At 41.0% G+C, this 144179-nt stretch overlaps 4 protein-coding genes and 1 long non-coding RNA gene across 8 annotated transcripts in view; 1 reads left to right on the top strand and 4 right to left on the bottom strand.

Moving 5' to 3' along the window:
* The window catches only part of tpm4a (tropomyosin 4a), a 27040-nt gene extending 18716 nt beyond the window's left edge, over nt 1-8324 (bottom strand). Inside the window, exons 1-2 of one of the 4 annotated variants that reach the window (XM_034208209.1) lie at nt 8076-8324; nt 5115-5240 (exon numbers count right to left, since the gene is read on the bottom strand). In XM_034208209.1, coding sequence (XP_034064100.1) covers nt 5115-5240; nt 8076-8189 — 240 coding nt within the window. In that variant the 5' untranslated portion in view covers nt 8190-8324. Of the gene's footprint in view, nt 503-5114; nt 5241-8075 lie in introns of those variants that run through there. The other 3 variants (XM_034208207.1, XM_034208211.1, XM_034208208.1) reach the window with 3 other exon arrangements.
* A 10947-nt stretch (nt 8325-19271) lies between these two features.
* On the bottom strand, nt 19272-25010 carry LOC117541134. Its single transcript, XR_004568273.1, has 3 exons — nt 24871-25010; nt 24687-24785; nt 19272-20567 (listed from the first exon to the last, which is right to left on the bottom strand). It is a non-coding gene; the product is annotated as an uncharacterized LOC117541134 (long non-coding RNA).
* Nucleotides 25011-34569: 9559 nt separating this feature from the next.
* On the top strand, nt 34570-92868 carry si:ch1073-396h14.1 (disintegrin and metalloproteinase domain-containing protein 10). The gene is made up of 16 exons (XM_034208256.1): nt 34570-34691; nt 39870-40074; nt 41600-41747; nt 42498-42616; nt 43241-43396; nt 53381-53466; nt 54301-54423; nt 60023-60115; nt 61293-61461; nt 73495-73658; nt 80556-80727; nt 80947-81091; nt 82391-82574; nt 86762-86861; nt 89818-90038; nt 92210-92868. Exons 2-16 carry the CDS (start codon nt 40011-40013, stop codon nt 92315-92317), a joined length of 2052 nt encoding a protein of 683 aa, XP_034064147.1. The 5' UTR covers nt 34570-34691; nt 39870-40010; the 3' UTR covers nt 92318-92868.
* Nucleotides 92869-96319: 3451 nt separating this feature from the next.
* On the bottom strand, nt 96320-107849 carry LOC117541127 (lipoprotein lipase). The gene is made up of 10 exons (XM_034208250.1): nt 107600-107849; nt 106603-106799; nt 105168-105347; nt 104413-104524; nt 102072-102305; nt 100536-100778; nt 99299-99419; nt 98276-98494; nt 97083-97190; nt 96320-96999 (listed from the first exon to the last, which is right to left on the bottom strand). The coding sequence occupies exons 1-10, from the start codon at nt 107697-107699 to the stop codon at nt 96978-96980; spliced, it is 1536 nt and encodes a 511-aa protein (XP_034064141.1). The 5' UTR covers nt 107700-107849; the 3' UTR covers nt 96320-96977.
* Nucleotides 107850-117230: 9381 nt separating this feature from the next.
* On the bottom strand, nt 117231-130380 carry lpl (lipoprotein lipase). The gene is made up of 10 exons (XM_034208223.1): nt 130155-130380; nt 129002-129207; nt 128158-128337; nt 126868-126979; nt 125070-125312; nt 124094-124336; nt 121445-121565; nt 120471-120653; nt 119928-120035; nt 117231-118518 (listed from the first exon to the last, which is right to left on the bottom strand). The coding sequence occupies exons 1-10, from the start codon at nt 130252-130254 to the stop codon at nt 118467-118469; spliced, it is 1548 nt and encodes a 515-aa protein (XP_034064114.1). The 5' UTR covers nt 130255-130380; the 3' UTR covers nt 117231-118466.
* Between the last annotated feature and the right edge of the window lie 13799 nt (nt 130381-144179).

Genomic DNA, 144179 nt, shown 5'->3' with positions numbered 1-144179 from the left:
TCCTCTGCATCGTCGGCCTGCTGCTGCAAACTCTGAATCTTCCTCTTCACGGCATCCAGAGAGTTCAAACCTGCCATTATTGCCTGTTTGGTTACTTAATTTAACACTACGCGTAAAGGGAAAAAACGCAGTTAAGACTTTCTGGGTTGTGCAATATAAAAAAAGTCGCTACAGTGACCTGCTTATTTGGTCTAGTTAGAGTCAAACACTAAGAACTCTGAAACAAAAACACAAAAATGTTGGTCCAAAGTCTTTGGAATGTAAAGGAGTCGTTCAAGTGCAAAGAAAAAAGTTATATAACCAGGAAGTAAACGCTGCCCAGGTGTTGGTCCAAAGTGTCTCTTCTGCTCTGTAGGAATGATACGTTCACCAGCAGTTTAAAAAGTAGTCCTCAGGAATGTTGCAGTTTTTTGGTCCGGACACACTTTTTTTTTTGAGGAGGAGGAGGAGGAATTAGAAAAGCTGCGTGGTGAGGAGAGCGGAGAGCGCCAGACTGAGAGCCGGAGGAGGAGAGCACTGATCGGCATGATGAGGTCAGAGAGGGCGGGGCGAGGGTGTGCGTGTGTGTGTGTGTGTGTAAAAACGCATGACTGATGTGATCACTGCTTGAAAGAAAAAATTGAAAACCAGGATGTATTACTTTCAGTTAAAAAGGTGCCTGTAGTTTAGATGTCACACAGACTGATTGATTTGACAGTGAAATTCAACTTAGACTGAAGTTTAAAGTTTCCATCGTGCTTGAAAACATATAAACGTGATGTGTCTTTGAGTGTTCGAACAACTAACAACATTTAATTTGACTGTATTACTCATAATGATGACGTTATGAAGCAGATAGCATACTACCCAAGACATTAACAAACTTCCTTTACCCTCACCCTAAAAACATATTTAATAGGGCCCTATTATTGTTTTGGGGGTTTTCCCTTTCCTGTGGTGTGTTATAGGTTTTGGTGCATGTAAATGGTCTTCAAATGCTAAAATCCCTCACTCACCCCAACCTGCCTCCATCGGACACCTTTGTTTAGTTCAGTAACATAGTGACAACACCATGCATCACTCACGCTTCTATTGGCTAGCGCTCCAACACATTGTAAATGATAGGCTAAGGGGCGGGACTTCTCTAAGCGTCTGACTAATCACAACAGAGCCGTCCAGCTAACCAATCAGAGCAGACTGGGCTCTGGTTTCAGACAGAGGGTGAAAAGAGGTGCTGCAGCACAGGCATTATGAGAAAAATAAAGAGCTTTTTGAACATTAAAGCATGGAGACATGTCCCAGTAGAGGAAGAGAATACAAATATGCAACTTAAAATGAGCATAATAGGCCCCTTTAATACTAACAGTGGTTTATTGTGCCTATATCATCTCACTGAGCACTATTCTGGGATTCTTGCAATAGAAATGAATGTTAACCCGACTTGCGGGGTTTAGCCACGTTGCTCACTATATAGATACATTATTTGAAATGATGTTCTTTGTGTGGGTGTAAATCTGATTCATGTTTCTCTGCTGACCCTGCCCGTGTTTACCCTCTCTTTTCACATTCATTGTTAGCAGGACATTCTGGCTGGACGAGTAAGTAGGCCGAATTCTTTTTCTTCTCAGCTCGCTCCAGTTCAGGTTCAAATGCAATCCTGCTGTTCACTGTGAAGAAGGAAACAAATCTCTCACAACCAATCTCATCTGTTGATTGAGCCTCTCTGTATGATTTGCCCCTTGCACCGGAAAAGCTGGAAGCATTGATTTCATTAGACACAGGAGGAGTGTGGGGCTTTCTGTTTGCCTTAGCTGCATTCCTCACATACCACAGCCCCCTGCCTGCTCTCCACTTTCCCCGCCCGCCCCCACAGCACCGCTTTCCCCCTAAAAACTGTAACTGTTGCTGCTGCTATCAATACCTGTAATAAAACGACATGGTGTCCCCCTCTTTGACTCCCACCCTTCAGCTTTCTATGCTAATATGTTGACCTAACACTCTTCAAAACAGACTCTTTGTCTGGTTACTTGAACTGACACTGAGCTAATTATGAGCACTGGTGTAGGGACTATTTTTTCACTAATCACAACCTCTTTCTTGCCGGTGTCTTTGGCTCACTGTTCTGCTTTCCCAGCCCCCCTCCAGGTCTGAAATCTGGCTGAGCTTTCTGTGTGAATTGAGATGTGTAATGGCTTGACTGCTGCCTCTAATAAGTGACATGTGGAGGGGGGATTCATGGAGGTGGAGTAGAACAGCCTTAAAAATGTGTGTAAGACTTTACTGACAATCTGTTATACTGTAGTGGTGGAATGGAGTACATTTACTCAAGTATTGAGTTTCAGTTTGAGGTACTTTACCTGAATATTTCCATTATAGTTCAGTTCAACTCCACTACATTTCAACAGCCAATATTGTATGTTTTACTCTACTTCATTATCTACTTTACAGATTCACACTATTAGCTTATACAAAATATATATAAATCATATTAGATATTAGATATAATTATAGTTTAAGATATCCAGCAGCATTCCAATTTGGACCCCTTAGTTTTCTTCAGAAACGTCACTATGTAATACTCATTTCTTCTATAGGCTAGCGCTCCTACACATTGTGTGTCATAGGCTAGGGCTGGACATCTCTAAGTGGTTGACCAATCACAACAGAGCCGGCCAGCTAACCAATCAGAGCAGACTGGACATGTCACAGTAGAGACACTACATACTAATATGAACCTGGAAATTAGCATATGTCCTTTAATATATATTTGAATAGGCCATTATGCTCAACGAGTAGTTTTACTTTTGGTACTGAATTATATTTTGATACCAATACTGTTGTACTTTTACTTGCAAGACTTTTACTTTTCACAATTTGTTAGAAGGAAATATCTGAGTTCTTCTTCCACCTCTGGTTATACTAAATATACATTTTTAACAAAACCTCAGAGTAAAAGCTTCACCCAGTAAAACCACAACTCCTTTTTCCAGAGGCCCGCTTGACCCCCTTTACATGTGAGGCTCCTCCGAACCCCTCAGTGTTTATTTGATCACTGCGTGAGTATAAGCCAGCGTGTCTCAGCCTCCCTCTGTGTGTCAGACACTTCCTTTCTCTTTGTGTGTAGTAGAACGCTGCATTTCCCTGGGATATCCTCCACAAGACTCAAACAATACCACATCTTGGTGGCAGCTGGGAGATTTTCCTGGTGATGCTTTGCTCCGCACGGTTTGCTCGGTAATATGGAATGACTGGATTCTTATATTGTCATTAAAGGGGCATTTTACTGCTAAACTGGTATGGTCAGATGCTTATCTTGGACATAAGTGACTCCAGGATGAGGAATGTGTTTATATTTGAGTTCCCCCTCTCTCTCTCTCTCTCTCTCTCTCTCTCTCTCTCTCTCTCTCTCTCTCTCTCTCTCTCTCTCTCTCTCTCTCTCTCTCTCTCTCTCTCTCTCTCACACAACCACCCACCACACACACACACACACACACACACACACACACAACACACACACACAACACCACACACACACACACACACACGCACGTCTGTGCATGCAGTAATATGCACCGCTGAGAGATATACTGTACATCGTGTGGTTTGCGGTGGTTGCCAACTATCTGTAATATGATCTTTTTTTCCAGATTGCAGCTTATTTGCCACGGGAAATTCACATAAACAATGTTACGCTTTCATTCACTGAAATGTTTTATTTGTGTATAGAGAGTAAGTTTGGGTCTGATGTAAGAACACCAATAAGTGTTTAATTAAAGGAGCGCTACACTGATTTGCAGGTGTCTGGGAGTACTACAGGCCTTTTGTTACTCAAGATGGAGCTGATAAATGGCCTTAAGTGTTACTTGAGGCCATGTTGGTTGTGGCAGAAAAGTAGACATTTGAAAACAAAAAAAATCTGGGGGTGTGGAATTAAAAAGAAGCCAGTTAACCAAACCTCTGAAGCACACTCCTGTTCTGCTTCTGGCTAGTAGCTAGTTTATTAGCCACTACTAGCACAACACACCCAAATCTCTGACATTATTGTTGACATTGTTGAATTGCATTGTGGATAATATAGGTGCAAGGTATTGACCAGAAAAGAGATTTTGTGGAAAGTAAAACTACGATATTTCCTTTTGAAAAGTAGACGTTTGAAGTAGCATCAAATAAAACTCAGGTGAAGTGCACATATCTGAAAATTGGATTTGAGTAAATGCACTTTAAATTGAACAGACATCAAGTGTTGATGTGGTGATAATCATATGGAAAATAACACTCCATAATGTCCATATGTCTGCCATGCTGTTGTTGTTACTGTGAAGTTTTAAAGTACACAAACTGTTGGAATTATATCGTGTGTGTGTGTGTGTGTTTGCGCGTGTGTGTGCGTGTGTGTGTTTGTTTGCGTGTGTGTGTGTGTTTGGTTGAGGGGGTTACAGTTTATCCTTGTGCTCATCTTTCAGGAGTGGCTGCACAGGAATGTAACCGTCTCTGAAGTGCTTCTCTGTGGATCAAAGTGAACCCACAGCTGGGTCTGAGGACCGTCCAGCTGTGGAGTAATGGTCTCTGGTCTTTAGCAGCACCATGGTAATGTGAGTGTGTGTCAACAAGAAAAGCAGGTAACACAACTACAGCATAAGCCTCTTGTCAATACTCAAATGTGTGATTAAGATTAAATTAGACAGGGTGTTGCATCATCATGACTGTATAGGACTGGCAGTTGTTCATAAAGTGAAACTGATCATGTGTAATGCCAATACCTGCTACAAAATAATATTTAAAAAAAACTATTTATGTAATTTTCGATTATTTCCTGATGTCTTCAAAGTTAGATAACTGTTTCTGTTTGTTATTGAGTTCAGTTGAGCTACAGAAATACTATAATTTAATCTCATACTGAATAGTTTACTCAGACCAGGATTGTTTCACCAAGATCCCAATCTGCTTCTAAGCAGATACAAACCTTTGAATCAACATTAGTTGTGTCTGTTCCTTCATCAAGCACAGCACAGAGGCTGTTGGCTGTCACCACTATCAGGGGCTTAAAAGAGATTCAACTGGGCTATCTTAAACTGTACAGAGATGAAAGACCCCCCTGTGAAATGCGTGCAGTAAGTTAGGGACCCTTCACTCACGTCTGCAGCCGTCTTCTCGGACAGTTCCAGTTTCTCCTGAGCGTCTTTCAGGCCCGAGGAGAATTTGTCCAGTTCGTCCTCTGTCATCTTCATCTTCTTCTGCAGGTCCATCAGCTCCTCCTCCAGCTGCATGGGAGAGACCATTAGTCCAGTTTAGTGCACTGTTTCTAGTTGGTATGTTATCCAAATTATATTAGATTTGTCTTGTTTTTAACATCAGCACTTTCCCCCTAGTTGGCACGAGCATGTCCTGCGAAGTATTTTATTCTGCTTGAGTCTGTTCTCTTTAATTTTGAATAGAAAAATCTCACTCTAACGAATGTTATGTATAAAGTCTATTGTATCATATCGTATTGTATCATATAATGGTCCAAGACACTCCGAATTATTCATGTCTTAATGTGTGCATATCTATAAATGTGTCTTTTGATTGTGTATATATACTGTAGGTATATACATATTTGCATACATATTTGTATATATATTTGTTTTTGTATTCGGGATTGTGGGAAGCGGTATTTCGATCTCTGAAACTGAAAGATTGACAATAAAGTTGACTTTTGACTTTGAAAACCAGATTCCATGAACAATAGAGTGCTGTAACTCAAATGTGGGATGTCACTTAGTACAAAGTCTGGAACTCCTCCATAGACAGTGAATTGGGAAGGTTGTTATGAATGACACTCGGAGCACCCAAAGGATTATTTCGTGACATTTTCAGTTTCAGAACTGATACACTCCCCAGAAGTCAGTTTCCAATTCATTTTGAGACTTCTGTGGTTTCTGGCTTTGACCTCATGTTAAAATAATATTGACTGTACTTTCTTAGGCCATGGAAATACCATATTGGAATTCAGAATTTAGGAGGTGATCCCCTTTAAAAGAACGCTCCAAACCCTGGATCAGTTTTAAGCTTTAAACCTTTTAGCAACCCTAACAACCTTGTTAAGATGGTCATATTGATACAACAAATATGCTTTTACTTGCACTAAGGTGGTAGAATGGTGTAAGGGGTGTAGCTTGTGCCACGGAAGAACCCAATAAATGGCCTCAAACATGGGCAATTTCATTAACGTTGTGAGATAGTGCATTAGCCTTGGCAGATTTCTCTGCGTACTGAATGCACTGTCTAGTTTTTAATGTGTTTGTACTGCGTTTTATTACATTACATTACATTACATTACATTGCATTTAGCTGACGCTTTTATCCAAAGCGACTTACAATAAGTGCGTTCGTCCAACAAAATACAACTTGAAGAAAACAGAATCATAAAAGTACATCAGGTTTCATAGAGCAAAAACATTTCAAGTGCTACTCAACTGGCTTTAGGTAAGCCAGCCCTTTATTAGTATATAAGTGCTTTGTTAATAGTTCTAACGCTCGAAGTGGAGTCGAAAGAGATGAGTTTTCAGTTTGCGCCGGAAGATGTGCAATCTATCTGCCGTCCTGATGTCAATGGGGAGCTCATTCCACCATTTTGGAGCCAGGACAGCAAACCCATTCATGAGTCAGCCTGATGGGACGTCGTAAAAGCCAAGGTGTTTGAATTCAGAGCAGTGATAAAGCAGCACTGATGATTTGGGAGTCTAATTGTGTTGTTTGAGGAACATTTAAATGGTTATGCCTAATATCTGCCCTTTCTCTCTCTCTCTCTCTCTCTCTCTCTCTCACACACTCACACACACACACACACACACACACACACACACACACACACACACACACACACACACACACACACACCACACACACACACCGGGCTAAGTGTTCCCTTTTGAGAAGTACTTCTGATAATCCAACTGAATTCCACTCTGTCGTGTCTCCTGGTGTCTAAAAATACAGCCGTTATCAGTGAGAACACACAGATGCCTGGGTGTGTGTGTGTGTGTGTGTGTGTCATTTGTGTGTCCACATGTATCCATGAGCATGCTTATTATCATTGTGAGTTGTCTCCTGTGTTGGATGAATGCACCTGTCAAAGAGGCTTTAAGACGCTCCATTAACTCTCTTCAAATGGGTCCTTAAGGGAGGGATGTTACTACTTTTTCCTCCCCTGAAGACCAAAATCCTGGGTGGTCTCATCACCTGAAGGGGCCGAAACCACCATGATGAACTCTCTCTGAGCCCCACTGTAAACAGCATTAATACTGACCCATCGTCACGTTCAGGTACCTTACATTATTCGTTGTTTGTGTTCACTGTCAGATGAAAACATTCCAATTTGAACAGAAAGCAACTATGGTGTTAAAAAGTTTGTGTTTACATTTGGGATGCTGGGTTTGAAGTGGTTATCTAATAGAAAATAAAAAGGTTTCCAGAGCTTGTCCTGAGAGCATCGCCTGACCTTTTAAGGAGGTGTTGTCGCCTCACATACTGTGACTAGGAGTTGTTGAATTTACCGTGAAGTCTCTAAGCGGTGGCCAAAAAAACCTCAAATATTTCTTTCAGCTGTGATAGGGCCAAGTGAAACAGTACATTAGCTGTGAGGAATAAATTGGAAATGTGTTTACAGACAGTTTCCTTAAAGGTATGTCTGGTATGATGATTATCTTGAATAAAGACAATCAGCCTAATAGGAAACATTTAAGTATGCTTAGTATGGACCATTTATTACAAATATGTTTTCCAACTCATCAACAAAATTATGAACACTTCCTCCAATTATTCTTATTTCTTTTCAATCATCACTTTCTTGCAACATTTTCTTGCACTATTTTATTGTTTTTTGAATTGTTTTTATCTTGTATATATTTATGTTGCATTATTGGAGGAGCCTGGGTCTTAAGAGTTGCATTGCCATACACTACATATGAAAAAAAAGCCTTTGAATCTTAAGTGTGACTTTATTCCTTTTTTACTGGTCAAAAACTGCATTTCTAAATCTTTGTAATACTTTGACGTTGTTTTAGACGTCACTACCGACACATCCATGTCTATCTGCTCTCCTCCTTCATTCCCACCTGTTTGCATTTGTCCTCCGCCGCCTTCTTGTCCGTCTCCGCCTGCTCCGCCCGGTCGATGGCGTTCTCCTTGTCCAGTTTCAGCATCTGCATCTTCTTCTTGATGGCCTCCATGGTGCCTGCTCGGTTGGATTTCCTCCTCTTTCTGAGATGTGAAAGTGCAGCTTCGAAAAGAGCTCTCCTGTTGTGCTGAGATGCAGGAGAGTCACTTCAGAGCCGGAGGGAGTCCAACAAAGCTGCAGAGAAAGAGAGAGACAGAAAGGGGGAGAAAGGAGGAAGGAGACAGAAAGAGCCGTGGACAGAGATGGAGAGTTGAGCCCTATATGGATAGTTATTTAAACTGAACCTGCCTCCAATCTCTGATCACCCTCTCCTCCTCCCATGTTCTCACCCCTCGTTCCCTCCCTATTTTCATCCTTTCTCTCCATCCTCTACATCCATTGCTCCTTCACTCGCCACTCTGCCTTCACTCCAGCCAGACTCTCGGACTATCTCTCATTCTCCACCCTATCAAGAGTCCAAGGTCTCTCCACTCGCTCTCCAAACGTGGCTGATATCCTTATTTGGGTTGTTGTGTTTTCAGAGAGCTGCAGAGAGAGAGAGAGAAGTGCAGGTCCTGTTTCCACATTTAACCTTTACACACTCTTGAAGGCCTTTAAGAGTGTGTATGTTAGAGACGAGAGAGTGAAATGCAACGTACGGGGAGGGAGGGAGATATAGAGAAAGAGTTCCCATGCTGTCAATACGTCATAATATTTGGGCATTAAAGCCGAAGGAGATTCCCTAAAGTCAGCTGTTTTTTTCAAATAGGCTTAAACTAACTAAACAGACCGTTATGTGGTCTGAAAGAAAAACATTTAACTAAGTAAGGACAATATATAAACACAGACACCTATGAATTAAATTAGTTTAGCAATATTTTGTCAAGGATTAGTTTGTTAAACGTAAATGTATACTCAAGGTAATGAGGTAGTACATTACTTCACATCCTGACATATCTTACCTGTTTATATGACTGAGTGATGTAATTCAGCGAGCTTCTGTATTGTTAATATTATCATCAGGTGTAACCGTCTGAAATTTGAGCCTTGAATTCTTTGCACCTGATATTTGAGTTTGATGAGTGAGGGATTAAAGCAGGCTGAGAATCAGAGTTTATGTGAACAATGGAGACCAGTGTCAACCATTGCTTACAGTCACAAAGAGATAGAGGGATTTGTCAAAAGATGGATGGCTCTTGAAGTAGGAGATCACTGGATATGAATGTATGTACAGTGGGGCAAACAAGTATTTAGTCAGCCACCAATTGTGCAAGTTCTCCCACTTAAAAAGATGAGAGAGGCCTGTAATTTTCATCCTAGGTACACTTCAACCATGAGAGACAGAATGGGGGGAAAGAATCCAGGAAATCACATTGTAGGATTTTTAATGAATTAATTGGTAAATTCCTCGGTAAAATAAGTATTTGGTCACCTACAAACAAACAAGATGTCTGGCTCTCACAGACCTGTAACTTCTTCTTTAAGAGCCTCCTCTGTCCTCCACTTGTTAACTGTATTAATGGCACCTGTTTGAACTCGTTATCAGTATAAAAGACACCTGTCCACAACCTCAAACAGTCACACTCCAAACTCCACTATGGCCAAGACCAAAGAGCTGTCAAAGGACACCAGAAACAAAATGGTAGACCTGCACCAGGCTGGGAAGACTGAATCTGCAATAGGTAAGCAGCTTGGTGTGAAGAAATCAACTGTGGGAGCAATTATTAGAAAATGGAAGACATACAAGACCACTGATAATCTCCCTCGATCTGGAGCTCCACGCAAGATCTCACCCTGTAGGGTCAAAATGATCACAAGAACGGTGAGCAACAATCCCAGAACCACACGGGGGGACCGAGTCAATGACCTGCAGAGAGCTGGGACCAAAGTAACAAAGGCTACCATCAGTAACACACTACGCCGCCAGGGACTCAAATCCTGCAGTGCCAGACGTGTCCCCCTGCTTAAGCCAGTACATGTCCAGGCCCGTCTGAAGTTTTGCTAGAGAGCATTTAGATGATCCAGAAGAGGATTGGGAGAATCTCATATGGTCAGATGAAACCAAAATAGAACTTTTTGGTAAAAACTCAACTAGACGTGTTTGGAGGAGAAAGAATGCTGAGTTGCATCCAAAGAACACCTACTGTGAAACATGGGGGTGGGAACATCATGCTTTGGGGCTGTTTCTCTGCAAAGGGACCAGGACGACTGATCCGTGTAAAGGAAAGAATGAATGGGGCCATGTATCGTGAGATTTTGAGTGACAACCTCCTTCCATCAGCAAGGGCATTGAAGATGAAACGTGGCTGGGTCTTTCAGCATGACAATGATCCCAAACACACCGCCCGGGCAACGAAGGAGTGGCTTCGTAAGAAGCATTTCAAGGTCCTGGAGTGGCCTAGCCAGTCTCCAGATCTCAACCCCATAGAAAATCTTTGGAGGGAGTTGAAAGTCTGTGTTGCCCAGCGACAGCCCCAAAACATCACTGCTCTAGAGGAGATCTGCATGGAGGAATGGGCCAAAAATACCAGCAACAGTGTGTGAAAACCTTGTGAAGACTTACAGAAAACGTTTGACCTCTGTCATTGCCAACAAAGGGTATACAACAAAGTATTGAGATGAACTTTTGTTATTGATCAAATACTTATTTTCCACCATAATTTGCAAATAAATTCTTTAAAAATCAGACAATGGGATTTTCTGGATTTTTTTTTTTCTCATTCTGTCTCTCATGGTTGAAGTGTACCTAGGATGAAAATTACAGGCCTCTCTCATCTTTTTAAGTGGGAGAACTTGCACAATTGGTGGCTGACTAAATACTTTTTTGCCACACTGTATGCACTCAAGGACACACATTTTTCCCCAGGACATGGTTGCACCTGCTTACTCTAGCATTTAACATACTTTGTGAGAACTATAACTACTATAACTGCAATCTTAGAGATTTAAGAAGTCAGGTTTCATTATTAAAACTTGCAAAATGCCTTAAACTGTAAAGAATGTAGTAATTTGTAAATCTGTTGCTTGTGTACATCTGTAGCTCCATATAGCATCACAAGCTAGCTTACAAATAAACACATTTTGGTTAGGAATAAACAATATTGTATACAAAACTTACAAAAAACATTGTAAATGACTATTTTATTCATTCATAATCATGCAAACATGGCGAAACATTTATACTTCCAGTTTAATAAATGTATTTAGAATGAGAGGTGCTAACCTAACCAACACTTCTAATCATTAGGCAAATGGAGGTATAGGCTTGTAAATACAAATCCTCCTGTTACATAATTGTTTACTCAGACATTTCGAACCGTATTCCCAAATTAGTTATTTTACTTTTCAATAAGCATGTCACATTTTAACAAGCTAACATTAGCTTTGTAAGTTGGTTCAGCTACAAGTGACACAACTGCTTCAGGCTAACATTTAGCTAGTAGCAACCAATCTCAATGTAAAAACAACTTCATGTGATCCTCATAAATATCTACTCAGTTAACACTTACGTGGTAATACTTAGAGATCGAACTTGCAAACGTATAGATCATGATTGTATAGAACGTATAGATTTATATATACAGTCTAAGGTATAGATGCAGCTGTATCCCGGACATACTGTGTAGCCTATCTTTTAGCCACTGCATGTGCATTGGTTATCAGTATCTTGGCAGCTACAGTCTAACCAAGTTAAGCATAATAAAGGAAATGTCTTCGACAGCATGGTACCCAAACAGTTTGTGTGAGGAACTTAGAGAAATGGGACAGTACACAGAAGCTTTATAGCATAGTACTGCTTATGAATGCAACAGTTAGTGAGCTGATTTGGTCGCATTACTCCTGACAAGTGGCTTTTTATTTGTTGCTCTGATCATTCTTGAACACCAGTTATCCTTTATTTTCTTTCTTCTTTTAATTTTTGCTTTGTGAAGATGTATTCAGGTCAAAATCAGCTGCTTCTTCTACCTGTTTTATAATATTTGCACCATTTGAACCATTGGACCTTTAAAATGACTTCAACAAATCCATATTTTTTTCATTTATAATACAGATGTTTTTGAAGTACTACAGACTAATCTGCTACAGACTCACAGACACATGGCATTATTTACAAAGGCTACTTATGACTAGTGGAATTTTGACCTTTTGATAACTCAAAAGCTCGATCCATCATAAAACATCATGTTTGGTTTCCAAGCATCTGCTCTCGTTGCCTTTTAAAGCATTCAGAAACAAAGCCAGGATGAAGCAAATGGTCAATATCCTAGAGAAGTTACCTCAATATGTTTTTATTGGGAGTAAATGTGTTGTACAGCGCGAATAAAACCCCTGGTGCTAATACAGCTGTGTCCATGCAAAGGAGTTGCAAAACTGATCCAAAACCAAACCATTCCTCCTTCTGTGGAGCAAGAGAGAGCGCCAAGAAGGAAATAAACACATAATCATCCATTTAGACTCACTTTGCTGGTCAGGTAACTATTGTGTGGTGACTGGCAGTAATTCATGGTGACTGAATCTGGAAACAACAATGTTAAATGAAATGAGAAGCAAGGAATGTTGTATTGTTGTTGCAAAGTTGTGCAAAGTAAGAAAGGATCACTCAAAGCTAATTTTTACTGTTGTGTGATCCAGCTTCATGCAATGCAGCCTACTGTCAACATCAGATAATACAGTGTGAATAAATTAAACGACAATGTGGATCGTTTTTTGTGATAGGTTTCAGGACATGAAGTAAATTACATTCATGGATTTTTATGATAAGCACAACTGAAGCAACTTCAAGTCAGATCTGTTGTAATTTTCAAGGCAATCTGTATAATGCAAATTCAATTGAAAACAAAGCGGCCATTGGTTAATGGTTGTGTTCATATTTTTTCTTTGGTGGCAATGAATCGCTGTACAAAACGTAACTGCAATACCTACCATGGTTGTTGAGAGATTTCAGGATGGAGGTGGACCAAAGTATCGGACTGATCAACATTTCCATAGAGCCATGCTAAAGGTGTGGCTAAAAACACAAACGAAAAGAATGTCTGGGTGTAACAATAGATAACTTCTTGATATAAAAAAGGCGATGGTATCACAACATAAGCACGAGTAAAGGGCCTTGAATTTGCATGTTTTCCAGCGTGGATGTAAGATAGAGGTTCTCCTATAAAGTTATATTACTGGGATCCTGTTTCAATAGTGTTTTACAATAAATCTGGTAAATCTGTTGCCACTGGAAGCATCTCCTGAGCCCAGCACTAGCAGCAGTCTGTTGCTCTGATTGGCTGCAGCTGTACGTCTCCTGCAGACTCCAACAATGTTCCTACTGCCTCGTAACTCAATATCATCTCCCGACCTTCCAAATATGCTTTCCCTTACTGCTGCTTGGCCACAGAAATGCTGCGGAGGAGCCCAGACTAAACATGAAGATATTTTACAAATGCAAGTAGAGCACCAAATCACAGTGTGTGCCTCTGATTTATGATTTTTTTTTTTTTCCTTGTAGGATGTGAGGGTCTAAGGATAGAGGGTCTAAGGATAGAGGGTGTCGTTTTTCTCATACTGATATTCTGAACAATCTGTGCTGTTGTATTTGCTGTAAAGTGTCTCTACTGTAGGCTATTTTTATTATATGTACAGCACTTTGGCTCGACCAAAAATCGTTTATAAAAGTGCTATATAAATAAAACTTGATTTGATTTGAATTGATGATGGAGAACAGGGCATTTGGGAGAGGATGTTTGTGGTCAAATAGTCTTTCTAAAATGCTTATATGTTTTTCACTTTCAACATGAAACTTGTTAACATCTGTTGTAAAATTACCAAATAAAGTCAAAATGTTACCGTGTTACTGACTTGTGTGGTATATCTTAAAGGTCCCATGTCATGGCCATTTCTACTGATCATAATTCCATTGCTGAGGTAAACTAAAATAGATTTATACTGTGCAATTTTCCAAACTCACATTGGTTTCTCATACAGCATCTCTGTAAAGTGTTTTCACCGGTATTCACTCTGTCCTAAATGGCTTGTTGGAGATCCTGCCCCCCCCCCCCCCCCTCCCTGTGAGCCCAGTGTGCTCTGATTGGTCGGGAAGTTGCGAGGCTCGTTGTCTGGGTCGGCGATACAGCGAGAACAAGCTAAACTCATCCTGAGCACACACAAACACTCACAGCCGAAGTAAAAACAATAAGTGTGGCTTGATATTGAGTAAGAAAAAGGTTTATAACGCTGTGAGAATGGTACTGCGGATCCCAACTTAGCAGCCCGAAAACGTTTACCCATTTAAACAGCCGTGGTAGATACCTTGTTTGTTTTAAACATCATAAATACACAAACAACAATGAATACTTACAGGATGGGTACCCGAATCTCCCGCTGGTCCAAACAAAGTAGTGTGCAACTCGATTTTGACAGGAAAGCAACTGGAGACTTCTAGAATTGTGTGAGTAACATTCTGTTTTTAGACTTCTCTGTTTCAGTGTGTGTACTCTGTATCAATGCTCTGTAGTTGATCTGACTGAAATTGTGATTTTAAATCTCAAAACCGCTACAGTATCTGTCAGGCAGAAACTTGGGACAAGTCATTTGACTGAAACCTTAAAACTGAACTAACTGACTGCTAGGGTTAACTTTGATTTAAACATTTGTAGAATACTAAGAGCTTTATTGAGTAGGTGTAACTGTATTAAGGGTTAAACTCATAACTTTATAACTTAAGGTTTAATGTAATTGTAAAACCATTGGGCCACTTAAAATACAATAACAAGTCAGGAGGAAGCCAGTCTAGATTTCCTTTTGAGGGCCACCAGCTGCAGAGAGTTAACTAATTAAAGGGACGTGGCCCCACAGCTGTGAGAACTCAGCAATCAATACTTTGATTGAGCTAAAGTATCGCTGGTGTTTTATTTTATTTGGTTGTTTAGCCCCTCATGCTATAATCATGTGTATTTTCTCCATTCCTGTTTATGTGTCTTCTCGCAATTATCACTGGCCCCGTGTATCTCGTAATCGATATAACCGGCCTGCTCTCGTCTATCCCACATGCTCCACTGAGATCCAACTTCTAGTTTCAGGCGGCCTGTGGAACTGCCAGTCAGCTGTTCCTAAGGCTGACTTCATCTCTGGCTACGCTTCCCTGCAGTCTCTGGATTTCCTTGCTCTCACTGAGACGTGGATTACTCCATCCAACACATCCACCAGCTCTCTCCACTGCATATTCCTTCTCCCATACACCCAGACCCACTGGCAGAGGAGGTGGCACTGGTCTCCTGCTCTCTCCCAAATGGAGCTTTTCCCTCTTCAAGCTACCTAACTTCACTCCTTCCACCTTTGAATTCCATGCCGTCACAGTAACCCATCCTATACAATTAACCATTGTTGTTCTCTACCGTCCACCAGGCGCCTTGGGGGACTTCTTGGAGGAATTAGATCATCTCCTCTCACACATCCCTGAAACTGGTCCTCCCGCTGTACTTCTCGGAGACTTCAACCTCCAGACGGGGAAGATAGACGAACTAACATCTCTGTTAACCGCCTTTGCTTTCTCACTTTCTCCGTCCCCACCAACTCATAAAGCTGGTAATGTTCTTGATCTCATATTCTCAAGGAACTGTACTACTTCTAACCTCTCTGTAAACCCGCTCCACACATCTGATCACTTCTTCATTTAATTCTCTCTACCCCTTTCCAAACATAACAAACTAATCTCTTCTCATCCTGCACCTGTCCGCCGTAACCTTCGTTCCCTCTCCCCCTCTACCTTTGCCTCATCGGTCCTCTCACATCTCGGCAGGCTCGTCAGTCCCCTCCTGCTCCCTGGCTAAATGATGCACTGCGTGCTAATAGAACCGTCCTTCGGGCAGCAGAGCGGAAATGGTGGAAATCCAAACACCGTGACGACCTCCTAACCTATCAGGCTCTCCTCTCCTCTTTCTCTGCTTCGATCTCTCAGGCAAAAAGCACTTTCTTTCAAGATAAGATCCAATCTTCCTATTCCAATCCCAAAAAACTATTTTCCATCTTCTCCACCCTCTTGGACCCTCCCAAAGCCCCTCCCCCCTCCTCACTTCTGTCAAGCGACTTTGTTAACCACTTTGAAAAAAAGGTTGATGATATTCGCTCTTCTTTTTCTGACTCACCTTTACTCACCGCTGGGTCACCAGACCCTCCTTCCACCAACACACTAACCTCCTTTTCCCCTCTCTCTCCAAGTGAGGTTCTTACCCTCATTACCTCTGCCCGCCCTACCACCTGTCCTCTGGACCCCATCCCTTCAAACCTCCTTCAGACTATCGCTCCTGATATTCTACCGTTTCTCACCCCATTTCATCAACACTTCTCTAACTTCTGGTCACTTTCCAAACAGTCTCAAGGAGGCAAGAGTAAACCCTCTCCTAAAGAAACCCACTCTCAACCCGTCAGATGTTATAAACTACAGGCCTGTCTCTCTCCTCCCGTTCCTGTCTAAAACACTTGAACGCGCTGTCTTTAGACAACTCTCCTGCTATCTCCATCAGAACAACCTTCTGGATCCGCACCAGTCTGGTTTCAAGGCAGGTCACTCCACAGAAACTGCCCTCCTTGCTGTCACTGAGGAACTGCACACTGCTAAAGCAGCCTCCCTCTCCTCTGTCATCATCCTTTTGGACCTGTCTGCTGCATTCGACACGGTGAATCATCAGATCCTCCTTCGCACTCTCCAAGAACTTGGAGTTTCAGGCTCTGCACTTTCCCTCCTCACCTCATACCTCAAAGACCGCACCTACAGGGTTACTTGGAGAGGGTCCGAGTCCGACCCTTGTCAATTAACTACAGGGGTCCCTCAGGGCTCTGTTCTTGGTCCCCTCCTCTTCTCCTTGTACACAAACTCGCTCGGATCAGTCATTAGCACGCATGGTTTTTCATACCACTGCTACGCTGACGACACCCAATTAATTCTGTCCTTTCCCCGCTCAGAGACCCAGGTCGTCGCACGCATCTCTGCTTGTCTAGCTGACATCTCTCAGTGGATGTCTGATCATCACCTCAAGCTCAACCTTGACAAGACTGAAATGCTTTTCCTTCCGGGAAAAGATTGTCCCACTCTTGACCTAACAATCAACATTGGCACCTCTGTTGTTTCCCCGACTCAGACTGCAAGGAATCTGGGTGTGATCCTAGATAACAACCTGTCCTTCACTGCAAACATTGCTACTACAACCCGTTGCTGCAGATACACGCTTTACAACATCAGGAGGATGCGTCCCCAGCTGACCCAGAAAGCAACGCAGGTTCTGGTCCAGGCTCTCGTCATCTCACGCCTAGACTACTGCAACTCCCTCCTGGCTGGTCTACCTGCATGTGCCATCCGACCTCTGCAGCTCATCCAGAATGCAGCTGCTCGCCTGGTCTTCAACCTTCCTAAATTCTCCCACACCACGCCGCTCCTCCGCTCCCTCCACTGGCTTCCGATAACTGCTAGAATCCACTTCAAGACACTGGTACCTGCGTACCATGCTGCGAATGGTTCTGGCCCTTCCTACATCCAGGACATGGTTAAACCGTACACCCCAGCGCGTGCACTACGCTCTGCATCAACCAAACGGCTCGCTGCACACTCGCTGCGAAGGGGACCCAAGTTCCCATCAGCAAAAACACGTGGGTTTGCTATCCTGGCTCCAAGATGGTGGAATGAGCTCCCCATTGACATCAGGACAGCAGATAGCTTACACACCTTCGGGCGCAGACTGAAAACTCATCTCTTTCGACTCCACTTCGAGCGTTAGAACTATTAACAAAGCACTTATATACTAATAAAGGGCTGGGTTATCTAAAGCCAGTTGAGTAGCACTTGAAATGTTTTTGCTCTATGAAGCCTGATGTACTTATATGATTCTGTTTTCTTCAAGTTTGTATTTTGTTGGTCGAACGCACTTATTGTAAGTCGCTTTGGATAAAAGCGTCAGCTAAATGCAATGTAATGTAATGTAATGTAACAGCATCGTTCTTTAGTGCCCTACGCTGTACATATCCGGCATGAATCGCTGAAAGGTTTGTGAAGCTTTGTTTCGTGAAATGCTGGCAGAGGGTGCGGCCTCTGGCTATTCACACGTCACTGTACCCAGGAAGTAAACAATGGAAAAAGAGAAATTTCCAAGGAGGCGTTCTGGGGCAGCATCGACAGGTCTTCTCTGTGTTCGAGTTTTACTCGCTGCAGGGTGTACTTTGAGGGTTTGTGACTCTGCAGACCGTTTACATGCAGAAAAACCTTCATAACACACAAGAGGACGGTAATAACCGGAAAAGCATGACATGGGCCCTTTTGAAGTGCCCCCATAAATAGAATCAAATTATGTGGGAAACAGTGCCATATTTAACTTCTTACACACAGGCATCCGCATCTCAGCTGACCAAAAAGATAACGTCTGCAGATTTCTGATTAGGGAAAACACCTGTAGGTGGAGGAGGAAAGAGAAACACACACACCAGGGCATGAAACAGAGGTCAAGGAATAGTCGTTAGGAAAGGACACAGGACCTGATTCTTTTACTATTTGACCCTGACCGATGAGTCAGCAGCGGAGTGGGAAGACTCTCTCATGTGACGGCTAAACAGAAATGCATCATGGTTAAAGCATTGAGAGCTTTGCACCCTGCAGTAGATCGCGAGGCCCTCTTTGTATACGGCATGTGCTAACTTCTATGGCCTCGGGCTGGAAATATACATCATCAGCCACCTAGACAGGGCCCCACCTGGACTCCGGTGACACACACACACACACACACTGAAACATGTCTCCTCTGTAACACTCTGTCTAAACATGTTTCCTGTATGACGATGAGCTTCTGTGCTGCCCTCAATGATGTCATCACACACACACGCACACACACACACACACACACACACACACACACACACACACACACCTTCACCAGGCATTTCACAGATGTTTTTATCATAGCTAACCAATCAGACGTGAGGTTGCATGTCAGGACACTTTGCTGACAAACATGCAGCTGCAGCGTGATGTCAGACATGTTGGACTTCTTATCAATATCTTATTGCCACAGCCTGGTTTAAATGCTGCAACAAATATAGAAGACCAAATGAGTTTAACAGTGACAAATATGCATAATGATTTACAAAGAAACAATAAGTAACAAAACAAACAACAATAATCAGCAGCAGCATTTGAAAGCATTTTTATTCTGTACTTAGGACACATTTGAGGTATTTGATTTTATGCTACTGTATACTTCTAATCCATTACATCTCAGAGGGAAGTATTTCATGTTTTACTGGTTTATATTTGTTTTGCAGCTTTAGTTACCTTACAAATGCAGATGTTCGTATACAAAAAGCTTATCAAATATGATTGTTTTGTCATTAATAAATTACTGAACAGTTAATACGGGACAAATATTTGAAATCATTTGAATCACCACTGATAATCAGAAATCTCAGCATGTTGGGATGTGCACATGTTTTGTTAGCTGCACAATTTCACACAGCCATACCTTTTTACATCAGTTACTATTTACTAAATATAATAAACTAAAGGTTTGTTTCATTACTTCTTAATAAATGTGCATATTTATTACTTTAAACTGTGTCTGGCATTCCTTTCTTTGTCACAGTCTTTGCAGAAAACTGTCGACTCTGTACGTGAATTGATCAAAATGATCCCCACTGATGAAGGTGTTGTTGTTTCAAATACATTTTAGTCAAAAGGTTAAGTCTATAATCATGCATTTATAAAGCTTGTTAACATATTTTATTTGAAGTTCACTCCTAGACTCGGGTTGTTTAATTAGCAGGTAAACTATCTCACATAATCCAATTTGTTTTTGGCCCAGACCGTTTGTGAGTAATTCTCTTCTGCCTTAATGTGTTGTTACAGCTGGAAATATCTTTATTATTTAGAAACATCTTAAACCCAGAATGTCTCTGTCTGTATCGAACAATAACTGCTGTGTTTTGTAAGGAATAGTCATTGCTTTGAAAAAAGGTTAAGTCTATCAGTTTAAATTATTCCCAGCACCATTTGAAAATACTTACACAGCTCAATACGTTAATACCCAGTGAACAATAAATCAGTGTGCTGAAAGAGAATTGGTATGCACCTGGAGACAGAAACCTGCAGGTCAGGTTTGGATGGAGAGAATTAAGGAACGGAGCATAAACAGGAACCTGATTGCTCTCATGTGAAGTGGTGAGATCACGCAGGGTGACGTAGTCCTCTGCACGACACATCCTACTCTCTCTCACAAATACACCCGACAACGTCGATAGATAAAGTCTGGAAGCTGTGGACAGGTTTGCGTGTGATGGGCGTGTCTCGTCTTGTAACGTAAACCCAGTAGTGTAGATTAATGAAAGTGTTTTGACCCTATGACCCAATATCTGGGATTATGCAACAGCTTCCTCTTTGAGAGACAAGCGAGAACATTCCAGTCTCATTCCCTGATGACACACCGAATCCCTGACGAGGAGGAACAGACACAGACAGAAAAGAGAGACACATGATGTGATTAGTATTTTGGAATTAGTGGCTCAAAATGTACATTAACAGCTAAATACTTTGCAAAAAAATGACTTATTGAATGTATTTTTTAAGTACTTACCAGTATAATCAATGAAAAACTATTAAAGAATCCAAATGATAAGGATTCAGAATAAGAATACTTTATTTAGCATGAGAGACATTTTGTTTTATTGACAGTTGCTCTATTGGAATACAAAATAAATAAAGTAAAATAAATGGTGTATAAACATGTGAAGTCTAAGTAAAAATGTGCAATAAAAATATATAATACAACAATTTAATTGAAAATGTTCATAAAAGAACAAGAAGTTAAAGTAAAAATGTGCAAAACATATGAAAATAACACTCAGAGATATGTAACATGTGTATATTACAATTTATATAGTTGTGTATCAGTGTTGATACAGATATACATGCTGAAAATACCACATTATTGCTCGAAATGTACAGTGTACCTAATAATAAGTGAGTTTTACTGAATATCTGAAGACACACTGACAGAAACACAATGATATGACAGTAACACCAATCAAAATAAGGCTGGGTTTATGGTGATAGTGAAAAGGAAACGGATAGAAAAAGTCAGACAGGGTACAGTTAGTTATGACTTCATGCTGACACACCAGCAGCTGTATTATTGGCCGACGGTTCACCAGCGCTGATAAGACCTCAGCGCTAACCTTATAAGGGCATCATCCCTCTTACTCATTTACTATCTGCCCGACTGAAAGGCTAACTGTTCGGGACGGGCTTCAACCTCAGATGATCTGCATTCCCATAAAGTTGCTTTCATTATCAACGCTTCCACACTTCTTGCCTGTTTGTCAAGCCTCTCAGTTCCTCCCGTCTCCTCCCACATTGTAATTCCTCACACTCGTCTTCTTCTTCTGTCTTTACTCTCCGTCCCTCTCTCATTATTTTGTTACTGTGTGACCGTGCGTTCACCTCCTGTTAGGTAAGGAGGTCAGTCAGCATGCATTGCACACAGACACACACACATGAACACACACCCCCAGAGAAGTGGTACAATCCAGCTACAGCCAGATGTGTGTGTGTGTGTGTGTGTGTGTGTGTGTGTGTGTGTGTGTGTGTGTGTGTGTGTGTGTGTGTGTGTGTGTGTGTGTGTGGCCTAGCATTACTATACTTGTGGGGACCTAAATCTGTTTACACAGTCACGTGTGGGGACTCGCCTCCCTTATGGGGACAAATTGGAGGTCCCCATAAGGGGAATCATTCATTTTAGGGTGAAGACTTGGTTAGGTTTAGGATTAGGGTAAGGGTAAGGGTTAGGGTTAGGGTTAGATTTAGGCATGTGTTGGTTATGGTTAAGGTTAGGATAAGTCTCCAGGAAATGCATGTAAGTCAATATAATGTCCCCTGAAGTGATGTATACATGGTATGTGTGTGTGTGTGTGTGTGTGTGTGTGTGTGTGTGTGTGTGTGTGTGTGTGTGTGTGTGTGTGTGTGTGTGTGTGTGTGTGTGTGTGTGTGTGTGTGTGTGTGTGTGTGTGTGTGTGTGTGTGTGTGTGTGTGTGTGTGTGTGTGTGTGTGTGTGTGTGTGTGTGTGTGTGTGTGTGTGTGTAAGTGGGAGTGACTGAAGTCTTCGGGGTGAGAGAGGATGAGGGTGGGCCCGGCCTCCAGCTCCAGAGTCATAGAGAGGAAAACCCTCCCACAGGAAACCAGTGCTCCGCTCCACATGGCCTTTTAAGGTAAAAAACTCCCCAAAACTCTCCTCACTGGGGAGTAGGGCTAAGATATAGCCACATTTAAAGCTACAGAGGAAGAGAGAGTGCTGGGAAAAGCAGGGTGGAAGTCTGTGAGTGAGGAAAGACTTCATGAAATGTTAAACCAAATTCAAATACTTTAAATCAAGAAGGAAAAGTCTCCCTGTTTTTGTAAATGAATCATGTATTCAAAGTGTAGCCAAAGTGTTGTTAGCTTCAACTCACATTTTCATACCATTTCACTATCAGGGTATTTATGACTAAAGGCACACATTCTTCTGGTCATGACGGTATCTTTATGAGATGATAAATATTCACAGAGTCTCTGAGTCATTAAGTGGAGAGGAGTGTGGGAAACAGACCAAATGCATTTCTTCCACATGGGAAAATCAACTGTTATTTAAAGTGTAAACAAGAGATGCATCTACACTAAGGGAAATGTTTGTGTATTATCAAGAGAGTTACACAAGTTCCTATAGGTCATTGTCTCCTTTAGTAGATTAGATTGTTCCATTTAAAGTGAGCTTAAGGAAGAAGTTGTTAATATATGTAAAAGCTTGACAACACTGAATTGTTGGGGACGTCTAAACAAGTTACTCAAATCCGAAATGTGTTTAAGTTGAACTGTCTTTGTCTCCTTTGTCATGTGTCTGTGTTTGTCGTATCGTATAATTTTTTGCCCAATGTTTAGACTGATGAAACATGTGTGGTTTTGGGGGTATTTGGTTAGTGTGAAGGTTTTTTTTAGCATGTGAATGTCTCTGTATAATACATACATTTCTCTCGTCTCAGGGTTAAGGAAGTCAGGACCAAAAAGGCAGAATTAAAGAGGGTAGACCGGTATAAAAGTACAAACAAAAGTGAGCGTTGTTAAATTAAAGCTGGGACAAAAAACTGGAGGAGCAGGCAAGGAAAGGACGGTATAGCAAAATAAAACGAGGAACAAACCGAGAAGACATGAGCTGCATCTCACTTCGGTTAAATTGATTCCTTGCGTCCCTCACTTGCGTCGTTTCCCTGCGACTAGTCCCTCCCACCAGGGAAGCATGGAGAGACGCAAGGAAACCACGAGAAGCAGGGATATTAGTTTTAAGAGCAATGGGACGGAGCGTCACGTGAAGCGACGTCCGTTTGTGATGACCCCGCACAGCTGATCGTCTGACAGCAGCCAGATCAGTGCATGCGCTGCATCGTCCAATCAGTGAGCGATACACAGTAAGGGGGCGGGGCGAGTGTCTGAGGATTTCACCGGAGGATGGTCTGGTAGTTCCTCGATTATCGCTCCTCCGTTATCGATCCTCCGGCACAAATAAGGCCACTGGGACGCTACTCAAGATGGCGCAGACAAATCAAAAATGAAAAATAAGAGAAGTGAGACGCACCCTTGGAGAACTCAGGAGAAAATCTAAGAGAGAGCCAGAGAATCAGGAACTGCACATCATTGACTATAAATTGACAGTGAACACAAGGGAAGAGAGGGATATGACAAAACTAATCACAAAGACAACACACAGCTGGAGAAGGCAGGACAAACTCAAGGACAGCAGGTGAACACCATGAGACAATCACTGCCCTATTACTTGTAAAGGGACCTTGGGTCTCTTGAAAGGCGCTATATAAATCCAAGCTATTATTATTATTATTACTGAGGCGGGAAAAACAAAGATAGGAAGTAAAACAAGACACAAGGAAGGCATTTCAAAAATAAAACAGGAAACCAAAACTAAGATCATGACATTAGTAAGATATATTCTAAATACTTGCTGTTTAGTGTCTGGGCCGTTTTAAAGCTTCAGATCGCTTATTATGGAGTCACATGACATATGTCTGTGAGATCTGTGCTCTTCCAAAAACAACCACCGTAGGTACTATTTATACGCCGAAAACGGAAATAATCTCCTTACCATCCATCAAACTACTGGACGTAGATTCTGAAAGTAAAATATACACTTCTCGCTAGAAATGTAATGAAAAAAACGTTATAAAGTAACTATCCTACAATTTCGGATTTTCACTGAAAAAAAGTTGGGTGTTTTTTAGTTTTCACTACGGGAATGTTCACGATCACGTGACATTGGCAGACTGTCCGCTTCCATGAAAAACGACTCGGTTGGTCGTATTAGATCGGAAGAATCAACCTATTTAGTCGTATGGAGGACTTGTTATGTCTTGTGATTGTTCTTGTATTCTTAGCTCTTTGTGAATAAAATGACTTGAATGAAATGAGCTTTGTGGGACATGACTGTATTCTGCTGTTGGAGACATGTCACACAAGACATGTAATCATGTACAAACATTTAGGTGTTACACAAGGATAGTTTTATATCATTACCTGCGATCTGTAACACTCCTGATGACTTGTTGAGGAAGTCCAGAGAGAAGTTTGAGCAGCTCAAACTCCAGGGATAGTAAAATCGGTCTGAAGTCCAGACTGAAATATCGAAACAACAATTTGATGGATTTCCATGAAATGTAATACCGACATTCATGGTTCCCAGAGGATGAAGCGTACTGACTTGAGTGATTCTCCGAGTTCTCTGCAGACATTCACGGCCCCCTCAGGATGAGATGACGTGAGGCACTGCGTTGGCCTAACCTGTGCTTGTAGACATTCCTGGAGGATTATTTTGTAACGTGAAAGTTGTGTGCCGCTTCGCTCAAGATTCCTGCAAGAAATGAGAAAATAATTGTGATAATTTTACAGAGTTGTGAAATCTTGATTGGTTTGAACCCCTTTGCAGCGTTTTGGCATCTGTGAAGCCTTCAATTTCATGGATCTGTTACTCAAAGTGGACGTCCTGGATCGAATTTCATGTCTCACCGGTGCCTGAAGCAACATCCCCCACATCCAGGCCTTGTGTTTAAATAAAACTGGAAAACATGTATAGTTATATTTACTGATGCTGTTCACAAACTGACTGTTATTGGGTTTTTGGCGGGCAGGTTTACACCAAAAAGCATATATATACTACAATATCATATACTTGCAGTCTGTGGATTCTCGTGTGTGTGTGTGTGTTACCCTCACAGACTTTATATTGTGTGATTCCTGCCCCAACGAGGCCCTGACAACATGTTAACTCGACCCTCGTTTCCCTTTATTGCCTCTATCACTACCAAACAATGTGTGTGTGTGTGTGTGTGTGTGTGTGTGTGTGTGTGTGTGTGTGTGTGTGTGTGTGTGTGTGTGTGTGTGTGTGTGTGTGTGTGTGTGTGTGTGTGTGTGTGTGTGTGTGTGTGTGTGCGTTGGTGCTGCCTCATCTTGCCCTCGGTTATCTGGCCTATCATTTGCCTCTCTGGCATTGTTCACAGAGTATGTGTAAATAAAGTTCCCTGTGGTTGAATGGCTGTAATGAGAGCCTGTCCAGCTCCAGTTATTCAGAGTGTTTATCACCTCATCACACTCATTCATGAGAAAGAGGGGCTGACAGGGAGAGAGGAAGGAGAGGAGGGCAAACATACAGTAGACCTTTCCTAGTGGCGCCGGAGAGAGAGGACTGAAAGCAAGAAATGAAAAAAGAAAAAAATGTCTGGGATCTCGTGTGTTGAATTAGAAGAGAGGGCTATTGAAATCATAATGAATCAAATGTGTTCAGATCTTGTTGTTTATTGTAGTATTTATTGCATGATGTCACACTCAGATATGTATGTATTGCCTTTTAAGCCCTGCACATGGGATGTATTGGGATAACTATATGAGATGTTCTTATTTCTGTTTAATTACCTGAAACTAAGAGTTGTGTTTTGGTTACATCAGAATTAGCCCTTTAAATCTAAATAGGGAGTTGGTCCTCTTCCATGGAGTCCACCATGTTGCACCATCATGGTCTACAGTAGCCAAGAGCAAACCAAACGTTTGTTCTAGAGCAGGGGTGTAAAACTCAAGGCTCGGGGGCCAAATCCGGCCCACGACTTCATTTCATGTGGCCCCGCAAGAGCTTGCAAAGAATATAACATGTTTGTTATACGGTTACATGCCGATTTACAGAAACACATTGCCCATAAACTACATGTCCCACAATGCATCTCAAATTAGACTTTTTTCTCGAAATTTGACTTTTTTTTTTTGTTTTTCCAAAATTTGGCTTTTCTTTTCAAATCATTTTGTGACATTCTCACTGAAGAGACTTGCAATTGTTTGCCCTAGACTTCTGCTTTCAGACGTAGTTAATTATGAAGTTATTACCCTATCCGATTATAATCCAATGCAGAGGCAATAATGTCATATAATACATTATTTTATATATATTAAATATTTTATATATTTATTCTTATGTAGTCTTATATATAAAACTGGCCCTTTGAGTGCAACCATGATGCTAATGCGGCCCGAGTTGAAATTTAGTTTGACAACCCCTAGAGCCTTTTTTGTATTAAATGTCCTAAAGGTCATCGTATGTTCGGAGTGGAAAAGGGAGGGGTTTTCAGTTTCAGTCATCTGCAACCTCACTGCTGCCTCTTCATCCTAAACACTGGTCCTTTATTTCCAAATGGATCAATTATTAATAGAGGTTAAGTGACACTACAGCCAAACTAACAGCTAAAATATCTAACCTCAAAGAATAGTCAATCTGATTTGTATCCAACTGATAGTCAGATAGAAAACACAGGTCTTTGTACATGTTACTGCTAAACAACCCGCACACTTGAAGTTATATGATGTTATGAAGTTGATTTGGTAAATGAGTTACTGCTTATGGAGATCTAAGTCCAATTGTCACTTTCCTTTTGCTTGTGTTTTCACCAGCTCCTGAGAAAGATGTGTTTCTCCTTCGCTGCAAAATGCTCCGCTTTCTTCATCAGTATATCGCTAACTGTATTTGCTAATTGTATCTGTTGTTTGTTGGGTTCATCTGAGCTTCTCACTGAAAACAGCTGTCTGCTGTGGCAGGAAAACAAACAGTAAAGTTCAGGCCATAAAAAACAAGACAATTAGCTAAAACAGGCTGTAAAGCTTTATAAATCTGAGGGGAACTGTAAAGTTGGCTAGTATTATCTGCGTGTTTGTCACTGCGAGCAACTTCTTTCACCTCACATTGCCTGCATTAAAACACTGATAAAGGCAGAAGTGAAGTGCATACTGAAAACTCCATGTGCATGTATAAATATACTTCCCAGAATGTACTTTATAGTTTATGTACACAGTGTTAAAATAGACCTCATGTCTTTTTAAAAGGTAGTATTCAAGGACAAAGCTGTTAGCAGTTTAACAAAGCAGCAAGGTTATCTAAATGCTGCACTTAAGAGCCCATGCAGGAAGAATGCGCATGACGTTACCCGCAGCCTTTCTGCTGATATGCTGCTGATATCTACCAGCATAGCCAGCGCCGCTGCTGCCAAAGGTCACTGTATGTGCGATGAACAACCTTCCTGGCTTAGAAATGAAACAAAAAGAAAATCGTGAAGTGTTGCAGAGAGCATGTGAGGACTGTGAGAGAATCATCTGCTGAAGGCAGTCGTTAAATCTCACATGAAATGGATCAAATCAAACAGCTGTTTAACATTTTCAACAGCCTTCATCCAGATTCTTAATGTAAGTCCCGCTGGGCTGAACTTCAAGAAAAGAGATGTTTTTTATGTAGAATATTTCAACAACAAGGCAATTCAAAGTGCTTCACAAAAGAAAACCGATTACATCAACAGAAACACAATATAAAACTACCTAAAATATCATTTCGACATGTCTCTAACACACTATTGACCGAAAAGGAGCAGGGAGAAGAAAATAATCTTATATGACCTGCCCCTTTCTTAAAAAAAAAACTAAATAAATAGAAATAGATGGTCTGTCCTTCATATTTTCTTATTCACAGCCAGACATAACAGTATAGTAGGATAATAAGAGAAACACAAAAACTTACTCCAAAAAAAACGTAGTTCCCACTTGACAGTTAAAGGTGGATAGGTAATTTTGGAGAAACCGGCTAGAGTGCGCTAGAATTAGAAAATACACAGCCGGAAAAAACCTTTCTCCTCCAACACACACGAACGCGCACATGACTAATTCACGAGATGAGTTTGTGCACAGATGGAAGGCTGACAGGCAGGTAGGCCATCCAGTTATTTTAGCCGGGCCGGCTCAGATGATTGGTCGTGCTTTTTACAGCGCCACGGCTTCCAGAGATGACATTTTTGTATAGCACTTAAGATATTCATTGCTATCGGGATGTTCAGAGCATTCCATGGAATATAACAAAAAGTGTATCTCGAGCCGGTTTCTCAAACGTACCTACCCCACCTTTAATGGAAAGAAAAAAAACAAAAAAATAACAACATCAAAACATCACAAAATAGTTATTAAAAGGAGGGAACTTTGGGATTTTACCCTTTGCCGACCATTTACATGCACAATGACCTTCATAACACTCCCCAAAAAGCATAATAGGGCCCCTTTAAAAATTGCAGCAGACTTCTGGGAGTTCAAGATGCACTCTCGTCAACCCTGGCACCTCATCCAAAACACTGCCTTGACTTATACCTCCTAACCCCCCCTATCGTGTTCCCTCTACTGGCTGCTCAGTCTGAATCCTACGAGAGGAGCTCCCCCAAAACGTGCAGAAGACGAGGTTTCCTCAGCGTTCCTCTGCAGAGCATGGAGTCTATGTGGGACCTGCCCTGCAGCAAACTGGACACCAGCCTCGCCTCAAAAGTTTTACCGCCTGGTTTCCCAATGTTGGACTGAGCTTCATGACACAGCAGTCACTCCCTAACTTCCTCAGTAGAGTTAAAACTCTCCCTGCTGCTCTGTTATCTTTCTGTACCGTCACACTGTTGAAACACATGATTGTAAAATTGTACTCATTGAATTATTGCTAAACTCATGTGTTCATTTTTTCAGTTTGGACATGTCATGTGGCATACTGAATAGTGAAAGAAAGAAGGTTACAAATGCAGATATAAAGTGGGAACAAAAAACTGGCCATCATCATAGTTTAATATATGAGCAAATGAATGACACAATGAATGAAACACTTTCCTAATGCGTTGGGTGGCGCTGCTGACCATACTGTGTGTGTGTGTGTGTGTGTGTGTGTGTGTGTGTGTGTGTGTATGTGTGTGTGTGTGTGTGTGTATGTGTGTGTGTGTGTGTGTGTGTGTGTGGTGTGCGTGTGTGTGCGTGTGTGAGAGCAGATGTGTGTGTCTTCTTGCCTCGCCCACATACTGTTAGACATATGGCTTCATTTAGGGACTAATGGATGGGGTCATTTGTCATTAGCAGTAAAAACAGGACGGACACACACACACGCACACACACACACACACACACACACACACACACACACACACACACACACACACACACACACACACACACACAGATCTTTTTTGAGACGTTTAAATTAACTTGGCTGTTACAATAGATCCTTTATTATCCAATTCTCCCCAAACTTTTTTAGAATTCAGTTTGCTGAGTCCCACCCATTCTCCCTCTATCCCTAGCTGCAGATATTGCTAGTTTCCAGCAGTAGGGGTGTCCCGTTCTTTCCCTCCTTCCTCACTGCTTTTCTAGTCCTTTTGTATCAAAGTGTGTGAGCGACTCCCTCTGCTGGGCTGGCAGATCATCACAACTTTTTTTAGGGCGATGGAAAGGTGGAGCACCAAACAAACCCTGATTGTTCCTTTTAGCATCTTACAAGTTGAATTCATGTATTCATTTATTGAATAGAAGCAATATATACAAAACAAGTTTAGTTAAAGAAATACACAACCCCACAAATTCAGAAGTATCCCAATAATCTGAGAATTGCATCTAAGTGTTTAAAACTCCTCTGTATTTTAAGCACATCTTTTGCTTTGCTTATTTTTTGTCATTAAATGGTCTTACTTTAAAATCAATTATTTTAAGTTTTGCTTTTAAAAATAAATCACAACGGAGAAAACTGTTATTTTCCGTTGTATCTTTGTTTTTCTGCTTGTTTTATTTTTCTATCTGTGTAAATAATATGCTTCTGTTTTGCTTCTTGTTTGTCTGTGATCAAAATATAAAATAGTAGAATTCCTTCGTATTTTTACAGGATGATTAGGGGTATGATTACATTACATTCAAGATTTCAACAAAAAATACTTAAATGAGATAATATATGTGTCAAACTCAAGGCCCGGGGGCCAAATCAGGCCCTTGGTGGATTTAATTTCGGCCCGCAGGATAATGTTTGATTACTATTAGATCTGGCCCGCCGGTATATTGCACGCACACCTTCACTCCATCCTGAGGGTCTCCTCAGCTCAGAGCCTGACCCCAAACATTGATGACCTTGCACCCAAGATGAGATGCCAAGTATCTGAACTAGCATCACAGAGCAGCACACTGAGTTCAATGGATGCTTCCTTCTGCACTTTCTCTCTCACGACAACAGGGCATGTTTGGTTTTCTCTTTGAGGGAAATAGTTTTGTTGAAGCTGTTGTTGGCCTGTGGAAAAATGTAATCATAAGAAATGAGTCTGGAAAAGCTGCAGATAGAGCCATAAGAAATGAATGCAACTGATTATTTAATATTTAATGTTAAATAATAGACAATAATTTAAGCATTGTTAGTTCCAGGTTTAATATGTGCAATAAGTTCATTTCAATACGTTTTGCAATAAACATTGAACCAGTCCGGCCCTCGATAGTACCCATTTTTTTTATTTTGGCCCACTGTGTATTTGAGTTTGATTAATGGAAGAAATAAAAAAAAGGATATATTTAAATAAAATAGATATATATATCAAAGAACAACAGAGTTAATGAAAATGGTTCTCGTTAACTTATATCTAAAAAATATTTAAAAAATATATTTAAAAAATATTGATAAAAAAAAAGTGGGGGGGTCTGAGCTCATGCAGGACCCGGCAGCTACTGCCTAAACTAAATACTGCCGTGATGAAACGCCATATCATGGATTATCAAGGATTCTCTCTGAAACAGTATGGAGCTCAAAGGCTTTCTCTCTTGCCGGTTATACCACAAGGTGAGTTCCTTTTTACTTCCTGCTTCTTCACACACATGCTCTCCAGTACAGGTTAGCTCTGAGTGTTAGCGATGCTAATGTAAACACCGACCATATTACGTCCAAAACAGTCGGGCATTGTTTCTGATAGCAACGTTTCTGATTGGGCCGTGGGTCCACATTTCAGATATTACGTCATATTGGACTCAAATCTGGATCAGTTTTATTTTCTGACGCTGCGTGAGTTCCCTGACACACCGGGGACACATATTAATGTATGAAAGACATCAAAAAGTGCATTTTGCATGATAGGTCCCCTTTAAGTTAAATATCAGTTTTATTTCTATATGATTTTGGCCGCTACAATGACAAACCCCCTGATCCAACCAACCCACATGCCTCTCCCCCCAGACTGACACAAACACACCCACAACGGGGTTTCTACGTTCAAATAATATTACATATATTGCATATTTTCCATTAGTACAGGGTAGGGGCTTCTTTACCTTTCCAGTTTTGCTATATCAGTTCCTCATAGATGAATGATGCATGAATGATTTGCCATCAGCTGGGTATCTGATTTTATGTCCGACAAAATAGTTGAATTCCATCAGGCTGCTTCGATCAAATGTGTTAAATCCCATGCCATTGTGTATTTTGGTTTATTGTTGTCATTGCTATTACTGTAATGGTCTTTTTATGTTATTCTCATTATTGTTTTGTCATCTTCTTTGTATTTCTTTAATATATAGCAGCTGCATTTGTACTCTGTATTTTCTCCTGTTATTGTGTTATGTGTGGGAAAAGCCAATAAATAAAGTATTTAAAAAATAAAAGAATTGTTAAATCCAGATTACGACACATTTGTATAGCATCTTTTAAAGCTGTTTGTCACGGCTGGAGGGCAAGGTACATAGGACCCAAATGCAGAAGATTGTTTGAAATCCAAAATACTTTTATTGCGGAACTAGACCAAGCAACAAAGTAAAATAAGGCAAGACAAAACGTAAAAATCCCTCAGAACAAAATCCTTCCAGCAACATTGTTAGAACTCAGGCACTTAGGAGGTAGGACCCAATTGCACGACCCGGCAGACAGAGGTAAAGTATTGGTAGGATACTTTATTTTCCAAAATACAGCACAAAATGGTCAATAACTAATCTCAGATGACAAAAATTGAGAACAAAATCATAATCGCTCACGTGGTGAGGAACAAAACTTTTCTAGAGCACAAAAGAGCATAGACCTGACTAAGGCAAAAGACAAGGAGCATCGACCTGACCATGACCATAGAAAAAAGAACTGACACTGAACAGTGGGAGACCACTGGGAGACAGGGGAATTTAAACACAGGGTAACAAGACACAGGTGGGAACAATCAGGGGCGGGGCTGACACTGATGAGCACAGGAGACACACAAGGGGTGACAGGTGAAAACAATCAGGAAATTAGACACACCAGGGAAACTAACGACAGACATGAAAACACAGGGGAAAAGACCAGACAATACACAGGGAGGAAAACATGACAAGGAGACAAGCAAAACACCCACTACCAGACACACAAAATGAAAACGTGACACAACACAAGAATCGTGACAAACATCAAGAATCTCACAAAGACTTACAGAAAAAGCAGAACCTAAATGCACACAGGACTAATCAAACAAACAAGACACAGGTGAGGAGGGAGGAGAAAACACAGGGGCACCAGGTGAACACAATCAGGTAATCAGGCAGGAGGTGAACACTTTTCAAACTGAAACAGGAAAACAAAGACAGATTTAGACAGGACAAAATAAAATATAGACAGATCGTGACACTGTTTAGATGGCATTAAACTGTATGTAGGTGAAATGTCAGTGGAAATCAGGGCAGGCGGGTTTTGATTCATAAAAATCAACAAAAGGGCAAAATTATCTAGTTAATACTGGCAGTAAAATCAATCTTCCTACTCCATCAGAAACAACTGTTGCGTCAGTGGATCAAAGTTTTATTGACTCTGAGCAGAGTCGTGTACTCCATCGTGTGGGCAGATGTTTTTATTGCACAATTGTAAACTCTCTTTTGGTATAAACAAATACACATAGGTCAATATTTTTACTACTGCTTTACTATTACTATTGGTTTTGTCAACAAAAAAGAAGTCAAAATGACGTTTTGACTTCATCTTTGTATAGACAACATCTTTTAAAAGCATGTATTTCATTTGGAAACACAGGATGTATTTGGACACATTGTCATTTCCTTTTTTTCAAATAGCAAAAAAAGAAAGTCAAATATTTAAACATGACACCGTCCTTCAACTCCACGCGTGTCAAGGTTTGTGGATGTGTTCTTTTTTTCATTTCAGAGCCATATCAAAGACAGTTGTTCCAGTATATTTGCGAGAGACTGTTCTCTGCTCGTTCTTTAACCTTCAGTGTCTGAGTGTTGTTGTGGGTAAGGTAATGACCCTGGGCCAAAGATTGCAAAGTATAAGATTTAAACACGATGGGGGTGTGTGCTCAGCCTTTGGAGTATTCTCCGTCTAGTAAGATAGTGAGAGATTTGAGAAAGTGCCGTATGCAGCGTTTACATGTTCACCAAGTATCAACAACAGTGATTGTGTCACGAACGAGCTGAGAACCAAAATGCAACACACGGGAAACCAGGGAGAGTCGGTGAGCAGCTTTGTTATAAAGTGTCTCACTTGAAAAGTTCTGACATGAGATAAACCGGCTGACAGTAGGCAAAGGGCTGGTCGGGGACAGGCGAGGGTTCCAGGAGTAGGCAAGACGGGAGACGCAGGTACAGGCAGGGTCAGGAAACAGGCGAAGCAGGCTGGACAGGGACAGACAAGGTCGAAACCGGGAGAGCAATCTGGGAGGTAATGCGGGAAAGAACTGCATGCTGCGAAGTACGATCTGGCACTGAGGTGAGAATGAAGGGGGCCTATAACCTAGTGGAGCTAATGGGTGTAACAAAGTGTGAGAGAGAAACAGGGTGTGACTACCAGGTGATTAAGGCCGCTACACACCAACCTGAGACCAAAGAACGCGTACCGAAGGCGTCCCGACTTTTACGTCCGCTACGCCGCCCGCCTACGCCGCCCGCCCACGAACACTCCGCAAAGACTTCAGTCGACGAGTGGCAATAACTGTCCTTACCAGCAGGCAGCGGTAGTGTGTATTCATCATTCAAAAGAGGCAACAGCCAATCAGAGTGATTTCTTTGGCCGACTTTCTTTGGCCGATTCAACAGCGCGGGAGGTGTGAAAATATGCCGTAAAGCAACGACGGTGCGGGACACACCAACCTGAGTAGGGCGCCGCGAATGCCCGACTGCCTCTGACGGCCTCTGACTCCCAAAATCGAGTAGGTGTGTCAGGGCCTTAAGGTGACTGAGAAATGCTAATGCAGAAAATAGGTAAGTGAGGGAGCAGACTGTGACAGATTGCAAATCATCCTGACTTGATCCACTTATATCAACATAATTAAGAAAGGCAAACTTCATACTGTTATTGGTGAAAGTGAGTAGACACAAAAAACTGAAAAAACACGAAACAAAGACAACAAATCATAGTAAAGGAAATCATTATGAAGATATGCATACACAAAACAGCAATCAAACAAGAAAATTAAACTGTGAATGACTGAATAATCCCTGAAACTCCATGTTTTTTATGTTTCATTTTTAAATACTGTCTCTAGAGGGAAGCATTGCATTGCAAGAGGAATAAGGAAAGGCTTCCTGTCCGCGCCTGAGAGTATACACCTGTGTATCTTATTTAAACAAATAAAAAGATTTAAATGACTACCAAATGTATATTGTTAACTGCAGAATCAAATTAAAAGTCATGTACTTTTCTGCACTCAACATCCACAAATATTAAAACAAAATACTTATTCTGGACAATAATGCACTCAAATGGCCAGTTTTATATATAAGACTATATAAAAATTCATATATAAATATTTAATATAAAATAATGTATTATATTACATTATTGCCTCTGCATTGGATTTTTATCGGACAGGGTAATAACTTCATAATGAACTACGTCTGAAAGCAGAAGTCTGGGGCAAATAATTGCAAGTCTCTTCAGTGAGAATTTCAAAAGTGAAATTTTGACAAAAGGCATATTTTGAAATGCATTGTGGGACATGTAGTTTATGGGCAACGTACTTCTGTAAATCGCAATGTAACCGTATAATAAACATATTATAATCTTTGCAAGCTCTTGTGGGGCCGCATGAAATGAAGTCATGGGCCGGATTTGGCCCCCGGGCCTTGAGTTTGACACCCAAACCAAACAGCCAATAGATGATTGGTACGATATCATTTATGAATTCTTTGTAATGGAAAGAATAACCTTCTCTTTGAGGCTCCAGGAACTTACATTTGAGGACATTTGGTTGAAATGGAAAGTATATATTACCCCGATACGCCCTTCTTTTGTTTAACTGTTTGAATCTTTTATTTAATGATCTATACTGCCAATGTTTTATATTGAAAAGAAAACACCCCATGTTCTTGTGTGCTTATTGTTGTTGTTTTGTTAAGAAAAAGACGGACCACTCTGTCAAACTATTTAACTACATCTATATTTACGTATATAACCATGACTTGCTTAGATTTATGATATCAAACTAATTGTTTCCACAATATTCTATTCATATTTTCTCCAACATTTTGTTAAGATGTTTTATTTATATCTGGATCTAAAATGCGTGATCATGTTGAAATATTTTGACAGTTCTTAAACACAAATAGTTTAAAAGTGCCCACCGTCATGTATTTGATTTGAATCTAAAAGAATAACATGATGGACAAACATGGCCTTAGTTTTCTGAAGATCTCCGCTGTCAGACCGAGGCATTGATAACGAGACAGGGATGGATGGCAGCGCCCTCATCAGTTCATCTCAGATCTGTGTCGAAGCCTTGAACACAATGCACTCATTATGGAGAGAGAGACACAGACTGGATATTGTGCGCTGCCCGGGTTTGTAGAAAGGGAAGCTTGCAGCCCTTTGTGAAGTGGGTCAAGTCTATGAAGGGGTTACCAGTTGGCTATGTCAGCAGAATGATGTGATTTCATAATTCCCATAGCCTATGAACCTTCAGAGAAACCTGCTGAAGGCCAGCACTCATTACCACGATCCTTTGTCTGGCTCTCAATACTGACACATTTGCGGGGTCAGATTGGATGTTGTGAGTAGTGTTGGTTTGAATTAGCTTCAAAGGGAACCAGAAACCCCTGTGAACACATCGCTGTGAAGCAGTGAGCAAACCTCTCGAGAGATTCACATCCGGGCAAAAATCCCGAAAGGAGAAACGAACATGAATCTTGAACACAGGGGCGAGAATCTAAACGTGGACGTGTTCCCAGAAATGTCAAGATATAGTATTGCAGTCTGCAAATAATTGTACATGCATGTGAGAGTTTGCCATTCTTGTAACAAGACCTGAGTTCCAAGCATTTTGGAAACACTTGGGAAATGAGCAGATTTAACTTCTGAATGCTTCCTCTGTCAAGATCCTGGCTATGTAAAGTGCTTAAGAAAAGAAAAGCATGTTTGTATAAACATGAGGGTTTCTCAAGAAAAAGCACTCTCCGTCTAAAGTCAACGTCCTAGAGTAACCTTTCCAGACTTTAAATAAAGATAATTACAGGAGTAATACATATTTTACAAGAGCTCTTCAGGAGAAGTGCAGATGTTCCTGCTCAATTGCACCTTTCCATGACATCTTCATTTTATTGTTATGTTGTCTTTGGATGGGATCACATGCAAAACCTCAAAAATACCTTATTCAAATGCTTAAATCGCTTAGGGGTGAAAGAAGTACAGTAGCAAGTTGGTCGACCTCCACATTGGAAAGTAGGGTGTTGTGAGATCTCTCAGATTAGAATAATAGAGCAAGGTGACATTTTTTGCAAACAGGTGAATGTTATGGATGTTCTAGTTCACATGTTTAACAGTTTTAGGGCCTGTGGTGTGTGTGTGTGTGTGTGTGTGTGTGTGTGTGTGTGTGTGTGTGTGTGTGTGTGTGTGTGTGTGTGTGTGTGGTGTGTGTGTGTGTGTGTGTGTGTGTGTGTGTGTGTGTGTGTGTGTGTGTGTGTGTGTGTGTGTGTGTGTGTGTGTGTGTGTGTGTGTGTGTGTGTGCATATTTGCCTGTACCCGTGGGTGTGACGTCACCGCTTGGATCCGGGTGATCCTTTCTCAGCCAATCGGTGTGGAGCAAGAGGTGGTCAGAGGGTGATTAAAGGACAGGGGGGGGGGGGGGCTGTAACCCATTGTGACCTGAGGGCTGAGGCCATGAGTCAGACGTTTATATGTTGTCTGTAGTAGAGTCTCAGGCCAGGAAGCTGTCGGTGACATCTGCTGCTGGACGTGACCCAACCTGAGAGAGCTGTTATTGATCGGGGTGTTAAGTCATCGCTTTAACCACAGTCAGGTCAAATGAATGAAATATAAATCCCCTGAAACCTCCTTCAAGATCAGAGTTGTAAAACTTCAGAAATGAAATGAAAACGACTTATTAAAGGTCCCATGTCATGGCCATTTCTACTGATCATAATTCCATTGTTGAGGTCTACTAAAATAGATTTATATTGTTCAATGTTCCAAACTCACATTGGTTTCTCATACAGCATCTCTGTATAGTATGTGTATTCACTCTCTGTCCTAAACGGCTTGTTGCAGCTCCTGCCCCCCCCCTCCCTGTGAGCCCAGTGGCCGTCTGCGAGACACCGCGGAACTCAGCCTGGGCACACACACACCCGCAGCCTGGCTGGGAGTTTGTGTGTGTGCTCAGGCTGAGTTCCACGGTGTCTCGCTGTCTCGTCAACCCCACACCAGTGAGCCAGCTCACACTGTCCCGCTCCTCGCAGCAGCGAGCCTCGCAACGTCCCGCCGAGTGTGTGAGGAAGTCCGTGGATTGGTCCAAATGTAACGGCTCTGCGGACGTTACGTTACGTCACTATACCCGAAATACGTCACTAAACCCAAGAAGTAAACAATGGAAAAAGAGAAATGTCCAACGAGGCGTTCTGGGGCAGCATAGACAGGTCTTTTCTGTGTTAGAGTTTTACTCGCTACAGGGTACTTTGAGGGTTTGTGACTCTGCAGACCGTTTACATGCAGAAAAAGCTACATAGCTACAAGGGGACGAGTAATAACCTGAAAAGCATGACATGGGACCTTTAAATGTTTTATGCTTTTACTGGACATTTATGATTATTGTGGTATCGTAAAATACCGTAATAAAGTATACGTTTTCATTTAATCTGTACACATACAGTCGAAGGGGTTTACTCGTTTGACATGATTTACTTGCAGCACATAGTCCTAAACTATCATCATCCACTGGCTTCTTCTTAAGCCTTGGCTGATTCCAGGGGAAATGTACAAGCTAAATTATAGAGTTGGTTATCTGCCTGTTAACATATCTGCCTGGCTCTCTATCTCAGCAGTAAAAAGAAACATCTTTAAGACTATAGACTTCTTGAGATATTTATGATTCTGATAATTTTACAGTCAGTGATTCGCTACAGTTCAGTGAGTTGTTGGACTCCTGTGGAGGAAAAGTTTGCTGTCAGCACATTTGAAACTTTCTCTCTGCAGTTTCTAAGCTGTAAATATTGAATATATGTTAAGAGGTCATTGACCTATTTTAGCATACACTTCTGGATATGTGTGCATGTTCAGAAACCATCCATTTCTTATGCAACACAGATTGGTGGAATGATAACACTGATACAGATAAAGATAACTTATCTATTGCTTACTTGGATTTCACATTCAGGAAACTGTTGCAATTCCTCCATGCAGAAATAGAAAAACCTTTGTGTTACTTTACCTAATTTCCAGGTCAAATTGTGTCCCATTTCCCTCTTGAGAAGTTGTTGTTCCTCAAAACTACCTAAAACTGTCACACTTTGTTTAAAATGAGCCCACATAATACCTTTGGCACAGTGTGAGTCATAGTAATAATTACTTCCTTCTCATATTTGGAACCATTTTAAGACTTTCTCTACCACACACCGGTCTATATTAAGACCGGAGGGACGATTTTTTTTCTTTATCAGGAAATAAAAGTAATTCAAGTTCAAAATGTGGCATTTAATATCAATGACGTGTTATTGGAAATCATTTGACTGCTTGGTCAAGGGTTAGGGTTATGGTTAGGGTTAAAAAGTGGCAAAACATTGATACAAACATACATGGTCTCCACTGGATGAAAACTAACCACGTTGAGGATCCCTAGAAGTTGTACTTGGACATATGTGATACATGCAAACTAACATGCTAACTACATGCTAATGTATTTAGCCTAAAGCAAAGCTGGAACCACTTGGCTGTAGCTTTAAAATACATATATTGTCTGCTTGTTGTTGTAATAACTACTGTATGGTACACTGACCACATTTCTGAATGTAATACTTTGGATTATTTTACATTTAGCACTTTTATAGTAAGTACAACTCCAACTCCCAGGCCCTCCCTTTACTGTGCAGAAAACTCATAACATGCTAGCAAACAAGTCTCAATTTGCCTCTCTACTGTCGGTGATCGTATCTCTTTGGCTTCATCTTCCCAAGAGTCACATTCCACTGTGGGAAGACCACAGGAACGAGACTGCTGAAGAGAAAGGTATGGGATGAATAAGAGATACGGGTGTGAGTGCAGGAGGAGAAGGAAAACACAGTGAAAGTAAACAACAACAAACCAAAGAGGAGATCATGGGGTTTCAACACTACTGGCTGCTGCTGCTGCTGCTGGTCGACTGCCACCCACGGATTACAGGTAGTGTGTGTGTGTGTGTGTGTGTGTGTGTGTGTGTGTGTGTGTGTGTGTGTGTGTGTGTGTGTGTGTGTGTGTGTGGTGTGTGTGTGTGTGTGTGTGTGTGTGTGTGTGTGTGTGTGTGTGTGTGTGTGTGTGTGTGTGTGTGTGTGGGTGTGGGTGGGTGTGGGTGTGGGTGTGGGTGTTTATGTTTGCCCTGTCTGAATATTCCTGTCCAGCAACATGAAGTATGGGGGGTTGTTCGAGGATAAAGTAATGTGTGTGTGTGTGTGTGTGTGTGTGTGTGTGTGTGTGTGTGTGTGTGTGTGTGTGTGTGTGTTTTGGGTGGACTGGCCTCTTCTGTGTTCAGACATGCCTCACCCTGTCCTCTCAGGAATGCTGCAAAAAAGCGGCCCTCATCCAAAAACGTTCAGTGATGTTGGGAAATGTTTGCCTTTTTAAGGATTGATAATCACGTTTTCTTTTCAGAATTCAGAAATCCTTTTTAATTATTTGGAAGAACCGAACTTTACCTCAGAAAAGGGACAGTGCAGATGTTAAATAAGTGTGTTAAAATATTAAATTAAAGAGGCAAACATGCTCGTTAAAGTGTATGACAACACAACGATGAAAAAATATGTAGCAGCATAATAAAGTACTGACCTCCCAGTGAGTAATAACGATAATTATCACTAAAAAGTATACATTGCACATGAGCTGTGTTAACACTACTAGTGTGATTCACTCAGGAGGGGCACAAGTAATACAGTAATAACAGCTTGTACAGGATAGTGCACGTCTCTAGATCTTTATCCAGTTAGTCAGCACTTTCACATTCAACACTCATAGATTACAGATTAGGCAATCCATGTTGGTCTGACGGTGGACATTTTAGGTCAGTCTGAAAAGTGGAACCATAACCCACATGTTTTACAGACAAATGAACCGATTGCTTCTTCAATACAGCTTTGACATATGCTAAATTTAACACATCAACATCAAGTGTGTATTTTTCATTTGCAACAATAGATTGTTTTGCAGTAAATATTGGAAGTTAAAAGGTTTCAAAGAAAGAATGCAGAATAAATAGGTGGTTCAATCTGAATAAGTGAAGTATTAAAAAAGTTTAACAAGATCATTTGATTATAATTTATTTATTTCATTGTTTATTTGGCAGGGACAATGCACAGTAATGAACACTTAAAACATTAAAATGTATCAAGTGTAACAGTAACAATTGTCCTTAGTTTTTCCCTAACCTTTGATTTAAGATATCCAAAATGACCTAATGCTGTGTATTCATGTTTCAGTTGATTGTTTAATATGTAAGCATACTGAAGATACATTCCTTATTAAGATGAATGCTTCTTGCAATGACTTCAAATCATCTTTTAAATATAATGACATGTCTTTCGCATAAAAGCTGATTTTATGATTCTAGGTTCTGCAGTGATTGCTTAATTAAATAATGGTGAAAGTGGACATTGTGCATGGGTTCTCTATGGTGTGAAGCTCTGTGAAATGACTGCCATGTCTTCCTTTTTTCCAGGTGCCATGAGTAGCATCAGTCCGTATATAAAGCATTACGAGGGCTTGTCATACGACAGGGAGGATCTTCACAGGAAGCACCTGAGAGCCAAGAGAGCCTCACATCCTGAGGAACACACATTACAGCTGGATATTACCGCTTTCAACAGGTAACTATACATATCTCTCCTCTCATAACTGTGGCAAGTGTTTGTAAAGCCCTCCTAAACATAAACAATCTAGCTTAAAGGGGACCTATCATGCAAAATGCACTTTTTGATGTATTTTATACATAAAGATGTGTCCCCGGTGTGTCAGGGAACTCACAAAGTGTCAGGAAATAAAACCCTCTCTCTTTTCCTCCGTACCCAAACCTCTAAAAACGGGGCTACAACGGAGCTGATCCAGATTTGCGTCCGATATGAAGTAATGTGGACCCACTTCACTATCAGAAAGTTGCTATCAGAAATAATGCCCGACTGTTTTGGACGTAATATGGTCTTTGTTTACATTAGCATCGCTAACACTCAGAGCTAACCTGTACTGGAGAGCATGTGTGTGAAGAAGCAGGATATAAAAAAAGAAACTCACCTTGTGGTAAACCCGTGAGAAAAAAAGCATTTGAGCTCCAGACTGTTTCAGAGATAATCCTTGATGTGACATAGACATGTTTTTTATATATTTGTATATATCTGAGATCTATGCTATTGCCTAAAAATAGCATGATAGGTGACCTTTAATATACAGGTAGGCCTATAGTATTCTTCTGTTTGTACTTCCTGTTCCTAAATCCATGTATCCATTTTTGTATTATAATAACGTGTGTCAACAATGAATGATCCCTAATTGCCTGCTGTTGATATATCTGCATGCCTTTCACTAGCTTTGACCACATCAGTTGTTTTTTTTGTTTTCCTCAGAACTTTCCGTCTGCTTTTGAAACACAATGCAGAAGCTTTTACCGAAAATGTCATGGTGTTCAGGAAAAATGGTTCCACGCCGGCTGACCTCTCCCACTTATACTCAGGAAAACTTGAGGGTAAGTATGGCAGGCATATCTTTAAACAGTTTACCTGTGATTATCTGAATTTACTGGTATTAGGCCCAGTGGCGTAACAAGGTTGTGATTGGCCCCGGTGCAAATATTGTTTTGGGCCCCCCTCCTATCGCCCCAAACATAAGAAAAATGCGCTCACACACGCACGGACATACACAACCACTCAGCAACTCAAAACAGCCTGCCCTGGCCTCAAACCACCACAACCTGACAACGGCACAGCGAACTAAGAAGAGGATTACACCTGTTTCCTTGATGTTTTAGTTACGCCACTGATTAGGCCTTTAAACACACAACATCAACAGTTATTTAAAGCCTTTAAGGTTTCGACATCTGTAAAACAGCTGGATAAAACATTTGGATACAAATCTGTTTGTGGTAAAACATTCCTGATTGATTGTTATTATTCGAAGATCAAAGTAAAGCATTTGGAAAGGTCAATTTATTGCTATCTCATATTGCTGTTCTGAGTTTATATCCTCATGGTTGGATGCACTTCTTGTAAGTCACTTTAAATTCAATTTATTATGTCTGTCCGTATGTGAGTTATCTCTGTTTAATTTCACTTCTTTGACCTCAGACATGTTGTCTCTCCTGGTCTTTTAGGAGAACATGGTTCAGCCTGCCATGGCTCGGTGTTACAGGGTCAGTTTGAGGGAACCATCCACACAGAGAACGGCACCTATCATATAGAGCCAATGGAAAGATACACCAGCACCCACACAGACCACCACTCTATCATCTACCACGAGGACGACATGGGTGAGCAACCTTTGGATTTATAGTTACTGTAAGGACCTCGCCTTTTTTGGCACTACCCCTTTTCCCACCTCCAGTTCCAACGCTTATGTCTTATTTCTTTCAGTTTAGCACTAGCAGCAATGTTAATATGGATTATAAGATCGGCTTCACTGCAGTGATCGTATGGTTTCACAATAACAAATACATTGTCTGTTAGTGACTGGCAGGATAACAAATGAAAATGATCTATCTATCTATCTATCTATCTATCTATCTATCTATCTATCTATCTATCTATCTATCTATCTATCTATCTATCTATCTATCTATCTATCTATCTATCTATCTATCTATCTATCTATCTATCTATCTATCTATCTATCTATCTATCTATCTATCTATCTATCTATCTATCTATCTATCTATCTATCTATCTATCTATCTATCTATCTATCTATCTATCTATCTATCTATCTATCCATCTATCCACCCATCTATCTATCTATCTATCTATCTATCTATCTATCTATCTATCTATCTATCTATCTATCTATCTATCTATCTATCTATCTATCCATCCATCTATCTATCTATACCTATCTATCTATCTCTCTCTCTCTCTCTCTCTCTCTCTCTCTATCTATCTCTCTATCTCTCTATCTATCTATTTATTTAGAACTGTGGGGGATGTTAACAGTGTTCGGGCTGAGGCCAAAAGTAGGATAATCCTAGTATGGTGTGACTTTTGAAGGAGAGGGAGTAGAGATTAGGACTGAAGTAAAGGGGAAGGTATGAAGAAGAAGAGGAGGGAGAGGAACGGGTAGCTACTGTCAGGGGTGGTAGAAGTATTAAGATGTCTTTCCCAGAGATGGCAGAAGTACACACATCCTTTACTCAAGTAGAAGTACAGATACTCGTGTTGTCCAGAAGACCTGGCAGAACCTACCCCATCAGCTGTGGCCTGTGCCCGATACTGGCAGAACAACATCTGAGATTGCTACGGACTCGAAGAAGAAGACTCGTGTTTAAAAATACTCTGGTAAAAGTAGAAGTACTGACTAAACTTCTTTACTCAAGTCAAAGTAAAGAGGCTTTGAAATGTACTTCAGTAAAAAGTACCCATAACTAGCAGCTGTTTTAAAGAGTACCTGACCTCCCTTTATATTAATAAAACAATAATGTCATTGTTAGCTAATGAATGTTTCCATGCTTTAGTAAAGTACTGATACCAGAAAAATGTACTTAAGTACAGTAACAAAGTATTTTTACTCCACTACATCCCACCTCTGGTCTTTCCAAAATACTATGGTGGAAACAATTCCTAGTTGATTAGTGATGTCAGTTTGTGCTTTGTCCAGATGGCGGTCATCATCACTGAGTGCCGTCAGATATTGCGTGTGTTGATAATTCCGTGCAGTAGTATTTCTTCCTGTGTGTGTTTCTCTGGCACATTAACAATTGCATGGGAATGTGATTATGTTCCAAGAAAGCATTTTCCTCGAAATTGTTCCGATTGTGCCAAAATCCCATCTGTATTTGTCCTTTAGTCTACACAGACTTGATGGCTGGCTTCCTCCCTACACCTCCTGCTTTTTTAAAAACCCATTCATGACATCCTTTACATGAGATAATGTTGCCGCTGACAACATCCTGACCTTTCATTCACATATCTGCAGGAAACTGTGAATGATTTGGCACGTGATATTTCAATAAACAATCAATGCTTTAGTACAAAAGTTAAAATAGGACACCTTGGGGCTGACATAATGCTTTTACTCCTGAGCGTATTTCCACTTCCTGCGGTTGTTGTGTGATGGCACGGAGGAACTGCACACTGCCAAAACTGCATCCCTCTCCTCTGTCATCATCCTGTTGGACCTGTCTGCTGCATTCGACACGGTGAATCATCAGATCCTCCTTCGCACTCTCCAAAAAACTTGGAGTTTCAGGCTCTGCACTTTCCCTCCTCACCTCATACCTGAAAGACCGTACCTACAGGGTGACTTGGAGAGGGTCTGAGTCCGACCCTTGTCAATTAACTACAGGGGTCCCTCAGGGCTCTGTTCTTGGTCCCCTCCTCTTCTCCCTGTACACAAACTCACTCGGATCAGTCATTAGCCCGCATGGTTTTTCTTACCACTGCTACGCTGATGATACCCAATTAATTCTGTCCTTTCCCCGCTCAGAGACCCAGGTCGTCGCACGCATCTCTGCTTGTCTAGCTGACATCTCTCAGTGGATGTCTGCTCACCACCTCAAGCTCAACCTTGACAAGACTGAACTGCTCTTCCTCCCGGGAAAAGATTGTCCAACTCTTGACCTGACAATCAACATCGGCACCTCAGTTGTTTCCCCGACTCAGACTGCAAGGAATCTGGGTGTGATCCTAGATAACAACCTGTCCTTCACTGCAAACATCGCTGCTACAACCCGTTGCTGCAGATACACGCTTTACAACATCAGGAGGATACGTCCCCAGCTGACACAGAAAGCGACGCAGGTTCTGGTCCAGGCTCTCGTCATCTCACGCCTAGACTACTGCAACTCCCTCCTGGCTGGTCTACCTGCATGTGCCATCCGACCTCTGCAGCTCATCCAGAATGCAGCGGCTCGTCTGGTTTTCAACCTTCCTAAATTCTCCCACACCACTCCGCTCCTCCGCTCCCTTCACTGGCTTCCGGTAACTGCTAGAATCCACTTCAAGACACTGGTACTTGCTTACCATGCTGCGAATGGATCTGGCCCTTCCTACATCCAGGACATGGTTAAACCGTACACCCCAGCGTGTGCACTACGCTCTGCATCAACCAATCGGCTCGCTGCACCCTCGCTGCGAGGGGGACCCAAGTTCCCATCGGCGAAAACACGTGGGTTTGCTGTCCTGGCTCCAAGATGGTGGAATGAGCTCCCCATTGACATCAGGACGGCAGATAGCTTGCACATCTTCCGGCGCAAACTGAAAACTCATCTCTTTCGACTCCACTTCGAGCGATAGAATTATTAACGAAGCACTTATATACTGATAAAGGACTGGCTTATCTAAAGCCAGTTGAGTAGCACTTGAAATGTTTGGCTCTATGAAACCTGATGTACTTATATCATTCTGTTTTCTTCAAGGTTGTGTCTTCCTGGTCGAATGTACTTATTGTAAGTCGCTTTGGATAAAAGCGTCAGCTAAATGCAATGTAATGGCAACAAAGGTTATATAAAGACCCCCCCTCCTCTTTGATGTAGGGTGTTGTGAGGTCTGGAAAATAGAGTACAGCCTGGTGGCTATTTTGCAACAAATGATCACATACAATTACTGTCAGAATCATTAAAACATTACAAAAACGAAAGGTAAGCAGTACCAAAAACTGAAGAACGCCATTATGATGTGGTTCTGATGTAGGAAGGCTGTGGCTCAGTGGGTTAGTGTCCTAGTTAGTGCGCTGTTCTTCGAATCAGACGATAGCAAGTTCAAATCCCACTGCAGTCATCATGTCGTTGTGTCCCTGGGCAAGACACTTCATTAATGTAATGATGTAAGACTTTAACATTAGGTTTTTTCTTAGCACTTCTTAACGTGGCTTGTGTGGTCATTTATTCTTTTATGATTCCTATGATGTTTTGTCAAGCACTTTGTGACTATGTCTGTGAAAAGCACTTTACATTGTACTTACTTTACTTACTTACTTACTTACTTACTTAAAGTTGAGAAGTACAGTAATATCCCTCAATGTGTCACAAATATGAAGATATTATTATTAAAGATTTGATCCTGAAACACTTTTATGTGAGAAATCCAGTTCATTTATTCACATATCAATTATATATTAAGTAACCGCACAAAGAAAAGTAAAGTAAAAGTAGAGTAAAGTTTAGTTTGAAAGGCCCTTTATTCATTTGGCGTCTCTGTCCATATATGTGTGTGTTTTTGTGTGTGTCTGTGTGTTTATGTGACCTTCGCCTAAAAAATACAGCTTAAAAGATTGGTAACTATTAACCTAGTACTTCCTTGAGATAAATCAAGAGTTACACAACAACGGAAAATCACTGGAAACCTCTTAATGGTTAACTCCAGGACTATAAATGTATACAACAAACCGAAAGTGATTGTATACTCAGGAAGTTCTCTAGTAATATCAAGGACATTGTGTGTAAGATTTAAAGCTACAGATACAAAGCTGTAAAAGATTCAGTTTCAATCATATATTTCGTCATGGTATTCTTTGCCACATTAAATTACACAAGCAAGGAGGATTTGAGAAATATCTCTTTGGCTGAACTCTCTGTGTTGCAGCAATGGCTTATCAGTCTTTGCATTATTGCTAAAGAAACAGCTGTTACAGTTGCGTGATTGTCCCTAGACATTAAGAATCAGATTAAGTGGAAAGCTGCTTTATCTCCACAGAGGGGAGGATGCGTGTTGATATGTGGACTACATGAGGCGTAAAATCTGGACTAAACAGAAAATCTCCCACTAAGCGTGTGAACCCTGTTATTTGTTAGATCACTTGAGCCGTGTGCTTAAGTAAATTAGAGGTTCAATCCAAGCAATGGACTGTCATTACTGAAGTGGAGTGCACAGACTCTCATGGGCAGCAGGGAGTGAGTTTCGTGTTAGGTTTAGGGTTATATATTGCACTTGAGCTAGCCAGCTAATAGGGCACTTGAGGGCATTTGGCGAGACCAAAGGGTCATTCTTGGGGCACTTAGGCTGTGACTTAAGGGCGAAAAATGTCCAACTGCAGATTTACTGGTTTAGAAAGAGGCATGTCATCACACTCAATGTGTCGGTCTACAAACATTTCCTGACCCTATGGCATTTGCCCTTTCTACCCTAAAGGCTAACATTTGACATGGGGGTCAAGTGTGCAGGTGTGTGTTTGTGTCAAGCCTATTGGCAAAAAGGGTATGTGGTAGTTTACATTTTTCACAGATTAACGTACAATTGTCAATGAACTGCATATCGTAGACCAGGGGGGCCACAGACAGACACATATATGAAGGGCTGGGCCACTCACTAGAGGTATATCGCCTCATAAGTTCAGTTGTAAGTTAGCAAAATCAATCAAATGTAGGTAAGTGATGCTTGTGAGTGTTGGCAGCTCATCCCTTAAAACAGAAGCCTCAGATTGATTATAATAAGGAAAAATAGGAAGGGTATATTTCAAGCTTGTAAATAAGTCATTGGGCTTTTTTCTTATCAACTAAGATATGTTAGGAAATGTTTCCAACTTTCATTGACTGAATTTATTTGAAAAGTGGTCTTATTTAATTAGCTGAGGGCCGATTCAAAATAGTCCCCGGGCCACATTTGGCCCCCGGGCCGTAGTTTGGACACCCCTGTCGTAGACTGTTGTGCAGCAGCAGGGAATGATAGAGAGTTTGTGTTTGCTTGTACCCATGGGTAGGTGGTCCCAGCTTTTGTACATTTTCTCTTGATTTGAGCGTTTAAGTGATGTCTCGCCCCCAAGAAACCAAACTGCAGAAAGCCCCGATGCAATAATGCATAAATATAATGTTGTGATAAGATAAGGATAAGATAAGAGGTATTTTATTGATGCCAAATTGGGACATGTTTGCATTGTAGAAACATAAAAAACAAAAAAATAAAACATTCCACATAAGTCGAAATTAAAGAAATAAACAATACTAGAATTGAAACATCTCAAAATAGAATTAAAGCAGGATTAAAAAGTAGAAAATATACAGTAGACCGTGATATAGACCATCAAATGAGTGTTGATGATGATTGGGATTGTGTGTTGCTCAAACATATTTGAACAGTGTTAAAGTCAAAGCTGGATTGATATTTAAGAGGCTCTGGCTTTGTGTTTTACATGACTGATGAATTTGCAACTGCTGGGAAATGTGAGTCCGGACTGAAATGTGACACTGATTTTACAATTGGGAAATGCCTCTTCTTCCAGCCTTTCACTGAGAGTTTGGCAGCTAAAGGAGCTTGATTCTTTGCTTTTCAATTGGCAAAGTTGATAATCTTTTGCACATTTGGCAACACAGGCGAGAAACATGAATCATCTTCAGTGTGATTGAGAAGGAGAAGACAGAAACTGAGGCCTAGAGAATGAGAACATGGGCAAGTAGAAAGGTCTGGTATTAATTCCTCCAATGGGTCAGTATTTAGACCCCCACCCCCACTCAGGCCTTGTATAGAATGAAATACTGGGTTGTGATTGGCTGCAGGACCTTTGCAGGATGGTGTGATCCAATCATGTGTTGCTTGTCTCTCACAGTAGGTCCAAGTCAGATCCAGGGGGTTACTATATTGGTGTGAGTGTTTCACATGCACACACACACACACACACACACACACACACACACACACACACACACACACACACACACACACACACACACACACACACACACACACACACACACACACACACACACACACACACACACACACACATTGCATTCCCCCTTGAAGGTCTTTTGGGTCACCAGTTCACTGGCACAGCGTTGCCTGATTCTGTCACTCTCACATTACTATAAACGGCATGTGAAAGTGATTATAAAGTCACGTGACTACTGTAAGTTATCTAATCCAAAGCCCTATTGTTTTTCACATGAATGTAACTGTAATAGTTGCATTTTCTTTAATGAGTCTCATTGTTGTTCACTAGAATTAAGCGATAACCAAAGAGTTTGTGCTGCGTACTCCCCACAGCCTCTGACCATGAACTCACTGCACTCTTTGCATTAAAGTCCTCAGGGCCCCTCTTGCATTTTTGTGAAATGTTGTGGTTGTTCCAGCGCAACACGACGGGCCATTACATGCACATGCAATGCCTCCCTCGGCTGCAATCTAAAAATTATTACAACAATCTGAACGAGGCAGACATCCCAGGGCTGTTGCAAAGCACAGTGAGTGAAATCAAACCAGCAGCTATCACAGCTGTGCCACAGACTGACCTATAGCCCCATTCATCGCTGATTTCCAAATGTGGATCCTGTTTTTATATTAAAAGGTGGCTGAGAATATCAGGATGCTTCTGTCTGGCATGCTGGTCACTAAGGTGCCGATTTAAATGAATTTCAACACTTACTGTATTCAAGGGGCCCTATATCCAGGGTGTCCGCGGGGTCTTAAAAAAGGTCTTGAAATTACATTTGACTTCAGGATTCCTGCATATACCCTGATATTACTCATTTCAGGATATCAGTATGTAGTGTCTCTACTGGGACATGTCTCCATGCTTCAATGTTCAAAAAGCTCTTTATGTTTCTCATACTGCCTGTGCTGAAGCACCTATTTTCACCCTCACTCACAAGTTCTCTGATAAAAAGCTTCTATACCTTTTAGGTCGTTCATTTATTTTTGGCATTCTTCTGCTTTTGAGTTTGTCACAAATTAGGATCGTTCTGCATAGAAAAGTTGATATAGAATTAATAACATTGACTTTTCTATCTTTAATCCTGAAAGTAGTAAACGTTATCCGACAGGAAACAATCCTTTTATCTTCCCTATGACTGTGGTCATAAAGCAATACATGTGACCTTGTGCACCTGTTGAGTAAACAGGAGGAGTCACATGACCCAGCACGTTTACTTCACTTTAAACATGAGACTTGAGACCTTGAAATCTCAAGAAAGACATTTGGAAACATCAGAATAAACCACAAATGCTCTTATTGAAACATCTTGTTTTATTTCAAATCAAATCAAGTTTTATTTATATAGCACATTCAAAAGCAATTTTTGGTCGAGCCAAAGTGCTGTACATGTAATAAAAACACATTACTACAATCACAATAAAAGACAATAATTTACAACAGAAATATAAAAAACACAGGGCAATGTCAGGAGTCGTGCTCCGCTCTGACTAGAAGGCCAGGGAGAAGAAGTGTGTTTTTAGTGTTGATTTAAAAACCCCTAGGGTCTGGGCCGACCTCACATGGAGGGGCAGAGTGTTCCAGAGCCTGGGGCCAGCTGCTGCGAAGGCTCGGTGCCCTCAGGTTTTGAGCCTGGTCTTGGGCACTATTAGCAGCAGTTGGTCAGCAGACCTTAAAGCTCTGGCTGGGGTGTAGCGATGGAGGAGTTCGGCTATATAGGCCAAACAAATAAAAGGATTTAAAAATCAATTCGGAACCGAATTGGAAGCCAGTGCAGTGAGGCCAGAATTGGGGTGGTGTGGTCACGCTTTTTGTGGCCAGTCAGAAGACGTGCAGCTGCGTTTTGGACAAGTTGCAGGCATCTAATTGAGGCCTGGTCCATACCCACATACAGAGCGTTGCAATCTCGAGGTAACAAAGGCGTTAATAACCCTTTCTAGGTCTTTAAAAGATAAATACGACTTGGTCTTGGCGAATAGTCTTATTTTTAAAAAAGCAGGATTTGACTACGGTGCTAACCTGCTTGACGAATTTAAAAGTGCTATTGAAGGTCACTCCAAGGTTCATGACAGAGGGGGGGATGTTTTCATTGAGAGAAAACTTTGAGAGAATACTTTGACATGTATTATCTTGAATTGACCCTTTTTGGCACATTTTCCAACATTTTACTCCAGCATATAGACGCTTCTTGTCGTTAATGCCCCAGGAAACATCTCGTCCCCTGACACAGATAGTTTCTGTAATCCCTGGGCTGTTCCAATATGCATTTCCTTCCCCAATTAATAATCCTTTTTGCACATTTAGTTTCAACACATAAAATAGCGTCCTGTTTGCTCCAACAAACAGGAACATTAGTGGGCACCCAAAGTACCAAACCTTGTGTTTAACATCTGTGTAATTATTTATAGTTATTTGAGAACACGGTGTCATTTGGGTCACTTTGCGCCTACATCAAAGTGAGTCATTGAAAGTGTCTCTCATAGTCAGAACATGTTCAAGGACACAATTACTATTGACAGTGTTTGCTTTCCTGTGGGTTTCACCCTGCATCTGTGTGTGTGACTGAAGTGTTTGGTGTTCTCCTGCAGGGTGACACTCTGCCATCCACATCTCAATACTGTTTAATCAAGGATTTTGTATATAAATCAGCTAATTCAACGTAAAACTCTCAAGTAAGCGTTAGGCAAGGAAAGGCAATGCAAAGTTTATGTATATTGCACTTTTCAACACAAGGCAATTCAAAGTGCTTTACAAAAATGAAAGACATTAAGAGCATAAAACACATTAGAAACATGAAAAAGAAAATATAATAAAACACGAATAACACAGGTACATGAATACAAGTTGCAGTGTGAGATGTGAATAGTTCAATTAAACACTTGAAATTAAACACTTGAAATGTTTTGGCTCAATGAAACCTGATGTACTTATATGATTCTGTTTTCTTCAAGTTTGTATCTTCTTGGTCGAACGCACTTATTGTAAGTCGCTTTGGATAAAAGCGTCACCTAAATGCAATGTAATGTTAAAGTAGCAGCAAAAAGAAAAGTCTTCAGCCTGGATTTAAAAGTAGTGAGAGTTTGTTTGTTTGTCGCCTTTATTTATCCAGATAAAAATCCCATTGAGATCAACGATCTCTTTTACAAGGGAGACCTGCCGCACATTGGTTACACGTGTAACAGAAAACAAAAAGGACACATACAACATAATGACAGGGGGTGCAATTTACAAACGTATTCACAAAGACAGGTACCAGGAGTATCAAATATCAATTCATCAAGCTGTGCTTTGAAATGATGCAGGGGAACCAAAATGCTCATTTTCAATATGTTTTGCAGAGTGTTCCAAGCTAGAGGAGCTGCGCACATAAAAGCTTTAGTGCCTAAAACAGTCCTAGCACTTGGTACATGTAATAAAAACACATCCTGGGATCTTAAGCAATAGCTACTTGCGACTCTCTGTGATTTCAGTGAGCCGATGTAAGGTGGTAGTTTACCCAGCAGCAGTGGACCTGCAGGTTCCTGGGAGTTTGTTCCAGATATTTGACAAGACCCCTAACCAAATTCTCACATTCCTCTACCCCTATAATCTAAGATACCCCTAAGTAAGATATCTTCTCTTTATCCTGAATGTGTGTCTGAGTGTTTCTGTTTGTTTTGTGCAGTCCTTCCTTCCATGAGAACGGACGCTGATGGTTTCTGTGGAGCAGATCATCTGAACGTCCTCGCCCAAAGACTCAGAGCCGACCAGGTATGACAGTTCAGACATCACCTCACAAACACTGACGCACTCTCACTCCTTCTTTCTTTTTCTGTCCTTACCCATAAAAAAGTCCTCCTCTGCAAAAACCCATTTATAGCCAATTAACTCCTAACCCAGAACAGTTTGTCTGATTCACTTGTAACCATAACTGACCTTGTCAATGAGCGTATTCATTTGTTTGGCCACTTTTATTTAGCCTATTGAGTCACCAAGAGCTATATTCAGGATTGATTTGACTTCCAGCACAATGCTATGACAGTAACAAAACATATGTAGACATAGAAAACCAAAAAAGGACGACCTGCATCTTTACAGACTTAAACTTCTTTACCTCCAAACCCAATGACCTTTGCGCTAATTACAGAATAAACATCTGCCAAGTCTATTTAGCTGATTTCCCCCTTGGGTACTCCATTTATCCGTGACTTTTGACCGACTGGGTGGTTTTCCCAGGGTACAGTGTAAACAATGGACGTCGGGACATTAATATGGATCCATTTTTAACAACATAGCTGCCTGTGAAGATACCAGTGTTTGGTAATCAAATGGTCTGAACAGATGTTTGTTTTCAGTACAGCGTCCATGCTGTGTTCCTGTTCCCTTTCCCACTGGGACACGTGGCGACTCATTTTCGACGTATTTTCATAAGCCAGGTTCTTGACCTGCGAAATCAGGATTAATATTAAACCAAATCTCAGTGGAAGGTCAAGTGCATGCTGGGAATTTAGCAGGATTCAAATCTGTCGTATACAGCGAGTCACCTTTAAAATCTGCTCAAGTGTAATTATTTCCTTTTTCGTGTTTCTGCCATTTCTCCTACAGGAGGCGCCAGTGAGCCGGTCGAGGAGAACAGTGGATGAGTCAAAGACCAGCTGCCTGATGCACATTCAGGCAGATCACCTTTACTTCAAGAAGTTCAAGTCTGTAGATGCTGTCGTGGCTCAGGTGAACTCTTCAAAACTGTCTTTAAACACCATTGCATTCTCGAAGATGGTCATGTTTTCGGTTGTGGTTTGTCTGTTTGTCAGCAGGATTACAGAAATGCTACCGGCCCAATATTTATACAACTTGATTTAAAGGTTGAGCATGGGCCAAGAGAGAGCCCAATTCATTTCAGCATCTTCACACATGCTTCACTTTGGTTTACATTGCAAGACAGGGCATTTGTACTAAGAGGACATATTCTGCTGATGTTCAGGTGTATATCAGTATGTAGTGTCTCTACTTTAAAGAGTCCTCTCCTGCTGATGTTCAGGTGTATATCAGTATGTAGTGTCTCTACTTTAAAGAGTCCTCTCCTGCTGATGTTCAGGGTGTATATCAGTATGTAGTGTCTCTACTTTAAAGAGTCCTCTCCTGCTGATGTTCAGGTGTATATCAGTATGTAGTGTCTCTACTTTAAAGAGTCCTCTCCTGCTGATGTTCAGGTGTATATCAGTATGTAGTGTCTCTACTTTAAAGAGTCCTCTCCTGCTGATGTTCAGGTGTATATCAGTATGTAGTGTCTCTACTTTAAAGAGTCATCTCCTGCTGATGTTCAGGTGTATATCAGTATGTAGTGTCTCTACTTTAAAGAGTCCTCTCCTGCTGATGTTCAGGTGTATATCAGTATGTAGTGTCTCTACTTTAAAGAGTCCTCTCCTGCTGATGTTCAGGTGTATATCAGTATGTAGTGTCTCTACTTTAAAGAGTCCTCTCCTGCTGATGTTCCGGTGTATATCAGTATATAGTGTCTCTACTTTAAAGAGTCCTCTCCTGCTGATGTTCAGGTGTATATCAGTAGTGTCTCTACTTTAAAGAGTCCTCTCCTGCTGATGTTCAGGTGTATATCAGTATGTAGTGTCTCTACTTTAAAGAGTCCTCTCCTGCTGATGTTCAGGTGTATATCAGTATGTAGTGTCTCTACTTTAAAGAGTCCTCTCCTGCTGATGTTCAGGTGTATATCAGTATGTAGTGTCTCTACTTTAAAGAGTCCTCTCCTGCTGATGTTCAGGTGTATATCAGTATGTAGTGTCTCTACTTTAAAGAGTCCTCTCCTGCTGATGTTCAGGTGTATATCAGTATGTGTCTCTACTTTAAAGAGTCCTCTCCTGCTGATGTTCAGGTGTATATCAGTATATAGTGTCTCTACTTTAAAGAGTCCTCTCCTGCTGATGTTCAGGTGTATATCAGTATGTGTCTCTACTTTAAAGAGTCCTCTCCTGCTGATGTTTAGGTGTATATCAGTATATAGTGTCTCTACTTTAAAGAGTCCTCTCCTGCTGATGTTCAGGTGTATATCAGTATGTAGTGTCTCTACTTTAAAGAGTCCTCTCCGGCTGATGTTCAGGTGTATATCAGTATAGTGTCTCTACTTTAAAGAGTCCTCTCCTGCTAATGTTCAGGTGTATATCAGTATGTAGTGTCTCTACATGTCTCCATGCTTTAAAGTTCAAAAAGCTCTTTATTTCTCTCATACTGCCTGTGCTGCAGCACCTCTTTTCACCCTCTGTCTGAAACCAGAGCCCAGTCTGCTCTGATTGGTTTGCTGGCCGGCTCTGTTGTGATTGGTCAACCACCAAATCGCGTCCCTTAGCATATCACATACAATGTGTTGTATTGCTATCCAATAGAAGCGCGAGTGTTACAGTGATGTCACTATTTACAGAAGTAAGTGGGAAAATCAATCAAGGAAGAGCCCTATGCATTTAGATTTGAGTTGGACAAAATCATGGGTCGGACCCACAAATTAAATGACCTTTCGCGAAGGTCTGCGTTTTTGAGTATCTTTTCACTGAGACAAGAATGATGTTTCACATGATACACAGAATGTTTGTCTAACCATGGGTTAATCTTTAGCTCAGTATCAGTGCTTCTGACGGAAGTCAAGGGGTTAAGACACCTAAAAAAAACTCAAATATAGATAAAAACTAGAGGTGACTGAGGTTTAAAGTGCAGGCTCTGTGCCCTTATGTTATCCAAACAAAGGAAAGGCTCATGCCAGCTAGAACATGAAGCACTTTGGATGCTGCTGATGTTCCAGAGGACACAATGTACTGCAGAGCTTTTCTGGAACATCAACCGGACTTCCTCCGCTGAACTGAGCGAGCCTAAATCTTTCTCTGAATATGGTGTCCTGTACACGGTGCTGAAATCAAAGTTGACCTGATGTATTTCCCAGTTGTTCAGTCTTATCTTGATAGAAACGAGTGAACAATATGCGAATTACGTCATTTGGCACTAGATCCGTCCTATCTTGTCGTGTTACCAAACAGTGTGCAAGAGAAGGACATTGAACATTTCATTTAATAAGGTTTTAATGGTGAATTCTCCTTTATTCACCTGAACTGACCTTCTGTATTCTGAGCAGTGTGTGACCTCAGTTAGACGGCATTATCGAATGTTCTAGATAAATGTTATCTCTGATTAAAGGAGAGTTTTGGAGGAATGCCAACATTTTGATCATGACCGGAGCTTTTTTTGTTTCGTTTCTAACGACCACATCTTGTGACTATAAGGAAATTAGAGGAAAGCTATTTGTTTTGAGATAGTGCATTATTTGCCAGTGACAGATTCAACAATACTAAATAAAGGGCCGAGCTGTTGAGGCTGAATGAGGCGCCACATGCCAGGGTCTCACACAGCTGCCGGGGAGGTACACAGGGGCACGTTGGGAAAAACCAGACTCTGCCAGGTTTTAAAGGCCTGGTGAATAGCCGTCAGTACTCAAGGTTAAATAAGCAGGACCCGTCACCTCGTGTTCTTCCTTTAGTTACACCCAGCAGATCCAGTATGTACCTTCAGTATGACATCAAAACTCATGTGAGAGAGGAACTCCCTCTGGGGGGAAATTGTGATTTTGGCCTTTTCAGACCATTTACATGCACAAAAACATTTATAACACACTATAGGAGAGGGAGAACCACAAAAAGCATAAAAGGGCCTCTTTAAATATAAAGTACTTGAAAGAATGTACTTTATAACTTGCCACCTCTGAAATTAATGAACTCTGTGAATTATTTGGTGGCTATCATCCTCAATGTCAAACATTTTTAACCCCTTGTCCTGCGCTCTTGACCTTTGACCTTATCAGTGCTGCAAAATGTCACTGAGGAGGGGCCTTGGAGAGAAAATCATTAGTTTGATTTATTCTCCCTTTCAGCACATGTGGAACTGAATTAGTAAATGTGAAGTTGTTTGAGGAGGAATGTTTGATTTCCTGTCTGAGCTGATGTTGGCTGACCTGCGGTGAACTCACCGCGACATTCAGGTCAAGAGCTGCTCTCCCGCCGGCGCGCCTGCATTGCCTCAGTGACATAGGAAAGATAACAGTGATTTACGTGTGTGTGTGTGTGTGTGTGTGTGTGTGTGTGTGTGTGTGTGTGTGTGTGTGTGTGTGTGTGTGTGTGTGTGTGTGTGTGTGTGTGTGTGTGTGTGTTGTCTGTCTGAACAAAGAGTTTCTCAGAGGTCACATGAGATCCTAATATTGAGGTTGGCCACACACTAGGGTTGCGTTCCGATAATCCAAAAATTAGCTCCTAAATTCTAACCCTATCTCCTATTCCTTGACCTCTGAGTGAAACGTCACAGGGTTAAGGGATAGTGGATAGGAGAATTCAAAAGGACTTAGGAGAAGAGACCGCGGTACTTTAGAGAATCCGAATGCACTTTCACTATCCGAGGTGTTATGATGCGCCAGCGGACGTCATGAATGTGCGTCTGCTGCTGTGGGGAAACTATGGAAACTACAGTTTTCTATACAGCGGACTACAACATGGATGTTTAATAAGAACGAGGGACTACTGTAAACTCATCTAGAGACTCTGCACCGTGCTCTGATGCTGTTGCTTTATGCTTTATGAACGGGGACAACAGAGAAACATATTCTTCATGACCAAAGTTGGAATTGAAATTAAAAAAGGAAAGTGAAACTTATGCTCGTCACCCTCTCCCTCCGGTCCACATTAATACAAATGATCCCAATACGTATGATTGTATGAACTATGAACATATCTTAAAATCAATACAAATGTATTTATTATAACGTTAGTCCTTAACATCTATCTCTGTGTATATCACCATTCAAACATCTTTTAAAAGTTGAACAAACTCCACACAGCTCAGTGAAATGTTGACTTTATTTAATCATTTCAGTAAAAACTAACGTTCATATTTCTCTCTTTGATTATAATACTGATGAACGTTCAAAACAAAGCACTTTGGCAACTTACCACATACGTTTTAAAATGCTTAATAAGCACCGTAACTTTCATGATATAATGTCTCCGTCATAATCGTTTGTTGACTGTTGTGTGACGGCAAATGCTGCGGCTGCAAGGCATTGTGGGGCAGCATTTTCTCCTCTCCTTTCGGTTAGGGAGGTCCAGTGGTTCCTAAGCTAAAGGAGGTTATAAAGGAAGTTTGAAACCTCCTTTCCTTTCATTTAGAGAATTGAAACGGCACTTATCATGGCTGCCACTGAGGGACTTCCGGGTCATTTCACTTGGTTAGGAAGGTTCCTAAGCTAAATGGACTATTGGGACGCAACCTAGGACTTCCTCTAAATTAAAACCAATATTATGAAATTCAAAAGTTGATAAGACCTTAATTATTGGGGATGTTTTATGTGATCTCATTCGCATCCAATCCAGGTTCAGATCGGGACCATTTCACTATGTGCTTTTTTAATATTATATCTCTGTGTGATCAAAGTGAGGTCAGTAATTGCGTAAGTAAGTCTGTCCTTAGCTGACTATTATTCACACTAGCCTTTCACCTGCTGTCCGTCCTCAGATTCTTTCCACCTTTAAGACAAGTCTGTGATCCACTCGGTGGTGGTGGGCAGGGGAGCATCGGTCACGGTGCTGTTTACTTTTACAACACACACACACACACACACACACACACACACACACACACACACACACACACACACACACACACACACACACACACACACACACACACACACACACACACACACACACACACACACACACAGACACACTCATCGCTGACCTGTGTCTCCTGTGTGCAAGCTGTCAATATTTAAGTTTAGGTTAAACCTCAGAGGGACCTACTCGATGTTCCTGTCCTGATGTTCAGACTCAGACCCTCACATGGGACATCCCACACTGAAAACAGTCACCCTGCCTCACTTTACAGATGTATGGATCATAATTAAAACTTTGTTGGCGATGTTTGAATGTACTGTACTTAATATATAACACTGTGGGAGTGTTTTCAGAGTCAGGTTTCATCTAAAGCACATGTTTCAAACTCATTTGCCCCGCAGATGCGCTTGCAAGCAAATTAATTTAGACTCTCATTACATCTTGGTCAGAAATGTCACAACAATTGGTGGCTGTTTGTGTCAGTATGCTAAGGTTTTATATCTTTGCCGTGCAATTTTTCTTAATGCTGCAGGTGTGCTGTCAATTTAAGGAACATATTATATTTGTATTTGCTAGTGTTTTGTCAAGTTGCATGTGTGTTGAGTCCATGTAAACCTGAAACACAAAGCTTTTATGAACCGTTTTCTCACTTAAATACATGTTTTTCTCAGGTTGCGTCCTACATCCGTGTTGTGAATGACATCTACGACAAGGTGGACTTTGATGGAATCAAGCTGATCAACTTCAAAGTGAAATCCCTCAAAGTAAGACCTCTCTGCACTCAAACAACCACACCATTGAGCCACATCTAACCATGACGCACTTCGAATGCTTGTCTGCTTTAACTCCATAAAACCAGTAATCTGGGTTTTAACCAAATTAATTCTTATATCACAATGTGTCATGGCCTCGAGATAATTATATTAAAGTCTCAATTGGTGCTTATATGTCTTCTTTGACCAGTGAGAAAGTAAGGGTATGAGGCTCTCACTTCAACACGATTTAAAAAGACAAAAACAACATGTTATAGCGGGTTATGTAGAGGAGCGTGTAATGGTTTGTATGAAATAAGTACAAAATCAAAACTTATGAACGCAGTGGCGGACAAAGTACTCAGAAAAGTATTTGCAGCAGGTAGAGGGGGAGCTGTATTTTCTATATATTGCAGGTTAACTTGTAAATGAATGATTTTGTTAGCAACGTGACTCAAAGACTCAAATGCAACTTGAGACAAAGTTCAAAAACAAAGTACAACAACAAAATCACTCTTTCAGAGGCAAAGCATGGCAAAGGCTAAATGCAAAACCTTAAGTCTAAATTAACTTGACTCAAAGGTTGTTGGCATCAAAAGGCTGGCTCTCATTTCTGCACATGAAGCGAGACGAACAGGCACAAGACAAAGAGACACGAGGACTATATATACAAGAGGTAATGGGACACAGGTGGCCACAATCAAGGGGGGGGGGCTGACAATCACACTGGCGGGAAAACACACAATGACAGGAAGTTAAAAATAAAACAACAAAACCTGGCCAAATGAACACACATGACGTGATGTTACAGATTTAATATTAATTTGAACTATTTTCTGATTATATAATTAGTATTATTCATCTGAATCAAATCTACATAATAACTCGAGCTGAAGTCGAGTCAAAAGTCAACATTTTCCTCTGAATTCTATGAGAGTAGATTTATAAAGTAGTGGGAAATGTAAATATTTAAGAAAGTAAAAATACCTTAAGGACACTACTTAAGTAAATGTACCTTCCACCACTTATCCAGCAATACCTGCAGTATATCCTTTTTGTGCCCGGATCTAAGAAAAATCTGTCTTTTGGCATCGGTTGTTGGTACTAGTATCGCTCATTTGAAAGTGATACCCTGCCCTAACGCCATGTAAGCTCATTTACAGATCTTTGTGCGCCTGTCTCTCTCCAGATGATGGCGGAGGAGGATCAAAACGACCCCATGAACCATCAGTTCATCGGGCCTGAGAAGCTGCTGAGTCTGTTCTCTGAGAACAACTGGGGCAACTACTGTCTGTCCTACCTGCTCACCAACAGAGACTATAGCGGCGTGCTGGGGCTCGCCTGGGAGGGCAAAGCTGGTGAGGCTCACTGAGACACATGTGCACGCAACTCACAACCAAACGCTCTGACACAAGCAAAAGGGCGGCGACTGTACTGTAAAATACTACGCCTTCTGACAGCAGGGAGTCTTTTGAACGTTTAGGTTGAGAACACATGTCAGGCTGAAGAGGAATGTGAAACAGATATAGTTCTGCTCTGCCTCTCTGTGTGAATCTATGCAGGAATCTCTGTTTATATATCAAGGTGGAGCTTTTTCACTTTTGATAGAAACCAAAACCAGAGGTCACTTTCAACACTCACAGTTTCCAGATCAGTGAGAATGATATGATTGATCTGTTGCAGTGGTGTAGTGGGGATTTTTTTACTGGGTGGACGCAATGTCGACGCTCGTGAACTGAACTGTCAACGGGGGGGGGGGGGGGGGCAACTTACATGATGCCGGTTAAAATAATAAAGGACGGTGCCGGACGTCAGCGAACCGAACTTTCTGCGCGACTGTCACTCAAATGCGGGACATAGTTTCAATTTGTGGGACGCGGGTCACCCTAGTCATCCCAAACAATGCCGCAAGTGTGCAGTGCACTCACAAAACGGGCAGACAGCAGGTCTACAGAAACTACCGGTATAGGTACTTAGTCCTACTTTAGTTACTGTACTGCAAAAACACACACACAGACTCAAAACCATGGACACACCGGCACATAAACAATTTATAGGCCTAAGTTGCATAAATGCTTAGACTTAGACTATTACAAAAAAAATCATGCTTCAAAAAAGTGGGGGCTCCAAATAAGTGGGGGGACGGCGATCCCCCGCGTCCTACACCACTGATCTGTTGTGTAGAAACAGCTTGAATCCAGCGGCAGGACATAATAAAAACAAGACGTACAGCAAAATAACAAACGCCACTAAAGTTAACTGAAATTTCTTTTTGCAACATGTGTTTTGGATGCACTTAGCTTGAGTTCATGGTATATTAAGAGTGAATGTTAGCCTCCCTTGGTTCTTCCTGGATCAGATGATGATGTGGCACACAGAGAATTAAACAGCTTTTATTTCAGGCCTTTTATACAAGCAGTGTTTTGGTTTCAGGAACCAAAAGGAAACATGAGGGAATTCCTTCATTGCAATCCGCAGCTGGCAGGCTGGCTGATGCTGGGAGGTAAATAGTTATTCAACCAATATAATAACAAACTAAAATATTTTACCAACCCTAGGTCTGACATCAATTAATAGCTGACATTTTCTTACAAATGAATGCACAGAAGCTGCTTTAAAATGTGTGTTGTCAAATAAGAACTTTTAACAAACAAAAGTAAATCAACTTATATTGATTGTATCAGGGAATGGTTGGTTGACCTTAATTCACACATTTACAAAAGTTTAACTGGTATAAAAACATGTCTCTGAGCTCTGCTGACAGACACACTGTGTGTTTAGCATGTTTTAAGACATGCATGTTGGTGTTGTTGAAGGAGGATCTTCCTTTTTGTCTATATTGTCTATTACCCAGACGCAGCTCTTGATTGGCTGAACTGAGAGGCGTGAGAGCAGACCTCCACAATATCACACACGCAAACACACACACACACTCTCCCAGGCATCTTAGTGAGGATTGCTGACTGCATTCCACATCACCATAGTGACAACTTACATGCTGCACACACACACACACACACACACACACACACACACACACACACACACACACACACACACACACACACACACACACAGTTGGGAATTTGCAGTGTCATGCTGCCTCGGAGTAATTAACGTGGATAATGTTTGACTTCCAGAAACAGATAAGCTCAACCCTGAGTGTCTCCACCAGTGTGTTACCAGTGTTGGAAAATCAAAGTCCCATTAACCATGTGACCTTAAACTCAAAGACCTTAATGTCAGTTCTGCTACAGCAGGGTGCACCATGCACACACACATGTAGACACAAACATGCACACACACTTCTGCTGTCAATCATTCAGACCTATCACACACACAGTTACTTTCCCTCCCCTCCTGATTCTAATTGAGGAACAAACACACATTTTCCACCCAATATGTTTGGAGTTCAGAGGGTTTTTTAGTGAGCTGTATGCTGTGTGAAAGCATTGCTGTCCTTTTAGGAGAAACACACTAGTTCTAATAGGCTATACATACATATCATTAAAATGTTGATATTTAATGCACGTCGTTAACTTTTCACTGTTCTGCCCATGAGAGGCTACATTAATATATAAACGTATAATAGATTTTTGAAAGGCAGACTCGTTTTTTTGGGAGATTGTGGTTGTATAATAATAACTCCCTTATAGTAATCCAGGCAGTGTATACATTTGAAACCTCAAAAATATGGCGTCTCCCAGTCGCTTCTCTTAAAATACCACAGTCTATGGCTCTGACAATGTAATACATCTTGTGAAACTTATTGTCATTGCATTGTTCAACCAGTAAAAGTAGGCTATGAGTTTTGATTTAAGCAAAACATCACAATCCTTGCACCAAAAACACAGATATTGCAACTCTTGCACTGATAGTTTTGTCAGTGATTATTACCTCCATCAAGTATGTTATGTATGTTGTTTGTCAACAGGATTACAGAAAAAAACCCTGTCGAATTTTCACGAAATGTTGTGAAAGAGTGTATCATTGGCCACGGAGAAAGCCACAACATTTCCGAGTGGATTGTGGTAGAAAAACTCCCTCTGGAGGGAACTTTTTTAGCCTTTGCACCAAAACATTTATAACAACACAATACAGGAAACCCCCAAAAAGCCGAATAGGGCCCCTTTAATATCAAAGATGAGAGTGATTGAAGTTGTATAATAACTGATATAAATCAGAGCAAAACCATAAAGAAATGTTGAATATAACCTGTGGTAAAACCCAGACAATCTATTGTTTTCACACGAGGAAAAGGCCAAGTTGGTCTCACAATATAGTGAAATATTCAGGCAGGTCAATGAACTCTGGAGACAAAGAGAGCAGTGATGGAAAGCCATTAGACGCGGATATATTATGTACAGTACCTTACAGTACATCCCGAGCACAGCCACTGTACTTTTCTGAGAATTGTAGACAGAGTTATTGGCGGTCAAATGTCCCGCTGTGTCTGTTTTTGTTGTTAAAGGCATTATTAGGACACTGGGTCTCCCCCTGCCTGTGTATCCAAGGAAAGACTGCCCCTTTACTATTGTTTGTTTTTTCATTTTAAACCATGTGAAAGAGAGAGAGATTGTGTGTGTGTGTGTGTGTGTGTGTGTGTGTGTGTGTGTGTGTGTGTGTGTGTGTGTGTGTGTGTGTGTGTGTGTGTGTGTGTGTGTGTGTGTGTGTGTGTGTGTGTGTGTGTGTGTGTGTGCGTGCGTGCGTGCGTGCGTGCGTGTGTGTGTGTGTGTGTGTGTTGTTTGTCTATGATGTTAATTGATACTGCAAGACCAAATACTCTTGGAAGTATGAGTTACTGTGTGTATGTGCGTCTAAGTGTGTGTTTCCTTCCTGATGGTGTGTGTATTATTCTGCAAGTGATACGCTTGTTTCTCGGCCGTGTGCTTTTCCAGCGAGCTAATAATAGGAGTCTTTCATTACGGGTCCTTTCTGTGGCGAAGACGAGAGGGAGGGGGGGGATACAATCACAGCCCCCCTCTGCTCGGGCTGCCAAAAGAACACAGTGGTTTCCAAACTAAACTCTTTCTAGGAAACCCGGCTCCTTGAATGGGCCAGGGAGGCCATTTTAGGTCAAAAGCTGGGAATGCAGGGGGGGGGGCTACACATCCAGAAAGCTTGAGTAACATGACTGAGGAGGTCTTTGCTCTTTTTTGGGGAGGAAATAACACGATAAAATACAAAGAAACTGTAACTTAAGGTAATGGACAGACATACAGAGTATAACATTACGTGAAGCAGATACAATGATACACTAAATGATATGATGTAACACATTAGTTAATATTCTATGGGTATGAGTGACTCTTGTATGAATAGACATGTGTTTGTTGAAAAAAAAGAAGGCCAGATGCAATTCATAGAAAAAAGGACAATTGTTTATTCTGTCTCACGTGATGCAAATATAATATAATACAAATTAAAAAAGGCCTATTATTAAACCTCTATCTTAAGGGTGCATTCACACCCACAGTTTGTTACATTGTTTCATTTTTCAGAAGGTTCAAAACACGGGCAAAACTCAAACGGACTATAAACTTTAAACGCAAGTCATGTGCACGGAAATGCTGTTCAACCATTGGTCAGACATTAAGGGGGTAAAAACGTAAATCCCGGCCATTTCTACCGGAGCCTCCGCCATGGAGCATCGGCACTTTCGGCAGGTTATTCTCATGCTGCTGTTAATCTGGAGATCAACAGACACTAGCGGCCCGCGCATATGATTATATAATCAGACAACGTCCGTTAACAAACATTATAACATAATGAGAGACGTTCTGCAGTAAGGAGGGGCGTTTCACCGACGACAGGTGTTCTTCATTTTATGTAGCTGACGGAGCATTTTTACTTTACACGACACTGTTCAACACTTCATTCTGCTTCACTCTTTAACTCAGGGGTGGGGAACCTTTTTCCTCTCAAGGGCCATTTCAATTTTTACAATATCCTCAGAGGGCCGTACAAATGATTGACCTCTGCTTAAAAAAACTAAAATCACAGCCCATTCATTTCATTCTGTGCAAAGAATAAGCAACCTCTTAATCCAGATATCTCACCATGACTCGCGCATGAATGCACGTGCACGGTGTGGCGTGACCACCAAAACAGAAAGATATGGACACAAGATGTGTGCAAATGTATTTAGTTTCCTATCCATGTGAACATGATTTAAGTGGGGGGGGGGGGGGGGGGGGGGGAGCTAACCTCCTCTAGGGGGGTCCGGGGGGGCATGCTCCCCCGGGAAGATTTGTTTTTAAATGTTGAAGTTGAAAGCTTCAATCTGGTGCACTTTGAGAGCAACATTAGGAGATCTATGGATACATCTCTCAACATCCATATGAAACAGAACTGGAAGCAGATTTATTTTCTTTATGAATATGACAAATCACTCTCCTTTCAAACTGTATTCTTGTTTATTAATAACAACTTTGTTTTACTGTCATATAGTATTTTATACCTGTTTACTTTATTCTCTTGTTTTTTTATAACTATAATGATCATAAAGATGTGGCTTTGCCTCACTGGTTGGAGAAAAAGCGTCTTATATTCGTTAGCATAGCTAGCTAACCAGATGCTAATAACAACAAAGTTATTGACTGTATGACAGATGAACAGATCGCCACTGGGCTTTCAGCTAAAGACACAGCCACGCAGAAACTGCAGCATGTGTACAGCTCCTTATGGGTACTGCAATTTCTGAAGTGCTGGAGTGGCGTTCTGGTGCTCTCCGTCAGAACTGCACCCCTGTCAGACGAGACATATACCACGTGATGACAAGTTAGACTCGTGTTGTGTTCAAGGACCCTGAACTTGGCCAGGAAAAACAGGCACTCGCTTGTTTAATTTTTTTGCGGTCTAGATTTCTTAAATTGTTTTCGTTTTTGCGTGTGTTTATAAATTACCTCGAGGGCCGTACCAAATTGTCTCGGCCGGAGGTTCCCCACCCCTGCTTTAACTAAACAACCGCAGATGTCTTGAAAGACTCTTTCGCTAAATATTTTTGAAGACATCCGTGTTCTTGTGACACGTAAATACTACGCTTCCTATGTTTTGGTGCGGACTGCGTTCACACCAGCAATTAACCGCTCCAGAGTTTGCAAGCAAGCGCTCCGAGACCACCTATTTTAGCGGACCAGAGTCCGGTTGTCAGCATTATAATAGGGCCAGGGCCAGGGCCAGGGCCAGGGCCAGGGCCAGGGCCAGGGCCAGGGCCAGGGCCAGGGCCAGGGCCAGGGCCAGGGCCAGGGCCAGGGCCAGGGCCAGGGCCAGGGCCAGGGCCAGGGCCAGGGCCAGGGCCAGGGCCAGGGCCAGGGCCAGGGCCAGGGCCAGGGCCAGGGCCAGGGCCAGGGCCAGGGCCAGGGCCAGGGCCAGGGCCAGGGCCAGGGCCAGGGCCAGGGCCAGGGCCAGGGCCAGGGCCAGGGCCAGGGCCAGGGCCAGCATGGGGACATTTGAGAGGCGAGCGAGACGCCCCCCCCAGCAACAAAACCAGACATCCCAGTGTGAGACAGACATGACGGGTCAGTGAAGGAAGACCTTCCCACTTCTCTTTTATCCTTCTTCCCTCCCTTTTCAGAGAATTTAGCTTTGATCTAAGAGGAGGGCGCCGGCCTTCTGCAGGTCGACCACCCTCAGACTGTCTTTGTTTGCTTGTGTGGGTAATTTATTTATTTTTTCTCCCCCAACATAAAAGAGGGATATTGGTACTTTAAGCTGTTAAGAGCACAGTTAATGAAGTCAATTCCTCTAGGTTTTCCTATAAAGAGGCGCTTTTCTGCTTGTGGGATGTTTCCTTTCCTGTAGTGTTTTTTAGGTTTTTGTGCATGTAAATGGTCTGCAAAGGCTAAAATCCCAAAGTCCCCCCCTGCCTGAAACACCTCCATTAGCCTCCTTTATTTACCTTCGTAACATAGTGACATCACTTTGTAACACTTGTGCTTCTATTGGCTAACACATTGTACGTGATAGGCTAAGGGGCGGGACATCTCTAAGAAGAGGTTGACCAATCACAACAGAGCCAGCCAGCTAACCAATCAGAGCAGACTGGGCTCTGGTTTCAGACAGAGGGTGAAAAGAGGTGCTGCAGCACAGGCAGTATGAGAACAATAAAGAGCTTTTTGAACATTAAAGAATGGAGACATGTTCCAGAGACACTACATACTGATATGACCCTAAAAATCAGCAGAATGTCTTCTTTATTGTTTTTCTGGCAAAAGCAATCAGGTGATTTCAAACAAAGGTTACTGTATTATCACTGACAGCCTCTTTCCCTTTTAACAGTACTTTAACCGTCTTTGCTCCTAACCTCTGCAGTGTCCTCATTGTTTCTCCAAAAGCAAAGATAAGGGTCACTTTTGTTTTTGTTTTTCAACCTCTAACCGTCCCTCACCGTTCCTGGACGTCACACTTACGCTCACTGTGAAACAAAAACATGCCGGTGGGAGATCCAGATAGCCGTGTCTGATTCCCACAATTCCCAATGACACGCAGTGAACTCTGATTTCTGCGAAACAGGCGCCAAATATCTTTAACAGACGTGCACCTCACGAGCCTTACCCCTCAAAGTGATACTGCTGGTCTTATTGTGTAAGAGGAGTTACATACAATTCACGTGACTGCATGGGAAGCAGTGAGACCTCCAACCTGAACCACATATGGGCACAAAGGGAGGGAACCAATGAGGAGAGAGCATGGAGGAAGGCAACTGATTGAAAGACTTGGTGATAGAAATAGGGAATGAAACATGATGATGGACGAGGAAGAGTGTGAATAGGGAAGGATGTGGAAGCTTTAATAATTGGGGATTTTAATGGGTTTAGATTTGAGGTACAGGATAGGGTCTTCCAATGCTCACTATTAAGTACATGTTTGTCCCATTTACGATAGATTTAATAATATGTTATTGTCAAATCATGTCGGAAATGTACTTGCATCACAGCAGCTTCATTTGCAACATCAACTAGGATAAATATATAAAACAAGAAACAAGAAAACAGTTATCATAACATGACAATGCCCGAAGACAGTTTGTTTATAACTCCGTATTTGATCTTAGGATACACTGGTGCTTCAGTCTGATCGTGGGGACCAAGGTCTCTAAATGCCCACACAAGTGAATCATTCACAGACAGTTTTATGTTAACAATTCATACACGCTTTTCAGGACATGGTTGGGGTCAAAGACACTGTTGTTGGCCAGTCTCAACATGTTATAGATAGATAGATAGATAGATAGATGGATGGATGGATGGATAGATGGATGGATAGATAGATGGATAGATAGATAGATAGATAGATAGATAGATAGATAGATAGATAGATAGATGGATAGATAGATAGATGGATAGATAGATAGATAGATAGATAGATAGATAGATAGATAGATAGATAGATAGATAGATAGATAGATAGATAGATAGATAGATAGATGGATAGATAGATAGATGCATTTGACAAAAAATGTATTAATTAAAACCCATTGACTTTGAATGGGGAACCAGAATCATAGGAATCATAAAAGAATAAATGACCACACAAGCCACGTGTTAAGAAGTGCTAAAAAGAAAAACTAATGTTAAGGTCTTACATCATATGTCACTTGTTAGACGATTTTATCCAAAGCAACATACTCAATACTGTGGACAATCCCCACAGGAGCAATTTGGGGTGAAGTGTCTTGCCCAGGGACACAACGACATGCAGTTATTAAGGCAGTGGGGTTTGAACCTGTGACCCCCTGATCCGAACACCAACGCACTAGTCCACTGCGCCACACGGCATCATAATGGGGTTCTTCAGTTTTTGGTAGTGTTTATCTTTTAGTTATGAATATTTTAGTGATTCTCACATTTTACGTGATCATTTGTTGCAAAATTGCCACCAGGCTGTACTCTATTTCCCAGACCTCACAACACCCTACATCAAAGAGGAGGGGGGGTCTTTATATAATCTTTGTTGCCATCACACAACAACCGCAGGAAGTGGAAATACGCTCAGGAGTAAAAGCATTATTTCAGCCCCAAGGTGTCCTATTTTAATTTTTGTACTAAAGCATTGATTGCTTATTGAAATATCACGTGCCAAATCATTCACAGTTTCCTGCAGATATGTGAATGAAAGGTCAGGATGTTGTCAGCGGCAACATTATCTCATGTAAAGGATGTCATGAATGGGTTTTTAAAAAAGGAGGAGGTGTAGGGAGGAAGCCAGCCATCAAGTCTGTGTAGACTAAAGGACAAATACAGATGGGATTTTGGCACAATCGGAACAGTTTAGAGGAAAACACACAGGAAGAAATACTCCTGCACTAAATTATTAACACACGCAATATCTGACAGCACTCAGTGATGATGACCACCATCAGGACAAAGCACATCATTAATCAACTAGGAATTGTTTCCACCATAATATTTACAGTATACTTCATTACTGTACTTAAAGGTGGGTCAGGTAAGTTTGAGAAACCGGCTCGAGATACACTTGTTGTTATATTCCATGGAATGCTCTTAACATCCCGATAGCAATGAATACATTAAATGCTTTGACAAAAAATCCATACAAAAATTTCATCTGTGGAAGCTGTAGTGCTGTAAAAAGCACGACCAATCATCTGAGCCGGCCCGGCTAAAGTAACTGGATGGCCTACCTGCCTGTCAGCCTTCCATCTGTGCACAAACTTATCTCGTGCCCTCATTGGTCATGTGCGCGTTCGTGTGTGTTGGAGGAGGGGCTCTGTAAGGAAGTGGCAGATTTTCTCCGGCTGTGTATTTTCAAATTCTAGCGCGCTCGAGCTGGTTTCTCCAAAATTACATACCCCACCTTTAAGTACATTTTTCTGGTATCAGTACTTTACTCCACTACTTATTTTTCTGATGACTTTTTACTTTTACTCCTTACAGTTTGAACACAAATACCTGTACTTTCTACTTCTTACAGTTTGAACACAAATACCTGTACTTTCTACTTCTTACATGTTGAACTCAAACACCTGTACTTTCTACTTCTTACATGTTGAACCCAAATACCTGTACTTTCTACTTCTTACATGTTGAACTCAAACACCTGTACTTTCTACTTCTTACATGTTGAACTCAAACACCTGTACTTTCTACTTCTCACATGTTGAACCCAAATACCTGTACTTTCTACTTCTTACAGTTTGAACCCAAATACCTGTACTTTCTACTTCTTACATGTTGAACTAAAATACCTGTACTTTCTACTTCTTACAGTTTGAACACAAATACCTGTACTTTCTACTTCTTACATGTTGAACTAAAATACCTGTACTTTCTACTTCTTACAGTTTGAACACAAATACCTGTACTTTCTACTTCTTACATGTTGAACTCAAATACCTGTACTTTCTACTTCTTACATGTTGAACACAAATACCTGTACTTTCTACTTCTTACAGTACATGTTGAACTCAAATACCTGTACTTTCTACTTCTTACATGTTGAACTCAAACACCTGTACTTTCTACTTCTTACATGTTGAACTCAAACACCTGTACTTTCTACTTCTTACATGTTGAACTCAAACACCTGTACTTTCTACTTCTCACATGTTGAACTCAAACACCTGTACTTTCTAATTCTTACATGTTGAACTCAAATACCTGTACTTTCTACTTCTTACATGTTGAACACTAATACCCGTACTTTCTACTTCTCACATGTTGAACTCAAATACCTGTACTTTCTACTTCTTACAGGTTGAACTCAAACACTTGTACTTTCTACTTCTTACATGTTGAACTCAAACACCTGTACTTTCTACTTCTCACATGTTGAACTCAAACACCTGTACTTTCTACTTCTTACATGTTGAACTCAAACACCTGTACTTTCTACTTCTCACATGTTGAACTCAAACACCTGTACTTTCTACTTCTTACATGTTGAACACAAATACCTGTACTTTCTACTTCTTACATGTTGAACTAAAATACCTGTACTTTCTACTTCTTACATGTTGAACTAAAATACCTGTACTTTCTACTTCTTACAGTTTGAACACAAATACCTGTACTTTCTACTTCTTACATGTTGAACTCAAATACCTGTACTTTCTACTTCTTACATGTTGAACTCAAATACCTGTACTTTCTACTTCTTACATGTTGAACTCAAATACCTGTACTTTCTACTTCTTACATGTTGAACTCAAATACCTGTACTTTCACACAGGTAGGTAGGTAGGTAGGTAGGTAGGTAGGTAGGTGTTGTACAAATAGAAAGATTGACCCCTTTAGATGTAAGAAGTCATGAATGATCTTGTTAAACAATCTGAAGTCAAGTCTGACCATTTTACTCAAATTACATGAGTAGTGTCTTATCATAATTGTTCAGTTTGACCAATTGGAGTTGTTTCTCTCAAAGCAAAACATGATGTCACACCCCAGCCGTTCATCCATGTGAACATGGCCAGCTGCTGGTAATTGTGGGAAAGGGATACTAGGTAACGCCCAGATTGAGACCATTGGAGGCCAAATGTCTTTGAAGTGAAGCTGGAGGAGCTCAGCAGGTCTGTCTGTCCGCCCCCCCCCCTCCCAACCGGGCCTCAGAGGGTGATAACACTTCAGTAGCAACGGTGTTGGTTTAAACTTTAAGATATTTCTAGTAGCGCAAGGTCAGTTATGCAACCATACTGTAGTGCAAAGTGACAGGCACATAGGTTTGATTTCACTAGGTCTGTTCCAGACAATTGACGTGGGTGGGATTATTTAAAGCATCCATGAGCTGTCAGCTTCATCAAAACCTTCTTATAGTGCTATCTGTTCTTAACTTTGCGGTATAATACCTTATATTGTTGAAAGGTTGAAGGCTGACCGTGAAGCTAGCAATGGTTTCCTTTCAAAAAGCCATGTTAGATTCTTAAAGAAGACACCGGTTTACGTTTTTGATACAAACATGTTTTAATAAGTTGGGATAACCATCACCTTTTTGAGTTGTTAGTGCAATTGGCAGTACTAAAAAGTCACCATCGCTAAGCTATATGTGGCTAATGTTCGACGTTTAGTAGTCTCATTTAGCCAATTGTTAGCAACCATGTTTTTTCACACGTCAAGTTTCAAAATTCCCCACTAGGTTTCCCTGACGTATTTTTTGTGGTAAAACCACGTTTTAACATAACCTAGTCTGATATTTCATGCATTTGACAACAAATGTATTAATTTAAACCCATTGACTTTGAATGGGGAACCAGAAGTGCAAAAATGTTGACAAATGTTCCGATTTAGAACTCTTTCTATTAAGCAACCGAAAGAGACATCGGAAGACAAACTCTGCTTTTATGTTTTGTAATACTCGCTTTAACTGTAATTTACTCTTTTGGACTTCAGTGAAAACCAATCTCATGTTTTTCCTCTCATCTGTGTGCCCTTTAGGTAACTGGGGAGGAATATGTTCGCAGCAGACCACCCTGCGTAACGGCAGGAAATCCACCCTGAACACCGGTCTGGTCACCATTCAGAACTACGGACAGTTTCTGCCTTCACGACACGTCCAGCAGACCTTCGCTCATGAGCTCGGTCACAGCCTGGGATCTCCGGTCAGTCGCCTTCTCCAAAAGCTAACCAATACTAAAAACATCTTTCTGATACCAAGAAAAGACTAGGTTTTTTTTAAGTGCCTTGTATCAGAATCAGCATCAGAATACCTTTATTCGTCCCACAGAGGGGACATTTATATTTGTTACAGCAGAAAAGAGCCAAAGACAGCTTAATACTGACCAACCACTCATGGTTACAGTGAATATTGCGCAACTTTCATACCATGACATTCCACTGATGACTAATTGTAAAGATAGTTATATGTGCAATGTGCATGTACAATATAAGCCGTTTTATCCTTTGCCCTTTCACAGATGTAGCGGAAAACAGTAGAAAAGTCATTGTCAGACACTCAATTACTGGCTGGCAGTACTCAATTTTCAGTTATGGTGAAGGGTGGAGCCTCGGTAGAGTGTGCAGGAGGCTGGTTTATTGCGCGTAATTTGTTCAAAAACAACAAGTCCATTGCCGCCTCCTTGAACATGTCTTCAAGTTTTGCCGTTGACCCCTAAAACCTCTGCTTCAGCGCCAAAAATCTCTCCTGTTAGATATGTGTATGCCCGTCTTTGTGTATATTGCCCATTTTCTTCACATGTGCATTAACAATGTTATTTTCCACTTTTGTGCCAGCCGCAATAAAAACGTCTTCCTTAATACGCCTCACCGTGAATGCACAGACCAGACTCTATAGCAGGGAGAGTCCGTTTACAGTCCGAATAAATGGAAACATTTTCTCACGTACAGCTCTTCCGATTAATGCCTAGATAACATCAGGGTTGTAATGTGTGAAGTGTGTGAAAGGGGCCATAGATATACAACAACTCAGATGGGGAGTTTACAGAGACAAGTGTAGACAAATCGTTCCCTGTTTAAGGGTGGATTCTCTTTTTGGTTAGTGATATACTCACTTCTGTACCCCTAGTGATAAAATAACAAAAGCTAAACTTGTCTTCTATTTGTGGATGTCTTAGGTGCTACTGCAGGCCAATGGCTTGTTATGCTTCTTGTGCTTTTTCACATTAAATACAAGATATTCTCAGGTCTTAATAATAATATCAACAATGGCTGCATTGAAACTTAAAACATGTCCCAGGTGCAGGAAGCAGAGCTTGTTTATTTGCTCAAAGCACCCACATTAGATGGAGCTAGCTTTAAATCTAATGTGTTACACTTGAGGATTTTTTCCGCCATACCATGTCAAAATGTCTGTGTAAAAGGTTTCAGCATAGCAAACCCTAAGTGTAGTATTTCAGATGTTTGTTAAACTCTTGCCAGTTTTATTCTCAGCCCTTCTAAGTGCCCCAGAGAACCGAGAGTTCACCCGTTTCTTATTGAACACAAAGCTGCGTAGGTTGCGTACTGAATGACAATTCAACATGAGGAATCCATGTAATTCAAGATTTACCTCACATACTGTATTCCCAGAATGCATGGGCTCTGCACCGCAACACATTGTCTGTGAATGATTTCTGTGGGCATTATAGACCTTGGCCTGTATTGACTGGTTTGTTTCATAGCGACTCTTGGCTCAGCTTCACTAGATGATCGGAAATAACAGATCAGGAGAATTTCTCTCTCAGCTGTTTTTTTCTGAGTATTTGCATTTACAACCTCCTCCGCCATAATAACCCAGTTTCTTTAAACACACACATGCATGCACCTCTCTCCACGTGTGATGGCTGCTAACACCTGCAACCTTTCGCCCACTGCCCAAAATGCTCTCAGCGTTTGTCACCCTGCCCTCTGTTGTTCACACTTCCACAGACCAAAGAGGCGCTCTTGAGCCCATTAGTTCTGCTATGTCAGACCCTGCAGGCTTTTTACAAGTTCAACTACCGTCATGCTGGTGCCAGGGCTCCTGTGACAGGCATGTCTCATTGTTCCCAGATTGGGAAGGCTAGATGAAGCACATGGTGAGATATGAGCGCGGGCTATACCTGATAGGAAGGAAAGAGGGGGCTGTGATGCAAAGTGACTTCTGGGTGGAGAGCTGCTTTGGTCTTTTGTCCCTTGTGAACACACGTGCATACGGTGGTTTCAAAAGCTTTGTGCAATTTCATGCACAGAGGAAAAATGAATTGAAGGATATCGTAGTTGTGCTGCTGCCCCATTCAAAGGGAAGATGTGGTGGTTTAGCACCGGAAAGTCCCAAAATGGATTAGGAAGGACCAGGTCAAAACCGGAGTAGTGACAAAAAAAGTTGGCATTTATTAACCAAATATTTACAGATCAAACTAAATCAAACTGAAGGAAAAGAACAACAAACAAAAGAAAGCTACAACCTGACCGCATGCTGCCAACTCAGGGTCGGCTCTAGAACAAATCGAATGGGGGGGAAATCATTTACCACGGGGGGGGGGGGGGGGGGCACACACTGCCGTCAACAACCAACACACAAACACCAACGCAACTTCAATTAAAAAAAACATGCTGTAAAGTCTATTGTCTTTCACACACATTGCAGGGGTGTGCTATTGTATAGCGCACCTATGACTTCTGCAGACATGCACGGTTGTGGCACGACCACCAAAACAGAAACATATGGACATAGGCCACCATATAAAAAGTGTGCAAATGTATTTAGTATCCTATCCATGTGAACATGTTTTAGGTGGGGGTGGACCTAACCTCCTGTAGGAGGGTCCGGGGGCATGCTCCCCTGGGAAGATTTTGTTAAATATTGAAGTTAAAAGCATCAATCTGGTGCACTTTGAGAGCAAAATGAAGAGATCTATGGATAGCCTACATCTCTCAACACCCAGATTAAACAGAACTGTAAACAGATGGACTTTTTCTTTATGGATATTTTACTAATCACTCCCCCTTTAAACTGTATTCTTGTGTTACTGTCCTATAGTATTTCATACCTGTTTTTCATTTATGCTCTTGTTTTATAGCCTAACTATAATGATCATATAAAGGTGTTCCTCGCAAATACTTGTTTACATAAATGGTGACCAAACCGTTTGAGACCCACTGAGATAACTTAAAGTGAACTATCTCAACACTGAGAGAGTCCTTTACCTCACTGAGCTGACGTTATAAGAGCCTCTCAGTCTGACAGGAGAAGACTCTCCTCCACCTTGGTGTAGAAACAGCTCTTTATATCCGTTAGCATAGCTAGCTAACCAGATGCTAACAACAACATTCCACGTTACCACTCGCGCACTCACAAAATGCGCCACACAGAGCCGAGCTTGAATGAAACACAGAGACCCAGAAGTACTTGTACTGTACTGTATATCATATTATTTTCGATGGCTTACTGTATAATGAGTGTAACAGATGAACAGATCGCCACTGGGCTTTCATCTAAACACACAGTCACGTAATGATAACAAAACAAAGGTCGGGGGTCATTGGTCAAGCAACACACCAATCAGAGAGCAGCAGTGAGCACACCTCAGGCTGTGTTTTATATTTGTATTCTTTATTTCTGATTTATTTCACACAAAAAACTTTTAGTGGAAACGTTTTCAGTTATATGATTTTTTTTTAAAACGGCAAAGTGGCAAGGCTTGCCCGACCTGCGTTGGGGGGACACAGTGACTCATTTGGGGGGGCATGGCCAGCAAATGACCCCCCATGAGTCATGACGCCGACCCTGTGCCTGCTCCCCAGTCCAAAAACACAGCCCCAGGAAGTGTGTCGGACAATTAAGCAAATATTCATAGTGGCCAATCGGTGGTACTACAACCTCCATGAAGTCATTAACCCCAGAAATAGTTGTTCCATTGACTCACATTGGGAAAGAGATGTCTGTGAAGATTTTTAGCTTAACAAGATAAAGCCCTTACTTAAAACATTATGGTCTAAAAGCTGTAAAAGGCACTAAAAGCCAAATTCATATTTATTTTCCCTCTCTATTAATTTGCCTGAAAATAGGGTGGCAAATAGTTGGTGGGGCTTAATTCAAGATTCAAGGCGTAGTGTCATTCGTACATAGCTACAGTGTAGTTATGTCGATGAAAAACTCCTCCAATAGTGCAACACAATAAAACAGATAAAATAGTGCAAGTAAATACAATAAAATAGAATAGAGTATAGTGCCATAAGAGTCTATACAAGTGATACATCATTTGTAAGTTGCAGACATGAATGTTATGGATGTTCGTAGTTCATGTAATGAAAACTGTAATCTGCATGCTCTATGACCCAAGCCCGGGATGACCCTGGTCCATTTTTGCTTTATTTGCCACCAAGCAACTCTCATAGAGGGGCCTGCCTCCGACACTACATCCAGTTCTCTTTATACATCCATGCTTAAAGCCTGGAAATGAGCTGCTAGAGCAATGCTACACTTCCTGATTCCTTCTGTTTTAACACAAGCTTTAAAAGATTCTAAAGTGCAGTTGAAATGTTGAGCGTTACATGTGTTTTCGAAAAGGTGGTTGCTGAAAAGTGGCTCAGTGAGACTAAACTAAATGTCATTACGCCAAATACAAATGGCCTTTAGCTTAGTGTTGATGAGGCGAAGTCATTTACACGTTGCAATTGTTTTGTTCAGAGCAAATTGTTAGAGTTTACCCCTAAAGGAGTTCATTTAAGCTTCATCAAATCAGAAAAGCTTCCTCATTTGAACATATCGTGTAAGCATCACAAAATGTTGTTTTCCACAGATCCAAAACCTAATGTAAACATTATATTAGATTTTGTTGAGGGAACCGCTGCTATTTTAACTTTTTGTATCGGCCTACAATAATACTTCATCCCAGCACCATTCTACAGGGCAAGCTACACCCAGCATCTAAATCCAACAGAATAACAAACATACCATTAAATACAAAATCTCTAAATGATTTCTGACTTCTTAATCTAGCCATTGGCATCCATCCATACCAACGAACACAACACATATTATATAATTGAATTCACAGCTACCCATCTAATTACTAAAAGCTACAACATCAGATTAGGAGAAGGCTTAACTTGTTATCCACCAAAACCAAAACACTTTACAGCTGCAACATTTCTGTTAATGGGTTTCATCTTAAAGCTGCATCTAGATCGTGTTGGTGTTGTAACAGAATCTGTAAAACCACTACAAGTGTTCAAGAAGTAAACAGGAAGAGCTGTGAATCTGTCAGAATATAGTAGTGATAAACACCCATACGTGCTGTTCATAATTTTCTCCTGCTGCTTTTCACATTTTCCGTTTTCGTTATGTCTGCAGCCGTAAATCTAAATCCCTGCGTGACACCAAATCATACTAACAAATAACGATAAAAACACCATCTGCTGTGACATGCAGTTATGTTAACTCCAGAGCTACACACGGTGACACACTATCAATTACATCCATCAAACTTATTTAAAACAGATGCAGAAATATGGTCACAACCTCATGTTCCCTCCACATGTGTCCATGCTACTGTTGAGTCATAAAGTCTCAAGGAAAATTTTTTAATCCGTCTCATGAGCAGGTTTTTATGGTCCTCGTTGTCCCGCATGTGGAACCGGACATTCCTCCGCTGCTTCATGGCCGTCAGACTCCAGGGAAACCTTTTACCTGCAGACAGCATATATTTACACAACAAAAATAACTTTAAAAATCAAAGAAAATTCTTTCAGATTAATTGTGGGGGAAACTTCTGTAGCAATGGAGAGTCAGGACTCAAAGAGACACGAGGAGAGCTGGAGCTTTGATGGCAAACACTGACGGTTTATTTGAAGTTACGGCCGGAGAATTTACAAGACAGGTGGTGCGTCACGAGTTGATACAGCGGTTGCCAAACCAATTCTGAAGAACTCTTTCTGCAGCTCGAGGTTTTAACTAGTTCAGAGTGTAATAATCAAGATTCTTCATCAGTGAGACTAAACAAATATGGACCCTGAATCTAACTAGAGCTCTCGTCCATAGAAAAGAATGTGCGCCAGGGAGCCTACGTCCCTGAACAGTAAACTACCTCATGGCGGCTTGTGCTCGGTCATAGACTGGCAACAACAATGAGCCCAAGCTGCTCCTCCATAGCAGCAATACCCAAGGCCGTAGAACTGTGCCATGAGAAAAGAGACAGTGAGAGGAGAACATGATGAACTGTGTCGAAGGTTGAATACCTAAGCAAATTATTCCCTAACACAAATGATTGTCAATGGGCTTCAAAGAAAACATCTGTAGTTGTACTGGTTATGATGAACAGAATTAGAATCAGAATACCTTTATCTATCCCAGAGGGAACATTTGATTTCATAAGAGGTGCTCCTTCTCATGTTAAATAAACTAAACTTAAATAAAATAAAATCCAAATATTTGTATAAATATAGAGAATTTAAGTACAAATGTGCACAGTGTATTACAATACATAACAACAATACATCTGAACAAATATGTATATTAAAATATATAAAGCAGAGTATTACAAATGAATTGTATGTTTCCCCCACCCTGCTGTTTTTGTCTTTTGGCTGACTATTTATCAAATTACCCAAAAACGTACATTTGTTTAGTGAGTAGATAAATAATATATCATGAAAAATCATTTAAAGGTACATTTTAGGCCCATTTGTACGAGACATAAAAATACATGAGAGAGACAGAACTCTTACGTATCATAAAACAATTATTTTGTACATAAATTAAGGTATTAACAATCATCCTACATCCAGAAAGAGTGCCACGATGTGTTATGTAATTACTGGATATTCAGATAAAACTCATGAGGGTCCTTCTGTAAAGCTCAAACTTAAACGCCTTTATTTTGCGGCATTGAAAATAAAATACACTAAAAGGTAAACACATTTTATTTTAAGATAAGAAGATAAGAAGTACTTTATTGATCCCAACTTGGGAGATTGTTGTGTTGCAGCAGCTTACAAAGACATGGCATTGCACATGTAATTAAAAGACTAGAAATAAACAAGAAAGTGGAAAATATACATATTTGTGTGTCTTTCAGCACGATGAGGGCTCAAACTGCGGTAACCTGGGCTCCAGCGGCGGTAAAGGCCGGTTCCTGATGTTCCCTCACGCTACAGACGAGGTGCGTGAAAACAACGAGAAGTTCTCGCCCTGCAGCGTCAAACACATCGCCAAGGTCCTGAAGCTGAAGAAGGACGACTGCTTCGTGGGTGAGGATGGGAGAAAAGACATCAGACGGTGTCCACCTGCATGTTGCATGCTGAGTGGGAGGCCAAATATTTACACCGTGCCTCACTCACTGTAAATAATTACAACTAGTGCGTGTGTGTTTACTTGTGTGTGTTTACTTGTGTGTGTTTACTTGTGTGTGTTTACTTGTGTGTGTTTACTTGTGTGTGTTTATCTGCACGTGTGTTCTTCATGGCCAGTCAGTGATCAGCCCATCTGTGGGAACCAGATTGTGGAGGAAGGCGAGGAGTGTGATGTCGGTCACAGCGACACAGACCTCTGCTGCTTCAGTGCCAAACAGCCTGCGGGGGTGCAGTGCCGTCTGAAGAAGGGGAGGGTCTGCAGGTACAGCTGAGTGTGCTCCAAGAAGGGGGATTTAGACATTTATTAGTACAATTTGTATTAGTTTAGGTGTAGGCAGTGGTAGACAAAGTATTTCAGTTTCATATCAGTATGTAGTGTCTCTACTTTAAAGAGTCCTCTCCTGCTGATGTTCAGGTGTATATCAGTATGTTGTGTCTCTACTGTGACATGTCTCCATGCTTTAATGTTCAAAAAGCTCTTTACTTTTCTCATACTGCCTGTGCTCTGATTGGTTAGCTGGCCGGCTCTGTTGTGAATGATCAACCACTTAGAGACGTCCCGCCCCTTAGCCTATCACGTACAATGTGTTGGAGCGCTAGCCAATAGAAGAGTGAGTGTTATATAGCGATGTCATTATGTTACGGAGGTGAACAAAGGAGTCCAATGGAGGCGTTTCAGCTCTGATTATACTCCCGTACTTGGTTACTGTCTGACACTGGGTGTATCACACGAGGATAGGGTGCATGTAGACTTGTTCTAACACTTACGGCCCGTCCACACAGCAGCTTTGAAAAAATCTTGAAAATCTTGGAGGTGGGCGTGTCTGAAAGCTTGGGGAATTTTTGCAAGCAACGCGACCAACAACCAATCACATGAATCTCCCGCCCCCGACATACAAAGCAAAAAACCCCGGGGATTTATGCGAGCAATATATATATATATAAACTCCCCAAACAGGCGAAAACCTACCAGTTTCACCCACTGTCTCTGCCACCTCCCTCCATGCCTGGTTCCTCCGGTTTGTATCCCGGTAAATAGTCTGGTCGTAAAGAACCGGGTGATTTGCTACCGTAATTTCTCGTTTGGAATATGAGGAAATGAACTGCGGTATGTCTCTCACAGCTTACACGCGGTTTGATTGGCTAGCGCTTGTACTGTCAGATTTGCATAAACGGGATTTGATTGGCTGACGCTTCCACCTCAGCTTCAAAAGTTGAACATTGCTCAACTTTTGAATCCTGAAAATCCTGGAAATCCTGGAAATCTTCACTTTGCTTCCCCACAATGCAGTTCGGCGAAAAGCGAGGCAAAGTTTTAAAGCCGCTGTGTGGACGGGCCGTTACAGTATATTGACGTAGGTTGTAGTTTGTTTATTTCTCACTTACATCACTTTTAATCAAAGTGGCACACCACACTCACCTAAACTTTCTGTTGATGTTGAGTCTTGTAGTTGTTTTGCTTTTATGTGGCTTCATCTCCCCCCAGGACTTATTGTGTGTGATAAGATGAGACAAGATAGTACTTTATTCATTCCAATTTGGGACATTGTTGTGCTTCCAGCCCGAGTCAGGGCCTGTGCTGCGGTCAGGACTGTGAGCTGAGGCCTGAGGGTCAGACCTGTGACGAGGAGACGGACTGTCAGAAAGACGCTCTGTGTTCGGGTCTCTCCCCGTTCTGCTCCGAGCCCAGCAGCAAGGAGAACCTCACCGTGTGCAGCGAGGGCACCAGAGTGTGTGTGAACGGGGTGGGTGAGGCATGGACACACACCACATCTAAATAGCTTCAACTACATTGCCTAATCAGCTTATGTTTTATGTATTCATTTATTTAACAGGGACAGTGCACATTAATGAATGAGTTAGCCAAGAGGCTTTTTTTCATCTGTAGTCCTGGACAGATAAGTCAACCTAAAGACACATTTCATGATAAACAATTAAATACAATTAAATAAAAACATGCAACATACATTACTGGATTACTAGCTTAAGTGTGCAAGTGCTAGTCCTAAAAATAAATCAGTATCTAAGCTAGTTTTATTTTTTGACACTGCAAACAATCTCAGTATCGGGTCCATTAAGTTGCTTTTATGTAGTTTTAATATCTGGGATGTTTTTAAATGTCCATTTTGTAGCATTAAGACCATAGACTGTATATATAAAGATTAAGACACAATAACGAAAAGACAAAAACTGAAAGAGGACATATTATGGTCATTTTAGGTTCATAATAGAATGTTGGGCTTGTACTAGAACAGGTAAACATGCTGTAATGTTAACAAATGTTTTTCTCACACTGTCTATCTCAATATACCTCTGTCTGCAGGGCTCCATTTTTGCGCCTGTCTCTTAAATCACCCAAGCGAAGATCTGATAAGCTTTAAAAGGTAGATTTCAAAACCTGTATAGAGACATATTATATATATTCTCATGTGACATATAAAGGTTGGTAGACACTCCAGCTACTAACAATTATGATAAGCCACAATTAAAGTAAAACATATTTCAGATTTTGTAATAAACCACATTTCAATTTGTGTATAACTAACTTCATTTTCATAAAACAACTGTGTCAGAAATCAATGGAAAAGATGGCTGCCGGGAACAGTAGTAGTAAATTCCAAGTTTAATCGCCTGCATGTCGTGTTAAGTATGATTTGTAATGCAAGAGCAACTTTAACAGCAGCTGTAACAGTTCACACCTCAGAACCAATCACTGATCCTGTGTGTAGTCAGAGGTGGACATTACATTTTCAACAAAAAGGCAATAAAACACCCCATTTAGGTTCATATAAAGTCACTTTTAGTGACGACTACGAGCCTACTCTTGGCTTATTATGGTAATCTTTGCTTCAAAAATATCTATTGCATAAAGAAGTTCCAGACTCTTGTTTATCTGGTATTGTTATTCCGCTAAACTGAAGTGTTTATTGTTCATAAATCAAATAACATGACGTCGTAAATCCTCCTGATTCATCCAGATGTTTCTCCGTCTAATCCGTGTGCTCAGAATCCCAATTATTTGTGAACATTACAGCACAGCGTTACTAAGAAAATATCTGGTCTAATCGATGAGACCTCTGGAGAACAGTTTGTGACTTAACCATATTTTCGTAATTGTTAAACACCCTGTGATGAAACACTGTTCAGTGCAGGAGAGGAGAGGGATTTATCCCAGATGTGGATGTTGTTCTGAAAGTATCACTCTCCCAAGGTGTAGGACATATCTGGGAACATGTTGAAAAACTGTAATAATGGAAGGAAAAGGATCCAAAATTGTTCAAGTTAATAAATTATTTCAAATGACTCCGATTCAGCTGAACGCTCAAATCCTTCCTAGAAAACAGGACATCTGATCCCTTACAAATAAACAAGAGTTACATTTGTGGTCACTTCTTCAAAACCCCTCAGACAACATGTATGTTTTCAGGCTTTGAAGACAAATGAAATGTTTAAAGCCACATGGGTTTAAAATGACTCGCATTAAAAAAAGTGTCTAGAATGTGTCCCAAAGTCTAAACACACATTTAACCTCAGGAAACATATTTCATGTTCATTTCAAATAAATACAGGATTTTCTACAACAACAAAATGTCCATGAATGGGGTTTTGTTGCATATATTGTCATTATGTGAAGGAAGAAAAAACAAAAGTGTGGGATTTTAGCCTTTGCAAACCAACACACTTGTCACAAACGAGCTGAGGACCAAAATGCAGAACACGGGAAACCAGGGATAGTCGGTAACCAGCTTTATTGAAGGCAATAGGCTGGTAGGAGACAAAACGGCTGATAGTAGGCAAAGGGCTGGTCGGGGACAGGCGAGGGTTCCAGGAGAAAGCAGGACGGGAGTCGCAGGTACAGAACGGGTCAGGGAGCAGGCGAGGCAGGCTGGTCAGGGACAGGCAGGGTCGAAACCGGAAGAGCAATCTGGAGGGTAATGCGGGAAAGACTGGCATGCTGCAAAGTACGATCTGGCACTGAGGTGAAAGTGAAGTGGGCCTAAATACTAATGGAGCTGATGGGTGTAACAGAGTGAGAGAGAGAGACAGGGTGTGACTACCAGGTGACTAAGGAATGTTAATGCAGAAAATAGGTGAGTGAGAAAGCAGACTGTGACAACACTACAGGGAAGGGAAACCCCAAAAAGCAGAATGGGGCCTCTTTAAAAGCCGGGTAGTGAAAGGTTATTGTTAGGCAATCATAACTGTTGTTGCCCTGATCCACTTTAGTAATCCTATTTTGTAATATTCCCTCCAGCTTGGTTTCAGAATGCACCATCAATCAGAAAAGTTCATTTAAAAAAAAGCCCCAAATGGCCTGAAAACCAGAGTTTCTATCTGAATCTGCTTTAATCAGGTGAACATCAAGTAAAGGACGGATCATAATGCCCGTGTGTGTTCAATTCTCTACCTCTCTTAAGCCCTGATGAGGTGTTGTCACTCACTGATTGGCCCAAATGCACCAGGTATCAAAGAATAAGGGACCACCACACATTTGTATATGTTCCATGTATTTGATCCACTATTCAAGGTATCAATTGGTTTTCATTCATTACAAAGAAACAGTTAGGCTCTTTCCCTTGTTGTTTAGTTTACCAGAGAGAATATCATATCTGCACTGAAATGTGACTTTATTATAATAATGTGGTTACCTGGCTCTCTGCATCACAAGACATTTCAAGAGCCTGATATTAGATTGGTGTATCATCTAGAGTAGGTGTGTCCAAACTACGGCCCGGGGGCCAAATGCGGCCCTCAGCAAATTCAAAAGTATAATGGAATAGGGCCCACAAATGGAACTTGTGCTTGTCTTATATTGTACTTCTTAAATATAAATGTACAAATAAATTCTTCAGTAGTATTCATGTGTTAATGAGACCACTTTTCAAATAAATGCAGTCAATTAAAGTTGGAAACATGTTCGAACATATCTTAGTTGATAAGAAAAAAGCCTGATGACTTATTTCCATAACAAGCTTGAAATACACCCTTCATATTTCTCCTGATTATAATCAATCTGAGGCTTCTGTTTTAATGGATGAGCTGCCAGCACTTACAAGCATCACTTACCTACATTTGATTGATTTAGCTTATAACTGAACTTATGATGCGATATACCTCTATATCACATGTGTCAAACTCAAGGCCCGGGGGCAAAATCAGGCCCTTGGTGGATTTAATTTCGGCCCGCAGGATAATTTCTCATTTCTGTTAGATCTGGGCCGCCGGTATATTGCACGCACACCTTCACTCCATCCTGAGGGTCTCCTCAGCTCAGAGTCTGAGCCCAAACTTTGATGAACTTGCACCCAAGATGAGATGCCAAGTATCTGAACTAGCATCACAGAGCAGCAACCTGAGTTTAATGGATGCTTCCTTCTGCACTTTCTCTCTCAGGACAACAGGGCATGTTTGGTTTTCTCTTTGAGGGAATAGTTTTGTTGAAGCTGTTGTTGGTCTGTGGGAAAATCTAATCATAAGAAATGACTCTGGAAAAGCTGCAGATAGAGCCATAAGAAATGAATGCAACTGATTATTTAATGTTTAATGTTGTTTTTATAGGCAATCATTTAAGCTTTGTTAGTCCCAGGTTTAATATGTGCAATAAGTTCATTTCAATACGTTCTGCAATAAACATTGAACCAGTCCGGCCCTCCACTAGTACCCATTTTATTATTTTGGCCCACTGTGTATTTGAGTTTGACCCCCCTGCTCTAGTGAGTGGCCTAGCCCTTCGTACATTTTTCTGTATGTGGCCCTCTGGAAAAAAGTTTAGACACCCTTGATCTAGACAAAAAACAAAGCACTTTAACTTTATAAGCTATCTTCATGATTGTTATAAAGGTTTTAATCTGGTTAAACATAATTTCCTCCGCTTTATGGACAGCCAGGGATGTTGAAAGTGTTTTTCTTAATGATCTGCTCCTCTCTGCAGGTCTGTGCCGAGTCAGTGTGTGTGAAGCACCGCCTTCAGCAGTGCGACTGTCCGGGAGACTCCATGAAGGAGAAATGCCACATGTGCTGCCAGCAGCCCGGTAACTACTGCCTGTCCTCCACTGAGGAATGTGTTTACCCTTTGTGTCCCAACACGTCAGCCTGTGTCAGTCTGTACTGAGGTCACACGGCTGTTTTCCATTAGATGACCTCAAAACTATCACAAGAGACAACATCTGACACGATGGTTTGGGTACAGCGTGTGAGATGTTTGTTAAAGGTCACCTATTGTGCAAAATCCACTTCTTCATGTCTCTTCTACATCAACATGTAGATCTGTGGAAAGAGATTCTGAAAGTTTCAGGAACAAAAGATCTGCTCTCTTTTTGTCCTGATCCATTTCTATAAAAACCTGTCTGAAAATGAGCTGATCAGATTTTGGCCACTTTATGATGTCATAACGATGTGTTGTCTTGTGTAACCATTAGCCAATCACCAACCAAGGTAACACATATTATAGGTATCAGATATAACCAAAACCTGTCTGAAGTGTTTGGCTCCAAACACTTCAGATCATTGCAGCATTACCCATAATCCCCTCTGTTTCAGCCCTGTTTCCAAAGTGCTGATTCTCTATCTGTTACTTTAGATGAAAATAAGGAGCCCCTCCCCACGCCCCTCTGAGAGAGATTTGGTTACAAAGAACTCAAAGGTGCTCTAGGAGGAGATTCAGGGGATAAGGGGGGGGGGGGGGGTTTACCTTGGTTGCTGATTGGCTAATGGTTACACAAGACAAAACATCGTTATGACATCATAAAGTGGCCAAAATGTGATCAGCTCATTTTCAGACAGGTTTTTATATAAATGGATCAAAAAGAGAGAGAATCTTTGTTCCTGAAACTTTCAGAGTCTCTTTCCACAGAGGGGACACATGTTGATGTAGAAGAGACATGAAGAAGAGGGGACACATGTTGATGTAGAAGAGACATGAAGAAGAGGGGAACACCATGTTGATGTAGAAGAGACATGAAGAAGAGGGGACACATGTTGATGTAGAAGAGACATGGAGAAGAGGGGACACATGTTGATGTAGAAGAGACATGAAGAAGAGGGGACACATGTTGATGTAGAAGAGACATGAAGAAGAGGGGACACATGTTGATGTAGAAGAGACATGAAGAAGAGGGGACACATGTTGATGTAGAAGAGACATGAAGAAGAGGGGACACATGTTGATGTAGAAGAGACATGAAGAAGAGGGGACACATGTTGATGTAGAAGAGACATGAAGAAGAGGGGACACATGTTGATGTAGAAGAGACATGAAGAAGAGGGGACACATGTTGATGTAAGAAGAGACATGAAGAAGAGGGGACACATGTTGATGTAGAAGAGACATGAAGAAGAGGGGACACATGTTGATGTAGAAGAGACATGAAGAAGAGGGGACACATGTTGATGTAGAAGAGACATGAAGAAGAGGGGACACATGTTGATGTAGAAGAGACATGAAGAAGAGGGGACACATGTTGATGTAGAAGAGACATGAAGAAGAGGGGACACATGTTGATGTAGAAGAGACATGAAGAAGAGGGGACACATGTTGATGTAGAAGAGACATGAAGAAGAGGGGACACATGTTGATGTAGAAGAGACATGAAGAAGAGGGGACACATGTTGATGTAGAAGAGACATGGAAAGAGGGGACACATGGTTGATGTAGAAGAGACATGGAGAAGAGGGACACATGTTGATGTAGAAGAGACATGAAGAAGAGGGGACACATGTTGATGTAGAAGAGACATGAAGAAGAGGGGACAACATGTTGATGTGAAAGAAGACAGAAGAAGAGGGGACACATGTTGATGAAGAGAGACATGAAGAAGAGGGGGACACATGTTGATGTAGAAGAGACATGAAGAAGAGGGGACAATGGTGATGTAGAAGAGACATGAAGAAGAGGGGACACATGTTGATGTAGAAGAGACATGAAGAAGAGGGGACACATGTTGATGTAGAAGAGACATGAAGAAGAGGGGACACATGTTGATGTAGAAGGACATGGAGAAGAGGGGACACATGGTGATGTAGAAGAGACATGAAGAAGAGGGGACACATGTTGATGTAGAAGAGACATGAAGAAGAGGGGACACATGTGGATGTAGAAGAGACATGAAGAAGAGGGGACACATGTTGATGTAGAAGAGACATGAAGAAGAGGGGACACTGTTGGATGTAGAAGAGACATGGAGAAGAGGGGACACATGGTGATGTAGAAGAGACATGAAGAAGAGGGGACACATTTTGATGTAGAAGAGACATGAAGAAGAGGGGACACATGTTGATGGTAGAAGAGACATGAAGATAGGAGGGACACATGTTGATGTAGAAGAGACATGAAGAAGAGGGAACACATGTGATGTCGAAGAGACATGAAGAAGAGTGGACACATGTTGATGTAGAAGAGACTGAAGATAGGGAGGGGACACATGTTGATGTAGAAGAGACATGAAGAAGAGGGGACACATGTTGATGTAGAAGAGACGAGAAGAGGGGGATACATGTTGGATGTAGAAGAGACATGAAGAAGAGGGGACACATGTTGATGTAGAAGAGACATGGAGAAGAGGGGACACATGTTGATGTAGAAGAGACATGAAGAAGAGGGGACACATGTTGATGTAGAAGAGACATGGAGAAGAGGGGACACATGTTGATGTAGAAGAGACATGAAGAAGAGGGGACACATGTTGATGTAGAAGAGACATGAAGAAGAGGGGACACATGTTGATGTAGAAGAGACATGGAGAAGAGGGGATACATGTTGATGTAGAAGAGACATGAAGAAGAGGGGACACATGTTGATGTAGAAGAGACATGGAGAAGAGGGGACACATGTTGATGTAGAAGAGACATGAAGAAGAGGGGACACATGTTGATGTAGAAGAGACATGGAGAAGAGGGGACACATGTTGATATAGAAGAGACATGAACAAGTGGATTTTGCATAATAGGTGACCTTTAAGTGTAAATCTAATGGTATTCTCTCCGTGGCAGATAAGCCTGAGACGTGTGCGAGCACCACCTCCTCCGTGCTGTCCCATCTCTTCCAGAAAAAGGCGCTGGCGTTGGTGGGAGGGGCTCCGTGCTCCGAGAGTCGAGGATACTGCGACAAATTCCACTTTTGTCGCCTTCTGGATGCAGATGGACCAATCGCACGACTCAAAAACTCCTTCCTCAATTTAGATGACTTCGATGACATAGCAGAGTGGATGAAGGTGACGTTTTTATGTAAAGTTAATATAATTCTGTTATGCAAAGGAAAGGCAAGTTTATTTATATAGCACCTTTCAACACAAGGCAATTCAAAGTGCTTTACAAAAATGCTGGGAGTCCCAGCAGCTTCTACTAAAGCCAGTCCCCAACTCCGGGGACTTCCGGCCGGGGACTTTGGGCGGCAGTGAAGTTGTTTGCGGCCTGCCAGTAAATCCAAAGCAGAAGAAGAAGAAGTGACGTCAGCGGTTTCATTTGCCTAATCCTCCCCCAGGGACTTATTCCCGTGTGAACGCGATCTGTACTGAGTTCATGAGAACTAAAGAGTTCTGATGAACCTTTGTGGGAAAAGTACTGCGGTGTGAAAGCGCCTAATGTGTTATTTTTAACCAAATCTAACAGACAGAGAATCAGCACTTTTGTAACAGGGTTGAAAGTTGAACAGAGGGGATTATGGGATGATCTGTTTGGTTTTTGGAGCCAAACACTTCCGAAACATGTTTTGTATATATCTGAGACCTTTAATGATGAAAAACAGTATAATATGGGACCTTTAATTGGTTTCTGGTCATCTACGGCCACGTTTCCACATCAATTATGTACTTTGTTAAGACGCAGCAGATGTTTGTTGAGGTCAGATCTGCTCAGAGTTTCTTAAACTGCCGTCGATGTTTCAGTCGTAGAGCTGCCTTTGAGGTTTAGTTCCTCATGACAGCATGGAGAATCAGGAATGCCCATTTGGGTTAAAGAGCGCCTCAAAGATCATTTTTCCGTTTCAGTGGAGACACAAATTACCCCTCACTTCAGGAACCTTTGGGTTGTTTTACCACCGGCAGCACGGCATGCTGCTGACTCACCTTCTGATATACAGAGCTGCAAAGTAAAGCAACCAATCAGGGAGGGTTTATTTCAAAATATGTGATGAGTTTTTGATACAGCAAAGTTCAATGTAAAAAGTGTGCTTTACATGGGAAATAAATGGAAAACGTATATTTTATATGAGTTTTGAAAAGCAGTATATCGGTTCATAAAAGGTAGGTTCATCAAATTGATACGAATAATTGTATTGTAAAGTTGTTGCAATTTCATTTTCATTTTGCTGCTTATTATTTACCAGTTTTACATGTGGGTCAACTTTACAAGGTTAATAGAAATGACTGTATTCAAATACAGCCTCAATGATTCGTCAATTGATCAATAAATCAATTAACTTCTGCAACGATTTAGAGATTGGTTCATTCAGGGATTAATAGAGGTCCATTTTATCTTATGTCAATTTAAACAGTGTGTTGTATTTCCTGTTGGTGAGAAAGTCAACTTCGAGATAAGGAAGGAGGCTGATATTTTAAGTCCATTGCTAAACATGTCTATGACTAGCTGACAAATGCCTGAAAACAGTCAGCAGTAATCAGTGGCGGCGCCAGAGTATTTGTGTTGAGTAATCTGTGGTAGGGCTAACCCATACAGTGGTGGGGCTCAAGTCAGTATTTGCAATGTAATTACATACACGCTATATCGCCCACCTTGACAGTGAAACGCCACGCGTGAGGTTTAGATTATTTCCCTGTCACAATCCAAATGGAACTGTATGAAATAAAACGGCACATTTGTCTTGTAGTAAATAAAAAGGGATCACTGTGAACGTATGATAGTACACGTTGAAGATCCAATGGGGATACTGAACGGCTGTTTCGATTGATCTCAATCAGTAAGGCATGACGCAGACCCAACGTTTCGTTGCTCTAGTTGGCTGTAGGTCTATTCAAATTGCATTCGGAGGCATTTTGATCTGACCGCGGCCGCGCTGATATTATAACGCCAGAGAATTTCCACACCTTTAGTGTATAAAACTCCCCCACTACTTAGACTATTCCTTGCACCCCTCTTCTAGCATGACCCCGAATGGTCTCAACCATATTGCATCAGTAACGTGCACTTGTTGCTACAGCAGGATCAGTTTGTGTGTTGTGGACACGACCCGTATATTTTCGCAAGCCGTGTTCTCAACATTTAGCATTTTGCTTATTATTTAATTTAATTTGCTTACTTTAACATCATTTTTCATGGTGGGGCTAAGCCATTTCTTGGTATGGCTGTAGCCTACCCCAGCCATACGCTGGCGCCGCCACTGGCAGTAATCCAAACTCAAATGCAGTATTTGTATCTTCCTCTGCAGGCTCAATGGTGGGCCATCCTGCTGGGGATCCTCTGTCTGTCCGCAGTGATGGGCTGCACCGTCTGCCTCTGCGGCCGCAAGCTGAACACCAGGGACCACCTGGAGTGACCTCTGACCTTTGACCCTCTGGGAACATGAATATGTATCTTCATGCACAAATTCATCATGCTCAATCATCTGGGGATTCTGAAGTGTCTCGGTCACATGGAAAGACTTTGCTCCAGTAGCAGGGAGTGATCTGCAGGCGACAGAGTGAACACCTGCTGATCACCCCTCATGCAGTTTTGTTAACTGATACCTTTGTACGTCATTAGGTGTCTGCCATTCACTTTTCCATCTGTCACTTGGCTGTTCACATACCCACAAGTCACTGATGGATGTGTCTTGGAAAATGTCTCTGTTACTGTGGGTCTGTCTGCCCCCTTTTTCAGCCACATGGCATCTAACAGCCACATGGCATCTAACAGCCACATGCATCTTAAAGCCACAGCAGTTTAAATCCACATGTCCCTCATAGACTGACGGGACTGCAGCGTCCTTGCTCTTGTATTTGTTGTGCTAATTTCAGTTTTCCATTACAGTGATACCTTTAGCCTGAATGCTTTCATTTGCATTGCATGTTTACACAGCTAATAAAACAACATGTTTGCCATCCCAAAGCTGTTATTATCCTTTTATGATTCACAGTGATGATAAGGGACTTATTTATTGTACTTTAATACAGTTTGAATGTACTTTCACTTAATTCGAATATTAATAATTAATATCATTTTAAGCAGCTTAAACTTCTACTAAATATTGGTTCAAAGGAGACATGTGGTACTTTTGTTTTGCATGGCTATAAATTACTTTTTTTGTCACTATGTGATGTCTAACCAATCAGAGCAGACTGGGCTCTGGTTTCAGACAGAGGGTGAAAAGAGGTGCTGCAGCTCAGACAGTATGAGAAAAATAAAGAGCTTTTTGAACATTAAAGCATGGAGACATGTCACAGTAGAGACACTACATACAAATATGAACCTGAAAATGAGCAGAGTATCTATTTACCTTGGAAAGACACTGTTGCGTGTTATGGTCTTGAACATGACTTAATTTTCTCTGGACTCCGTCTTGATCAATTGGACCTGGTTTTGAACTTGACTTGGACTAGGGTCTTGACCACAGCTTGGAAAATTGGTTTCAGAACTTTTTTTCACATTTCCTCGAAAACTAACTGTAAAATAGTTAAAACGTCTAAAGACATCAGGGTACATTTAACTGATGATACTCGTGTACTTTTACTAAGTTAAGATTTAAATTAGATCTTATTTACAGGTACTTCTTCCAACACTGATGATTTACTTCTCGTGACTGAAAAGCACATTTTAATGATGAATCAAAAGCTGGCTTCACGGTTTTTTCTCTCCGTTATAATCTCTTGGGTCGTCCAAACACAACACACACACAATTTAACAATTGCCAGCACTTTTGCATCAGAAACGGATACCTTTCAATTGTTTGAAACAAATTGGAAAACACTGTTTGGTACTGATAACAAATAGGAAAATGAATAAAACAAACTTGAGATGGTGAGCTGAGTGATAAAGAGTAGGAAGAGGATTACAAAAAAGGTTTATTATCATTTTCCGTTGATATAAATAACAGTCAGTGACCTCTTAGATTGCAGTTTTGGTTTATTAAAGAGTTTATATAGTACAGTGTATATTCATAATTATGCATAAACATTTTAGAAATGCACATTTTACATATGAGATGTATCCAGTGATACAAATATACAAATGAAGCTCAGCGTAAGTTCAACCAGGAAGACCGTCTTTACTCTTCATTTACTATTCCCATGTAACTACTCTCTCTCCTCTCAATAAGTGAGTGGGGGGCGTCACTCTCCAGCTTAACCAATCACTTCGCTCTATTCCCAAGAGCCTATCATAGCGCTCTGCCAAACCTTTTAAGTCTGCTCTCCCCTCTCGGACAGCTGTAATTTCAGGTGACTCGACGCAACCCTTTTCACCTCCCGTCCCTCTGAATCCAGGGTCAAGCTAAGCCCCTCCCCTTCAGACCGACCCCAACTATCCATTCACCACCACCAGTGTCTTCTACCCCGGGGGGATTTCATCGGATCGGTTCTCCCCTCACGAATGACCCTTCCTGCACAACGGGGCCTAATCTCCAAAATCACCATTACATTAATTTGTGTATCTCTGCAATAAATATGTATTCTTACATCAAAACCGTCTCTCCTGATTGAACTACCAGTGTTTCATACTTTAAACATCTATCGGTATTATGGTATTTACATAACTGTACAATAATCTTCCTCTGTTTTCAGTGCAAAAGAAAAACATTTCCATATTTGTAAAGAAGGTGGAAATAAAGTCACAATGATAACAGTACCGATCTCAAAGAGCCAAGCTTTAGATATCGCTCACTAACAGGAAACGTTCAAATGAAAAGAGCTTTAGTGAAGATTGTAAAAACTCACATGCACAGAAGAAACTGCAGTCAAACGAAATACAACAAAATAACACTATTGATATTAAATGTGCTTTCTAACTCCCACTGAGCCCAAAACAACTTTAGTATAACAAAAGGTCAGGTGCTTCTTTGTAGGTAACACCTTCGAAGTAACGTCTTGCAGAGGTGAAGCTGTGACAAAAGTGTTTAAAACAACTTTTGAATGTTGAGATAAATCAGTAAAAGGTCATAGAATCACAACAATAAAGCACACTGAGGTGAAAATCAGTAACTAAGTGAAGACAACATCTTGAGACAGTTTACAGTAAGGCACACTGTTACAGTCACATCCAGCGCTGTGAGCCACAGTGGTGAATGCTCTGTGAGACACAGAATACATGAAGGTACATCAACTCGCATAAAACACCTTGAGAAATTCATCCTAAAGCTGCATTCACATGATACATGGAGAAATGTGTTTCTATAGACAGAGCAGCACTGAATTTGTCATACCAAAAGTTAGAACTATTTCAAATTTGACCTCGTTTACCACTGACTTCTCAATGCGCAACCAATCAGATAATATGTAGCGGCAGAGGTGGGAAGCAGTGGAGTACAAATACTTTGTTACTGTACTTAAGTACATTTCTCTGATATCAGTACTTCACTTATCTTTCTGACGACTTTTTACTTTTACTTCTTCCATTTTTAACACAAATACCTGTACTTTCTACTTCTTCCATGTTGAACTCAAATACCTGTACTTTCTACTTCTTCCATGTTGAACTCAAATACCTGTACTTTCTACTTCTCTCATTTTCCAAACAGGCTGGTTCCTTTAGTTTGAATGTGTGTTTGGTGGCGTGATCAGTATTATTTGTATCCATCATTTCCTGGTCTTCTCTAAAGAAGAGGGACCAATGAAAACGTTGTCATGTTGCCGTTGTTCAGCATGGAAACATTCATTAGCTAACAATGACATTATTGTTCTATTAAAGTGGACCTATCATGCTATATTTGAAACATATATTGTAGGGCCATACCTATACAAAACATGTCTGTGAAGTTTTTTTTTCAAAATACCAAACAGATCCCCCATTGTAGCCATGCCTCATACTGCTCTTACCCCTCTTTTGCAGCCCTGTTAGAGAAACGCAGATTTTGGCTCCTTAGCTTGAAAATAAAGAAGAGGAGGCGGAGCTAATGCCTGATCAGAATTCTACCGGAGATTAAGTTAAATTCTGCTGTGATAAAACGCCATCCTGTTTAAACCACGTCAAGGATTATTTCTGAAACAGACTTGAGAGCTCAAATGCTTTTTCTCTTGCGGGTTTATCACAAGGTGAGTTCTTTTTTTATTTCCTGCTTTTTAAACTGTGTTCTCCAGTACAGGTTAGCTCTGAGTGTTAGCGAGGCTTGCTAATGTAAACAAAGATGTCCAAAACACGTCAGGCATTGTTGCTGATAGCAACTTTCTGTGGGTCCGCTGCCGATTTGACGTCGGATCGGATGGAATCTGTATCCGCTCGTTGTACAACCGTTTTTAAAAGATTTGGGTACGGAGGAAAAGAGAGAGGGTTTTATTTTGTGACGCTGCGTGAGTTCCCCGACGCACCGGGGACACATATTTATGTATAAAAGACATCACAAAGTGCATTTTGCATGATAGGTCCCCTTTAATATAAAGGGAGGTCAGGTACTCTTTAAAACAGATATGGGTACTTTTCACTTCAGTACATTTCGAAGCCTCTTTACTTTGACTTGAGTAAAGAAGTTTAGTCAGAACTTCTACTTTTACCAGAGTATTTTTAAACACGAGTATCTGTACTTGATGTGTGTACTTTTGCCATCTCTGTGTAGCGGTACAAGATAGCAAGAGAGTTAACGATATAAATTAAACATCACTAGCTGTTTTTACTGTTAGGTAAACCTCAGAGCAAAGAGCGAATCATGTGAATGCAGCTTAATGGATATGTTCCCATCTGTTGGAGAAGAGTCTGCAGAGAGGAGATTATAATCGTGATATTTAACTCATGGTATTTTACACATCAGTACCTCCAGAAATATTACAGCAAATCCTTCAGTCACATCTCTCCGTATACGAGAATCTCTTTGAACCAAAGACAAAGGCGTTTACTTTTTATAAAGTAAGTTACAGTTAAGTGTCATAAAAATAGCTCTATACAAAATATTTTTACAGTATTCACACACATATGATTTTTAAATAACAAACGAGCTTTGTACCATTTGAGAATAAAAATAAGTTATATGTGTATAAATTATAAGTGCTTGTTCTGTGGATTCTGCGAAGACGTCAGTGTTTCTCCAGAGTTATTCTACGGACAAAGACAAGAGTACTGTTATTTAAAAGCATGAATGAAAAGGTTATATTAGTTGAGGTAACTGCAGTGTTATTTACCTTTTTGGAGCTCTCTTCGGGTTCGTTCTCCATGCATCCTTACATTTAACAAACGTGACCTCTTGTGTTAATTTCGGAGCTCCAGGGTCTTTTACACAGAACACCAACCTGAAAAATACAGTGTGTATGAGCGCTTCATCCACTGAAATAATCCACTTTATTAATGGTAAGATAGGTGTTAAAATTTGGAATTTTGTACAATTTACACTATCAAAAAATATACATTACATTTACCCGATACAGTTTAAGAAAATGTTTTAATTCATAAAATGTTTTTAAATCTAACAGGTTTTGAGTCAAAGCGCTTCACAGCAGGGATGGTTCTAGGGGGGGCCAGGGGGGGCCAGTGCCCCCCTAACACTGACCTCTGACCCCGCTGTGGCCCCCCTAACAATGAAAAGTTTTTTTTTTGTTTTTTTTAAATGTATATTTTCTGGTACTCGGTTTGCCAAAAACCGAAGGATTTTGTTGCTGTAATGTGAGATTGTGCAGACACCCTTATGTAAAGTAGAGATGTAACTGTTCGTTGCCTTTATTTTTATATAAATATGGTGTTAGTGCAAACATTGCACTATAACTTAAGCTGAAGCTAACAGTAATAACTATAAGATCTATCTGAAATAAATAAGTGTACTGAAACAAATACCAATAACTGTATTGCATTGTTTTCTTATGCGCAATTACTTCATACTGTCTAGTTCTCTTTTTCGTCCTGTATTTATTGTGCCCCCTCAGAAAATAACTGGCCCCCCAGTGGCCCCCCCAGTCAAATTGGTCTAGAACCGCCACTGCTTCACAGGGACATAAATATATATGCAAGTACCAAGTTTGAATGATAAAGTGGGAACCTTTTTAGGATTTGTTTGGCTTTTTCCATTGTCATAACAATAAAAAAGAAGTCAATGAAACTGCTTCAAAGAGATATACAGATATGTGCATGTAGAAATAATAATAATACGTTTATTTCGTATAGCACCTTTCACAGAATTCCCAAAGTGCTTCACAAGAAAGAACAAAAGTTAAAATGAAGACCATGAATACAATAACAACATGAGGCAGAAATGTAAGGTCAACATAAAAATAAAACACAGACCACGTGGGGTCCCGAAAGGAACAAACATAAAAACAGAACACATCGCAGTAGAAATAACTGGAATCAGATAAGAGCATGCAGACAGAGGAGCACATCTTACTTTTGCTGTGTCTCTCCGGCCCGGATGCGGATCTTGTGAACATCCATGTTGTCGCTGCCAGAGTCTCCGGACCACCACGAGGAGACCATGTTCAGCACGTTGGAGGCCGACCAGCCGTTCGTCTCCTCCCATTTAAACTTCAACATCAGCAGATCCCCGATATCTTTCTCCGTCACCAGCAGGAACGAATGTGTCGTATTCGTCTCTAATTTCTCCTTCCTGCCAGATAAAAAAACAAAGGGGAAATTATTGTTCTACTCCCAAGAACATTTTATTTAGCTTAGCCTCGTAAACGCTGCAGTATAAACTATTGTGTAACCACAAGTAACACGAGCAAATGTTTCCAAGTCGGCGGTTATATGACTTTTTATAGTTTCTACTGCATGCTGTTTCCTTTGACTACTGTTCAAAACAACAAGTCACCGTTCTGTTCTTTAATTGTGCCGTGTAAAAATTAACAAGAAACTATGTATTTTTAGTGTCCAGTATGTGCCAGGTAAGCTTGTTTAATGTCTGAGTGCTTGTGAATTCAATGGCAAATAACAAAACTTTATGAATATCCAGATAAACAAATATGAAACATTTAAAATGTCTCATGAGCCGACTTCCTGTTGCACTCTTGATTCTCTAACTCCACTTATCCTCTCTATTTACATATTTCCTTTACTTACATTTTAACATCTGTTTAATGTCAGTGATAGCATCTCTTATGCTGTAGTACTAACTGCACTTTAGATGGTATATTAGCATATGCACTTCTGGTTGGATACTAACTGCATTTCATTGGCTAGTACCTGTTCTCTGCACAATGACTACATCTAATCTTCAGAGGCTACACATTACTTTTCAAGAGCAAACACAAGGCTGCTAGAGTTAGTCAAACAAGCATGTGCTATATCTGAGTGCCTTAGAGAAAACTCATGTCATTGAATGCAAAAAGTCACAAGGTTCGACACGCTCTTCATATATCAATTTAGAGTTAATGTGAGAGTGTCATTGTGCACATCACAGGTTTTCACTCACAGTTTCAGCTCCAGGTTTTCCGACTCTCCTCTCGTCCCGAACAGCGAGACGGTGAGCGACGGCTCCAACTCAGAACGATTCACCTTACTGGAGAAGTGGATCTTCACCTGATAGTGGTAAACTGCGGAGAACGAGAGCAGTTTGCAAATCGTAATCATGCATGCTGCTCACATTTAGATCCAGATTTAGCAATAATGAGCTTCATGTCAGCTGACTTTGAACAACTTCTTGATCATCGTAACAACATTCTTTTTAGGAATTAGGGTGGTGGGATCAAACCACTCTGCCTTTTCAGGAAGAAATATGTGTCAGGAAGTGTTTCAAGTGCCTCTTAAACATCAAAGTCTCCATTATTCTCAGTAGTTAGTCATGTTGACGATGCTTATAGGCGCATTCACACCGCAGTACTTTTCCCACAAAGGTTCATGAGAACTTAGTTCATGAGAACTTTTTAGTTCTCATGAACTAAGTACAGATCGCGTTCACACCGGAATAAGTCCCTGGGGAAGGATTAGGCAAATGAAGCCGCTGACGTCACTTCTTCTTCTTCTGCTTTGGGTTTACTGGCAGGCCGCAAACAACTTCACGGCGTATACTGCCGCCCAAAGTCCCCGGCCGGAAGTCCCCGGAGTTGGGGACTGGCTTCAGTAGAAGCTGCTGGGACTCCCAGCAGCTTCTACTGAAGCCTTCCGAGTAAATCGCCAGAACGCCGACACCTCCTCATCTCCACCGCTCCCATGTTTTATTTTGTGTTGCCATAAGTTAGTCTCTCTGCGTTTCTGCGCTGGGCTAATGCTAATGCTAATGCGAGGATAATAAAATGGCGGCTTCACAAAACGTTTTTGGGAGTATTACGGGGCGTGGTTTGCAATCCGCCCAGCCAATCAGACATAGGAACCTTTTTCTCCCACGAAAGTCCCTGCTCTCTAGCAGGGACGGAAAAGGGAGTGAAAAGGTTCTCATGAACTAATTTGAGTTCCGGCTCTTTTTGGTGTGAACGCAACATTTCGGAACTATATCGGAACTAAAGTGGGAAAAGTACTGCGGTGTGAACACGCCTAATGTGTAAAGGCTGACTTGAGTTGTAAAAGTGCTTTCAAAGACTAGAAAAGCTCTTTATAAATGCAGTCCATTTACCATTAGACCTTGTGACCTTGTAGGACAAAATGGTGCAACTTCCCACCAACTGAACTACCCTCAGAGTCAACAAACCCCACTATTGATAGAGTGCACTGACCTCTGAAAGGCATGGAGGCGCGTGTCTTGGTGTACATCTGAACGCTGCGTGCTCTGCGGACCAGGCTGATGTCGTAGCCCACGGCGATGCAGCGGCTCTTTCTGCAGCTGAGACACATGCCGCGGTCGAACATGTCCGTGCTTCCACATCTGTAGGCCTTCGCTGCGTCCTGCTCGTTCAGAAGAGAGTCGATGAAGAGGTGCACCGAGCGCTCGTGTTCACACTTCACTGCATCTGTGATCGCTGGGGAGGGAAGAGGGAAACAAACATAATTAGATAGATAGATAGAGAGATAGATAGATAGATAGATAGATAGATAGATAGATAGATAGATAGATAGATAGATAGATAGATAGATAGATAGATAGATAGATAGATAGATAGATAGATAGATAGATAGATAGATAGATAGATAGATAGATAGATAGATAGATAGATAGATAGATAGATAGATAGATAGATAGATAGATAGATAGATAGAGAGATAGATAGATAGATAGATAGATAGATAGATAGATAGATAGATAGATAGATAGATAGATAGATAGAGAGATAGATAGATAGATAGATAGATAGATAGATAGATAGATAGATAGATAGATAGATAGATAGATAGATAGATGGATAGATAGATAGATAGATAGATAGATAGATAGATAGATAGATAGATAGATAGATAGATAGATAGATAGATAGATAGATAGATAGATAGATAGATAGATAGATAGATAGATAGATAGATAGATAGATAGAAGGATAGATAGATATAAGGATAGATAGATACTTTATTGATGGGAAATGTTTGCGTTGCAGCAGCATGAAAAGACATAAGAGAAATTAAGACACTAGAAATAAACAGTCCAAAATATTTCTGAAATAGAAACAAAATACATGTGGAAATACACATTTACAGTAACAAAATATAATGCCGGATATATACACATTAATTGTGCAAGAAATTGATTATTCAATATTAAATTGAATATAAATGTAAAATGTACAGAGGGAGTTTAAGTCCAGTTATCAAGAGAAGCTCTGGAGCAGGGAGTTCTCTTCCGGCCATTAAGTCAATTTCTTACTTTCCCATTCCTTTACCGGACACGGTTTATGTAACCTTTCTACTTCCTCAAGACTTTATGGTGTATTTGACCTTTTCGTCCGCTGTGTTTGAAGCCCTCTGTTTATTTAAAGGTTGTAAATGAGATCATTGTGCACAAGGAATTTCCATAAGACTAACGACTAGCAGCAAGAAGTGTTATAAAAGCTGCTGGACTATGTCTGTACGTACTAATAATCACATCAATGTGCATTGTTACGTGGCCGTATTGAATGTGTTAAATCCTGTTGAATAAGATATTATCATTTAATTTCCTAATATTGGGAATGCTTTCTGCTGATATCACAATTACTATGTAGTTTAGTGTAGTATGTAGTTCTATTTAAATGCTTATTTAGATATCAGGGAGTTCATAATTCTCAACATTTACAGTAAAGTTAATACTTTTATTTTAAGGGTGAATTGCCAGTCGTTCTCACCGAATAACCCCAGGTTGGCGATCTTCTCCAGGGCCCCTCTGAGGTTGCATCCCGGCTGGAAGCTGCCTCTGTTGGGGTAAATGTCGACGTGTCCGACGGGCTGCTGGATCCCGATGCTGAGACCCAGAGAGCCGCGTGTGAAGGTGTGCAGGACGTCCACGAAGTGAGCGTCGTCCGGGGACAGACGTCTGTGAGCGTGCTCCCCCTCGAAGTCAGGACCAGCGGGATCCAGACCTGCAGACACAGACAGTCACACTTAAAGGTCACCTATTATGCAAAATCCACTTCTTCATGTCTCTTCTACATTAACATGTGTCCCCTCTTCCTCATGTCTCTTCTACATCAACATGTGTCCCCTCTTCTCCATGTCTCTTCTACATCAACATGTGTCCCGTCTTCTTCATGTCTCTTCTACATCAACATGTGTCCCCTCTTCTCCATGTCTCTTCTACATCAACATGTGTCCCCTCTTCTTCATGTCTCTTCTACATCAACATGTGTCCCCTCTTCTCCATGTCTCTTCTACATCAACATGTGTCCCCTCTTCTTCATGTCTCTTCTACATCAGCATGTGTCCCCTCTTCTTCATGTCTCTTCTACATCAACATGTGTCCCCTCTTCTTCATGTCTCTTCTACATCAACATGTGTCCCCTCTTCTTCATGTCTCTTCTACATCAACATGTGTCCCCTCTTCCTCATGTCTCTTCTACATCAACATGTGTCCCCTCTTTTTCATGTCTCTTCTACATCAACATGTGTCCCCTCTTCTTCATGTCTCTTCTACATCAACATGTGTCCCCTCTTCTTCATGTCTCTTCTACATCAACATGTGTCCCCTCTTTTTCATGTCTCTTCTACATCAACATGTGTCCCCTCTTCTTCATGTCTCTTCTACATCAACATGTGTCCCCTCTTCTTCATGTCTCTTCTACATCAACATGTGTCCCCTCTTCTTCATGTCTCTTCTACATCAACATGTGTCCCCTCTTCTTCATGTCTCTTCTACATCAACATGTGTCCCCTCTTCTCCATGTCTCTTCTACATCAACATGTGTCCCCTCTTCTCCATGTCTCTTCTACATCAACATGTGTCCCCTCTTCTTCATGTCTCTTCTACATCAACATGTGTCCCCTCTTCTTCATGTCTCTTCTACATCAACATGTGTCCCCCTCTTCTTCATGTCTCTTCTACATCAACATGTGTCCCCTCTTCTTCATGTCTCTTCTACATCAACATGTGTCCCCTCTTCTTCATGTCTCTTCTACATCAACATGTGTCCCCTCTTCTTCATGTCTCTTCTACATCAACATGTGTCCCCTCTTCTCCATGTCTCTTCTACATCAACATGTGTCCCCTCTTCTCCATGTCTCTTCTACATCAACATGTGTCCCCTCTTCTCCATGTCTCTTCTACATCAACATGTGTCCCCTCTTCTTCGTGTCTCTTCTACATCAACATGTGTCCCCTCTTCTTCATGTCTCTTCTACATCAACATGTGTCCCCTCTTCTTCATGTCTCTTCTACATCAACATGTGTCCCCTCTTCTCCATGTCTCTTCTACATCAACATGTGTCCCCTCTTCTTCATGTCTCTTCTACATCAGCATGTGTCCCCTCTTCTTCATGTCTCTTCTACATCAACATGTGTCCCCTCTTCTTCATGTCTCTTCTACATCAACATGTGTCCCCTCTTCTTCATGTCACTTCTACATCAACATGTGTCCCCTCTTCTTCATGTCTCTTCTACATCAGCATGTGTCCCCTCTTCTTCATGTCTCTTCTACATCAACATGTGTCCCCTCTTCTTCATGTCTCTTCTACATCAACATGTGTCCCCTCTGTGGAAAGAGACTCTGAAAGTTTCAGGAACAAAGATTCTCTCTCTTTTTGATCCATTTCTATAAAAACCTGTCTGAAAACGAGCTGATCAGATTTCGGCCACTTTATGATGTCATAACGATGTGTTGGCTTGTGTAACCATTAGCCAATCACCAACCAAGGTAACCCCCCCCCCCCCCCCCCCTTATCCCCTGCATCTCCTCCTAGAGCACCATTGTGTTCTTTGTAACCAAATCTCTCTCAGAGGGGCGTGGGGAGGGGCTCCTTATTTTCATCTAAAGTAACAGACAGAGAATCAGCACTTTGGAAACAGGGCTGAAACAGAGGGAATTATGGGTAATGCTGCAATGATCTGTTTGGTGTTTCAGCCAATCAGAGACAAGTTTGTATATATCTGAATCTATAATATATTGATGTAAAAACAGTATAATAGGGGACCTTTAACTGAGCTGCAACTATATTAAACTGTGAGATGCTTTATCAATTCATCTGTTGTTTTACCGGTTATTCTTCCGACTTTATTGGTTGCGTGGCTTCCTGCAAATCCTGCAACATGAGCTCCGAGGCTGTAGCCAATCAGGTGGATGTTCTCCAGAGGCATGTTGGTGGTTTCCTATAAAAAAAAGTTAATGAAGACATTATTTAAGAAATCAGCGGGACAAATACTCTCTTATCAAGCTGGTGATTATCAACAAAATCACGACCGGTATTACTGCACAAGTTTCTATACGTCCAGCATTTAGGTTACATTTGAAGTTTGATTGGTCCGTTCTTCAAAATAACCAAAAAACGACTGGCCCAATTGTCATGAAACTATGTGGTAGGATGTAGCATGGGCCATAGAGCAACCCATTTAGTTTTAGCCATAGCGTACAGATACGGAAACACACAAAATGTTTTACTTATAGAAACAGCCTTGGCATCAGAGTACCATACTAGTTTCGTTAAATCTTCTAAGAAATGCATAAAATAAATGTCAAATGTGGGACGCTGTGTTTTCTAGCTAGTTTCGAAGGCCTGCTATTGTATCTCAATAGTATATATTACGATAAATAAGACGAGTTGTCACTAAAGCAGTTACTAAGTGTTTTGGTTTGTTGTTTTGGCAACTCTCTAATGATTGAAATGCTACGAAAATGTCTGTCTCGTTTGCATTTTGATAAAGAGGAAGTGGAAAACTGTCTCCTCCTCTAAATGAAAAGTGATGGGTGTGATATATTTTGGTTAAACTTGCACATTTCTTTAATCCCACTGACCTCGATCCAGTCGATGAAGCGAGCGATCTCGTGTCCGACCTCCTTGGTGTTCTGCGCTGCGACCACATAGTGATTCTGAGCCGAGCCGAGCCAGTCCACCACGATGACGTTAGCCGCCTTCTCCCTGTCGTACAGCGCCGTCACCAGCTTCTCCACCCAGCTCTCAAACATCCCACTCAACTGGAGACAAAGACGGTTCAAACATTAGACTTACACAACTCCAAAATGTCATCACTACTAATAAGTCTGGTATGTATTAAAAGGAAGTTCAGGGAGAATCTTTGTATATATATATATATTGATTGTTGTGCTTTTATTTAGGTTTTAATGTGTGCATAGCCTATGTATAAATGTGTCTTTTGATTGTGTATATAGGTATATACATATTTGCATACACATTTTTATATATATTTGTTTTTGTATTCGGGACTGTGGGAAACAGTATTTCGATCTCTGTCTGTACACACAAACTGAAAGATTGACAATAAAGTTGACTTTGAATCTAATGTATTTCCATATTGTGAAATCAGAGTAAACTATAGTCCACTTTATCTTAAGATTTGTCTAAATCTCAAGTGAATGCATTGATTTTCATGGTCGCTTATATTTCATAACGGTATCAGTACGTTACAAAAAGCCTTCCTCATGTCTAGTACCAAATCTTAAACTTCAAAGTTTTTCCATTCATTTTCTGAGTAGTCAAGTTGAAAGTCATCAGAACAGACTCAAGTTGAAGTCCAGACAACATTGAGTTGAGTCCAAACCTCGTTCTTTGGTATAAACTGGTTGCAGCGTGTCAATAAGTTAAAGTGGACCTGTCATGGTATATTTGAATAATATATTGTAGGGCCAAAATACCAAACAGATCATGCATTTGCTCTTTTTTAGCCCTGTTTTTGCAAGGGCTGAATCTGAGAAGTCTTCTTCGCTGCTTTTGTGGCAGACTACAGCGCCACCTACATGCCTGGCATATGTACTACAGCGTCTCCAGCGCTTTCGAACGGCAATGGCCGTGGCTGTCTCCTCCTGATAGGTGGAGAGTTGCCCATATAGGCGGAGCTCCTCGTTTCTGACGTCAGAGATATTTCAAATCTGTATCAGTCTGTAACAGATCCGTTGCAGCCCCGTTTTTAGAGATTTGGGTATAGAGGAAAAGAGAGAGGGTTGTGTTTTCTGACACTTGGTGAGTTCCCTGACACACCGGGGACATATATTCATGTATAAAAGACGTACAAAAGTGCATTTTGCATGATAGGTCCCCTTTAAGTTATGTTCATTTGGCAGGACTTGAGTCCACTGAAACTTGTAGCAGTAATGACACACTTCAAATAAGAAGGCTGTTTCTTTCTAAACCAAAGGAGAGTTGTGTGAACAAAGTCTTTGGTTGTTTTAAAGACGCGGACATGTCTCAGCAGGCCGAAGCATTTGGCCTCACCGTCCATCCGTGGATCACCAGGAAGGTTTTGGAGGTGCTGTTGAAGCTGCAGGCCGCCAGGGACTCAGGCTTTCCAGGAACGATGTAGCACAGGTCATCATCGGGAACGCTTGGTTTTCGGAGGGAGAATTTAGTCAGGGTTTGATTGCTGTTGTCATTTTGGGAAAACAGGTCCTTCAGAGGGTCGAGGAAGTTACCTGGAAGAGAGGATACATCAACTTCATGAACAAAGAAAAGCAGAGATTCCTGTGTCACGCTGGTATTTTTCAGATGTGTGAATCTAATCGCTGGCTTGGAGGTCTGACACGCCTGACTAGCTAACTGAGTGACTGGCTCCAATAAGCCCCTCGGGCCCCTCGGTAAATGAGCCTCTACCTTAGACCAGATCAGTCCCTGGGGGTTACAGGGGTTCACTTGGCCAGACTGAGCTCCATAGAAACCTGGCAGAGTTTCTCCAGCTTTGTTCCTGCCTCCTCACCGACTATAATCTGCACAGGACGGTCAGCTGACTCGACTCAACTGAGGGCTGCCGTCCAGAGTGGGGGGTTGCAGGGACACAGACATGTATAAGGCTTACATTTGGGAAAGCATTGAAGCCATATTGCAAATGGAAATGCTTTTCATAACTGCATTTAGAAAACTTAATTCATGTTTAGTTTGCTCAGAGTTTCCACCACTTTTCTTCCTCTTGTGCTCTCTAAAAGTGAAAAGCATTACCATGTCTCTAACTAAAGACAGCTAATCGTATTGAGTATTGGATATTCGCCAAAAAGCACTAACAAGAGTTTAGTCATATACACGTGATGAAGATCGTTAATGTCATTCTCAGAGACCTAACGACACTGCTACTGCGCGTAAATTGCCGATAAATATCATACATCGTCTACGGTTTGCTTTCCATCGCGACTATCTGCACCAAACTAGATTTAACCTGCAGTTTGTACCCCCGCTTGTGTCGATGTGAGTGAGAGTGGATGTGCATGAAGTTTAAACTCACCAAAAATAGAATCAGAGCGCTCTTCTTCCAGAGAGGTCACATACTGCACAGCTGCATTCAACACCAGAAAGTACAGAAATCGAACTCTCCACGCTTTCATTTCCTTTCCCAGCTGTTTCCTCTCAGAGTAAAAGTCTCGAACAATGAAATCAATCAGGATGTCACTACAGAAGAGTGTGTGTGCGCGCGTGCGTGCGCGTGTGTGTGTATTCCTGCTCAGAATAATGAAGTACGTCCTGTTGCGCTCGGAGCGCTGAAATCTGAACCACCTTGGACTGTCTGCGTCTTAAATAGATCCTGAAAGGCCATTGGCTGCTCAGGTCCGCGGGCGGGGAATGGAAAATGATGTGTAAAGTAAATCATTAGAATGCTTTATTAGAGTGACGTCACTGGTTGGCAGGTTAACTTCTCATTAAAACCACTAAACTGTGTTAATAATAATAACTTTAAATGTGTATAGCACATTTAATACAAAGATAGATACGCTTTAACAAAAAATAAAATGGTGCCAGTAAAGTTACTCCAAATCAAAACACTGATTAAAAAGGAAACCTGGAATCAATAAATCACTGTATTCACAACTTTGAGACCTCTTGGTTAATATTTAGTCAGTATATAGTCTTTTTTGAGAGGTGGGCTGGAGAAGCAGGTTGTTTCAGGAGAGGAGCCAATGTTGTGCCCTGCAGCAGGAAAACGTACAATATAATATCAGTGTTTACCATCATCATGGCATGGCTGGCATTTACACTGTAATTAATCATTAATTATCAATACAGGCTAATAAAACACTTATGTACTGTAACTGATTCACCACTAGCTCTTGCACTGCACTTTGACAATAGATAGTACGAAGAAAAACCGGATTGAAATCAATGCAACAGAAAACTAGACATTTCCCTATTTTTATTTTCAGCATGTTTACATGTTCATGTCATGTATGTTGTCAAAACATGGTGCCTTCACTATCCACAATGTAACTGGACCACCAACAGGTGTGTGTTATGCTAGCAGCAGCTAATGTAGCCTCTAGCAGAGATGAGGAGTGGGCTGCAGACCTCAGGTGAACTCACCCTTTCCTAACCCAACACCCCCAAAACAGTTTCGAACCAACTAGATCTATTTCTGTCACAAACTTATTTTCTGTTTTATTTTGACATTTAGTTTCTCCTTGTGTTTTACTCCCTGTGTTTTTCCTCCTGTCAAATGTGTTCACCTGTGTTTCAACCCCCCCCCCCCCCCCCCCCCCCCCCCCCCCCCCTAATGTGAGTGGTAGCTCTTGTTTCCCACTACCTGTTGATATTCTTTTATGTGTACCAGTTGTCAAATGTTCCCTTTTTAATAACTCACATAATTTAATAATCTTACACTTTTGAGATTTTTTTTAATTATGTTTTTATCAATTCGATTTTTAACATTGAGTACATCATTTTAAATACAGCTTATTAGGGGTTTTCTGGTGTCCTACTGTATTCAGGCTCCAGTGCTCAGTGGCATCTTGGCCTCTTGGCAGACTCCCTGGTATTACAGCAACATGTGGATGGTGTGTGTTTAATTTTGCAATGAAACTGGCACTCACTCACTGCTAATACACCAAGTTGTACTTCAAAACTCTGACCTTTAACCTATTGTGTGTGCATTTCACTTACTAACTGGGTAAAAATATTGTTACATGCCAGCTGGGGATTATGTGCTCACGCTGGGGCAAGGGTATCTGGCTTCACAGACGCTGGTTTGTTGCCCAAAACACGAGCTCCAGATGCCAGGATAAACTGGGCCGGAGGCCGATGAGGCGATGGTTGAAAAGTTACACGCTTGTATCTGTGAGGGACGATGGAAAAATAAAGTTCACAGGAATGGTAACACGTGTTTTAACGAAACACTGACATTGTGACTAATTATCGGGCAAGAGTGTGATACCAGCACCATAGTTAAAGGGACTCTTAACACATTATTGCAATCTACTATTACTCCCAAAATAGTTTTCTTTGTTGCCCTGTGGATATACATGCAGGTCATTTATGGATTAAAGGGGCCTTATTATGCCATTGGGGTTTTTCCCTTTCCTTCGTAGGTTTTTGTGCATGTGAAAGACCCCCAAAACGCCTCCATTGGACTCCTTTGTTTACTTCCCTAGTGACATCCCTATGTAACGCTCGCTATTGGCTAGTGCTCCAACACATTGTACGTGATAGGTGAGGAAAAATACATGTGGAGGGTCAGCTGCAGGCGGTGTGGGTAGACGTCTGTTTACAAGGGGCGAAAGTTGCGAAACACCCATAACCTGTGGTCTTCTGTTGGTGGCCCCGCCATAGCCTAGACAGACCATAACAATTAACACCTACAGTTCAAATTAAAAGGCTGTTTATGATCTATTAAATCTACTTTTAGCCATGCGCTTACAGACCATTCAAGGGTGAAATATCTTAATATCTGCTTCATAGTGTTCATGATCCCCAGAGCTGACTTTCCACACAGAGTGAAATTCAGAGTCTGCATTCGAACCGTCGAACCCCTCCTCCTCTGCCACATAATGTTTGACTGTCCAATACTTTGATTTATGAATGTGCAAAACTAATGACTTTCTATTAACATCTTTTGGTTTAGTGCTAATTAGCAAATGTCATTATGCTAACATGAAAACTAAGATTGTAATCGCTAAACATAATACCTTAACATTTTAGCATAGTGACATTTCACTAAGCTTCACTGTGCAGCCTCACAAAGCTGCTAGCTGGACTTAAGACTCTTAGTCCTATTACTTAAGGAATACGTATGTTCCCTGTGTAGCACTAACATTAACAGCTCAGATGTAAAAATAATAATGATTATTTCATATTGGGTATATTTCAAAAACTCAACCCTGGTTCACAAGCAATTGAACAAATGTCAGCTGGTTTTGTTTATGATGGACTTTACTAACTTACCATCCCTCTGCTTTTATCTTGTCCACCAGGTTTGCAGCATCTGTAGCCTCCTCTGATTGGACCAAAATGAACTGCTGTTTCGGTAATTTTGCCTCCCACAGTCTGCATGTGAGAACAAGTCTTCACACAATACACATTCTTGACTAACCTGCAGATAGTTACACAAAGTCACATGCCTTTGTCCCCCTCAAAATGAAGTCAACAGAAAAGTATTAGATGTGATGTGTTTTTCTGCTAAATGAAGTACAGGCCATACATGGTAAGACACACACACACAAGACTTTGCTCCCACAGCAGTACAACTTCAATGTTTCTCTTGTTTGCACATGGCGTCATTTTCCTCGAAAAAGCAGTCACTGCATTTGGATTTCCAGTGATCATGATGACCTCCACAGAGATCTCCCTGCCAGCAGAAAGTAAAAAAGGGACAGGCCCTAACTCCTAGATAAACATTTGGAGACAACAAAATGTCTTTAATTTATTCTTCCAAGACTTATTACCTAAGCTGATTTCTAGGAACGTGAGAATTCCCTATGGAGTATCTTGTTCATAAAAAACAAACACAAAGAAAGAAAGAAAACTCCAGGCTTGGACACCCGTTAACTCACCGTCAAAACAAAATCATGATGCAATGTTTTCACAATATATCTGCTTTGTAAATGTTCAATGTTCAAAAAGCTCTTTATTTGTGCCTGTGCTGCAGCACCTCTTTTCACCCTCTGTCTGAAACCAGAGCCCAGTCTGCTCTGATTGGTTAGCTCTGTTGTGAACGGTCAACCGCTTAGAGATGTCCCGCCCCTTAATTTATCACGTACAATGTGTTGGAGGGAATAGAAGTGATGTCATGCAGGAGGGGGAGTGTGTGGGAGGGAAACTCCTGGAGGGAACACAGGCCTTTGCAGACCATTTACATGCACACAAACCTACAGTATAACACTCCAAAGGAAAAGGAAAACCCAAAAAATCCTCTAAACATTTTTAGGCTCTTTAGATTTAGACTTATTCTCAGCGAATACTTTCAAAAGTAGCTTAATACAAATATATTTGTAATCTATAAAAAACTCATCATGCTGTTTAACAAAAGGAGACATACAGCATTTACAAAATACAGGTGTCTGAAATGTCATTTCAGGTAAATGTGGATGAATAGATGACTCGAAGAAAACGTAGTGTTCTAATTTGGAACACTTTTGAGAGAAATGTAAACATTGTTTTTGTTGAAAGATGTCACAACTCGAAGATCGGATCAATTCTGAACTTTAAAATAGCCAGCAACTACAGCATATCACCCTCTTGAGTGCCAACAATAATCATATCAGATAAACAACATGGCAGGATATGTTATTCATAGTTTTTCACTTCTTTGATTTTCTCCAGATCCCAACAGTTGCTCAAATGCAGAACAAGAAGCCAAGGGGGAATCTCTTTCGGAGAACTAATCCACGAACTCAAGGAATCAGAGATTTGTTTTGTCCTCCTTCTCATGTGTTCATTCAGTGTTACGTCATATGTTTTTGATTTCTAGCAAAGCTGGTTTAGTGAAAACAACCAGCTCTATTGGATGAAGCGTCAAGGTGTCACGGTAGAGTGAAGGAAGCAGGACCCAAATGCAGATAACTCTGATAAACCTTTATTTCAAGGATAATGAAACTAACTCAGACAAAACAGAACACTCACCGGTGAACTCAGTCACCAACAAAAGACGAACCGACAAAGACAGACAGAAAAACCAGAACTTAAATACACACAAGACTAATCATACAAACAAGACACAGGTGAGGAGGGAGGAGAAAACACAGGGACACCAGGTGAACACAATCGGGTAAATTAGACACACCAGGGAAACTGACAGGGAACCACAGACAGATCTAAACAAGACAAAACACAACGCAGACAGAAAACCAAAGACAGATCTAGACAAGACACAACGCAGACAGAAAACCAAAGACAGATCTAGACAAGACACAACGCAGACAGAAAACCAAAAACAGATCTAGACAAGACACAACGCAGACAGAAAACCAAAGACAGACCTAGACAAGACAAAACACAACACAGACAGATCGTGACATTACATGAGAATCGTGACACAAGGGGCTTCAGATGTTGGCGGAGTGACAATGACCTTAGTGTGGGGACCAGCATCACAGATGTTAGCCATGTGGGAGGGGTAGTTCATCTTTAAAATATAATCAGAAGCTTTTTGTGATCATTTTTCACCACTTTTGGCACTACAACGAGATGTTTAGATGAGCGTCTTCCCCTTTATGTTTGGTATAAAAGACAACACAGAGTCTCTACAGGCTGCATGGTGTAATATAACTTATGTTGTAGCGTTTCGGCACTGTACCAAATGTAGGTCTCTCACCACGAGGCTTGAGAGCAATACACAGCTGCTGCAGATATACGCTTTGGGTCACAGCTGTGCGTCAAGTGCTTGTGAAGTATGAGCTGTTACGCAGCCTGTGTGAACAGCTGTTTTGATTGAAATGGATCTGTTCCATCAGACGTGTGTGACACAGACGACTGAAACACAAGGCTCACACTGTGTAGGCAAACAGTCATCAAAGTAATGCTTACATCACAGAAAGCTAATATCAATGTGCATGAATGTTTTCATATGATTGAGGACGTCAAGATATCATATGTGCATATAAGTAATGGAAAGTTAAATTATAAAAGCTCATTCATTGTGTACAATCAAAGCAGCAGAGAAATCAGCCACTGTGTGTTCCATTGGTGCCGCCAAGGTCTAAAAAGAGACAATTTGGCAAGATGGTGACAGTGAACAGTAAGGGCCTCATTTGGATAAAACCATAGGTGAAAGGGCCAAGGAAGAACCCGATCACTCTAAATTACGGGGAAGATATTCCATTTCTATGGCAGCATAATCTCAAAGTATAGATGAGGTCCACAGGACTGGTTGCTAGGGTCACAATTGAGGTGTACATATTGCTCAAAAGCGGCCAACAACACCAAATCCTACCAAAGAGATTACATTTCAAGCCTTAAGAACTTGGAGGGTGCACATCAATCTAAATAGCACATAGCGTTCGTGTAATTTAACAATAGTGGCCATAGACAACTGTTCTACTTTTGGAGCTAGTGCCAGCTTCTTAGAATGGGAAAGAATGGCAACTCAGCAAAGGATGCAATGCATTTTATTTTTACATGGAGCCTTAGTTTCCCCTGAAGATCGAACATAGGGTCCAACAGAATCGCAAAATGAAAACAAGGCTTATAGTGAACGAATCTAAATGCCCACGGTGTCATTATCCTACAGCCATGACATTGTGAGGTTCATATTGACCTCATAATGAAAATGTGAGGCAGAAAGGCTGTCCATTGCCTCAAAGAAATGCTTTGAACTTGTTTCTCAGATGTCAAAGATCCTCTCTGTACATTGTGTTCTGCTGGGAAACACATGTGTCTGTTAACGATATAACCTCCGCAGGGCACTTTGAGTCAAGCTGCTCCGTGGAGTTTCTCCTCACTTAAAATTCTCCTTACAAACTCAATACACAAGACTATAAATCAGTGGCACAATAGCACATACACAGTACTGTAATTTGTATCAACTCTGATTAGTTGAAGGCAAAGATGTACAAAGATGTGCATTGATGGGAATTAATTGAAGGTCTATTTTTGCATACCATACCATTTTTAATAACCAAAACTGGTATCATATGGACTAAAGCTTCATATTAAACACATTTTAAATGATTTTGAGTGTTAAATTGTTCATAGTTCTTGGTATGTCACCATACCATACCATACCATACCATACCATACCATACCATACCATGGTATGTCACCATGTCAGCCGCAAGGCAAGGCAAGGCAAGGCAAGGCAAGGCAAGGCAAGGCAAGGCAAGGCAAGGCAAGGCAAGGCAAGGCAAGGCAAGGCAAGGCAAGGCAAGGCAAGGCAAGGCAAGGCAAGGCAAGGCAAGGCAAGGCAAGGCAAGGCAAGGCAAGGCAAGGCAAGGCAAGGCAAGGCAAGGCAAGGCAAGGCAAGGCAAGGCAAGGCAAGGCAAGGCAAGGCAAGGCAAGGCAAGGCAAGGCAAGGCAAGGCAAGGCAAGGCAAGGCAAGGCAAGGCAAGGCAAGGCAAGGCAAGGCAAGGCAAGGCAAGGCAAGGCAAGGCAAGGCAAGGCAAGGCAAGGCAAGGCAAGGCTATTTATATAGCACTTTTCAACACAAGGCAATTCAAAGTGCTTTACAAAAAATGAAAGACATTAAGAAAAGGGCATTTAAAATCAGTCATTAAAAAGAAAAGCTAATAAAATAAACATTAAAAGAAAAAAGTACATGGATAAAAGTTACAGTGCAGTCTAAGATATGAATAGTTCAATTAAAAGCAGCGACAAAAAGAAAAGTCTTCAGCCTGGATTTAAAAGTAGTCAGAGTTGCAGCGGACCTGCAGGTTTCTGGGAGTTTGTTCCAGATATTTGGAGCATAATAACTGAACGCTGCTTCTCCATGTTTAGTTCTGACTCTGGGGACAGAAAGCTGACCAGTCCCTGAAGACCTGAGAGATCTGGATGGTTCACAATTTAGCAGGAGGTCAGAAATGTATTTTGGGCCTAAACCATTCAAAGCTTTATAAACCAGCAGCAGTATTTTTGAAATCTATTCTTTGACACACAGGAAGCCAGTGTAAAGACTTCAGAACAGGAGTGATGTGATCCACTTTCTTAGTGTTAGTGAGGACTCGAGCAGCAGCGTTCTGAATCAGCTGCAGCTTCCTAATAGATTTTCTAGTGAGACCTGTGAAGACACCATTACAGTAGTCGAGTCTACTGAAGATAAAAGCATGGACAAGTTTTTCCAAATCCTGCTGTGACATTAGTCTTTTAATCCTAGATATATTCTTTAGGTGATAGTAGCCTGATTTAGTAACTGTTTTAATGTGACTGTTGAAACTCAGGTCAGAGTCCATGACTACACCTAGATTTCTGGCTTTATCTGTTGTTTTGAACATTGCAGACTGAAGCTCAGCGCTAACTTTTATACGTTCTGCCTTGGCTCCAAAAACCATTACCTCAGTTTTATCTTTGTTTAATTGGAGAAAGTTCTGACACATCCAGTCATTGATTTGTTCAATGCACTTACTCAGTGTTTGAATTGGAGCATAGTCTCCTGGTGAAATTGTTACGTAAATGTGTGTGTCATCTGCATAGCTATGGTAACTTATTTTGTTGTTCTTCATTATCTGAGCCAGTGGTAGCATGTAGATGTTAAAGAGAAGAGGCCCCAAGATGGAGCCTTGAGGAACCCCACATGTCATATTTGTCAACTCAGATGTGTATTTACCTATAGAAACAAAGTTGTTTCTGTCCTTTAAGTAGGATTCAAACCAATTTAGAACTGTTTCCGAAAGTCCCACCCAGTTTTCCAGTCGGTCTATTAAAATGCTGTGGTCAACAGTGTCAAACGCAGCACTGAGATCTAATGCTAACAAGCCGCAATCGAGGAACTGACAGCCTCCAGGTGTTTGGGCATAACATTGGGAATATATATTATTAAAATCGATTAGCTGCTAACGGACAGTATGAACCTCACAATGTCATGGCTGTAGGATAATGACACCATGGGCATTTCAATTCGTTCACTATAAGCCTTGTTTTCATTTTGCGATTCTGTTGGACCCTATGTTCGATCTCCAGGGGAAACTAAGGCTCCATGTAAAAATAAAATGCATTGCATCCTTTGCTAAGTTGCCATTCTTTCCCATTCTAAGAAGCTGGCACTAGCTCCAAAAGTAGAACAGTTGTCTATGGCCACTATTGTTAAATTACACCAACGCTATGTGCTATTTAGATTGATGCGCACCCTCCAAGTTCTCAAGGCTTGAAATGTAATCTCTTTGGCTAATGGCTGTTGTCCATCATGGATAACCCCACCCATCCTCTCCACCTGCTGCTGGACAGACAGCGGAGCTCCTTCTCCAACAGACTGCTGCAGCTCCTCTGTCACAAGGACCGATACAGGAAAACACTCCTGCCCACTGCAATAACTCTGTACAATAAATCACCTCTGGCTGGAAGAGAACTCTCTGCTCCATAGCTTCTCTTGTAATAAAACCACGATGTGCATTTTACACATATATAATCTGTTCAATATTTAATATTCCATATGTCATATATTTATGTATATATATATATTTGTATATATAATATCTACATAATATCTATATTTTCTATTTCAACATGTATATTTTCTATTTTCTTTTCTTTCTATTCTTGTTTATTTCTAGTTTTGTTTTATTGTAAAATGCCTTGTCTTTTATGCTGCTGCAACAAAAACAATTTCCCAAATTGGGATCAATAAAGTACCATCTTATCTTATCTTAATCACTTTGGTAGGATTTGGTGTTGTTGGCCGCTTTTGAGCAATATGTACACCTCAATTGTGACCCTAGCAACCAGTCCTGTGGACCTCATCTATACTTTGAGATTATGCTACCATAGAAATGGAATATCTTCCCCGTAATTTAGAGTGATCGGGTTCTTCCTTGGCCCTTTCACTTATGGGTTTATCCAAATGATGCCATCTGTCATCGACACAGAGTTACATGCAGTGATGTTTGGCCATGTTTATAGAGGTTCCTGCAGCGTTTATCATTCAGGAAATAGTAAGAACTCCCAAGCAGCTCCTCAATCTTGTAATCAATGTTTTTAAATCTAAAATCAACAGAAATATTGGAATATGTGGTGTATCTCTTTTATTGAACCATCCTGGTGACTTTATTTATACAGTGCACTACATTTCAGGTTATCAAAGTAAGTTCACTGAAAAGCTGGCATGGAGACCAATTTGATCGATCTTCCAAAAGCCTTTTGCATAAAATCACAAAACGCTTAATTTATAAAAATACATCCGACAATAGAAGCCTGCCAAAAAATATATTACAGCTTAATATACAAATATATAAATGTACATTTCCATAAATACAATAATCTTGAGTTGTATTATGGCTAACAAGTAGGCCAGTCCATCACAATTTAGCTTGGCTTGCATATTTATTTTTCAGTAATTGTGTAATGTTTGACCTTTTTAAAATAAGGGCATGTTGTAGGCGGAGCTCAGTCAATGAGGTAAACTGTTGACCCATTCAGGAAGTAATTAGGAAGCACATAGCAAACACTGGATTTCAAATTGACCTCTTTCATAACGGAAAAAAAAACCTAATCTACAAAATGCATATCCTCATTCAACCGCAATCTCAATGACTTTCCGTCTACATGGCTGCAGGGGAGCCTTTTAAAGTGACCAGTGACACAATAACCAAAACAAATGAACAAGCAAGGCTTCACGATATCTGATATCAACACATGACTCATATTAAAATATATATATTATACTGATTAAAACGATATTTACAAAGACCACTGTGATTCTCCACTCAGTAGATAGTAAATACTTCTTTGGTCCCTGTTGATTGTTGGCGATTAGTGGTTCGGTAAAGACAAACATTTGGGACAATTTAAAAATAATTGTGCCTAGATTAAGCCTATCACTCTGAATCATTTATAAACCAACCATAATCCAAGTTCACATAGGCAAGGCAAACACACCACTTCACAGGTTCAATATGCATCAAATTCACTATAAACAGTACATGTGGGCTACAAAAGCATAAACAGATGATTACAAAGATATGAGAGCTACTGAAAGTGTTACTTTGTCATATGTGAGCACATCATCATGAACTGTAACATGTTTGAGCAGCAGATTATGCAGAGAGAGAGAGTAAAAAGAGCAGATTGATGTCCAGCACGGAGGACGAGGTTCTGCTGGTTGCACTGGGAAAAAGGGGGAAAGTCCGAAAAAAACCACAGCATCCAGTAAAAGTCCAGTTATTGCAAAGGCGTTCCCAGTGTTGCTCTGTGCTGTCCATATCTACAGGGAGAGAATGATGTGCGTGATGTGTTCAAGTGCAATTTCAGGCGTCAATCTGCCCGAAAAGACTGCCCTGCGTCTTCAGCTTGTGCATCCTGAGGAGGAGAAAAGACGACAGTGAGCCGGAGAGCTTCTGATAAAACAGGAGAACGTCACTTTTAAAGGTCCCCTATTATACTGTTTTTCATCAATATATTACAGGTCTCAGATATATACAAAACATGTCTCTGAAGTGTTTGTCTCCAAACACCAAACAGATCGTTGCAGCATTACCCATAATCCCCTCTGTTTCAGCCCTGTTTCAAAAGTGCTAATTCTCTGTCTGTTACTTTAGATGAAAATAAGGAGCCCCTCCCCACGCCCCTCTGAGAGAGATTTGGTTACAAAGAACTCAATGGTGCTCTAGGAGGAGATTCAGGTGATAAGGGGGGGGGGGGTTACCTTGGTTGCTGATTGGCTAATGGTTACACAAGACAAAACATCGTTATGACATCATAAAGTGGCCAAAATCTGATCAGCTCATTTTCAGACAGGTTTTTATAGAAATGGATCAGGACAAAAAGAGAGAGAATCTTTGTTCCTGAAACTTTCAGAGTCTCTTTCCACAGAGGGGACACATGTTGATGTAGAAGAGACATGAAGAAGAGGGGACACATGTTGATGTAGAAGAGACATGAAGAAGAGGGGACACATGTTGATGTAGAAGAGACATGAAGAAGAGGGGACACATGTTGATGTAGAAGAGACATGAAGAAGAGGGGACACATGTTGATGTAGAAGAGACATGGAGAAGAGGGGACACATGTTGATGTAGAAGAGACATGGAGAAGAGGGGACACATGTTGATGTAGAAGAGACATGAGGAAGAGGGGACACATGTTGATATAGAAGAGACATGAAGAAGAGGGGACACATGTTGATGTAGAAGAGACATGAAGAAGAGGGGACACATGTTGATGTAGAAGAGACATGAGGAAGAGGGGACACATGTTGATATAGAAGAGACATGAAGAAGAGGGGACACATGTTGATATAGAAGAGACATGAGGAAGAGGGGACACATGTTGATGTAGAAGAGACATGAAGAAGAGGGGACACATGTTGATGTAGAAGAGACATGGAGAAGAGGGGACACATGTTGATGTAGAAGAGACATGAGGAAGAGGGGACACATGTTGATATAGAAGAGACATGAAGAAGAGGGGACACATGTTGATGTAGAAGAGACATGAGGAAGAGGGGACACATGTTGATATAGAAGAGACATGAGGAAGAGGGGACACATGTTGATGTAGAAGAGACATGAAGAAGAGGGGACACATGTTGATGTAGAAGAGACATGAAGAAGAGGGGACACATGTTGATGTAGAAGAGACATGAAGAAGAGGGGACACATGTTGATGTAGAAGAGACATGAAAAGGTGGATTTTGCACAATAGGTGACCTTTAACAATAGGCTTAATATATATATATAACATTTAAAAAAGGCTTCTTCTAAACTTACAATTTCTCTTTACGGCTCATATTGTCTTCGCTTGACTTCACAAAGACTCCAGCTTCTCCTCCTCTGACGAGGAAGGCGAACTCTCCATCTTTTGAGCTGAAGATCACCCTGAAATCAAGCAAAACAATAAATGAAAAACTTAAATACAAAATGTAATACATTCTCAAAAGGATTCAAAGACTTCATTTGTCACGCAGCTTCAGCGTAGTTGTTGGCAATGAAAATCTTAAGTCTCCTCCATACATAGAAGAACAGACATACAAATAGAAGCTTTTTAATGCTCCAGTCACCACAAGTCTACAGTCTGAATTCTCACTGGATCTGTTCTGGCTTACACTAGATCAGGGGTGTCCAAACTACGGCCAGAAAGTATAATGGAATACGGCCCACAATACATTTGATTGATTTTGATAATTGAACTTATGAGGCAATATATACCTCTAAGTGAGCGGTCCATCCCTTCGTATATTTTTCTGTATGTGGCCCTCGGTGAAAGAAGTTTGGATACCCCTATACTAGATAATCATGTTTTTGTGAGCTTACTTGGACTGCGTCTCCCCGGCCTTGATGCGCATCTTCCTGATGTGGAACTTGCTGCTGCCCCACCAGTCGGACCAGCTGATCATGGATTCCTTCTCCCAGCGCAGCTTCACGATCATCAGGTCTCCAATGTCCACATCGGTGGTGATGAGGAAGGACAGGGTGGTGTTACTGTCCAGCACCGGCCTGTGGGGGGGGGGGAGGAGGAGGGACGCTCAATAATCTGCAGCTGGTATTTACCATCATTACTGTATTGAATCAGAAAGAGGTTTATTAGCAGGTCGGTTGACACGTTCGAGGAATTTGACTTGATGTCGTGGTGCATATATTAAAATCTAAATAAAAAAATTATAAGAGAATACAGATAGCAAACTATTGTTTTGGTACACAATGACTGTTTTCTTATTTTATTACTGCCAAATTGTATTATTTCTTTCTATGTAAATACTGCTATATTTCACTATTTCTTTTTAAATATTTTTTATTATAGTTTTCTTATAATAGTTCTCTATCTGTGTTTTTAATTGTTGTTTTACTTGTATGTATGCACCATGACATCAAGTCAAATTCCTCGTACGTGTCATCCTACCTGTTTTAGCACCTACCGTATTTACATCTTCTCTGCATCTCTTGTATGCATGTTTTTATGAATCTGTTATTCCATTATGTGTATTTATTGTGTTCCTTTCTGTTGTCTTCTTATTAAGTGTTAATGATTATGTAAAGCACTTTGAATTGCCTGAGAATGAACTATATAAATAAACGTACCTTACCTGGTAATAAACCTGTTTCTGATTCTGATTTCTAATTCTAAGAAGCGTCACATGTCCAAAGACTGCAAAGCAACACTAAACAATGAAGTCAAAGGAAACATCAAACTATGCGAATGCAAAAATGTCCAGCAACAAGTATCAGCTGATCAGGCATGATTGTGTTTTGATTTTCACATAACAATTTAAAATATATAAGCTACGTACAGGACAAAGGGGATGTCCTCCTTCTCTCCGTGGGTGCCGAACAGAGAGATCTTCATCGGCTGCTCGTTGAAGCTCATGATGTCCTTACCGAAGAGATGCACCTTCACTTGATAGTGGAAAACTACGAGAGAAGAAACACACAGTTTACACCTCAGACACTTTCAGAGCTAAATGTGTTCTCAGCTACCATTGCATTACATTACACGTTACTTGTTAGACGCTTTTATCCAAAGCGACTCACATACTCAATACTGTGGGCAATCCCCACGACATGCTGACTGCAGTGGGGTTTGAACCTGCGCTCCCAACACCAAGGCTCTATCCACTGCGCCACACGCCTCCCTACCGGCCTTACGTCGCTCATACCACTACTTAAAGTTGGTGTTATAACTTTAAAAGCCCTTATGTAACCTTTTCATCTCCATGTGACTCTCACAGCGCTCAGATTTGTGCTAAATCCTTGTTGGTGACATTCGTACACCATTATATATATTTTCATATTTACTAAACATGCTAATCTGTGCACAGAGACAAATTGATCCTAAAATAACTTGTATCACATGCAGCGGTGTCGCGTTCCCTTTGCTAAATACCCATGACCTCTTCATCATGTGACCTCCTGAGTTGAACATGTCTACAACATGTGTGAAAGTTGTGAGTAGACATTAACAGGGTATATGCAGGAATCCTGAAGTCAAATGTAATTCCTTTCAAGACCTTGTTTAAGACCCTTTCCATCAGCACTTTGAGTTTTAACCGGTTACCTTGGCGACACACTTTACCTCACATTGACTATATACAGTATTGATTGTCCTTCCTCCTTATCTTCCAACCATTTGGACGCAAACTTGTATTTCCCCATAACGATGTTGTTTAACAACCGGCGTAAACGGACCTCCGCGCTATCAAGCAGTGAGCGTGCGATGTCCTGTTCAGATGACGTCAAACCCAACGGGATGCCATCAATAAACTACACAGAATCACACTACACACCTACGCCATGATTACATGCAGGCAGACTGTAGAATACAACCTCTTTGGACCATTTATATACTTATTGAAAACAAGCTACAAAATGTAATACCTTGGAAAATGCCGTTTAATACTTTTTTAATAGCCTTAATTTTCGCTAAATTGATTTATCAACTTCTAATACTTTTTAAGACCCCGCGGACACCCTGTGTAAACACCAGCTATACTAATTCCACCTCACCAATAAGGACATTCAACAACAGCTCACACATTGAGGTTTACTCCAATTATGGTATCCATTAACTCTGCGCTCTCTAATCCTCTTTACACACAACTTCTCTACAGTAGCTCAAAGATTCTCACTCCACGATCATGGCGGCCTAAATAATTCACTACGACGATATTATTGTGATATCGTCAAAAAAAAAGAACGTTGAATTCATCTTTAACTGTGATCACTTTTAACTTGAAATTTAGTAATGACTATTTTGTCTTTTTTATTCACTTGTAATCGGTTTTTGTTATCTGCCGAGAGACAAAGGATGTACATTTGCCTTTGCTAAACCCAAAACAATTTATTTTACACCGATGTTCATTAAGTTGTACCGTCCTTTTCAAATATATAAATTGGTTATTGTGCGTTTTTACATATTTTTTGAGCAAATACTTCACTTTGTGTGAGGCTTTGGGGGAAGGAGACAAAGTGACACTGGAAAGACATTTTAAAAAGCTTCGGAAAATGGAAATAAAAAAAGAGGCGCTGTTTTTACACAATATTGATATATTTGTTTCGTAGATCAGGGTTCATACACTTTTTCACCAATGATTTTCAATGACTTCTCCATGACCTTTACCTAATTTTCCATGACCAAAAAATTACTCTTTCTCAGCGTTACCACTGATTTATTTTTATTTTAACATGATAAGCTGGAAAATAAGGTCTGCATCTGAAACATGTTGTGTCTATCTAAAACCAATCAAATAGGCTTACTAGCTTCTACACGCTAAAGCAACTCAAATCTCTCACCAGCAAAACACCTCGTCAGTTAAAAGCCATTTTACGTTTCATTACTAAACGATACAGCATTTATTATCGTTATAGTATTACTATTTCGGCAATTAGATAAAATATAAATTATATTTGATGCAACTTTGGTTACATTTCCATGACTTTTCCAAAACTTTGGGAAAAATATTGTTTTCCATGACTTTTCCAGGGCCTGGAATTTACATTTTGAATTTCCATGACTTTTCCAGGTTTTTAATGACCCTAGGAACCCTGATAAATATAACATTTTTAAACACATTTATTGAATAAATCATGGTAGCGCTTGAACCAAAAAAAAAAAATCTATATTTTTGATCAATACTTCGATATTGATGTCGCGACAATACGGTGGTGTTCAGTGCTGCTGCTTTCATCAAATATTTACACAATGAGATGTTTGATGAATAGTCGTCATAAAAGGTGATATGAAGACTAAGTTGGTGAAGGCAAATACTAGAAGAGTTGTGTTGATGTAGAAAATGTACCACAATGGAGCCTTTAAAACTAGGAAAAGACACTTATCAATCCAAATTCTTTGACGTTTTATATCAGGATACTTGTTATAATTTATCTCTTCTATTTTCTGAGCTGCAAGCGCTTCATCAAATGTTCTCTCTCTGGGTGTTTACCTTTGTAGGGACTCATGTCGCGGGTCTTGAGGAACATCTTGACGCTGCGGGTCATGCGGACCTTGTTGATGTTGTAGCCCAGCTTGTTGCAGCGGTTCTTCCTGCAGCTCAGGCACATGCCCTTGTTGAAGGCCTCTCTGGAGTTGCAGCGGTACGCCATGCTCTGCTGCTGCGTGTTCAGCAGAGAGTCGATGAACAGGTGGATGGAGCGCTCGTGAGAACACTTGACGAGCTGGTCCATATCTGCAGCACACCAGAAAGTACAGAAGCTGTGAAACCTCTGCGTTTTCCATCACATCACGTCATGCTAAACGAGAGAATGTCTTCCTCATGTGTATGGCTCTTTACATGTCAGGGCTGACCCAAGAGGCATTTCTCACTTAGTCCTGCATTGCTCAGTTAGAACACGTACAGCAGCTGAGCTGGAGGACAAACTGTGAATCTCTGACTGTAGAAAAACATATTTACCTTGCAGCCGTGAAAGCTTTTACAATCTCAAAGTGTCGTGTCAACTTACAAAAGCCTATAGAAACTGTTAACAACTACAGTCTGAACAACAGGTTCTCGTACAGCTGCGATTAGTCCATCAACAGATAAATAACCTCCAATTATTCTAATAATCCAATCATAAAGTTATTTTCATCCAATGTTTGGCACAAAATACTGTTCGCAGCTTCTCAAATGTGGAGTTTTTTTTCTCTTATTTCATAATAAACTAAACATCTATGGGTTTTGGACTGAAACAAGACATCACCTTGGACTTTGTGGAAACTGGGATGGACATATTTCACTATTTTCTGACAATGTATAGGCCAAAAGATTAATAAAGACAATAATCAATAGTTACAGGCATATTTAGGGGTTCACTTCTGGCCCCTGATGTCTCATACCAAACAGGTCTTCTCTGTAAGCCCAGCCCATCATCATCTCAAGCAGAGTAAAGTAAGGACCAATGAGAAGTGATGTGAGTACGTACTCTGGAGGCCCTTGATGCCCGACAGTGCGATGCCCATCAGCGTGTTCTGGATGTCACAGCCCGGCTGGAAAGTGCCTCCGTTGGGGTAAATGTCGATGTGGCCCACGGGTCTCTGGATGCCGATGCTGCGGTCCGGGGACCCCCTGGTGTTGGTGTGCAGGACGTCCACAAACTGGGCATCGCCTTTGGACAAAATGTTCTGATTGTCTGCATGCTCGAAGGTGGGACCTGCAGGATCGAGACCTGGAGACGAGAACAGAGAAAGAGTTGTTGATTCTGCACATTCTCCATGAAGAAAGAGTGAGATACTAAACGACCCAAAGCAGAAGAAATGTATCTTTCTATGGATTTATCTTCCTGTAATCTGTGCTGTCCTGCTTTTCATTCTTACCCTATTGCTGTTAAACTACTGAATTTCCCCACGGAGATTAATAGAGGTCCATCTTATTTTATCTTACCTATAAAACTGTACTTTGAAGCATTTTAGTTTTGGGTTTCATTTGGTCTCTTTTTGCAGCTTTGCAGGAGCTCAGAACAAAGTGACGCAGTGATTGTTAACTCTTCATTTCCTCCTGCCTCGCATAATGAGAAACATACCAAATATTATAAGCAGGTCAGAGAGATTTCAAAGCTCTATAGTGACAAATAGTGGGATTGGACCCGCTACACTGGCACCGACCGGCCACATGCAGACAATACAGGCCAGGAATGCAGAAGATTACATTTCACTGGTGTGTTGCTTTTACGAGCAGGGCCCTGATATTACATTACAGTGTGTTATGGTATGTTTGCACGCGTGAAATCATTGCCTCAGAGAGAAACTGTGGACATTATAAGCGCCTATTAAAAAAGAAAAAGGTTTAGAGCTAAAACACATGGTTGTACAATGTAAGACACTTTCCAGTTTCTCTGTATGTAGAGGAAGCAGCAGAGCATACTTTGGTTAAAGGGGACATACTCTGCTGATTTTCAAGTTCATATCAGTATGTAGTGTCTCTACTTTAAAGAGTCCTCTCCTGCTGATGTTCAGGTGTATATCAGTATGTAGTGTCTCTACTTTAAAGAGTCCTCTCCTGCTGATGTTCAGGTGTATATCAGTATGTAGTGTCTCTACTTTAAAGAGTCCTCTCCTGCTGATGTTCAGGTGTATATCAGTATGTAGTGTCTCTACTTTAAAGAGTCCTCTCCTGCTAATATTCAGGTGTATATCAGTATGTAGTGTCTCTACTTTAAAGAGTCCTCTCCTGCTGATGTTCAGGTGTATATCAGTATGTAGTGTCTCTACTTTAAAGAGTCCTCTCCTGCTGATGTTCAGGTGTATATCAGTATGTAGTGTCTCTACTTTAAAGAGTCCTCTCCTGCTGATGTTCAGGTGTATATCAGTATGTAGTGTCTCTACTTTAAAGAGTCCTCTCCTGCTGATGTTCAGGTGTATATCAGTATGTAGTGTCTCTACATGTCTCCATGGTTTAATGTTCAAAAAGCTCTTCATTGTTCTCATACTGCCTGTGCTGCAGCACCTCTTTTCACCCTCTGTCTGAAACCAGAGCCCAGTCTGCTCTGATTGGTTAGCTGATTGGTCAACACCTTAGAGATGTCCCGCCCCTTAGCCTATCACGTACAATGTGTTGGAGCGCTAGCCAATAGAAGCACGATTGTTATAGAAGTAAACAAAGGGGGAAAGTTGGAAGAAACTTTAGGATTTTAGCCTTTGAAGAATTCACATGCACGAAAACCTGTATAACACACTAGAGGAAAGGGAAAGGGACATGCTAGGGCCTCTTTAAGATGTCCTCACCTGTTATTCTGCTGATTCTATGGTCAGTAAGGTCTCCGGCAATTCCCGCCACATGCGCTCCAAGACTGTACCCCAGCAGATGGAGCCTCTCCCAGGGCAGCTGCAGCTCTTTCTGAAGGAGAAGGAGAATGAAACGTGTCAGAGGAACATGTTGATATGTGTTCAAACAGTTCAAAGGAGAACCCCACAGACTTGCCGAAGGCTGTTCTTGGCAAAGCACTGCAGCACTCTGTTTAAGTATTAATGGAGTCTGGGTCCAAAATAGTTTGTACAATTGTGTGGTTTGCCAAATAAATTAAGCAAGCTTGGAACGCACGTAGACAAACAGGTGAGAGCGTTTATGCCTAAAGCCTCTGTTTGCATTGATGTCGATCGAACAAAGTCTGCACTCCACTCAAAACTCAGCCTTGTAATGAGAGGCTGCCGCAGACATGGCAATAACACACACACACACACACACACACACACAACAAATTTGTGACAGATTTGTTGGCTGCTCTCATATCTTTGCTGGCAGTAGGGCGATATGATAAGAGAATCAAATATCACAATATTTTGAAACTAAATACTTGATAGTGATATTGTGGCGATCTTTTAGGTACTAGTAACAAAAGTCAGTTGACGACTGGTGCTTTTATAAAGTATTTACACGCATTTTGATAAATAGTCATCAGTAATGTGGATAAAATGAGTAATTGGGTGAAAGTAGATAATAGAAAAGGCAAAAGAAAATCTGGTACATTTATAAAATGACGTCACTAACCATCTAAACCAGGAGAAATCAACATTTATGATGTTATAAAATCCGAAAGTCTCAAATCAAAATAAGGATATAATATTAACATATCGCCCGGGTCTGGCTGTCAGATTATCAAAGAATCTGTCGGACAATAAATGACGAGGTGGATAAATGCCACTTTTTGACATGGACCATGAGCAGTATATGATCCAGTTGTTAGCCAGCAACTTTTAGCTGCACTGCTCCCAAACTCTGGAACTCCCTCCCCCTTCACATCCGACAGTCTGACACAATCACCACATTCACGTCCCTCCTCAAAACCCACCTGTTCAGATCGGCCTACTCACTGTAGTGCTCCCTATCACCTGTCTCCCCTGAATAACCCGTCCCAAGTCAAGTGTCCACTTTAATTGTCTTCTCCATGATGGTATGTTTTTATCATGTTCTGTTGCCTCTTAGAATATTCAACAAATTGTACGGTGTCTTTGGATGTCATGAAAGGCGCCTTGAATAAAATGTATTATTATTATTAGATCAAAACTTAGACTCACTTGGATCCAGGAGACGAACTTGGCCACGTCGCGGCCCACCAGCTTGGTGTAGGCGGCGGAGGTCGGGTAGTGCTGGTTGGCTCGGGTCAGCCAGTCCACCACGATGACGTTGGCGCTGGGCTCTCGCTCGTACAGAGCAGACACCAGTTTGGGCACCCAGCTCTCAAACATGCCTGTCACCTACAGAAACACACACACACACATGTTCTAGTGTCAGCTGCAGGGTGGCGTGATTTATTGTGGCCCCTCGTTCCGTGGTTATGCTGTGAATGGAGTGAAGCCAATGCGTCATCAGGTTCAAATCTGACTGGCTGTAAATCACATTACAGAGGAGATGCCTGCAGAGAGAACTCACTGCCCTCAGCGTGAAATGTGAATATAATGTACAGATGCTCATCATTTTCAACTTGGATCAACATTTATGATCAGTTTATTGTCATTGGCAAGACTCAAATTCGATTTAATGATTATGCAATGCACTGTTTTGGGCATTTTCTCATCTGATATTTTGGTGTAATTGGTCAAAACATCTGTTTCTCTCAGTATCAGTAGTAGACTTTTAAAGATATAATCAAAACAGTGAACCTTATGTTGTGTCATAATGATGGAGAGAGAGAAAGAATACGAAGACACAGAATGACATATATTTTCTTCTTGACATGTTTGTATTGTTATTTCAATGATTAAATTAACCAGTATGAATGCAAAAGAATCAAATTCTCAGTACATTTCCCCCGTATTACCAATGGTTAATAACATTACCTACATGCACATCACACAAATACAGGCTTAATTTACAAATGAGGCACTTATAACAACACGAATTACATTTAGTGTTACATACCGTCCAGCCATGAATCATGATGAAGGTCTGGGTCTCGGGGTTGAATTCACACTCTTTGATGGTCTCCGGTCTGCCGGGCACGATGTAACACATGTCCTCGTCAGGGATGTCCTGAGTGCGCAGGGAGAACTTGGTCACAATGTCAGTGAAGTCTGTGATCCACTCGGTGGTGGTGGGCAGGGGAGCATCGGTCACTGTGCTGTTTACTGTTACAACACACACACACACACACACACACACACACACACACACGCACACACACACACACAGAGAGAGAAACACAGGAGATTAGATTATGATGGTATGACAGAAATGTAGAGGATTTCATGCACAAATCAGGGATTGTCACTAGGATATAATGTACATGTATAACATTATTATAACACCTTCCAGTTTTATGCACACAAACAACAACCAAGCAACAGTTTAAAATAGTTTGGACAGTTGCACCAGACATAATAACAACAATAAACCTATATTTGTCATGCAGATTACCGCACGCTGCTGCTCTTCTTAAACATATAAAGTGACCACTATTAACACCAGTATGAGTGTTCCAGTAGAGACATACAGTAGAGCATGGCAGTGTCGCCCCCTTTTGTCTCATAAAATGCATAAAATGAATTAAACTTAAAAAGATTTAAATTCCTAAAGGGATTGAGTGTATTTCCGAAAAATAAATCGGGGTAAAAAAAAAACGAATAACATTCTTCCACTGTTTTGTTTTGAGTCTTTGAAAAAGAATCAGATAACAGCTAATTGGTTTAAAGTGGAGGGATGTCACTACAGAGAGGGGGGTATAAGTCTTTCTGAAATAATTGTTTTGGTATTTTAACTTGAACAAACAATGCGATTTTGTTAGATTTTGAAATGCTCTGTTTTTGTATGTTAGTGTGTCCTTTTCCTCTGTCCGTTCTCCAGACAAAAGGCCTGCAGCAGCCGGGTCTCTTCATGCACACATGGACCTGAGGCACTGAAATGGGATGCAGACCTGCAGACCTGAGCAGGGTTACTCTCGGTCACATCGGAACAGCATGCATTCATTAACCTGTTTATTATTCCTAAAACTACTGCCGATGAATCACCATATCAATAATCTGCCTAACAGGTTATCTCAATAATAAAAAAAGACAACGGTGAGGGAGGCTCTTACCAAACTCAGTGGTGGTGAGTTCAGGCTCAGAAGAAAAAGTTGCAAAGATTTTTCCCAAAATTATCCAAACAGACAAAAAACAGATATTTTCTTTTCCCATATTAATGAGAAGTTTTTTTTTCTAGAATATCCTGAATGAAAAAAAAGGGCTTTAAAAAAATCGTTGTATATCCAAGCGAGTGTTTTAAAGCACAAAAGTGTCAGCAGTTGCGGTTTAGGGTAAAGTTTCTGATGGTCTGTCACCGTTGCCGCTCCAAGTCATCTTTATGGGTGGCTCATTTGAATACTCACACCTGATTGGCTGAGAGTTGGAGGGCGGGGTTTCAACTTTGTCCCGTCTCTGATTCACAGACATCATTCAAGGCTGAGTAACAGCAGCGGAAGGGTCTCTATCAATAGATTTCCACATTTAAAACAAGGTGTTTAAAGGTTACAGAGAAAAAACAGGAACAAACTCTCATTGTGAAAATTAGTTTTTTATAACTCGTAAAAGGTTGTTGAAAAGGACAACCGTGATTTATGAGATTCATTGTTGTTTTGACATATTTAAGCCAACTAAAATCGTGAATTGTAATTGTTACTAGTAAAAGTATGCAGTATTATTAGTAAAATCAATAAAGTTTGAAAAAGTACGAAAAATGCTCCTGTCAGTATTTAATCCTACATTATAAACCATTTTATTTTATTTCTGATGCTTTTATTTTGTAACAATGCAAAATGTTGTGTGTACATTTTTATTTTTTAAGTAACAATTAACTATTGTAATCAAAATGATGTCGTAAAAAAGTCTAATATTTTTCCCAGAGCTGTTAACTGCGCATACGTTGGCACTAAATGTATACATTACATTACATTGCATTTAGCTGACGCTTTTATCCAAAGCGACTTACAATAAGTGCGTTCGACCAACAAAATACAAACTTGAAGAAAACAGAATCATATAAGTACATCAGGCTTCATAGAGCAAAAACATTTCAAGTGCTACTCAACTGGCTTTAGATAAGCCAGCCCTTTATTAGTAGGCCTATATAAGTGCTTTGTTAATAGTTCTATCGCTCAAAGTGGAGTCAAAAGAGATGAGTTTTCAGTCTGCGCCGGAAGGTGTGTAAGCTATCTGCTGTCCTGATGTCAATGGGGAGCTCATTCCACCATCTTGGAGCCAGGATAGCAAACCCACGTGTTTTTGCTGATGGGAACTTGGGTCCCCTTCGCAGCGAGGGTGCAGCGAGCCGTTTGGTTGATGCAGAGCGTAGTGCACGTGCTGGGGTGTACAGTTTAACCATGTCCTGGATGTAGGAAGGGCCAGATCCATTCGCAGCATGGTACGCAAGTACCATTGTCTTGAAGTGGATTCTAGCAGTATACTGAGTTACCTCAATGTGTGCTTTAGTACAGTACTTGAGTAAGAAAATATATAATGTTTTGTACAGTCAACTTATAGTTCTGTTTCTTACAATTTAATGAAGTTTACTTTATTTCACCCGGGATAATGCACTCAGAATACGGCTCTCCATGTGTCCTTAGTAAATAAATAAAAACAGAAATAACTATACAACGAAAACACATTAATAACAATAAAATCTCTTGATAAAGTATTGTTACAAGCTAATAAATGATTAACGTATCATACCGGAATACATCAAACCTCTCCATCTCCAGACATATTTCCGAGAGGATCACACTTTTCAGACTTTCAAACTATGACTAAATTGTCACTGATGTTTACCTTATCAGATCTATATATTGGGATTGTTTATGGGTTATTTGATGCCACGGTGAGGTCACTGAGCTCAGGTTAGATCATCTTTCACAAATCCTCAGAGCTGTGGGGGTGTGAGAAAGCCTCCTCTCCTATTGGTGGAGCACAACTCAAAACCAATGGCAAAGCACAAGAGGGCATCAAATGATACTAACATGTCTTCTGATTGCATGCAAAAAGGGGTTGGAGAGATAACCGAGGACGAATAAATAATCACAAGTGCATTCCCATCTAATATCCTGTAACAAAAACAAGATGCCGAGATACATTCTTCATGATGCCAGTTAAACCTCTCTGCAGCACTTCGGGGCATCGAAGAAACTAAAATCAAAGACACATGTAGAGAAGACATGTGGGAAGAGAGTGTTATGAGGATTTTCAGGGCAAAACACCTGCGTGAGAATATTTTAAAACCTCTGCTTTCTCTCAAAACCAAACCAGATCAACCGATGACCTCCTAGATATTCTGACATCACAATAACGTTTCTGTGTTTATAAAAAACGTTTGTCGTTTTTTTCAGAGAATCAGCTCAAGCCTGTAGAGATATGTGAATGAGATTTGGATTAAGGAAATCACGTCAGGAGCGTGATTTAGATTCAGGGCTGTGTTGTTTAATGCAAAGGCACATTGTTTTCCCTTTTACCTGAACAAAATATGTATTGTCTTTATCTTTTATCTGTCCTTCAGTTATTTATTATTTTGTTCTAATAAATGAATGTTTACAGATTAACTCAATAAGGGTATTTGAACTCCTCCATCTTAATTTGTGATCATGCATATAACATAATCTGCATTGTTTTGTTTTATATCACATGTCACTTGTTAGACGCTTTTATCCAAAGCGACTTACATACTCAATACTGTGGGAAATCCCCACAGGAGCAGTTTGGGGTGAAGTGACTCAGGGACACAACGACATGCTGACTGCAGTGGGGTTTGAACCTGGGAACACCAACGCACTAGTCCACTACGCCTTTAATGTTTAAAACAAATCAAACAAAAAGAAAATAATCTGATGTTTGTCATTTTTACTTTATCTGGCTTCTCTTCGTCATTGTTTTGGCTCTCAAAATCCAGATCAAGATGTAAATAATAACAATAACTGCAAAACCAACCAACTGTTTAAAATATACCTTTTCCCCCTCTTACCTCAGTAAACCCTGGTTATACATAGACAAGTATTATGTCTTATTAAAAAAGGATTTACTAATGGAGCTTCTGTGACACATTTTCTGAAACGTTGTCATGTTGAAAAGCAATTATCTTAAAATATGTGAAGGTAATTCAAATCTGTGGCTGATTAAATAACATCAAGTCTTTTTTCAACCTGTCATTGAGAGCTTTTGGAATCTGATTCACTTTCCTTCATGAACTTTTTCTGCCGATTGCACCCTGTTGTCCTCAGTAATTAACTTCTGCTCTATATTTACCTTCTCTAAATATAGTCCCCTATTTCTTTTATCGTTTGATTATACATAATGTTTGCCTGTGTGTGTGTGTGTGTGTGTGTGTGTGTGTGTGTGTGTGTGTGTGTGTGTGTGTGTGTGTGTGTGTGTGTGTGTGTGTGTGTGTGTGTGTGTGTGTGTGTGTGTGTGTGTGTGTACATGTGTGTGTGTGTGTGTGTGTGTGTGTGTGTGTGTGTGTGTGTGTGTGTGTGTGTGTGTGTGTGTGTGTGTGTGTGCGTGTGTGTGTGTGTGTGTGTTGTGTGTGTGTGTGTGTGTGTGTGGTCTAGCATTACTATACTTGTGGGGACCTACATCTGTTTACATAGTCACGTGTGAGGACTGGCTTCCCTTATGGGGACAAATTGGAGGTCCCCATGAGGGGAATCATTAATTTTAGGGTGAAGACTTGGTTAGGTTTAGGATTAGGGTAAGGTTAAGGGTAAGGGTAAGGGTTAGGCATGTGTTGGTTATGGTTAAGGTTAGGATAAGTCTCCAGGAAATGCATGTAAGTCAATGTAATGTCCCCTGAAGTGATGTATACATGATGTGTGTGTGTGTGTGTGTGTGTGTGTGTGTGTGTGTGGGGTGTGTGTGTGTGTGTGTGTGTGTGTGTGTGTGTGTGTGTGTGTGTGTGTGTGTGTGTGTGTGTGTGTGTGTGTGTGTGTGTGTGTGTGTGTGTGTGTGTGTGTGTGTGTGTGTGCGTGTGGTGTGTGTGTACCAGTGATTGTCAGGGAGGTGATGCTTATGGTCCAGACCAACAAACCCAACCCAGTGATTAGAGAGAGGAGTGACGCCTCTCCTCCATCCTGTGATCTCAGTCCTTCATCTCTGAACTCACTTCTCTACATCCCAAGGGGGAGATGCAGCGATAAAAGACGGGAGAAACGTCATGTCCTGTACGAGGCACACCCTGGCATGGTTTAGAATAAATCTGACGTTTCTGAGGGGTTTCCAAAAGCAAAAAGAGGGGGAAAGGATTCAGAAGAAACAACGAGAAGAAGAATGAGAGCAGAACTGATCAAAGACAGGCAAATAAAATGCAACATAACAACAGTTTACCATGCAGCAGTGTTTTGCCTCATATACAGATCTGATATTTAAGACAGCGGATACTTCTATTGTACTAAAGACCATTTATTGACACAGTGGCACAGTCATGACGTACTTTGGAAGGCCAACCAGATAGTTAGCATTGCAAGAGCTCCGTCGACAAAGAGCCCATTTCAAAAAGTTAAGTCTTAGACTAACCCATGTTTATGCTACTTACATATATTATTCAGCAGGATAATCCACACATATTGACACTACTTTAATAATTTTTGAAGCATGAAATAAAATATAAAAAGCTAATGTAATGCTATAAAAGAAACACTGCTAAGCTAGCGGCGGCTAATGTTCAGCCTGTTGACATTTTGTAGTCTTTTAAGACACGTAAAAGCATTAGACATTCACCAGGGGAGAATTTACTGACAAATAACAAAACGTCTCATAAGTTTGTATTAACCACAGACCTTATTTCAGGCTTCAAATTTAAACAGATTGCACAAAATGTTGACTTTTAGACGTGCAAACAGGAAGTGCTGAAATGTTGACCGGTTTAGGACTCACTCCCGCATCTCTCCACATCACCATTCTATTATATTTTCTTTTCTATTCTATTTTATTGTATTTACTTGCATTATTTCAAGTGTTTTATTGCGTTGCACTGTTGGAGGAGCATGGGACCTAAGATCGACATAACTAAACTGTAGCTATGTACGTATGACAATAAAAGGGTTAGGGTTATCTTAATCTTGAATCTTGAATCAGATATTGTAAGAGAGGGGTGCAGCTGTATGCAGATTTGGATTTGCAACGGAGTGGACTTGTAATGAGATCAATCTGCGCCCTTGTTATGATAAGTAGAGGTGAATGGGGTGGAGGAGGGCCGCAGGGGTGATGCCTGAAATGACAGCTGAGGAGGAGAAAGGAGAACAGATTTCAAAGTTTGACAGCAATGATTGGCTCTTGGAGATCATGGCAGAATGTGGGTGGATGCCTATTATCAGCTGATTAGAGGCAGCTGGAGGAGTGTGAGAGGATTAGGAACAAATCAAGATAAAAGGTATCTGTCTGATTTAACGTGCGCTGAGCTATGTATGTCCAATTGTATTGTCATTTTGTTTGGCTTTGACCTGCTGAGGAAATTAAACTGTATCTTTTCAGCTGGGGAGGAATTCTTCACTTTCCTGTTTTTCTCGAGCTTTGTAAACCTTAAAGTCTGCATTTTTGTTTCACATTCCTGTTTGCAACTTGTGACGATCATGAGGCGAGCTGTCCAGCTACCCAGACTTCTCGAATCTGCTGAATGTTTGAGGTGACAGAGTTCATCTGCGTCCAGTTTTGTCTCTTTTTCTTAACTTTTTTGCCTGCAATATTTACATGTGTTCACAGGATTTGAAGGAGTGGACTGCTGTAGCAAACAGGTGTAGCTATAACCTTCACACGCTAATGAAGACATACACCTCATAAAAATGTGTTTAAAGGCAAAGGTATAAATCAAGAGTATATATTTTCCCTCTTATCTGTATCGCTATTAATCAATTGTTTTGATTCACAGAAAGGAGCGTGTTACCGCTTGTGGACGAGAGGCTCGTTCTTACTTGTTGTTGGGTGTAGTTCAATTGAAAGAAATGAAGCTGATCCAAATTAGGTCTGTGGATTAACTTCAGTAAACGAGTAATGATTTATGCATTGTTGTTATTTGGGCGTTTCAGGACCCACAAGCCAAGTGCCACCTAGTTCCTTCTAGTAGTGCTTTTGGGGGGTTTTCCCTTTCTTGTAGTGTGTTTATGTTGGTTTTTGTGCATGTAAATGGTCTGCAAAGGTTAAAATAACTGTTTTCTCCAGAGGTTTCTCTCCCACTCCCAAATATGAACCTGAAAATGAGCAGAATATGTGCTCTTTAAGTAGCCATGCAAACACACTCACACACTCAACGGTGCATTCCTCAATGTGAGCGTCCTTTCTATTGACTCACTGAGAAAGCTGATTTTAGAGAAAACAGGGATTGGGTTTCGGGGGCGATGCAGAATAAATATGAATAGGGCAGGCCTCCTGTTGTTTAGAGGGGTTACACCATGTGTGTACATCATCTGGTTTGAGGACTTTTCTTTTACTGAGAGACTTTTAATGCTGACGTGGCTCTATTTAGATCTGGGGCCATCTTCTTTTATGTATCCCCTGTGCAGTACAAGGCCAATCTCTATTTGTGTTTCATTCTTTTATTAAACTTATCACAACGTGTTCCCCTTTATCTAAATGTTTCTACTGTCGGACACAACAGGGGAGGTAAAAGACCTTCAGGGACTTCTGCTTACACCTTGAAGGCAGCTGCTGTAGAGAACTCAATGTCAAAGCGAGGGAAAAAAATCATGGTCCCACCGATTGTATGGTGTGTTACACATTTGTGGCATGAAAGCTAATGGGACCGCTCTAATTATCCAGCACCACAGTGGGTTTTAGCTTTATTGCCCATTCAGAATCCATTAGACGTGGAGAGAGATTTGCAGGGCATGACAGAGAGAAAGAAAGAAAGAATCCTCAGTGGGAGTCCAGGCTTTTACGAGTGTCCTACTAAAGACACCGTAAGGCCATAAAAGAGCCTTGAGTGTGTGAGGAAGGCAGTGTTTTATTCCTCTATTCAAGGGTGACATGAAGAGGTCGTGTTACACACTCACACCAGCTGGTTAACAAGGGAACCAATTAACGGGTGAATTGCGTGTGAGTAAATGTTTGTAGACGTACACAGATAGTGCCTCTTGTTTGTATCCCTGTTCACTTTTTATTGCATCTATTTGGACATTTCAATCGCTTTCCAGTAAGTCACCAGCTCAAGGGAAAACTGCCTAATTAAGCAAATCACTATTAAACTATCAGATTGTAGAGATAACCCCAAAATAACCGTTCATTTGGTTTTTATTTGAGTGCTGAATAGTTTTACAAACAAAAAAGCAGATAAAATAACTTCTGTGGCCTCGCTTTGAGACATTTAGCCAAAAAACATTCTCCTCTTATTTCATGTCGTCTTGACAGTTAGATAAGGGTAATGTGGGTGAAGTAGTGCCATGATTTTACAAGGAGGAAGAAAAAACCGGGTTCAATATTGATTAAACTGTCCACCATGAGCTTCACAACGTTATACGTGCAATGCCACATTTGGTGGAGTTTTAAGAACTTAGCTATAGAAATATGACTTTATACCCTGAAACATGGCAACAGAGGAAAGGATACACAATAAAGAAGGGCTAAAGAAAGTACGACAAGCTGATTTAAACTCATTTGTGTTGTTTCATTCTTTGCCAGTGCTTTTCTACAGTAAAATCATTGCGCGTTATCTGTGCTGTAAGATGAAAATTGGAATAAAGTTATTACTTTCAGGAGGGATATTGTTTGGATGCATTCGAAAAGGTTCTATATTTGTACAGTGGTTTGAAATGGCAGGACATATTCATATGTCTTGTATTGTGTATCTTTCTTCTCTGTTCGTATTGTGTAAGAAAAAAGTATTTCAACTACATTCACACCTCGCTTGTTTTTCTTTTGCAGAGCCTCGTCTCCATCAAACCCCGTGAAGTATGTAACACACACTGCCAAAACTAACAGAGAGCTGGACGTATGGGAGGGTGACCTCATGATAGGAGAACAAAGCGTTCTCCTTACTGTATATCATGTTTGACATACTGTATGTATAAAACGTGTTTTTCTACTCACGTGAAACTGAAGTCAGTCTGCAGATGCCGAACACTAAGATGGCACCATGACGCAGCATGAGGGTATATTTATCTGACATTTAGATATGTCACAAGCGTGTAGTACACCTACTATATGTTTGCATGTACTGTATGTGCAGAGCATGGCTAGCAATGACCCAATACATGCACACACACACACACACACACACACACAGAAGGAGCATATTGGTAAGCGGTTGTTACTTAGGGATCAGAATGAAAAATGTACTTTGCACATCGGATAAGACTGCATGTAAGCAAGGAACCATTTGTAAATGGTAAATGGATGGATTTATATGGCGCTTTATCCTGCCTTTACAACTCAAAGCTTTTCAATTTACAATTCACCACAAGTCATCATTCAACCATTCACACCCCATTATTTCTTAAACAAACTAATAATAAGTAATTGCATTTATGAAACTAAGGTGCAAAACACTCTAATCTGCAACAAAATAAATCCAACATGAGATGTAGCCGAACTCCTCCATCGCTACACCCCAGCCAGAGCCTTAAGGTCTGCTGACCAGCTGCTGCTGGTAGGGCCCAAGACCAGGCTTAAAACCCGAGGGCACCGAGCATTCGCAGCAGCGGGCCCTAGTTTCTGGAACACTCTGCCCCTCCACGTGAGGTCGGCCCAGACATTAGGGGTTTTTAAATCAACACTTAAAACTCACTTCTTCTCTCTGGCCTTCTAGCCTTTTCTTATCAAGCTCCACTTTTGTGGAATCAGCTTCCAGTTTGTGTTCGGGCGGCCGACAGCCTATCCGTTTTAAGAGTATGCTTAAGACCTTCCTTTTGATAAAGCTAATCGTTGATAAAATGACCTAATGAGAGTGCTTTGACGCAGATACGCTGTGCCTCTTCACCTACATTTTGGTTCTTGCTCTTTCACTTAAATCCTAAAACTTGGATCTTATATTTAAAACTAAGGTTATTACTATACTCTTTCTATTTTTTCTTTATCCACAACCTTTTCCCTCCATCCCCTCGAGGTTTCATTGGAGGGAAACAGGTTTGCAGAGGGGTCCTTATCCAAGGCCGGGGAGTGTTATGCCGTAGTCACAGCGTACCTCCTTATCTCTCACCAATTCCAACTAAGGCCTTGCTCCCTGCGTGTGCCTGTCTGTGTCTGGGTATTTGCATGTTCCGATTAACCCAGCCTACTCCAAATTTTATTTTTATTTTGTATCTATATCTACGCCGAGATCCGGAGTCGAGGCTGATCCTCTTGCTGTAGTCCTGTGTCTTGGATCCTCTATCCTGAGTTCTGGATTAAGTCGTGGACTTCGGGTCGTGGCTCGGCCTGTCTCTGCGGTCCTGCCTGGGTCTCGTCATGCTGCTTCCCTGAAGGCTTCCACAGGATTGCTGACATCCTCATGGATTCATCTTCTTGTTATAGACACATGCATTTCCAAACATTTGGACTATGTTGTAAATGTATTATCTCTTCGATTTACACACGGCATCTATTGCACATCTGTCCGTCCTGGGAGAGGGATCCCTCCTCTGTTGCTCTCCCTGAGGTTTCTCCCATGTTCCCTTTAAACTGTGGGTTTTCTCCAGTCTATGGTTTTCTCTGGAAGTTTTTCCTTGTACGATGTGAGGGTCAAAGGACAGAGGGTGTCATATTGTCATATTGATATTCTGTACAAACTGTGCTGTTGTATTTACTGTATAGTGTCCTTCCTGTAAGGTCATTATTATATGTACAGCACTTTGGCTCGACCAAAAATCGTTTTAAAAATGTGCTATATAAATAAAACTTGATTTGATTTGATTTGATTCATATCTCAATGAAATCAGTCTAATTTGTGAATCTTAAAGAAACAATGATACCTTAAGTTATCAGGTAAACTAACATGGAGTTAAAGTACGATAAGGTAAGATACGTTTATTTATACGGCACATTTCAGACAAAAAGTCAATTAAAAGTGAGAAAGTAATAAAGAATCAACATTGAAAATACAATAGATTAACGGTATTTAAGATGTTACAAGCAGTGGCGGCCGGCCCATAGGGGCGCTAGGGGCGCCGCCCCACCTCTTCCCACATTCAACAAAAAATATTAAAAGAAAATATTAAATTAAAACATATATATTAAAAAAATATATATTAAAAAAATATATATATTTTATATTTTTATTTTTAATGAACAAGGTAAATATCATACAATTGGTATCAGCAAAATGTATAATCTACAATAAAATCTCGTTTAAAATTGTGTTACGATGTCTAAAGTTACTGATAAGTCACATGTTTCCTGCCTGGCCTTGCCCGTGGCATTAGTTTATCATTACCGGGCGGAGCCCCCGAGCCAAACAGCAGCAACCAGCACGTTGAAAAAGTCTCAATAGTAAACTGTGCCGCCGAAACATAATTTCACCCAATCAGCGCCGTCAAATATTTTGGTCACGAGGGCGCTCACGTTGGCGCCCACGTTGCTTACGTGACGTGAGTTGTTTTTTAGACTCGTGAGTGACCAAGGTGACGCAGTATTTAGAATGGTGTGCAGGTGGAGTCGCCGGACCTCGGTCCGCACCCAATTCCGTGCAAGAGCTACTCTCGAATCCTTTCCAAAGGAGAAGTTTGGGAGATAAATTGATACTTAAAGACCTTGGACCGGACCAACCCGATTTGTATATATCACAGCAAGCTCGTGAAAAAGACAAAACGTATCAACGAGGCTAGCTGGATGCAAACGATGCAAACAGGTAAATGCTATCTTTTGTTTCCCATGCTTGCTCTTCAAACAGATACGATCTGTTCAGAAACTAGACAAAAGTTAAACAAGTACAAACCACAGACTGTCTGTGTCATGGAGAATACAGTCGCTGGTTTATTTATGTCTGTATAGGCCGTTGTTGTGAGTGTGGACGGTCGGAACATATATAACGTTAGCTTAGCCAAGCTCCATTCAGAAAACAAGCATTCTAAAAGGTTTTCCGCCTGCCGTCTGTCTGCAGACTTGTCAAAGCATTAATTCATGGTTTTTACTAATAGTCAGGTACATTATAACTTGATTTTAACTTTCGTGGGATTTTTGTGGGGATTTGCTAAACTATACATTTTTGGAAAGGGTATTGTATAAGGATTCAGAAAATCCATGTTTCCATTTGCCCAGATGTCTATATGGCGGCCATATTGGAATTTCCAAAATGGCCACCATAAATGTAGGTTTTGTAATATCTCTGCTTCTAAATAAGCGAGAACATTGATTTGAACTGCATGCTAAACCCACATTTTCAGGGTCAAGGAATCCAATGATGGTAGTTACAAAGGTACTACATTTTACAACATTAACCCTTCGATGCATGAGTCGGTCGAAAATTACATGTGCAAAGTTTTTTTTAATTGATTTGATTATTTTTCATCAAATACTCTATAATAGACCATAATCCTATATAGATAAATATAAAATATCTATAAATACATTCAAATTCAAATATTCCAGGCTGGGCAGGATACAACTCACTGTTGTCTGAAAGCCTTCCCTTGACACAGGTTGGAGCCTTGCCACTATTGCCAGAGGTGGCGCACGAGTGGTCAACTCTGTTGACTGTGATAATGCTAGCAAATCAGCTGAGGAAGTTGGCAGTTGGGGAAGATCACCCCACAGTCATTACCTTTGACATGGCCCTCTATGAGAAGGTGGTGCGGCTCCTAGATGGCAGACCTGACCTGAAACAGATGGTTGTTCCCAGACTGGGTGAGCTGCATGTCGTCATGGCTGCCCTCAGAGCTCTTGGTGCCTCCATGGAGAACTCGGGTATAGATGATGCCTGGATGGAAGCAGATGTGTATGGTACTGCCACAACAAGGCAAATCCTGAAATGCACACACTAAGGCCCTGGCCACACAAGGACGAAAACGGTCGTTTGCGTTACTGTTTAGTGTCTGTAGGAGCCATTTTGTGGGTGATGTTGGTGTGTCAGTTTATTTAAGTTATATGTATAGTGCAATATTATTTATGAACACTGGGTGGCGGGGTTTAGCTGCACCGGGTGTATATAAGGAGGTCATAGGTGACAGGAGCGGTGTGGACACAGTAGGAGAAGAGCATACCGATTCCACCAGCCCGGCAGATGCTCATAGAATCACTAGAACGCTAAATTAACCCTGGTATGTAAAGACGAATAAACATCATCATAAACCACAACTAAGGACCGGAAAATCATCTGTTTGTGTCTGCGTCTGGATCACTTTTCAACCCTTCTGTGAAAGTAACGGCAAAAATATATAGGACATAGGAAAAGGAAATTGCCATTACATTAAGTGGAATCGTACTTTTGAGTGAAACTGGACAATTGGATTCACTTCAAATTGGATTAAGGATCGTTTTCGGGGAAAACAAATAATTGGATTATTGCACCATCGACTTCTCATCACGGATCAGCTGCACACGCCACAATCAGCTGGAGATTGTTCCCACCTGCGAGGACCGAAGAGGCTGAGAGAGGACTGGGAAAGCGGCCGGGTATGTGCACCGTGCAGCATGATAAGTAGATTGTAAAAGAGATATTAAGCTGTATTGGACAATGGCTTAGTAAATGGATGTGGTGCTGCAACATTGTCAGCTGTTTGAAACAGCGCGCTGTCAGCTAACGGACAATTCCTGAGAACGAAACTTAAAGGGACAGTGAACATTAATCATGTCTGTGACATCTGACGTCACGTCACAAGATGGCGCTGTTGGACTGCAATCTGTGAGAGAAAAAAGGATTATCACTCACACTGCCAAAGGATTGGAATTGTTTATTGCAAACTGCCAAAAAGCAAGAAACTTCAGTTACAAACAAGTAAAGAAGTTAATGGAAGTACTGAAAGAGCTTATGAGCTCAGAAGACAATGCAAAGGAAATACAGTTGAAACTGGTTGAATTTAAGAAGTTGTGTGATGAACTAAAAGAAAATCACAAATCATTAACTGACCTTCAACTGCCTGAAGAAGAAATGGGAAAGCAAAGGCAGTGGCTGCAAGAAAAGATGCATATATTTGATGGATTTATACAAGATGCAAATGTGTGGTTATCTGAGAGTGGACAGGCAATTAGACACTCTATTGTGGGAAGTGCCATAGAACAAAGTGTCAGCTCAGATGGCATCGGACCTGATGACAGCATTTCAAAGGCATCACACCCTCAGTCAAAATACAAACCTGGTTCATCACACGCATCATCTACCTCTTCTGCTCGAATTAAAGCCCAGGCAGAAAGGGCGGCTTTAATCGAAAGGGCGGCAGCACTGAACAGTCAACATGAGCTTGATGTAGAAGGGGAACAATTAAAACAACAGTTGGAACAGGTGAAACGAAAAAAGGAACAACTGGATATACAAACTAAGCTGGCAGAAGCCAATGCCAGGCTAAACGTGCTCAGCATGGGATCAAGACACACCTCTAGAGCATCAGATGGGATGAGCTCTTACTACAGAAACCCTACAGCAAGATTTAACGTACAGGCCACTGAATTCTTGCCTCATCAAGCCCAAACCTCTATTCCCAGACAAAGTATACAGACACATGTGCAGGGACATGTTGACATCACACCACCTGTAATCAACAATGGTAATCAAGGTGACATCTATAACCTAATCCAGAGGCAAAATGACAACACTGCTATGCTGGCTCAACAACATCTCACTTCTACTTTACCTCCAAGAGACATTCCTGTTTATGACGGTGACCCATTGCAGTTTGAAGCTTTCATCCGTGCATTTGAAAGAGGAGTAGAGCGGAAAACTAGTGATGGAAGTGACTGCCTGCATTACCTAGAGCAATACACTAGAGGACAACCACAGGACCTAGTGTGCAGCTGCCAACATCTGCCTCCAGCTCAAGGTTATCAAAGGGCAAAACAGCTGCTTAAAGAGCACTTTGGTAATGAACATAAGATCGCCACTGCATACATGAACAAAGCATTTACCTGGACAATGATCAAAGCCGAAGATGTGAAAGCACTGCAAGCCTTCTCTTTGTTCCTAAGAGGTTGTTGCAATGCAATGGAACATCTCACCTATATGGATGAAATGAATGTTGTTTCAAACATGA

The sequence above is a fragment of the Gymnodraco acuticeps genome, unplaced genomic scaffold (assembly GCF_902827175.1).
Source record: "Gymnodraco acuticeps unplaced genomic scaffold, fGymAcu1.1, whole genome shotgun sequence".
Classification (NCBI taxonomy): domain Eukaryota; kingdom Metazoa; phylum Chordata; class Actinopteri; order Perciformes; family Bathydraconidae; genus Gymnodraco; species Gymnodraco acuticeps.
The sequence above is the reverse complement of the archived record's forward strand: the minus strand, read 5'-3'. Positions and strand labels throughout refer to the sequence as shown.

Excerpts from the sequence above, each read along its gene's own strand:
- si:ch1073-396h14.1 (XM_034208256.1), top strand. The coding sequence starts at position 40,011 with ATGGGGTTTCAACACTACTGGCTGCTGCTGCTGCTGCTGGTCGACTGC. Across the intron at positions 80,728-80,946 it reads GAAGGACGACTGCTTCGTGG|TCAGTGATCAGCCCATCTGT; the intron begins GTGAGGATGGGA and ends CTTCATGGCCAG. Across the intron at positions 82,575-86,761 it reads CCAGAGTGTGTGTGAACGGG|GTCTGTGCCGAGTCAGTGTG; the intron begins GTGGGTGAGGCA and ends TCCTCTCTGCAG.
- LOC117541127 (XM_034208250.1), bottom strand. The coding sequence starts at position 107,699 with ATGAAAGCGTGGAGAGTTCGATTTCTGTACTTTCTGGTGTTGAATGCA. Across the intron at positions 104,525-105,167 it reads GCTTCATCGACTGGATCGAG|GAAACCACCAACATGCCTCT; the intron begins GTCAGTGGGATT and ends TTTTTTTTATAG. Across the intron at positions 99,420-100,535 it reads CGCCTCCATGCCTTTCAGAG|TTTACCACTATCAGGTGAAG; the intron begins GTCAGTGCACTC and ends CGTTCTCCGCAG.
- lpl (XM_034208223.1), bottom strand. The coding sequence starts at position 130,254 with ATGGGAAAAGAAAATATCTGTTTTTTGTCTGTTTGGATAATTTTGGGA. Across the intron at positions 126,980-128,157 it reads AGTTCGTCTCCTGGATCCAA|AAAGAGCTGCAGCTGCCCTG; the intron begins GTGAGTCTAAGT and ends CTTCTCCTTCAG. Across the intron at positions 124,337-125,069 it reads GGGCATCAAGGGCCTCCAGA|ATATGGACCAGCTCGTCAAG; the intron begins GTACGTACTCAC and ends GGTGTGCTGCAG.